Genomic DNA, 121896 nt, shown 5'->3' with positions numbered 1-121896 from the left:
ATATTATTCGTGATTGTTGGAAATGCTCTTGAAGGAAATTTTACACCTTGAATAGAATATGCAAATTTTCTACCCTTGCAATAGTTAAAAACACTTAAATCCTGATATCTGTATAATTGATTTTTTTTCTTTTTCCTTTGGCTGCTTTGGGTCTTCCTTGCTGCCTGGTGGCTTTCTATGGTTGCTGCGAGCCGGGGCTACTCTTTGTTGCAGTGTGCGGGCTTCTCATTGCAGTGGTTTCTCTTGTTGCGGAGCATGGGCTCTAGGCGCTTGGGCTTCAGTAGTTGTGGCACGCGGGCTCAGTAGTTGTGGTGCACGGTCTTAGCTATTCCGCGGCATGTGGGATCTTCCCGGACCAGGGCTCGAACCCGTGTCCCCTGCACTGGCAGGCGGATTCTTAACCACTGCACCACCAGGGAAGCCCTGATGTGTCTTTAAAGTACTGAATTGTTTACTTATTCCTTCTGTCTAGGTCCCTATGTTGACTTGTTGAGACAAACACAAATATGGCCTTCTACAGTTATAAAACAGTCTTAGCTATTGCCCGAGCAAGGTAAGCCTTGGAATTCCACCCCCCAATATTTATATAAACTTTATTTTTCTAGTTGGAAAAGATACATGTAAAAGGATAGGTTTAGTACAAAATTAAAGCTTTGTTGGTTTTAACTGTGTTGGTTTTTAGGAAGCTGACATTTTAATGTATTTAAACTTATCCCAGATTTTCTATATGCTTTAGAACTCAGGCTGAGTAATTTTGTAGAAGTGTGGGAACAGGTAAGATACAAGATGTAATGGCTTTAGAGTGACACCTCTGTAATGAGGCCCTTAGATGTAAAAAGGAGTAAAACGGCTGGTAAACAAGCCAATTCTAGGGTATATACCTGCCCCAGTAAGGTCTGTTATCACTTATTTGTTCCAAAGAATATTCACTGAGAACTTACTGCATGCCAGATATGTTGTATATTTTCCCTTTTGGCCATTCAAAAAGTGCTATACTTGGCATGCTTCAAAAATAGTCTGAAAGAATGGAAAAAGCCATCTCTTTGCCCAAAGAAGTCTCTTTGCCAGAAGTTGTCTTTGCCTAGATGGGTCTTATTTTTACTTTCAAACAATCTGATGCGTCAGTCTAGCTGAAGATTGTGAGTTGTCACAAAACTAGATTGTAGAGATCCCTGGCTGGGGAGCCCAATTCCTTTTTTTTTTTGAATTTTATTTATTTATTTATGCAGCAGGTTCTTATTAGTTATTTTATACATATTAGTGTATATATGTCAATCCCAATCTCCCAATTCATCCCACCACCACCCACCCCCCGCCACTTTCCCCCCTTGGTGTCCATATGTTTGTTCTCTACATCTATGTCTCTATTTCTGCTCTGCAAACCGGTTCATCTGTATGCGGAGCCCAATTCTAACTCTTATTCCTAACATTCTTTAGGAATCTTAGGTGAAGGGCATTTCAGTAGTAAGTCCCTCTCATTTGAAGGAGTCCCTGGGCACTGCATAGACAAAGCAGTATTGTGTGATTGGTTTATCCCCACAGGGACCATGAAATGTCTCATTCAAACAATATATATATCATCAGTAGACTAGCTAAAGACACAAGTGTTCCACCTGTTTTATGATAATAGAGACAAAACTTTCAAACATAACCCAGGGTAAAAGAATGTTTGCTTTTTAAATCAATAGTCACAGAGTTTCTAACTTGTAATACGGCAATTATTCTTAGGAATTAACTTATTAATATTTCTCTTAGAGTATATCATTCACCCATAAAGCACACTATCCTTCACCTGGGCTAAACAGTTATATTTCATTCATTCATGAACATAATCTACTTTTAAAATGCAGGCTTAAAAATGATTGTTCTATTTTTACCAGATAAAATATCTATTTCTTTAATTTTTTGTCTTGTAATAGTATGTGCTCAACTCAGAGGATGTTGTTCTTTATTCCAGATTCCCTAGCCATTGTGTCCATCCCACCAGCTCTTCTCACTCCCCATCATTTGCATTTCTTCACTTACCAGATTCCCATTTAAATAAAACATATATGAAGAACTATGGCAGCAAGAAGTACTCCTAGCCTACTCAGACAGGCCATAAAGTACTTCACTTAAGGACTAGAGTAATACAAAAGCTGCACACATCTGCTTACTGGCTGCAGGAGGTCCCGGGTAAACCTCAGCTGGAGCAAACCGCAAAGAAGCCACAGGTGCCAAGCCCTCAGCCAACAGAAGAAACTGGAGTGAAGATTAAGGAAGAAAAGCGATCTTATAGGCAGATAATTATGGATGAACTTAAATATTATCACAATGGATTCTATTTGCTTTGGATTGACACCAAAGTTGCTGCCAGAATGGTTTGGAGGCTGTTGCATGGACAGGTGCTGACCAGACGAGAGGGATGAAGGGTAGGGCAAGAGTCATATTTGTGAAAGAAAATGGAAAGTTAAAATGAACTATTTGGAACCAACTTTTTTTTTTTTTGGCGGTACGCGGGCCTGTCATTGTTGTGGCCTCTCCCGTTGCAGAGCACAGGCTCCGGACGCGCAGGCCCAGCGGCCATGGCTCACGGGCCCAGTCGCTCTGCGTCATGTGGGATCTTCCCGGACCAGGGCACGAACCCGCATCCCCTGCATTGGAAGGTGGACCCCCAACCACTGCGCCACCAGGGAAGCCCTGGAACCAACTTTTAAGTTCCACTTCAAGTTCATTTTAAAAATCCCAGAGTAGGAATAGTAACTCATGGTGAGAATCAGAATTTCTTACTTGTCTGCAACTGACTTGCTGTACAACTTTAGGCAGCATTCCTAAAATTTGTGTATATTTGTCCATGGAATGGTTATAATTGTGTTTTCTAATTTCTCCAAGGGGTTGAGAGGCTTCAAGTTTGATCTGTGCATCTGGAGTAGAAACTGTTGTTAATATATTAAGTATACGCATTTGAAAAAGCAATTTTAACAGATACCATGTTATTAAAGTACAGACCCCTAACTTAGATAAAAGCTCAGAGACACCAATAACATGTTTTGATTGTCATAGATTTCATTGAAGATATCCCATAAATATTACTTCAGAGCTATGGTACAGAGGAAAATCCGGCCTTTCCATTTTATAAATGGCTGCAGAAAATCTGTCTTGGGTTTTTTTAACACTTTAAGAACCAAGGCAGGCTTTTGTTTTTGTTTTTGGCGTGTCCTAAAATAATGACTATTTGCATATGCATTTGATTCTTTAGCTGTTGAGAACGTGTGCTGATTTATTCCACCTGGTTCCATTTATGGTGTTCATCATTGTTCCCTTCATGGAATCCTTATTGCCAGCGTTTCTGAAACTCTTCCCAGAGATGTTGCCATCATCTTTGAAAGTGAATCCAAAAAGGTATGTAGGATTTTAAACTTTTTAAAAAATTAATAGATTTTGTTTTTTAGAGCAGTTTTTAGGTTTACAGAAAAATTGAGCAGAAAGTACAGAGGGTCCCCACATATCTCCCTCCCCTTGTTATTTCCCCCATTATTAGCATCTTGCATTCGTGTGGTACACTTGGTACAATCGAAGGACCAGTATCTATACATCAGTATTAATTAAATCTCATACTTTACATTAGGGTCCACTCTTTGTGTTGTATAGTTCAATGGGTTTTGAAAAAAAAATAATGTCATGTATCCGCTATCACAGTATCATACAGAATAGTTTCCCTGCCCTAAAAATCCCCTGTGCTCCACCTTTTAGTCCCTCTTCCCTCTTCCCCTAACCCGGGGCAATCACTGATCTTTTTACTCTATAGTTCTGCTTTTTCCAAAATGTCATGTAGTTGGAATCATACAGTGTGTAACTTTCTCAGACTGCCTTCTTTCACTTAGAAGATGCATTTAAGGTTCCTCCGTGTCTTTTCCTGGCTCATTTCTTTCTGTCAATGCATAACATTCCATCGTACGGATGTACCACCATTTATCCATTCATCTATTTGAAAGATATCTTAGTTGCTTCCAGTTTTTGGCAATTATCAATAAAGCTGTTGTAAATACTCATGTGCAGGTTTTTGTGTGGACACAGGCTCTCAATTCATCTGGATAAATACCTAGGAGAGCAAATTGTTGGATTGTATGGTAAGGCTATGTTTAGTTTCAAGAGAAATAGACAAACTGTCTTCTAAAGTAGCTGTACCATTTTGCATTCCCACCAGCAAGCAATGAAAGTTCCTGTGGCTTCCTCAGCATTTAGTGCTGTCGGTGCTTTGACTATTAGCTATTCTAATTGGTGTGTAGTGGTATCTCATTGTTATTTTAATTTGCAATTCTCTAATAACACATGACATTGAGCATCTTTTCACATGCTTATTTGCCATCTGTGTATCTTCTTTGGGGAGGTGTCTGTTCAAATCTTTTGCCCACTTTTCAATCGGGGTGTTTTCTTTTTGTTGAGTTTTAAGGGTTCTTAGTATATTTTGGGTACAAGTTCTTTATCAGATATGTGTTTTGCACATATTTTCTCCCAGTCTTAACTGTGTCTTTTTCAGAGCAAATCTTTTTAATTTTAATGAAGTACAACTCATCAATTTTTTTCTTTCTTGGATCATGCTTTTGGTGTTGTATCTAAAAACTCACTGCCAAACCCAAGGTCACCTATATTTTCTCCTGTGTTTTCTTCTAGGAGTTTTATAGTTTTGAGTTTTACATTTTGAATTAATTTTGTGACAGGTGTAACATGAGTGTCAAGCTCTTTTTTTTTTTTTTTTTTGGCCTGTGGATATCCAGTTTTTCTAGCATCATTTGCTGAAAAAAACTATCCCTTCTCCACTCAATTTTAACTTTTTACCATGAAAAAATAAAGAAAACAAAAATCACCTGTTACTGCAGTGACTAGTTGAACATTACGCATGATTTATTCAGCCAAACAGACCATTTAGTGCTTGTGAGTAGTCCCTGGGAAGAGGGTGTCCTTCTTTGATGGTCACTGTGAAGGTGAAGCGCTGGACCACCGAGGCAGCCCCTGCATCCTCTCCATCTGTGCCACTCTCCCAGACAGATGGAGGAAGGCGTGGACACAACACTAGCAGAGGACAGAGAGGGCAACTTTGAAAGCAGACCAGGAAATGTTTCACGGAAGAGGTGACCATGGACCTGAGACTTTAAGAGTAGTAGAATTTTACCACACTGTTTGAAAGGCACTCTGGATAGAAGGAATAGCACTTAAGATGGCTTAACAGTGTAAAAGAGTATGCCAGTCAGAGACCACTGACTGATTCTTTGTGGTTGGAGCAGGGAGTACAAGGGGATGGGTGGGAGAAAATGAGACAAACGTGATGTGTTGGGGTCAGGTTGGAAAGCATCTACCACCCTAAGGAATTCAGAATTTGACAGTGGTGAGTAATGGAAGGTGTATGTAAGCAGGGGGTGAGAAAAACAGTAATCTCTATTTTAGATCAATCTAAATAATCTAATCAACCATGATTAGAGTTGTATTTTAGAAAAACAAGTTGCTGGCAGGAAGGATTAAAGAGGGCAGAGCCAAGTGAGGAAAACCAGCCGGAATGTTTTTGCAGCAGCACAAGAAAGAGATGAAAAAGCCAGAATTATGAAAGTTGCATCAGGAGTGAAAACTTGAAGATAGATTTGAGGGACTTCCCTGGTGGTCTAGTGGGTAAGACTCTGCGCTCCCAATGCAGGGGGCCTGAGTTCTATCCCTGGTCAGAGAACTAGGTCCCACATGCATGCTGCAATGAAGATCCCGAGTGCCGCAACGAAGACCGGGCGCAGCCAAAGTAAATAAATAAAATATAATAATAACAGTAAATAAAATAACATTTCTTAAAAAAAGAAGAAGATAGGGCTTCCCTGGTGGCGCAGTGGTTGAGAGTCCACCTGCCGATGCAGGGGACACGGGTTTGTGCCCCGGTCTGGGAGGATCCCACATGCCGTGGAGCGGCTGGGCCCGTGAGCCATGGCCGCCGGGCCTGCACATCCGGAGCCTGTGCTCCGCAACGGGAGAGGCCCACGTACCGCAAAAAAAAAAAAAAAGAAGATAGATTTGAGACAGGTTTAAGGGGTAGAATCAAATTGCAATATTTAACTGCCTGGCAGTGGTTTAGTTTACTTACATTTAAAGTAAACAGGATCTAGAATTAATACCATAGGATTCCAAGGAAGGCATTAGTGAATGCAGGAAGATGGGGGGAATGAGGAAGTGATTTATCTAAATATTCCTCTTTCCTCAGCACTACTCATTACCCAGACATACATATATACACATCATGGCCACAGTTTTAGAAAATACTGTCTTCTTTGCTTTGTTCCATGAACAGAAGGGGAGCACGAGAGTGAGCGTGAGTGTGCTAGCTTTCTACTCACACCAGGTCACAGGATCATGCGCTTCTCTTTCATGGTACTTATCTGGTATGCTTTCACATTAATTTGTGGAATTACTGGATTATCATTAGTCAATAATGGTTGTCTCTCCCATTAGACTAGAAGTTCCATGAGGGAAGGGATTCTTATTTGTTTTTGCTCATTTTATCCCAGCAACTAGCACACAGTGGATGCTCAATAAATAAATGGATGGATGGATACAGATGAATGAAATGGATGGCTAAATGGGTTTTAATGATGGTATTGCCATTGTGTAATTTTGGGGGGCTGATTCTTTTAAGATCTTTCTAAAAAAATCAATGATTGCTGTGATTGGCTGGTCATTAGAATCTCTTGGGCAACTTAAGGGGGAAATGTATATATATATATATATATATATATATAATATATATATGTGTGTGTGTATATATATATATACTATACACACACACACACACACACACATATTCCTGTTCCTCTCTACTCACCCTGATCATGGTTATTTTTTTTTATTTTATTTTTTTTTGGTACGCGGATCTCTCACTGTTGTGGCCTCTCCCGTCCGGAGCACAGGCTCCAGATGCGCAGGCTCAGCGGCTGTGGCTCACAGGCCCAGCCGCTCCGCGGCATGTGGGATCTTCCCGGACCAGGGCACGAACCCGTGTCCCCTGCCTCGGCAGGCGGACTCTCAACCACTGCGCCACCAGGGAAGCCCCATGGTTATTTTGAAAATACTACCACACTGCATCTGTGATAATGAATGAGGATTTAGAAATACTGGTCAACATAGTGTCTTAAGAGTATACATTTAATTCTCTTTTATATAGTGCTTTGTTCATATCTGTTATAGCACTTAACTCATTGTCTTATAATTGATTCTTTCTGTTTTCTTCTTAACCTGTAAGCTACTTTAGCTTAGAGTTAATTTCCTAGTTTTCTTTAGTTTGTGGCCCAAGCAAAATCTGGGGCCACTCACACTAGGGGTTGACTTGACCAACGGCCTAGATGGCTTGCACCAGGTTAAGAGACAGTATGTATCTGTTCTAAATAGTGACAAAGGCTTCCATTGAGGGGACATTTTGGATCTATCAAATACTTATGATCATTGTATCAATGAAAAATAAAAGGTAAGATTAAGGAGACAAGCTGCAAATCAAGGCTACTTTTTAATTTGCTCTGGTTATCACAAAGCGCCTTCAGTTAGGTCTGAAAATAATATTCATACGTGAAATAGGGATGACCGACAACAAAGCCACAGTTATTTTTCTCTCATCTTTATCTACCAAGTTGTAATCACGAAGAATTAACTTTGATTAACTTTTTCCTCTTCTATTATGAAGGAAGAAAAAGAAAATGGCGGCAAAGTTGGAACTAGCAAAATTCCTTCAAGAAACGATTGCAGAAATGGCAAGGAGGAACAGGGCGCAGCTGGGGGATACCTCCACCCAGTTCGCATCCTACATCAAACAGATGTCAGTCTTTTATATAAAACCGGACAACATATCATCATGGAGCTTCCAACTTGTTTATAATCTCTGAATTTGCAAATATCTAAGTTACAGAGATATAATATTGCAAACATTTATGGGAGTTTGCAGAAAAACCTATCTTAAAGCCATCAATGTGTTGAAGATGTTGATAACTTCTTGGAAAGAACAGTAGAATGAGACTCAGACTTCTGAACTGCTCCTAATTTTTCAGTTGATTTAGGCTGACTTCCGACAGACTTTTTATTTTTTAACTCCTCTTTGTAACACAGGGCACGCTTCCACTTCCAGACAGAAGACACAATCCATAAATGCTTCGGCGTCTTTCAAATAGTCTACAGGGAAGATTCAGTTAAGTAGGAAGCACGTTTTAATCAGCCCCTTCGTCCCACTACCTAGGTCTAGACAGGCCACAAGCCCAGCACAAAGGAGATAGTTCGCTTTTCCAAACTCTTTGAGGATGAGCTGACCTTGGAGCACCTCGATGGATCTCAGCTGGTGGCCCTTTGCAAACTTCCGGAACTGCAGTTCTTTGGAACCAACAACCTGCTCTGCCTCCAGCTCCTGACGAAGCTGAAATCTATGAGAGTAGATGATGAAGCGAGAGCTGAACTACAGCTGTAGGGTATTAGCCCGGCCTTGGGGACTGTCTTAGGGTGGCTTTGTGACAAAGTGCAGTGTCTTCTGTTAGGTCTGCTCAGGGGCTGGTTCTGGAAGAATGAGTGGTTTAAACCAGGGGGTCCCCAACCCCCGGGCCATGGACCAGAACCGGCCTGTGGCTTGTTAGGAACTGGGGCCGCACAGCAGGAGGTAAGCGGCGGGTGAGAGAGCAAAGCTGCGTCTGCCGCCCCCCCATCGCTCTCATGATCATCTGAACCATCCCCCTCATCACCCGGCCACCCCCGTCTCGGTGGACAAGTCGTCTTCCACGAAACCGGTCCCTGGTGCCAAAGAGGTTGGGGACCACTGGTTTAGACAACCGCTGACAACCTGAACCTTGATTACTCACTTTAGGAGTTGTCTGTCGTATTCTTTAGAAGGCCCTTGTAAGCAGTTAGTAGTTTGGATGTCTTAGCTGGTACTAATCTAAAGCAGTTAGGGTCTGCTGGGAAGGAACAGCAACCCAGTAGATCCCTGAGAACAGTAGATTCCACTGCCAAGGACAGCGCGCGACTCCCTGTACCTCCCCTCTGCTTCTCCCCACACAGCTGGGTGAGCCCGCCTGGTACGAAGGGGTGACAAAGGATAATGCAGGGAGGGAAGGCAGGACCTCGACATCTTCTGGAAGAAAAAGGCACCATTTGGACTATAGCTACTAATTAGAGTCCTTAAAAAGTGGGAAGAGGGGCTTCCCTGGTGGCGCAGTGGTTGAGAGTCCGCCTGCCGATGCAGGGGATACGGGTTCGTGCCCTGGTCCGGGAAGATCCCACGTGCCGCGGAGCGGCTGGGCCTGTGAGCCATGGCCGCTGAGCCTGCGCGTCCGGAGCCTGTGCTCCGCAGCGGGAGAGGCCGCAACAGTGAGAGGCCCGCGTACCGCGCAAAAAAAAAAAAAAAAAAAAAAAAAAGTGGGAAGAATGTTTCTTGAATCTGAATCAATTGCTTTAAAAGCATTCTGCCTGAGGGAGCAGAGCTCCCAGAACTGAGAAGGCAGGATCCCATCGGCCCCATTTAGATGTTTAGGGGTTGATTTTAGAACTTTGGAATAAACAATACCGGTCCCAGAAGTACCACAGTTTGGGGTCATACCAAGCAGAAACTGTGTTAAGTTGTTTACTGAGGGAGTTTTGCAGACCAGGGAGCTGGGGCCGTTCCTGGGGTCGGGGAGGACCACCACCCAGACGTGCAACAAATGGTCCATTGAAAGCTTTTGAAGTGGAATATTTTTCTATGAGTCTTAAAGCTGCCACGAAAGGGAAGTGGAGGAGAGCTGTCACAACCAGGCGAAAGGCAACGCAAGAGGGGAAAGAATTACCTTGGGGACAGGCAGTTGAGGAGTTCTGTCAACTTCTCTGATATTATTAATACCTGTTGGCGGGATTCCCTTCATGTCAACCACTGCACCTCCCGAGGTCACCTTGCTTTATTAATTGCCTGGCTTTTGCAGCAGTCAGCGTGGGGGACAAAGTGGGAAAGTGACAGATTCTGCGTTTCCCCCGATTTGTTGGAATTAGGTAAAATTGGAACCAAAGGATCCAATACCGTTCCTTACGTTTGTTTCAGGTAATTGCCAAGGAAGGGGTGAGTGCTCTGAGCCTGTCAGAGCTGCAAGCGGCCTGCAGGGCCCGGGGGATGCGCTCACTGGGTCTCACTGAGGAGCAGCTGAAGCAGCAGCTCACAGAGGCAAGTAGCAGCTTTACTGGACCCTCTTCCCCAGAACTCTCTCCCCTGCCATCTGCAGACCTCGTTTTGTGATTTGTGCTTTGCCATCTTACCTAATTTGCCTTGTTTAGTTGAGCCGTTGGCAGCTGAAGAAGCTGGATTTTTTTTTTTTTTTATTAATTAATTTATTTTTGACTGTGTTGGGTCTTCGTTGTAGTGTGAGGGCTTCTCATTGCGGTGGCTTCTCTTGTTGCGGAGCATGGGCTCTAGGCGCGAGGGCTTCAGTACTTGTGGCACGTGGGCTCAGTAGTTGCGGCTCGCGGGCTCTAGAGCGCAGGCTCAGCAGTTGTGGTGCACAGGCTTAGTTGCTCCGTGGCATGTGGGATCTTCCCGGACCAGGGCTCGAACCCGTGTCCCCTGCACTGGCAGGCGGATTCTTAACCACTGCGCCACCAGGGAAGCCCTGGATTTATTTTTGACAGAGACGTGGTAGGTACTCTATTAAAGAGTTCTCTATTGCTGCTAACACACCACCACAAATGTAGGGGCTCAAAGCAGCACCCATTATAGGCTCATGGTTCTGCAGGTCAGAAGTGCAGGCTGTTTTCCTTTCTGGAGGCTGTGTGGGAGACTCCACTTCCAAGCTCATTCAGTTTGTTGGCTGAATTTAGTTCCTTGCAGCTGTGGAGTGAGGTCCCTGTTTCCTCACTGGCTCCCAACCCCAGGCTACTCTCAGCCCCGGAGGCCCCTCCACCTGCGTGAACTTCTCACATGACGTCTAGCAGCAGATTTAAGGTCTCACGTGATTAGGTAAGACCTACCAGGATAATCTTCCTATTTTAAGGTCAGCTGACTTGGGACTTGAATTATATCTGCAAAGTCCCTTCATGGCAGCACCTAGATTAGCGTTTAATTGAATAACTGGGAGAAGGTGTGGGTACACGAGGGACTGGAAATCTTGGGACCATCTTCGAATTGTACTTCCTCTGGGTATTGTAAGGGCCTGGGCAAAAGCTCTGATAGAAGGCCTGTCATCCGTGTGAATCCATCTGGAGCCACCTTGCCGGTGGCTCAGCTGGGGTTGCTTTCCCAGTTTGTGCCCCAAACCAGGGTCAAGTGTTAGCTTTGTAACAGATTTCCCCTCAGATAACATAGTCTCCCTCAAATAAGAGATTTTAACTGAGTGTCAATGCTTTACAACAAAGGAATAACTCCTATTACAATCCTCATTCCTGTAACTGTATAAAGTACTATGGAGTGTACACAAATTATCTGGGAATAGGAGCCACTGTTGTGACTTTGAACCCCGTCAGGTAGCTATTTCCTCTTCCATGTCGGACCTGCTCTGGTTGGAAGGTGAGCATGTTATCAAGGGGTATTTAAACATCATTTATTTCCTGAACATAGAGTATTAAGTGACTTCATACTGTCAAACTGCTTTCTTGAAAGGATGTATCATTTTACAATGCACCACTTCAAGGGGGTGAGAATACTAATCCAACCATACAATATTCAGCACTCTGTATTGTAATTCCAAAAATCCTATGCTAGGATACGGCTGACATTTCACAGAAAGGAAAAGCTAAAAATGGTAAACATAGGAAACATCTTAACTTCAGAAAAAGATAAATTAAAACTATATAATTTGGGAATTCCCTGGTGGTCCAGTGGTTAGGACTCCACACTTTCACTGCTGAGGGCCAGGGTTTAATCCCTAGTCGGGGAACTAAGATCCCACAAGCCACATGGTGCAGTCAAAAACAAACAAACAAACATACAAAAAACTATGAGACTCCACATTCACCTGTTACGTTGGGAAAGGTCAGAGTCTGGTGACACACCGAGTTGGAGAGGATGTGAGGAGAGAGGCACTCATGCATTGCTGGTAAAATCCTCCATGGAGGTTTGGCAATAGCTTTCAAATTTTAAAAATGCATTTACTTTGCCCTAGAAATTTCACTTCTAGGAATTTATCCTATATTCTTGCACATGTGCAAAATGCTATATCTACAAGGTTATCTATTGCAGCACCATTTATGATATAGCAAAAGATGGAAAACCGTAGAATAATCAAATTATGGCATTTCCGTACAATGGATTCCTTTACAGACGTTTAAAAAGAAGGCAGCTCTACATCATCTGGTATGAATCAATTTCCAAGATATTTCAGAAAGCAAAGGACAAAACAGTGTGTATATGTCACACTTGATGTAAAGATAAACATAAAAATATCTATTTTATATGCACAGAATATCTCTGGAATATTGTATCAGGAACTGGTATCAGTGGTTGCTTCCAGGGAGGGAAATAGGGTAGCTAGAGAATAGGGTAGAAGGCAGGCTTATTTTTATTGATTAGATTTTATTTACCTTTTGAATTTTTTCTCTTGTGCGTGTATTATATCTGTCTATATACACATACCTATACATACATACATTTAAAGTTTGGCCATTTGGTACTTGAAAACTTACATCTCATTCTAATGTTAATTTCTTTGGTTATGAATGAGGCTGATGTATTCTTTCACATTATCGACTTCATACTGAAGAGAAGATACTTAGCTACTTTGATCCACAACTGGTTTGAGAGTTTAACTGAACCTCCCTCTCAGACTCCGAAAGCGAGAGGCTGCAGGGCCCAAGCACTGGTGCAGAAGCCAGGAGACATGTCCCTGTCCTTGTTCTGCCCTTAGTACTCAGTGTGCGCCTGGGGGCTGTAAAACCAGGGAAGAGTAGATGACCGTGGGTCCAGCTCTCACATCCTGTGATTGTCATGTTTCATCCTCCCCCCATTCTCCAGTGGCAGGAACTCCACCTGAAGGAGAATGTCCCTCCTTCTCTTTTGCTTCTGTCCCGAACCTTCTACCTGATAGATGTGAAGCCAAAGCCAACTGAGATACCACTCAGTGGGGAGGTAAGTCCTGGGTCGGTGGGGAATCTGGACCCCAGGACTGGGGCCTCTCTGCAAACCTCCATTTCCCGTTACAGTCAGCGTAGGCATTTCTTTTGGCGTATCTTGGAATTTGGCCCAAGTGGCTTTAAAAATCTTTAAGAAATGAAAATCGCTCAAACCACCTCTAGCCATGTAGCTGTTACTATCTTTAGGAGTCTTATTTGATTTAGGAGTCTCATTAGGAGTCCAGTTTATTCTTTCTCCTTAAGTGTCTAGTCTTTTTAGTGGGGTTTTTTTTTTTTTCCCACCATTCTTTCTCCTTTGAGACTGAATGGTTCCTGTTCTTTCATGTCTATTTCATTTGTCCAGATTCCTATTAATTTTTTTAAGGTTTTTTTTTTGATGTGGACCATTTTTAAAATCTTTATTGAATTTGTTACAATATTGTTTCTGTTTTATGTTTTGTTTTTTTGGCTGCGAGGCATGTGGGATCTTAGCTCCCCGACCAGGGATTGAACCTGCAGTCCCCTTCACTGGAAGGGGGAGTCTTAACCACTGGACCACCAGGGAAGTCCCCAGATTTCTGTTACTTTTTAAGCAGTGAATGGCCAATCTAGAATATAAACAGTTCTTTTTGTCTTCCTTCAACTCTTTTCCTTAATCATTTTTTTATTGCCTTGAACTCAGCAGCCTTTTTTTCTCCTGGTGTTTTACTGAAGAACCCAGGACTGGCCCAATCACTAGAGCATCTTGCTCTGGGTCCATCAGAAAGGGCCTCTCGCTTCCCTACTTTGTGGCTTCATGTCTGACTCAGAACATGCATCAATGATAGAAGATGCTGCACATGTGACTGAGCAGATTGAACTAAGTACTTTGGAGTGAGGACCAATCATTTTAAATCTTAGTTATGCTATTGACTCCTTGGGCAAGCCAACAAAAATGATACAACGTCTAGCATGAAAAATGTATTTCAGTAGTTTTGGACCTGATTCATAAATGCGACTTCTGAAAGGGAAGTGAGATGAGGGTCTTGGAAGAGGTAGGGCCTAATCATATTTCAGTATGCTTTGGATGTGCTCAAGTGATACTTGAAGAATAAAACTAACGCTTAAGGATCCTAATCGTCAATAAAGCTTGTGGAGGACAGCCAAAAAAATAATAATAATAATGTACTTCAGGAAACACCATCTTACTTTCCCTTTCCATATTTCCAGAGACTAATCTGGATTTGGGCTTTGTCCAGAAGGATTCTAGGGAGACTAGGAGCAATTCTGGAACATAAACCATGTTCTAATAGGCTGCTGGGTTCTTACATTTTCTCTGAAACAGACCAGCTATTTGTCATTTTTAGACTGCCCTTCAGTAGCAAAGAAATTTTGGAGTAGCAAAATGTCTTAGAGCTAAACTTGAGTTTCAGAATTATTCTAGAGGGGCATAAACTCTTGATCCAGATGTTGCTTTCTGGAATGGTTAATAAAGACCTAAGAAGTAAGGACAAGCTCCTAGGCATTTTATTGTTGTTGTTTTTTTAAATGCATGCTTTTAAACTTCTCCATATATACAAAATGAAAACAAGTAGCATACTAGGTTCAGTAGAGAACTGAGAGACATCAAACTGAATATACTATAGTTTTGGATATACGTAGCCCCTTTCCCTCCAAAGTACATGAAGAAATTACTTACTTCCAAAGAGCAGTGATATATTTACTTTTCAAATCTAATTAATGTAATTGTTGAAGATAGATTAGCTAGCTCTTCTAAAATACTACTCCCTCCCTCCATTTTCCTGGTGTTGCAGGGGCATCTATTAGGCAGCACCTACCATTTGAATAGGTCAGACAAGTTTATCACTTATTATTAGACACCATATAAAGATGTCACTTTTGACTAAGTTATATCAATGCTATTAGAAACTGATGGGTAAATGAGAAATGGCAACTTTTGTGTTTTTTTTTTTTTGAGAGAACAGGATCAGAATTGGCAAATCAGTAGCTTGTTAATAACAGAGGATTTTAAGTATCAGAATCTAATTAGAGTGCAACTAGGGTGCTCAAAACTCAAAAGATAAATAATACTAAGTTGCTATTTCAGGGACATGTACTTCAATATGTTACTCATAAAGGAAGTCAGGGATTTAGTGGAAAGCAAATTGTGCTGGAAAGTACCGACTACCGTAGAAGTGCTTCTGAGTTTCAGGAAGAACAGAAGGCTTAGCTTATATAAAACATTTCTCTCCCTAGGCTCCCAAGATGGATATTCCCGTGGGATCACCCACTTCCTCTGAATCTAAAGAGAACATGGCGGGTTTAGCACTTCAACTGAAGGGAACTAAGGTTAGACAATTACTTTTCATTTGCTTAAGTAAAAATAACAAGAAGTTCATTTCTCTATTTTTCACCGCCTGAATGAAACTGAATTTCAATACAGTGGTGTTCTTTAATATGGATTTTTTTTTTGGTACTGCTTGATCTGTTTCTAAGAAAGTTCAACATCTGGCTATATGTACTTAGGTTCCAGATTTTGCTTGTTGAGTCCAGTGCCAGATGTGAAGTAGCTGTTTCAAGCTCCTGGCAGCCATGGCAGGGTGACTGTAGGCCCAATATACCTTTTGCTGTAAGTCAGTAACCTAACTCTCAGCTCTGATGTTTAAGGATGAAAAACTAATACAGCTGCCGCCAGCTACATCATCACTTACACCATCAAAGCCTATTTCATTATGTAAAGGATCCATCACTTCTGCTAAAGAAGCTGTAAGTGTCTAAAAAAAGAAAACCCTTTCCCTCTAGTTACTTTTAAGGGCAGTGAGAATCTAGAATTATAACTGTTGCAAAACACCGCACCCTGTCTCCGTCTTCCAAACAGGAAGCTGGAGGCTGAACTTTAGTCATCTTTATAACCACTATATTTTTTAAAAACTCCATGACCCAGGGCTTCCCTGGTGGCGCAGTGGTTGAGGGTCCACCTGCCGATGCGGGGTGCGTGGGTTCATGCCCCGGTCCGGGAGGATCCCGCGTGCCGTGGAGCGGCTGGGCCCGTGGGCCATGGCTGCTGGGCCTGTGCATCCGGGGCCTGTGCTCCACGACGGGAGAGGCCAAGGCAGTGAGAGGCCCGCGTACCGCCAAAAAAAGAAAACAAAAAAACCCCCATGACCCAAAAGTGAAAGAAAGAAAGAAAAAAAAAATCAACAAACGCAATCATGGATCAGACCTAACCATGTTAAGTCTAGAAGCTAATTACAATATAGGCAGATTCTTATTTTCTGTTGCACCAGATGGAAATAGTTCCCATATGTTGTGTATTTCGCACAGGCTTCAGATGTCAGGAAATACTAGCAGGAAAGCAATTTAAATCTGAGGAGAAGTGCATGTAAATAAGAAATTACTTAACTATCCACTTTTCCCATTTGGGGGCGAGAGCAGAAAGCCTGCTGCCCTGAACAGCAGGGGGTCACGGGAGAGTTGAGTTATGGAGTGGCTTTGCTGACTCCTGAGAACCAAGGAGAGAACCAATGAACTCCCAGATGTTTAGGCCTTGTTTGCATGTCTTCTTTCTCACTGTGATCAGTCCCTAAAATCCTTATGTTTTGTACCCCGACACTCCAGTCAGAATCACAAGATAACCCAGAACAGCAAGGCTAATTCGAATGGAGCATAAGGACTCATGGAGGATGGAGCGCCCTCTCTCTGGCTTCCTGCCCTCAGCAATGGCATCCGTAAAGGACATCCCAGCCAAGACTACCTATGTCTGGTTTCAGATATAAGATCAGACATTTAGTCCTTGGGGCAGTCTTTTGAGGCCTTGTAACCATTCAGATGATGTCAGCAGCAAGACCAAGTTCAGACCATTTGGAAAACTATAATTGCAAAGTCCATTTCCCCTGTAGTATTAGGTCATTCCACTGGACCTTGTGTAAGGCCCACCCGCCATGTTGTTTCCCAACAGCTTCATGTCCTTTAAGGGAGGACATTTTTTGCATAATGGAATCAGCTTGGTGCCTTAGATACCTCTTGTCTCCTCTGGCTTGGTAACCCGGGTAAGAACTTGGGTACCTCCGAAGCCAGTGATGGTGAGAGTGCCTGACCAACTCTTTCAGACTGACCCATCAGTAGGAACAGTGCCCTGGAAACAAAGTACCTTCTGAGACAGAATGGATATAACTCCCCAGTTAAGTCTTCCTGGATATAAAGAAGAAAAAGCTTCTTGGAGAAGCAAATGGGGAGTTCAACAGACTGGCAATCAGAAAGACTTGGCCGCGGCTTGGCTGTTCTGAGACAGCCCCTCTCGGGCCTGCAGAGGCTGCAGGGATCTGGGAGGCTGCCACTCTTCCAGCACATATGGCTTCCATTAGCCTCCATTTGCTAGGAAACATAATTAAGGGTTTAAGACTTAACCATTTGTTTGTGCTGGGTGCGTGTCTTTCTGGTCCGTTTGTCTTTCACAAACAAGACTATCTGTTAGTCACAGGGGTTGTTAGAGTCTGATATCATCCCTACGCTACCCAGTAACAAGTATCATGTTCAGATATTTACGTTGGGTGTCTTCAGTGTTGTCCAAACTGAAAAAACTTAACATAATAAATAGGTTGCCCTGCAGCTGACCACCAGCCTTCTTCCCTTGGGGAGTGCTTAGAAGGGGAGAGGTATTTCAGCTGTGGGTGATGAAATTGGATTCCTTTACTTGCTGTGAAATTGAAAGCAGTTAGATGGGAGTCAATGGAACCAAGGAAAACTCAAATCTCCCCACCTGGGATCATCTAAATGAGGAATGTCATCAGCATTTCGCAGCAAGGAAATGCACTTTAAAACACTTCGTAAACCTCCTCTCCGCCTCACCATGTCCTGCCGAGGAACGCCAGTGCCTCGACTATGACGAATCCCGACCGTGCGGCCTTCTGGGCATCTCAGCATTGGCTTCGCAAGGTGATTCACAATAAATTTTCCCATTTTTCAAGTGATGGTTGTTTAATTAGTTCACATTTCAGGTGTTACACGTGAGAAAGGGATGAGCTAGTGCACTTGCTCCACCCTGTTTCAGCTGGATGCCTCAAGGGTGCTGCTGGGCTGCTCTACAACTCTTCCTGGCTTTCCCCATGAGCAGAGTGGGACTGGTTAGCTCAAGGGGTTTGGACCTCAGTTGGACTTCACCCATTTTTGCTTCATAAATAGGCATCTAAGACACTTGACACACCTCTCCTCCCCTTCTTCTGAGAGTCCTCAGAGAGGTCAAGGTTGTTGCTTTGTTTCATCATTGAGAGCACTTGGCTGGTGGGTCCCATGATCGTTAGATGCAGCCCCCTGCTGAAACCGAGCTAGCGGTGTTCTGGTAAATGATTAACACCCAACTCTGGCAGGGGCCGTGGTTGCAGGGGGAACCCTGATTTGTAGCCTTCGCAGATTACGGTGATGTAAGTACTCCCACAAGGTTGATTTTCAAGCTACCAACAGGAGGTCACCGAACAATGCAGAGTTGGGAAGAGATGTACACGATCAGCTCAAGACACCATACTTAACAGACCCTAGGCCTCCTGGAGGAACGAGAGACACTTAAACCTCTAATTGGTGCATGCAGCAACTGTATCAGTTCCATGTACCGACACAGGCATCTGGGAGGCAGTACCGTGTAAATGGCCATAAACACTGTTAAGTGCCAACCTAGAGAGAACCTGCCCCAACCGAGTGTTTCTGAACACCAGGGTTCCTGCCGATCTGGCTCTCAGCAGCTGAGGGAATGGAAGCCTGTCTCCTTCCCCTGCTCTCTACTCTTCCCCACACATGCAAATACTGTGGCTGTACCGGCTGCTAATAATCTGAGCATAACTTCAGGCATTTTCTAAAGCCCAACCCCAGTGGTGATGTCAGACTTGGCCCTTGTCTCACACACTGAGAATTCTGCTCCAAAAGAAAAGTGTTGGTGGCATCTGACATGTGTGGACCTGCACTGTGCCATGTCTAATCCTGTATTTCGATCATTACAGGTCACACTGTAACCTGTAATGATACAGGTGATATCGAATAAATGCTCTATAACGTTAAAACCTAGACTAAAGATTTCCCGGTCACCACCAGCGCACAGCTGTAGGTAAGGTCAGACTAACGGAACGTGAAAGCCGACTGGCACGTTACTTAATCTTTGATTCTGGCTTGCTGGCTCCCCCCACTGGCGGCTGATCAACACAGCGACTCTGTTGTCATTGAGACAGATTCCTTCCAGCTGAGGTTTGATCTTACTTACCTGAGATCAATACGGTACATTAGCGGTGCCCGGGGAAGGATGCTCCCCAGCCTGTGGCAATTAGAAAGGGCGGGAAGGCAGTATCGATCGATGCTGTGGTGATCCCAGGCCCTAATCTTTTAACCCTCAGGAAACCAGACACTCAGTGCCTTGACAGCACGACATCTTCATTAGATAAGCTGGATTCCTTTCCTCGGGAGACCCAATCTGGTCAACTGAGTAAAATGGCCATTTCATTTTCTCTCAGGTCAATTTCACTATCTTTTATTTGCCAGTCAGCTCAGTCTCTCGGGAAATTCACGGGGGATTTCAGTAGTAACAGCGAGGACATCACTGTTACAATAACAGTGCCTTCTATCTCCCAGCACCTCTCCCGAAGGTACAGAAAGCCCTTTGTAAAAGATCGCCCATCCGTCCACACAGCCGTGGGCAGAAATCATCACGGGTTTACAAGGAAAGGCCCCACTAGAAGGTGTCAGGCAAATGGTTTTAAGTGCTAAAATTCATTTCCTGGCTCTGCCAACCGTATGCCTTCTTTAAACATAAACACAAATCACGATATGTTGACAGTTGCATATTCATTCACAGAGGAGGCCCAAGAGAAGAGAGAACTTTACAACAGTGGCGAGCCCCGCAGCTGCCGAGAAATAGCTCAGAAAGGAAAATTCAGGAGCAAGCCCATTCTCCCGACAGGAATGAAAGCGTACTGGACTTCCTTTTGCACTCAGAAGGAATCCAGCAAAGGGCAAGATTTGGGGGTAGAAGCCGAGTACCAGTAGGCTGAGCACTGAGGTTCCAAGGAGCCAGGACCTACTTGGTGAGGGCAGTACTAACCAGCAGGTGGTGGAGGAAGAAAATTTCCAAGCAGCCAAAGCACACACATTCAGACAATGTTCTCCCTTTCCTGAGGGCTGGGGTGGAGTTTGTATAGGAAGAACCATAGGAAGCCAAGATGTGTGATAGTCCCAACACACGCAGTCTGATCACACGAATTCAGGAAGCGTGGATGGGTAGGGGGGAGGGGGAATCACGGACACAGAATAGCCTGGGAGGCAAGAAACATGAAGCAAGGGGGCCTGAAGGTAAAGCTCGTCTTAGGGGACAAGTCCTCCTTCACACAGAAGCACGGGCAAAGCCACACCCACACACAGAGGGGCAGCCGCGCATCTGGGCCTGAGTGCCTGCAGGCCCTCGTCGAATCACGCTTAGCCTACTCGCTGGCTCTTCTGAGGTCAGCCCCCAGCTCCCTGTCTGACCCTCAGACCCCACCTGGCCTCACCCTCTCCCCCGAGGAAACGGTCCGTGGTGGAGAGGGCCGCAGGGCCTGGCCCCAGGCCCAGCTTCTCTGCTCCCTGCCCATCATGCAGCCGTCTTCTTTCCCTGTCTTTCCCAAAGCATCGCAGAGCTAGGAGGCTTGTCCAGAGGCCTCAGTGCAGGACCTGAGGGCAAGAGCCGGTTGGGAGTGGGGAACCACAGAGAGCACGCAGTGCCCTCTGGACAGACAGCCCCAGAGCCCGTCAACCTTGCTCCTCTGCAGCTGACATTCTCTCCCGTGTCACACAGCCCGTATAAAAATGAAGCAGCAGCAATTTTTATTGAGGGACCTAAACTTAAAATAGGTTTAGAACATAATTTAAAAAAATAAAACAGCAAAAGTAGCAAAAAATATATGACCTTTTTAAAAACATTTTCCTTTTTTTTTTCTTTTTTCTTTGTTTTTAACATATAGCAACTGATGCCTCCCAGCCACCAGGAGCATCTTACCCAATGGGTAAATCTCTGGTAACGACCCTTTTAAAAAGACATGTAAATATATACTCAGATTTATACACTTTGTGTTTTCTTCATAGCTATGTACAAAGCCCCTGCTTTGGGGCTGGGCCCCAGGGCCACGACACTGCTCCCAGCCTTTGCGTCCCCATCCTCCGGTACCAGGTATTTGGTCAGCAAAGCAAATTAGTATCGGAATTAATAAGCCACTGGCACCATCCATCTGGAGCAGAGGTCGCCTTCCACGGAGGCCCGAGTGCTGACCACCCCCCCTCACTCCTGCTGTAGCCCGAGGACCGGGCACCTGCCACGGGAACACAGGCTGCACGGAGCAGACAAAACCAACACAGAAAAGCTCGGTCGGCTCTCCCTCGTGTGCTGCCCGTGCCCCCACTGCCTGACCCTCCAGGCAGTGCCAGGCGGCTGGGAGGGGTCCCGGTCCAACATTTGGGACGGAACCAAGTGGCCATCAACAAGTCCCCGCCTCCCTGCTCGTCAGTGTCAGCGGCAGGCTGAGAGGAAGAGGAGAGGGGAGCTCGGGGGCGACAGCTGGCTCCTGCCAGCAGGAAGGGCAGAAAGGAGGCGGTGAGTCCAGCGGGAGCGGGGCTGGGGCCGTAGCTGAGGATGGAGTCCGGGGAGGGGTGCGGGGTGCTAGTCAGCGCCGTTTGAGTCCGCCATTGGCCAGCTGGGCCGGGTGTCGGGGCAGACAGGGCTCCTCGGGCAAGGGCTCGTGAGAGAAGACGGAATCCTCCCCAGAGGAGCAGGTAGAGCTGCGGGTGTCGGGGAAGCTGGGGGAGTACTGGTCCAGGGGCATTGATAGGTCCAGGTACTCCTGTGGGAGGGGACAGAAGGACGCTGGACCCGCACTCTCCTCCCGGCAGCGGCAGGAGGAACTCAGAGAGAACCCGGCCGGCGGGGCCTGAAGGTCTGGGCAGGGCAGCCTCACCTGGTTGGAGGTCAAGGCCACTATGCGGTCCAGGTCTTCCACCAGCTGCTTGAAGGTAGGTCTTTGAGAGGGTACCGCGTGCCAGCAGTCTCGCATCATCATGTACCTGAGGCAGGCCGGTGAGGGCGGGGGAGGGAGGACCAGAGCTGATAACAAGGCTCAGGGCGGAGGGACCACAGGAGGAGTGACCGGGGAGGGCTGCGGTGTCTGTCTGACTAAGCACCCCTTCTTCCCTCTGCCTGCCCAGCCCATCTCTCCCCCAGGGTCCAGGCCTGGACCCCAGGCATCTTCTCCGGCTTACAGCTCATTGGTGCAGTTACTGGGCTTGTCCATACGATGACCCTCCTTCAGCAGCTTGAAAAGCTCCTCCACAGGGACGCCAGGGTACGGGGAGCCGCCCAGAGTGAAGATTTCCCACAGAAGCACCCCAAAAGACCACCTGTGGAGGAGCGTTCCGGGCACAGAGCTAGGCCACCCTGCAGTCCTTGCCGCTCTCCCTCCCCAGCACGGCAGGCACGCACCCTGAACCCGGCCCCGGCCCGCAACACAAGTCCCTAACCCCAGGGGACTCCAGGGAACCGTGACCTCCGGGAACAGAGTGAAGGGGCACATACAATGTTTTTTTCTCTCAGAGATGGAATGCCAGACTCTACCGCCCAGGCAACTCTCTCCCAGCATCCCTGGCAACTGCTTATCTCAGACTCACACGTCGCTCTGGTGGGTGTAGATCCGGTCAAACAAGGCCTCGGGTGCCATCCACTTGACAGGCAGTCGGCCCTGCAAGCAGCACGGGGACACTGGCGGTGGCCTGGGGCAGGCGGGGGCACATGCAGGGCTGGACTTGGCTCACCCCACCACAGTGGAGCTGAGCCCCGGGCAGAGGACGGGCACCGAGGGCGGCGCCAGCACTTACGTTGGTCGTCTTTTTATAGTAGTCGATGTGGTGGATGTCACGAGCTAGGCCAAAGTCTGCGATCTTCATCACGTTGTCCTCCGTCACCAGCACGTTCCTGGCGGCCAGGTCTCGGTGTATGCACTGCGGAGCCAGGAAGGGAAGACGGATGGGAGTGAGGAGGGCGGGGCGCAGGGGAGGGTCTGCAGCCGTCTGTGGGCCCGCTCCCCTCGCAGGCCTTCGCCCACCTCACCACTCGACCTCCCCGAACGGTCCAGCTGCCCGCTACGATGGCCCTCGCCCGCACATCAGAGCCAGCCGTCCAAACACCCCCAGCTCTGGGCCCCTCGATCACGCCAGCAAGCCCTCCATATCGACCCCTTTTCCTGCCTCTCCCAGCTCTTAGCTTTGGATTTGCACCCAGCAAGCGGAACCTTTCGCTTCTGTCCAGTGTGTACGAGCTCTCACGCCCCATCTCCCTGGGCGAAGCACATCCACACCAGGCTGGGTTCAAACAAAGCAGCATTTACCGAGCACCAAAAGCTGTACTTAAGTCTCCCATAGGACCTCATTTTCCCCCGTAGCCGTTCTACAACGCAGGCGGTATTATTCTGACTTCACGTTTGAGGAAAAGTAAGGAGGCGGCTGCCTGAGGCTGCACAGAGAGTGCCAGTGCAGGGACTGGAACCTAATCCACCCTGACCCCAAGGCCACAAGGCCGCACTGGCTCTCCTGACTCTGACGTCCCCTAAGAGCGGCCCGCACATCCCCCACCCCAGCCAGGGGAGCCTTCAGGAACCACACCTTCTTGGAGGCGAGATACTCCATGCCTCGGGCCACCTGATAGGCGCAGGATACCAGGTCCTTGGAGGACAGCTGTTCCTCGGGATGACGGCTGGGATTGTAGCAGTATTCCAGCCCCGGCGGCCTCCGGGCCTGCAGGTACTCTCGGAGGTTGCCCTTGGAGGCGTACTCCACGATGACATACAGGGGGCCTTGGGGACACGAGGACCGAGAGGCCGTCAGGGCCGCCACACAGGCACACGGGCCTAGTTTCACCCCAGGAACTCCGCCCCCAACGGCACTGGGGGAACTGTGAGCCTGTTCCCCAAGCCTAACCTCCCCTTTTAGGGAACCCCGCAAATTCATTCCAACTCCCCAAAGAAACCCAGCAAAATCATTCTTCCCTGCACAGTCCAGGAAGTTCCCAAGCAAAGCTGGGGGCAAGAGCCCTAACCTAGACCACAGTAACTCAGCTGTTCCTGTCCACACAGTGTGTGTGAATCCTGGTACCTGTATGAACCCCAATGGGCACCAGCCCAGACCCTGAGAATCACATTCCAACTACTGCTAAACCAAACTCTCCTCCCAACCCACTTCCCGAAGCGTGGCTGAGAGATGCCGGGTCGCTGACACCCCAGCTAGTTATCTGCTCCCTGACTGACAGGCAGCAGGAAGCCCGGGGTTCCCTCCTGAGCCCCTCCCGACACGGGTGGGAAGCCTGCGGGCTCAGCGCCTACCGTCCTGCGTGCAGGCCCCCAGCAGGTTGATGATGTTCTTGTGTTTCCCAATCATCTTCATCATCTCCATTTCGGAGATCAGGTCCGACAGGTCTTTCTCGGTTGCATCCGCTTTATGGACAAGCCAGAGAAGGGAATTGAGACTCGTTTGCTTTGGAAGGGAGGCCGACAGGAGAAAAACTAAGGGAGGGGGATGAAGTGAGCATCCAGGGGTCCCTTTTCTCTGGGACTTGCTTCTCTCCTCCCTTTTTCACATCCAAATGTATCCTCCCATCCCTCTTACGAGAGCCGGTGTTGCCATGAGCGGTAATGAGTAGGGCAGAGGCTACGTCAGGAAAATCAGTTGGCAACGGTTGGCAACACCTGATGACAACCCAGGTGGATGCCAAGGAACAAAGTGAGATCGTAGTGATCTTGGGGTGCAGAATGCCTCCCACTCCCGGACATCCCTAAGCAGGCCACGTAGCGGGTGTGGGCAATGGCCCGAGGCCCACAGTTTGCTTGGAAAGGGAAGGGATTGTTTTTGCAGGGACACGAGCATCACTTACACTTCAGCATCTTCACAGCCACTTTGGTCACCCGGTTGGGTTTGTCCTTGTCCAGCCCAATGGCCTCCGCCAACACCACCTGCCCAAAGCAGCCCTCTCCCAGGGGTTTGCCTAAAACCAGTCTTTCGGGGAAACAAAGGGTGGTGGTATAAGCCGGGGGCGGTAAAGTTCAAACCTGACAGGACACCCCATTCCTCCCCGCCTCCACGTAGCTCCCCCAGCCGAGAGCAGAAGGTAGAAATCACCCTTTCTGATGCACCTCCCCCTATCACAGGGGACAGCTGAACTGTCCATCGATCTTTCATCACTGACAGCCCACAAGTACCTTGAGGGCTCAGATGGCACCTTATCCATGTGTGTAGGCCACAGCGCCTGGCATCTGGTGGCACTCACAGCATGGGGGCAATGAAGGGAGGGAAGGAAAGAAGAAAACCAGTGCGTATCCTGACTTCGTCTCTCAGCTTCACCTAACGTCCCCTGTGTCAGGTCAGGTCTGATGCGACGACCGTCGCTCCCTCGAAGGTCGGAGCACACACCACTGCCAGCGTTAGAATAACAAGCGGGGGTTCCCCAGAAAGTGGAGAGGGTTACCTGTCCCGAGGCAGCTCCCAGCGAGGGTCTTCGGGAAGCTCGTATTCAGAGACCCCAGCCAGCATGGGGGTCCCGCTGGAGGAGAGACGCGAGGGCCGGACCAGCAGGACCCCAGAGTTCATGGATGCGCTGGAGTCGGCCGACACCTACGGGGAAGTGTGGGGTCACCCTTCCAGCGGGGACGGGGATTCCTCTCATCCCCAGTTAGGGCTTTTCGCCAACGGCAGAGGTATGTACCTGTCATCTGATGCTCCTTCCCCAGCACAGACTGGCAGAAAGGCCACGGGGGGTCGGAAGACCTAGGTTCTAAAACTGACTTATTTTCCCCACTAGCCTTTCTGGGCTTTGATTTACTCACCTTTCACATGAGCGTTCCAGACTGACATTGTGTATCTTACCATTGCAGTAGCAACTCTATTCTTGTCCCCATTCTTTGTGAAAACCCTGCCCCGGATTAGGGATTCCTGACTCCCAAAGCTCCTTCCAGAATTAGCCCAGCTCTTAGCGAAGGTGGCCTCCTTTCACACACCTTCACCCTCCGTTCCATTTCTGGGATGAGGGGTGCACAGGAGAGGGAGGGCATCTTGGGACCCAACTCAGGTCCTCTCCCCTACTCTGTACCTTTGCACCTCTATTCTCCTCACTTTTTAATTTTTTTGGCCACGCCTCGCGGCTTGTGGGATCTTAGTTGCCCGACCCGGGATCGAACCCGAGCCCTTGGCAGTGAAAGCGTGGAGTCCTAACCACTGGACCACCAGGGGACTCCCCACCTTTGCACCTCTAATGGGCCCTGGGGGGCAGTTCAAACTCGCAGTACCAGCTGTGCACTCAGCCCAGCTAGAACTGTCTTCCAATCCACATGCCGGGTGAGCAGGTCACCGTGGCTGGGGTAAGATGGGCTCACGGACCAGAACAGCTTGGAGCCTGACTTGGAGCACTTGGGACAGGACATTCCCCTGCCCTGGCCCAGAAGCCAAAGCCCGAAGCAGTTGGCTGGGCACCGTGGCGAGGACAGGGCATTAGAGGGTCCCGGGGAAGGCCCCGAGGCATGGGGATGGCGCACAGCATGAGACAAGAGTGTGCAAACCCCCCATCTACTTTCTGTTACCTGTCTGCGCAGAGGGATGCTCTTGGCCAGCTTGTGCACGGCCATCTGGCTGTGGAAGTCACTCTTCTTGGTGCCACTCTTCATCTTATAGATGATGACAGACCCCACCATGCAGGAGATGAGGAAGGCCCCCGTGCAATAGATGATGATCTCCAGGTACAGGGGCGAGGTCATCACCGCCGGTCTCTCTTCCAGGGCTGGGTCAGTGCGAACAGGGTGTTAGCGGGCTCGGGGCGGGGCCCGTCCACTAGGGTCCCAGCTCCATAAGAAACTCAACACCTATCTCCTTTCCTCTGGGAATCTTCAGGGCAGAGAAGAACCAAGCCAGGTCCCAGCTAGGACTGGGGTTCTGCCACTGAGCACACATCAGACGTTCTGTGATCGCTGAGGCTTCCTGATCCTGACTCGTATCCCAAGAGGGATGGACTGTATCTTGCTACCCGAAGCCCATCCTCATGAACTCAGGAGCCCTCCTTGCTCAGCGGGACGGCTGGGCTGGAAGGGTACCTGGTGCCCTGCAAGAGATGGCTGAGAACTCACTTGTGCTAGATGCCTTCCAGAGTGTCCCCATGAAAACTCGGCCCTTCTCTGCAGCGCCTGAGCACTGTGTCCCCCTATCACAGGGGACAGCTGAACTGTCCATCGATCTTTCATCACTGACAGCCCACAAGTACCTTGAGGGCTCCGATGGCACCTTATCCATGTGTGTAGGCCACAGCGCCTGACATCTGGTCTCTCAGCTTCACCTAACGTCCCCTGTGTCAGGTCAGACGTGTAAATATCCACGCCCCGCCAAACCACAGGTAAAACTAACTTAATTTCCAAATACGTCTGGACTGCTAAAGATGGAAAATGTAAACTTCTCTTAAGACTTCTACTCACAGGTCTAACTCCTAAAGCTGAAGAAGGACATGGAGGGGGGTTGTTTTATTCTCTTCTCCGTTTAGAATCTCGCCCTTCCCATCCCCACAGAAGCCCGTGCAGTTTAAGCCCCCTTTCCCTCCCACGCGGAGGCTGGGAGGGTTCCAACCAGCACCACTTCACAGAACACACATTCCCCACGAGGGGAGGGTCCCTCTCCCCCCACAGCTCTCCACCCACTCCTCCCCTTTTAAAGACCCCCGCCAGCCACAGGGGCCAGCACCCCGAGGACCTCCCCCGGGAGGCCCCAGGCATGACCCCAAAGGAGCCCAAAGGGAACCTCCCGAGGCCTGACAAGGGGACAGCAGTGCTGATAACAAGGAGAAGCGGTTCTGTTTTTCTCTTTCCCCAGCGTCGAGAAACACAGACAACCAAGTGGGAGCACACACAGGACAAAGACAGCGACGAGGAGAAAAACAGAACGCTTCTCTCCCTCCAGCGGGGGTGTTATCAGAGGAGGAGAGAGGGAGAGAGGAGACAAGAGGACAGAGTCTGCAGGAACCAGAGCAGCACAGCGTACAGCCCACGTGCAGGCCCTGCAGAGGCACCAGCCCACCACCCCGAGCAGGCTGCAGGCTCCTGCCTTCCCGGACCGGTGCACACACCTCCCCTCTGGAGAGAGGAGACGTCGGAGCCAAGGAGGATAAATGGGCACCATCAGGCCCCCTGTGTGCCTGGGAAAGGACTCGCTCGATGCAGCTCCAGTCCACTGTCTGGGTCTGGGTGGAACCTCGCTCACTGTGAGGTGGCAGCATGGGAGTTAGGAGAGCATGATCCTTGCCAAGAGCAAGCCCCTCGTTCCAGGGTGCCTACGTTCAGTTACAGGGGGAGCGGGCCTTTCTGAGACTTTTGGGGGTGCTGGCGATAAAGGATCAGACAAGCTAAGGAAGGCCGCCGGACCCAAGGAGGGAAGGAGCCTGCCCTGGAGGAGAGCCCAGCTGCAGGTTAAATCCAGGTCCCACGCATGCATCACACTGGCCCAGGGGAGAGCCAGAGGCAGGCACACAGGCGGGACACCTCCGCGTTCCTGCATCACGAGGAAAGCACCTGTGTGAACCGAGAGGATTCGACCTGCAGAGCCGGACAAATTGCTGGAGCCACCTGCTGGCCCTCGGAGCCCGGCTCTGTGTCTCCCCCAGCCCCGCGATGCATGCTCCCCCCGTGCCCATGGCGAGGGCAGGACATCGAGAGGAGAAGTACAGTGTATACCTTCCAGAACGGTCAACCATGCAGAGTGATGGGAGAGTCCGATAGAGTTACCCGCCAAGCATGTATACTCCCCCGCGTCCTCAAAGGAGACATTCCTTAAGTGCAGCACCTCCATCTCTTTGTCGGTGGTATTAACTCCGGCCGTCTAGAAGAGACAACGGAAGCAACATGGACAAGCCCGGGACCTGAGACCTCTCAGAGGCGCAGAGGGAGGGAGGGAGGGAGGAAGAGGAAAAGGAAAAAACAAAAACAAAACCAAAAAAAACCAGAGGAAGAAATGCTCCCCAGCGTCTCCTTTGCAACAAGGAACAAACAAAAACCACCAGGCAGCGCGAGACCTGTTAGAAGAAGAGAGTGGGACCCTGAGGAGGAACTCGGCAGACCTGAGACGACACGAATGGCTGGTTACACCCGTCACCAGATGCTGGCAGCCCCGGCCCGGCCCGGCATGCGGCGGCGAGCGCATGGAGAAATGGGGCCCGGAGCGTGGGGGGCTGTTTGGTTTCCAGAGGGCACACACAGGAGGGATGGAGAGGGCGGCAGCCACACACGCACACACGCCCGCGGACGCTGGTCCACTCTTCTCTCCATCACTCAGACCCTCCGTCTGCATGACCAGCCAGGACGCACCCCACACACAGCCAAGGAACACACACAAGGCACAGAGGGGGCGACACCAACACAGAACCAAACCAAACCAGCCTCCCAAGGCCGGGTATTTTTCCATGGCTCCGGGCACTAGAAACACAGCAGGGTAACAGGGGGAGTGGGGCGCTGGCCTCCCCACCTGCCCCAGCAGCTCAGGGCCTCAATCGAACTCCCAGCACAGGGGTCCCTCCAGCTCCCCGTTACCTTTTGCCACAGGTCTGGTGACTGTGAGCCACGCAGACTGGTTAGCTTCACCAATATAATTGGAAACCTTACACACATACTCCCCGCTCTGGGCCTCTGTCACATTGAACAGGGTCAGCACCTCCGCATCCGAGCTATTTATCCCCGAATGCTGGAACAGACCAACGACACGCCATCAGTTGGGCCAACACTGAGATGTGGCTGTATTTTGCTCCCATGCAGGCCCAGGAGCTAAGGCAAAGGGAAGCTGAAGTGAGACTCGCCATCTTCCCCTTGTTAGGACAACACAAGTGGACTTTGAAAGTCCAGAGCAGTTGACCGAAAAATAAACTAAAGAAAAAAATCACTGCCCCCAAGCAAACGTTCTGTTTGTGTTAAACCCCCTCCTCCAGGACGAGGGCAGGGACTGTGAATGGAGAGGGCAGCCAAGGCCAAGGCCAAGGCCAAGGCCACGGCCACGGCCCCACTTCCTACATGGCAGTTTCAGCACCCGAGGTGAAGAGCGGGGTGGCCGGTAAATCTCTGGGATGGCCAAGCCCGGGAGGATGAGGTCTAATGCTGGGACCAGGAGGGAAACCACTTTCCCAGCTTCTGGTGACTTCCTGTTGCAAGATCCACTGGAGAATTAGGCAATTAGCTTCCCTGGATTAATGGAGCATTCAGGGACAATCAAAGTCTGGGGGTGGGAGGAAAAAGGAAGAAAATGCCAATTACTCCTGAAACCGCTGAGGACTGACCTGTGGCCTTTGCTCTTCCAACCCTACCTAAGCCGTGCCTGTCATTCAGCCCACGTGCCAGAAAGAATGTGACTTGGGAACCAGGGCAGAGACTGGGTGATGCTGCCTAGAAAGGCTGTGGTCATGGGCAATGGAAAAGCAGGAATGCCAACGCCTTCCTGGAGTAGCTGACCCGAAAGCTTGGGCACAGTCACTGTTGATGCTCTTTAGAAACCAGCAATGCCCACCCCCAGCCCTCTGTGCCCCTCACGCCTCCACCCGTGACCTGCCACTGGTCCTGCGGAATGTGGCTGGGTCCCCATTGAAGATGGAGCCTGTATCCAAAGAGAAGGGATGGGGCCCCATCGTGGGCACTGAGCCTGACCACAGCAACCTGGGCCCCGGGAGATACAGGCCTCTTTCTCAGAGCCCAGCCCACGGAGACTGGGGCCAGGGATTACCTTCAAGATCTGGACATAAGGCAGGTTGTCCGGACCAATCTTACTCCCATTCACCTCGATGTGCTTTAGCCACTGGATATGGGGCTGCGGGTCGCTGTACACCTTACACATGAACTCCACATTGCTGCCCAGGGCCACTGTCTTGTTGGCTGGCAACCCTGCCTGCAGGATGGGCCGGTGAGGGGACCGCTCTGTGGAGGCAGGGAGGGGAGAGGCTCGTCAGGCTCTGCCACGGCTGCTCCTGGCTGAGATGCTGACAGAGGGCACCCCAAAGGCCACCAAAGAGAAGCACTCCGGGACCTCAGCCCAGCCTACCCGTCCTTAGCTAAAACCACAGTCACTTAGATGCTTGCTGTTCAAAGTGTGGTCCAAGGGCAGCAGCGGCAGCATCACCGGCTTGTGAGAAACATCGAACCTCAGACCCAACCCCAGACCTCCTGGACCGGAAGCTTCTTTTTACAAGACCATAGCCTCAAAGCCGAAGCAGAATGCTGGCTGGGAAACTCTTTACCTTAAGGTTGCTAAAGAATGAGACTCAGAACCTCTAGAAGGAAGAGGCTGCAGTCACAGCACCCAGAGGCGTGACATTCTTCCTAGTGTCTCATGCAATGCCTGGAGTCTGCATTCACCTGGGGCCTGTCCTCTCTGAGCCTCTCAGTCTGCTCTTCTGTACAGTGGGAACAACAGCGCCTCTTTTTTTTTTTTTTTTTTTCGGTATGCGGGCCTCTCACTGTTGTGGCCTCTCCCGTTGTGAAGCACAGGCTCCGGACGCACAGGCTCAGTGGCCATGGCTCACGGGCCCAGCCGCTCCGCGGCATGTGGGATCTTCCCGGACCGGGGCACGAACCCGTGTCCCCTGCATCGGCAGGCGGACTCTCAACTGCTGCGCCACCAGGGAAGCCCAACAGTGCCTCTCTTGCAGGGGTGCCAGGAGAATTGCCCGTGGTGTAATTACTGCACCCAGCAGACCGCTGGCATCCAGGGAGTGATAGCTACTATTAAGCTAAATTTACCACCACTACTCCAGTCACCTGCTGCAGGAGGGACTACCAACAGCACCTGTCACTTTACAATGAGTCTGTGGTAGGGCTCATCCTCCCACCTCTATTTACAGGTAAGAAAAGAGGCAGGTGACAGAGCTAATAAATGCCACACCATCCGGACTCCAACCCTAAGTAAACCTGGCTCCAGGCTGTTTTCTCAGCGTCCCTGCTCTTTACTCTAAGCTCCTACTCCTGTCCCTTCTTACCCACGACATCAAGCTGGTAGGTGTGGTTGATGCTGCCATACTCGTTCTCCACGACGCAGGTGTAGTTGCCCTTATCAGAAGGCACCACGGAGTCCATTATGATGCTCCAGGTGGCATAACGGACCTGAGCGGAAACATGCCAAAGGGTTCTACTGCGGGTCTGGAGGAAGAGGCGGTGCTGGTGCCCCGAGGCGCTTACCCTCCAATCAGAGCACGGAGGACGCAGCCCGGCTGCACAGTGACCCCAGCCCATTTATACTCTGCAAGAAGGCATCAGGCAGACGGGTGTGAGGACCCAGAAAGTCTCCCCACAAAGGCCAAGGCCATCGTGATCTGTACAAATGTGCCTTTTGCACCCTCCCAAATATACTGGGAACTTCCCCAACCCTGCACCCCTGTCCACCCTGTTCTTGTGCCAGAACAGCTCCCCGCTACGAGTCCAGCCCTGCCTGCCCTTGACATCTCATTTCAAAGTCCATCTCCTCCAGCCCCATCTCCGGCCAAACCTGTTCTCTCCGTCCCTCTGTACCTTGCAGGTGCAGTGCCCACGGATATCTGCCATCTTATTAGACAGAATTCTGTATGGGCAGGATACTGCCTCATGAGACTCAGAGCACAGAGCCTTGCATACAGCAAGTGTTGGGTGAATTAATTTAAACAGTTTCCATATTTTTTCTGATCTCCTTTGCTTTTCTTATACAAGAATAATGAGAAAAGAGCAGCTAAGTGAAATGGAAGAGAAACAGGAACGATAAGGATGATCAGAGACTTTAAAGGAGGGATTAGATGAAGATGTTCTTCCTGGAATTGTAAATGGGCAAAGGACACGAATAAACAATTCCCACAACAGGAAATGGAAATCGCTTATGAACACATGAAAATTCTAAGTTCGTTACTAAGCAAAAGAGCCCACAGAGAACAATGCGATACTCTCATCTATCAAATTTGTTGGCAAAGGTAGAGTGAGCTTGTCATTCTCATACTCCGCTATGGGAGGGAAAGTTCATTTTCTCTTTAAGAAAGTAACTGTTACACAATAAAATAAAAAATAAAATCGCACCCCAACTGATTACATCATCCTCCATTAGAGCAAATATCACAGTAAAATTTTATGTCTTCCCATTGTACTTTGAACTCTGTTGCCTAATACATTTTCTGGAAAGACGTGTTCGAGAAATGTTCATGTAATAAATGAATACATGAATGAATGGATAAAATTACCTAATTATCAGGAAAAAAAAGTAATTGGGTAGCGTGCATCAAGGGCTTAAAAAATGCTTACACTTTGATCTAGTAACTTCCCTCAATCTGTCCTAAAGAAGAATATTTTAAAATGCTGACATAGACTTAAGCACAAAGATATTCACCGCAACATTATTTATAGCAGTGAAAAACTGGAAAATAACTAGCATTGCAAAATAGTTCATTAAATTATGGAACGTTTTAAAACCGGGATATTATAAAGCCATGAAAAATTATCTTTCAAACACATGACAAAAGACTCATAATGTTAACAACTGACAAGAAATTATACAGACGTGATCATCCAAGTAAAAACCGTATGTATACACAGAAAAAAAGACTGAAAAGTTTTAACTTTATATACACTCTTTTGTATTTGAAAAATTTTTAATTTTATAGATAGAAAGCGTTATTTAACACAATTAAAGCATATAAAGAGGGATTTTTCTAAGCAGCGGCTCCTGTTCCCCTGCTTCTAACTTTCATATAAACACAGGTACCTTGTAGCCTCCGATCCTGTGGTCAGGCTTGAATTCTTTGCCATTTTTCAGCCAGCGCAGCGTGGGGTTAGGGGTCCCACTGGAAGGGCATTTGAACTTCACTGTCTTGGCAGCTGGCACTGCGTGCAGTTTCTTTTCCATCTTTTCTGGCGACGTCCAGTAGGGAGCCACGGCTGCCCGGGGAAAGCCGAGAGAGAGAGACAGAGAGAGAGAGAGAGAGAGAGAGAGAGAGAGAGAGAGAGACGGGCAGGGCCTGGTCAGGCTCAGGAGCGAGGGCCTCCGCCCTCCCGCCCACCCGCCCACCACCTGTGGATGACGCCTGCACTGATCCGGACCCCCGAGGGATCCCAGGGCCAAGCACTGTGACCCCACATGCCCCCTCCTCCCCTTCTCCAGACAATCACCCGAGCGCCCCTCTTCCCGTTCAAACCCAACACCCAGGCCCAAAGGGCAGTAAGGTAGGAAACAGTGTCTCACGCATACGGTTTGGTTTGGTGTTATCTGTCTCTTTCTCCTCTGAAGAGGAGTCATCATCGTCATCATCGTCCTCCGAGGAGGGGAGAGCATCTACGGGAAGGAGAAGGGGGTACTGACGTCCCTCCAAGGGAACAGGGGCTGGCGAGATTCCCATCCAATCAGCAGCCACCCAAGGAACACAAAGGCCAGTCCAGTTATAGATGACCGCAGCTACCCCTCCCCATACTGTCCCCCGGTCCCACTCCTCCCTTAGTGCCTGTCCCTCGGAGGGAGAGACACGGTTTATTTAAGAACTGCATGCTCTATGCGTGTCGCCCTCCTCCACCGACCCCAACGCCCTGCCCTCCTCTGCCCAGAAGAAGCCTTTACACTGGGCAGCTCCATGTCGGGCAGGTGGGCTCTCTTCAATTTAACTCCACCCTGCATTCAGAGGCTCACTCAACTCAGCATCGCCTGGATGCGCAGGGTCTCAGAACTAGCAGCCAGGGAACCTGTGTCCTCCTTTGGAAACCCAGATCTAGGCACTGCGGCCAGAAGCCATTTCTGAAGCCATGGGCTGAACGACGTGGAGTTGGATTTTTCCTAGCACGCATCTGCTGAGGTCTGGGAGCTGCCCTTCTTAACCAGAGCAGACAGGGAGCCCACAACACAGTCCGCGGCTGCCAACACCTGTCCCCAACAAGTATCCACCCCTTTTAGCATGTGGTCACCAATCAGGGTTCATGCCAGATCTTTTTCCAGTCCTTTCTAGTGCTTTTGGGGGTCTGGAGGGAAAAAAAGGAGGCAAGTCCCTCAGTTAGGGGCAGGTTCTAGATGATGCCCAGGGGAGGAGATGCCAGGCCCGCACCCGGGGACGCACAAACGGCATAAAGACAATTTCAGCTCTACCTTATTTAATCCTAAGGTTTTGTACAAGTCGCATCCTACAAGTGGCAGATCCCCAAAGTCACAGAGCCCTAGGGTTCCCTGGCTGCCCTAACAGCTCTGGAAGCCGGAGGACAGATGTTTTCCGTCAAGCCGTGGATACGGCGGCGCACCTGGATCATCCCCCATCACCCGGGGACCTCACCACGTATGCGGGGGTGCTAATTACTAAGCCAAGTACCAAGTCCAAATGGCCAGGGAATGAGAGGGTGGAAGTTGCCTCGGCCCTCGTAGCACCCGGAGGACTGGGCAAGCTGTGGTGGAGAAATCACAGTGTCTCACTGCCCCCGATGTGTCAGCAATCACCTCCGAGGTAGGTCCCGGAAGCCCCTGCTCTCTGGCCTGAGGCCGGCACCACGGGTCACCCCTGAGAGCTAAGCCACGCGGCGGGCAGGGAGCGATGTTAGTGGGCAGCAGTTTCTGCAGCAGAGTAGGGGCAGATCACAGCCGGGCAGAGGGCCTGCCTCCCCCCGAAACCAGCAGACAGGGTTGGAGGGCAGGGGGTCTGAGGGAGGGGGAGGGCGGGCTTTGCTACCAACCTGAGACGTTGACGGAGAAGTAGGTGGTATCGCTGCCCGAGGGGCTGCTGGTCACGCAGGCGTAGAGGCCGGAGTCGGCGGGCACGGAATCCCGCACCTCCACCTCCTCCCCCGTGATGCGGGTGCGGTTGCTTTCCACCAGCTGCACCCCGTCCCGCAGCCAGTTGATGCTCTGAACATCGTCCCGCAGCCGACAGCGGAGCTGCAGCAGGTCACCGGGGTGGACCAGGAGGGACTCCACTTCCACGGGGGCTCCCCAGGGCTGGGCTGCTGCCGCCACAGGGGCCAGGAAGAGGAAGCGGGGTGGGGGGGAGGGGGGGAAAGACAAAGGGCATTATGCCAGCCGCACTGAGTTGCAGCATCCCAGGGGCTACGGAGCTGGGGAGGGGGAATGGGAAGACGGGTCAGTCGGGAGACGGCTGGCTACCTGGGCACCCCCATCGCTTCTTCTCCACCCCACTCCTCCAGAGGGCAAAGGAAGAAAGAGGCAAAGTTAGGAAGCAGCTGCAGCAGCATTAAGCGGTTCAGGGTTCATTTCTCTCCATCCTAGGGGGGCAGCCGGCCCTTCCCAGGACCCCTGTGCGTCCAGAGTGTCCCCTCCCCACACACTCAGCTCTTTGCCAAGAGTGGCCACTTCCCGGAGGAACACCCCGTTTGCTTCTGGCTGGGGCAGCCTTACCCCTTTCCCTCGGAACCGTTGAACAAGCCCCCCTGCCACAAACCCAGCAGCCCCGATCCACGTGGGGGGCAGTTTGTCATGGGGGGTGTCTGGGTTCAAGTGATTCAGCACTGGGGGGTCTGAGCCCCGCAATGGGTCTGATACACAGGGTGCATATGTGGGAGAGACAGCTCAAGGGAAGGTCAGCTCAGGGGAGCCTCTAGCTAACAGGTGTTGGGCCAGAGGATTCGGACCTTTTGACTATATTAGGAACGGAGGCCGGCAGCTGCCACAAAACCCACACTTGCTCTGGCAGCAAAAGCCATTGCACACAAAGCTCCTTTCTCCTCGTCCCACTGCAGGGCTCCCCCTCTCCAGCCCCCCACCTTCCTCTCCCCTGCCCCCCCCGACACACGGGCACACACATCTACTTCCCCTCACCTCTCCTTCCCCAGAGTCTGGGGATCCGCACACCCATCCTTCTCCACCAGCAACACTGCACTCACGCTAACAAGAAGGCCTGAGGCCGGACACAGAAAGAGGCCACCATCCCAGGCGGACCCCTCTGCACTAACAAGGGGGAAACGCAGCTCCTAGTTCCTCTTGGGACATGCAAGCCTGCTCTCGGCATCTTCTGTCCACTGTCCATCGCCCACCAGAAGAACACACCTGCTGCAGTTCCCGTCTACCACCTGACTAGTTTCTGCTGCCTTTTGGAACCTTCTTTCTTTCTCACCATGGGTTCATCACCAGAGGCTCGCCAGGGGCCCCCCTGCCCTGCAGGCCCCTGATGCGCGAGGCTCTGAAAGGCACCTGGCCCTACTGCCCTGCTGGGCCTTGCATCTCTGCCTGGCTCTGTCCACACACCCTCCGGTTCTCAGCCTGGCTGGAAACTGCCTCAAACCCTTCCTCTCTTTTTTGTTTGTTTGTTTGTTGTTTTGGCCACACTGCCACGTGGGATCTTAGTTCCCCGACCAGGGACTGAACCCGCACCCCCTGCATTGGAAGCTCAGAGTCTTAACCACTGGACCACCAAGGAAGTCCCTCAAAGCCCTTTCTGACTCCACTCTGGGTCAGGTGCTCTCCCTTCTCACTTGTCACACTGAAGGAAAGTCCCCTTTCTCGACTGGGTTGTGAGTGTGGGGACGTGTCACATTTACCTTCAAATCCCAGCACCCGGTAGGGCCCTGGCACATGACAGCTGGCAATAAATGCACGCTGAATGACGTAACAATGATGCACTGTCTCTTCATCAAATTCCCTTCCAAACTCCCTCTTCTCCTTTACCACCTCATTTTAAAAAACTCTTTCTGAAGTCCCAAACAGGTTTCTTCTAGAAACCTCACCAATGAAGAAATGAGTGTCCTGGGAGCCAAGGACTAACAGTAGTTTTGCTCAGAGGGGCCTCGGATAAGGCTCAGAGGCCAAGGCTGCAGGCCCCAGCACCCTTCGACCCAAGGGCTCTGTCTTAAATATTGGGCAAACATGGAGTCATCAGAAAGGGCGTGCTGCTTTAAAAGGCTTTGAAAACCACTAGGCCCACACTCATTTATTTCTGTGAGTCACGTCAAGGGGAACGTCACCAAAGGTGAGCAGACCACACAGCTCATTAAATATAAGCTTTTGTGGGTCTTAAAAAAAAAGTTATTCTTTCCATTTTTAATGGTTTGTGGTTTTGCCAAAAGAAGGCAGAAGAAAAGCCGTTCAGGCTTGACCCTTAAGGAGAACAGAAGACGCTCCTGTGGATCAAATCTTATTTCCCTGCAATGACCTCACTGATTAAATATTTTGCAGCTCATGATCTGTACCAGCCGTTGGTCAAACAGTAAACTCCGGTAAACTCAAATTCTTAGCCTCTGGCATCACAGCCTATTTTGACAGGTCCCAGAAACAAAAAGGTAGCAAGGAGCACACGGGCGTTTCCCCAGGAGAAAGCAGCAAATGGAGACTGGTCCTGCTGAGACCAAGCTCTGGCTGATTCTAGCTTGGATCCTAAACTTCCCGCTCATTCCAGCCAGGACGTGCGAACAAAACTCTTGTACGTGGTCCATTAAAGCCTCAAGAGCCAGCTTTCTTGTCCCTGCTGCTGGAGGTAAAGCTCCCCCTGATGTTCCAGGCCCTGGTGAGCTAGTCCCATTCATTCTCCTGATCGATATCCTGTGCTGTGTAGAGGATGTATTCTAACCCCGTGCTTGGCATTCAACACTCGTCACAGTCTGTTCCCACCTCCACATGCGACCTCGTCCCCACTTTTTGCTCCAAGTCTGAATGTTTCCTGCACGAACTGCCTTACTTCTGCCCCACAATGAAACTTACTTCTGCTCAAGACTGTCGGGCATCTCTAGAGCCCTCCTACCCACCTACTCAAAGTGTACCATCCGAGACACCCAGGAAGCCCTCTGCTGGCACGAGTGGTCTCTACCCTCATTTTCTGTACAACAGTAACCGTCTGAACCACAAAGATGCACACTCAGTTCCGTACCGTGTTGCACTGTTGCTTTTTCAGACAAGTTTATTGAGATGACAATTCACATACCATAAATTATTACTTATTCACATAAATTCACCCATTTAGAGTGTATCATTCAATGCTTTTCAGCACATTCACCGAATTATGCAGCAATCGCCACCATCTGACTTTAGAACATTTGCATCGCCCCCAAGAGAAACCTGTACCCATTAGGAGTCACTCCCTGTCCTCTCCCCCTCCCCCAGTCTAGGCAACCACTGATCTGCTTTGTCTGTACAGATGTGCCTACGCTCGATAGTTCATATCAATGGATCTGTACAATATACAGTCTTTTGTGTCCTCCTTCTTTCTTTGAGCATGTTTTCATGGTTCTTCCATGTTGTATCATGTCTCAGTACTTCATTCCTTTTAACGGCCAAATAATATTCCGTTGAGTGGATGTACCACGTTTTATTAATCCATTCATCGGTTGATGGAAATTTGGGCGCACTGTTTCCTAACTGTCAAAAGGGTCCATGTCTCACCTAAGAAACAGCCAGCAACTCAGGGCAGAATTACCTGTCATAGTTTTCCCACAGTGCCTAACCACGTCAGAAACTCAGAAAATACTCAGTAGGCCTTGAACTGAAGCTCGCGTCTGGCACAGACTGATTTTTGGAAGAACCAAAAACCAGCTGACGGCTCTTGGGTGATTTTCTTCATGGCTAATAGTGCTCTCGGACGTGTGTCAAAGTCTCCACTTACAAAGCAGGTAAACGCCGCTTTCTTTTAGGAGGTGATGGAACGGTAATGGACTGCTTGCTGGTTTACCGGGCCCTGCCCCTCTACGTCGCCCCCTGGAGTAGCAGCCCCGACCTTGGAGAGTCCTCTGTAAGGTGGCTGATGAAGGACATCACTGTTCACCGGCCGCCTGCGACAATCACGTCACTACTCTCCATTCTCTTTTGGTCTTTCCAGGGTCCCCCATTTATGCCCTCATTGGAAAGGCCCTTGTATCTGTGGCTCCATCTCTACTGAGCTGGCCTTTCTCTGGCCGAGACCCATGGACCAGGGCTCTATGTGTTGTTAGCAGTCAAGAAAGGAGCCAACTGACAGCTTTACTGGGCTGGCCGTGAACGATGAAGAAGAAAAAGCAGTTTACTGCTCAGCAACTTGAAAAGACATTCCAACTCTTGGAGCACGTGATGAATTGGAATGGGGATGCTGAGGGAGACGGCAAACCCACACACGTGCTTTATGTGTCCCGCGCTTCCTGAGGGATGGGGAACAGAGGCTGGAGGACATGTGGTATCTGGATTCCGTGGTGACCAGGCTCTGGGTGCAATGCGCTTGGAGTGCACTGTGGGAAAACGGTGTATCATGCTTCCACGCCCACATCAGTCACTACCATCACCACCGGGAGCTAGATGGTTAGGCTTAGGGTTAGGGCTGAACTTGCACACCCTTAGAGGATTAAGGCCGTCAACAACTTGGCCATCTCTCCAGAAGACAAGGAGAGGACAAAGCCTCCTGCATAGCTGCCTGAATCTGGGGTTCAGGAGCACTGTAGTCCTGGGCAGCTCCTGGGATGGTGCAGCTGGCAGGTGGACTGTGGAAGGCTGTGCAGGCTGGACCTGGTACCCCCTTTAGTGGGAGGGAAAGGGATTCAACCCCGTCCTGCTTCTCTGATGGAGCCCCTCCATCCCCCAGGGGGAATTAGGAGCAGATACGGGACCCAGACTTTTTAGTAATCCTCAAGGAAGCAGCTAGAGGTGAGGGGCAGTGCTCTCAAGTCTAGGAACATGATTAACGTTAACGGGGCCCTACTGTGTCCCTCTCCCTTCCTACTTTCCTCCAAAATACCAGGGCTTTGTAATTCCCAACAAGCCAACAGGATGTAGCATTTGGCTTATGGCAGGACTGGCAGAAATCTGCCACTGTCATCTAGCAGGCAGTTCTGCCCTGGGTTCATCAGATCAGATCCAAGTTCTTGATTCTAAACTCTGAGTCTTCTGCCAGCCATGGGCACCGTGTAGGGTAGGGAATGGCCTTGAGGAGGCTCCAATCCATCCAAACGTTGTCATTAGAAGATGAAACCCCAGTTTCCAAAAAATCCAAGAAGACAGAGGCTTTCTCCAGAATGGCTATCACTAGGTGTCTCTGTGAGCCCCTGTTACTGGGCAAAGAGATGTAAAAGATTAAACTAAGCAGCAGAAGGGCTGGTTAACCTTGTGCTAACCAGGGTGATAAGATTTATGCGATACTTGATCATACAACACGAGGCAACGGGACAGGTGAGAGAGCCCAGGACAGGTGATCCAGCACAGGCTCTGAGGTTTCAGAACTCAAGTACTGGTGGTCAGGGCAGACGGCGATGTTCACAGCACAGGGGAACATGACGGTAGGGAAAGGGAGCGAAACTTTGGGGGGAGCAGAAAAGGATGAGGTGCTTATGAGCAGTGCTGTGCCTCGGGATGAAGGGGATGGGAGATGAGGTCAGATGCATGGCCTGCTTGGAACAAAAGAAAACATAGTAGAAAACAGCCCCCAAGGTGATTTCAACTTATAAGGTGGGGGATAGAACAGAACCACTCAAGAAGTCCCAGGGAACACATTTCTCTGCAGAGACTGTGAATGCAGGCCTTTCATGTCACAAGGACGAATATACCTGAAAACGTATTACTGAAATACCATTTCACCAGCCCTGGTCCCATAAGAACCAGTTCGGTCTGGAAGTCATCCATCCCCGAGCCTCACAACTTTGCACGAACCCAGGAAGGAATAACAACATACTTGCATAGCGCTTTGCAACTGACCACGCGCCTCCCCATATATTATCTTGGGATCCTTAAACAACTCTGAAAACAGTAACACCAAAACGGGCAGTATGCTTACTATATACACCCCACATCCTGCGAACACTTTTAACACACACTATCACTGAACCCTCACAGCAACCCTATGAGGTTGATAACCACTCTATTTTTTTTTTTTTTTTTTTTTTGTGGCACGCGGGCCTCTCACTGTTGTGGCCTCTCCCGTTGCGGAGCACAGGCTCCGGACGTGCAGGCTCAGCGGCCATGGCTCACGGGCCCAGCCGCTCCGCGGCATGTGGGATCTTCCCGGACCGGGGCACGAACCTGTGTCCCCTGCATCGGCAGGCGGACTCTCAACCACTGCGCCACCAGGGAAGCCCGATAACGACTCTTATCTCTACCCTGTGGGTATAGAAACTGACAGCTGCTCCACAACCCTGTGGAGTGGGTACTATCATCCTCATTTTACAGAGGGGACCCTGAGGCACCTGGAGGTTCAGGATGTGTCCAAGGCGGCCCACCTAGTCAGTTAAGTGGCTGAGCAGGGATTCGCACCCAGGTGGCCTGGCTCTCCACAATCCCCACACATCCAGAGCCCAGGTCTACCGCTTTGAAAGGCAGCCCTTATTTTCACTGTCTTTGCAATCCTTGACTTCCAGAAGACAACGGAAACGCTTTCTGGTCGGCCCCAGGGTCCTGTCTGATGGCGCCCATGTCTCCTACCTTCTCACAGGGGATTCTGCAGTTGGTTACTTTGGCCTCATCCTTCCCTTTTCATCTGCCCCAAAATTACTGCTTTATAACTCTGTTTTCTTACTTACAAATGTACTTTCCCAGCCATGCTGAGCTACTCAAAGTTGAGGAGGTGTGACTGTGCACACGTGGCGGATGAGGAAATTGTGGAGTGGGTGCGGTGGCACTGGGACAGTGGCAGACCAGGACCAACAGTCATGCCCTATTTCGGTATGGCACCTGATACTTTACAAGGCGCATTCATCCACGTTCATGTTCATTTGCATTTATTCCATTTAGAAACAAGACAGTGGAGGCAGAGAGACTTCTCCCAAAGTCACAAAACAGGGCTCAGCGCTGGCTCTAGGTGCTGGGTCTGCTGGGTCCTGGGCCCTTCACCCAGCACACGTGGCATCGGGAGGTACCTACAGCTCTGCCTTGGCCACAGGTACGCGGCACGACCCCTCCCTCCTGCCTGGGTCCCTGGCTCAATCTCTGACACCTTCTCTGGTCCCAACCTCTCCCTCTCGAGCGCAGCTTACAGCTGAACTGATGCCCTCCGATGACCCCTGCCTGATCCACTGAGATGATCCAGAACGTTAGGCAAAGAGGCTGGCCACCCCTTCCCTCGGGCCAGCTCTCCTGATTACACATCCTGAGTGTCACACTCCTGGCCCTCTGCATCCCATCCCCTCAGGCCCCCCCGAGAGCGCAGTTTGTGTCCCCCTCCTCCAGGACCTGGGGGTCTCTCAGCTACCTCCTCCCACCCAGCTCTCCTGGTTCTACCTCTGCAGCCAATACCCTCACTGCCCTTTATTTTGCTTTCTCCTAAAACACCTTGTTTTCCTATCTCTCCACCACTTCCCCAGACGTGAAAACTCACTCTCCGGAGACTTCCGCGGCTCTGTTCCTCCTCTCATGTGTAATGTGACATAGGAAATAAGCTTGTGGTTACCACGGGGTGAGGGGAAGGGGGAGGGATAAATTGGGAGATTGGGATTGACATATACACATTTCTATATATAAAACAGCTAACTAATAAGGACCTACGTTATAGCACAGGGAACTCTACTCTACAGAATACTCTGTAATGGCCTATATGGGGAAAAGAATCTGAAGAAGAATGGATATATGTGTAACGGATTCACTTTGCTGTATACCTGAAACTAACACAACACTGTAAATCAACTATACTCCAATAAAAATTTTTTTAAAAATTCATGGCTTTATCATGCACTCATTCAAGCTGCTCGGCTGAGGGCTGGTCCGTAAGTATATGTCTCATCTACCCTCTGAGATCAGGTGTGGTGTCGTGTCTATGCTGCACTCCGAAGGGGAAGGGTGTAGGGCTTGAATAACCAGCCCTCCACAAATCCATGCGTGTTGTCTCGGGCAGGGGTTCTCCATTGCCGTCATCCCTATGAAATCCTTTTGCTTTTGCGTCTCTGGGTTGAGAAAGTTAGGAGAGAAGGGCCATCCTCTTCGGTAACATGGGGAACTGGTGGTCCAGGAATGTTTACAGTCTCGGCACAAACTCCCCAGAGATAAATGAGGGGGCAATTGTGGGTGGGGGAGGAACTCGGGGTGGCTTTGAAAGCAACTTAAAAGAAACACAGAACAGCCCAGTGGGGCTCCGGGAGCCCTCGGCCAAGGTTTTTATTACGTTACTTTGGCTTTGAAATGGAACTGAAAACTTACTTTAGTCTGGCAAGGCCAGGTCAGAGGGGGTTCTCACCGAAATCCCAGGGAACAACGGTCATCCTGCAACGGTGGGAGGGTCCATGGAGGAAGCCCTCCAGATGTGAGATTCCCTGGATGTGAGGCATCCCCGACATGCAGGGAGAGCTGCAGAAATGGGGCGCACGGCCATGGGTGGGAGGGGAGCCGGGGACACCAAATCAATTAGCGGGGCCTGACACCCAGATCCAGCCGTGTTCACCGGGCCCCTGACCCAGGGAGATTTGGAGTGTAGGGTTTGTTTTTTTTGTTTTTTGTTTTTAATAGAAAAAGGGACAGAAGTAAGAAGGAGCATTTTGCATGCAAATGGGCCACTGCCAGAAGAGCCCATTAAAATGTAAAGACTCCACGTTCAGCCTGACAAAACGGTGCAAACTGCTGTGTTTGCCAGAGACGCTGCAATACAGCTCCCCACAAAGGGGCCCGGCAACAATGGGAGCTGAATGGCCTCAGTCAGCAGGTCCCCTCTCGCGTTGCCATGGGGACCCCACCAGGGCTTACTAAAGGTATTTCCTGAGGAGAAAGGCAGTGCACACATGCCCAGGCAGCCCAGCTAATCCTGACAGGAAGCCATCGCCATTCAGCAGCCCAGGGGCTTGGGGCTGGGAGGTGTGTTTTGTTTTTATTAAAAAAAGATTTTGGGGCTTTTGTGTTGTCCCATCTCGTCACTGTAATTTAGCGCAGAGCCGCCTGTGCTGGCCAAAGCCACAGCCAGGGCCCTGCACCCACCCCAAGACCCCCCAAAACCAGCTCCGCAGGAAGTGGTTGGGCAGGGGAGGCCCAGCATTCTGTGCAAACCCTCCCAAAGATGTGGCGACGGGTAACCCAGCATCAAAGTGGAGTCTGGGGTTCAAGCCCCAGTGCTGGGTTCCAGCTGCTGCCTCCTCGGTACCTGTACTTTCTTCCCTCCTAGGGATTGGGTAACACCCACCCTCCCCAATACCTCCCACCACGAGGAGGAGAACACTTTCAGGCCGGGGAGAGGGCTGTAATTAGGTGATTAACAAAGGAATGCGCCCAGGAGTTGTTTTTAAAAGAAATCTCCCCTCTTCCTCTCTCCCCAATGTTTACAGACGCACTCTGGGCAGAGCTGAAAAGAAAAATGCGTCCTCCACCCATTTCCCAAAAGGATTCCCGGTACCCTTGGCTGCTCTACCTTACCTGGAAGAGAGAGCTGCTCTGGGAAGGGGCAAGTTCACCTAAGACGTGCAGGAAGAAGCGTAAAGAGCAAAGGTAGGTGCCTTGCAGCCACCAGGAAGGGAGGGCCTCAGCTCCCGGTTCCTAGAAGTTTGTGTCACCGGCTCACATTTGGCACCAGAGGAATCAGCCTTGGCAGATTCAGGGAAGAAAGCCAACAACACAGCTGGCGGTGGAGACAGAAATTCCTGTGTGACAACTGCCCCCCTCGGACACAGTTTAGGGTAAATTAACATTTCCTGAGCAAACTTGTATGTGGAAGGAGCTGGCCTCGGTGAAGAGGATAAAATGAAGGGGGCTCTACCCACCCAGGTCTGTGTGTTTGCAGAGCCCATGCTCCTGCCTCTAGGCCTTCCCCGCAAAATGTTTTGAACTGGGTATATTGATAGAATCAGAGTGGTTGTTTGGGCAGCATTAAGGCTGTGCCTTACAACTGCCCTGGGCGCCCAGGAAGCTTCTAGAGCCATGTTGGGGGGGTTCCTATTTTGGGAAAAGAAGCTGGAGAGCCTTGTTCATTGATGGAAAACTTCCCCCAAAGAACCGCAAGCCCAGTAAGGACACTTGTGTGGGCTGTAAGCACAGGGGATCTGGACCCTCAGCTGGGGGACTTCTCCTGCCTTTATTACAATCACATCCTAAGCTCAAAGCAAAAGTACCACCGGCCACCAACTGTGACAACACAGAAGTAAGAACACCTTCCCCTGAGCTGTCAGGGAAAAGCTGGACAACTAGCTGAAGTGGGGTGTGCGTGCGTGTGCGTGTGCGTGTGTGTGTGTGTAGGGGTCCTGCTGCTCGAAGGGGAACTCAGACCCTCCCACCACTGGCCCAGAGCCCAGGCCTCCCAGCCATGTGTCTGCAGCTGTGACCTGTCAGGCACTTCCTGGTCTGGGTTCTGTAATGGAAAGATCATTAAGAGTGGGGGAAGGAGGACAGCCAAGAGGTAGCCCTGCAGCTCCCAATCCGCCGGGCGCTGACCTTAGAGTCCGGTCAGGTTCCTTGAAGAAAAGAATGTATGGCTCTCCCCCCACCGCGCCCCCTCCCAGGGCCTCGGGACGGCCTCCCCTCCCCCAAGCTCCTCGGAGCTGGTTTGGGGAAGGAAGCACCAGTAGCTGCGTAGGAAAACGCTGCCGCTCCCTAAACTTGCTGATGAATTAGTCGAGGCCACAGCTGTTTCAGAATTTGCCTTTTGCCCCCTCCCCAAACCTCAGTGGATGCTTGAGAGCACACGCACCAGGGCTATCAGCTTCCCTCCGGCTCTGTGCCACCTTCCCTCCCTGGCTGGTCCCGTGGCTGCAGTGGTGGGTCTGGGTCACCATGCCCAGTGCAAGGACGCTCACCACCCACTGCAGTGGAGAAAGGAAGGGACTCTTCATAAAGTGACCTATTTTTTTCAATGTTAAAGAAACATCCCTTATTTTTACATTACGAGAATAAAGGTGATAGACATCCTTTTATTTATTTTTTTGGCCACGCCATGCAGCTGGTGGGATCTCAGTTCCCCGACCAGGGATCGAACCCGGGCTCTCGGCAGTGAAAGCACAGAGTCCTAACCACTGGACCGCCAGGGATGTCCCAACAGACATCCTTTTAAAAGGAAATGGTGTAAAAGGTGGTTGCCAGGGGCTGGAGGAGAGAAGACTGGGGAGTTACATGTTTAACAGGTAGAGTTTCAGTCAGGAAGGTGACAAGTTCTGGAGATGGACAGTGGTGATGGTTGCACAACACAAATGTACTTAATGCCAAGGACCTGTACACTTAAAAATGGTTGAGTTGTATAGTATGTATATTTTACCACAATTAAAAGAAGTACCGGTAGTGGACAGTGTTGGTTTTTTAAAGATGTTCTTACGTGGCAAAATAAATTGTCAACCCAAAATATCGGGGCGGGGGGGGGGGGAAATTTGACTGGCCCATGGAACCTAAAAATCTGGGGCCAATGGTCTGTTCCACAGACTGGCAGGAAAGTGATGGCCCAGAGGACCCACTGACATACCACGTATTCATTCTTCTCTTTCTCCTCCTTCACACACACTGTGAAAGTAGAGCATTTAGTACTGTTTTCAGAAACTAAAAGAGCGTGGTTTGGGGATATTTCTCCCTGAGATGGAATGGCACTCAGACAGAGAGCAGGTAGGAGAACCAGGACCAAAGGCTGCTTGGAAGGCCAATGTCTACACTGGGGAGTCCTGTGATCGGACATGCTGGTTGATCTTAAACAATGAGCCTCCTGTGGGAGATTCCCTACTCTGGGCAATATCCACATTCCGGGTGTCCTAAGGGATGAGAGCCTCATTTGAAATCCTTGTGAAAACCACACAGTACCAAACTCTGCTTGAGCCCCAGGTGGTTGTAACTGGCTGGGAGCAGCAGAAGGAGTATCTGACTGGAAGTCACTGGGATGACTGGCCCTGCCACTCCTGTGTGACCCGGGCCACATCATCTCCCCTCTCGGCCTCCGTGTGCTCAACTGTGAGATGGGAAGGCTGACTGGACAAGCTCTGGGCAACTCCAACAGCTCTAACCAACATTCCAAGTTTCAGCTGGGCCTTGGGAGTTGAGTACCATTCACTACATCCCCTCCAGCCTCCACCAGCACAGGTGGCCCTCCGCCATGAGGGAGGGCAGGAGACTGCAAGTTAATTTTCCTTAAGAAGAGGGGAGGGGACTCCCCTGGCGGTCCACTGCAGGGGGTGCGGGATGGATCCCTGGTCAGGGAACTAAGATCCCACATGCCGTGTGGTAAGGCCGAAAAAAAAAAAAATAAGACACATGGGACTTCCCTGGTGGCGCAGTGGTTGGGAGTCTGCCTGCCAGTGCAGGGGACACAGGTTCGGGCCCTGGTCCAGGAGGATGCCACGTGCCGCGGAGCAACTAAGCCCATGCACCACAACTACTGAGCCTGCGCTCTAGAGCCCGCGAGCCACAGCTGCTGGGCCCGTGTGCCACAACTACTGAAGCCCGTGCGCCTACAGCCCGTGCTCCCCAACAGAGAGAGGCCACCACAATGAGAGGCCCGTGCACTGCAACGAAGAGTGGGCCCCGCTTGCTGCAACTGGAGAAAAGCCCACGTGCAACAACGAAGACCCAACACAGCCAAAAATAAATAAATATATATATATATATAAATAAATAAACAAATAAATAAGACACAAGGATGTAATGCACAGCACGGAGAATACAGTCAATATTTTAAAAAAAAGAAGAAGAGGGGATTCTGATTTGGCCACAGAGCTGCGGCCACCAGCACCTTCAACACATGTCTCCCTTCATCTTTTCCCTCTGGCCCGAGATGTTCCAGAAGAAGCCTCAGGGCCGAGGGTATGGAGTAGCTCAGAGGCTGTGACTGGCAGAAAGCTGGGAGCCCAGGTATTCTAGAAGGATTTATTTCACTGTCCTTTTTTGATGCTCATGAGAGACTCCATGAGAACTCATTAGGCAAATAAATTTAAAAAATGGACTGGGAGTCTGAGGGTGGTGGGGAAAGGACACATGTTCTGAAATAAATGCGTCTTCCAAGCATACCCTTCAGGCATTAATACAGCCTTGAGAGTGCAAATAACGTGGACGAAAGCTTTAGATGCCGAAGGGAGACCTTCATTCAGTACGTCAGTCAAAGAACCTGACTCTTCTAAGATTTAAAAACTAATTCCTAAAACCGAAGGAAAATAAACCTTAATTCCCAAAGTCAACCCTGAAGTTGGATAATAAAGGGGCAGAGATTTCCGAATGCAAAAGGACCCTTCCAACGATGGGAGAGCTGATCCACATTCCAAAGGTGGTGATAACTGACTTAAAGCCCCGAGCAACACAGAAGAAGGGCGTTCCAGGAAGAGGGTCTCCTTCCTTCCAGACAAGCTTTTAGACAACTTTCTACTCCTGGTCCTTCCTTCCTCCAATAAACCCCGGCAATCGGACTCAGCCCTCTTCTACTTTCTCGTTTCCTCCACCTCCCAGTACAGGGGTTAGAGCCGTAGGCACCGATATTAAATAGACCTGAATCGAACTCTAGCTACACCATTTATTTTAGCTGTTTAACCTGGCAAGTGTTCATTTTGACCTCTCTGTGTCAGTTTCCTAAACCGTGAAATGGACACACATCACCTACCTTATAGACAATTAATTGATATCAGATTCTCAAAGTGTGGTCCCTGGATGGCAGTATCAGCATCCTCTGGGAACTTGTTAGAACCACCCAGCTCGGGGCCCCGCTGCAGAATCCAGAGCCCTGGGGGTGGACTGTGGCAAAGGTTTTTTGTGTTTTTTAAAAAATTAATTAATTAATTTATTTTTGGCTGCGTTGGGTCTTGCTGTGTGTGGGATTTCTTTAGTTGCAGCGAGCGGGGCCTATTCTTCATTGGGGTGTGCGGACTTCTCACTGCTGTGGCTTTTCTTGTTGCTGGGCACTTGCTCTAGGCATGCAGGCTCAACAGTTGTGGTGCGTGGGCTCAGTAGTTGTGGCTCACAGGCTCTAGAGCGCAGACTCAGTAGTTGTGGTGCACAGGCTTAGCTGCTCTGTGGCATGTGGGATCTTCCCAGACCGGGGCTTGAACCCGTGTCCCCTGCACTGGCAGGCGGATTCTTAACCACTGCGCCACCAGGGAAGTTCCGGCAAGGGGTTTTAACAAGCCCACTGGGTGATGTGCCTGCCGGGAAAACCTGAGAACCACTGCATTAAGTGATATAAAGGACTCACTGTGGGGTAGCAATAATTATTTCTCACCTACTTTCCTTACCTTCCTATTGAAAAGGATTTCATTCCTATCTTCCCCTTTTTTAAAGCTAGAAATTGTAGGTATCTTTTTTTCCCTAGTTCCTTTATTATTTAAAAAATTTTGGGGGGTAGTATAGTTGCTTGACAATGCTGTGTTAGTTTCTGCTGTACAGCAATGTGAATCTGTTAAACATATACATATAGCCACTCTTTTTAAGATTCTTTTCCCAGATAGGCCGTTACAGAGTATTGAGTAGAGTTCCCTGTGCTATACAGTAGGTCCTTACTAGTTGTAGGTATCTTTTTCAAAAAAGAAAATGGATGGTTACCTCGCTGTGCGTTCATGCATGCATTCATTTCTTCAAAAAGTATTCATGGAGTGCCTAACATGTATCAGACACTATTCTAAGGTGCTGGGGTAAACAAAGGAACGAACGACACCTCTGCCTTCATGATATATGTGTGCACACACATCACAGCCCACAAACGACAGTCAATCTGCCCCTTCACTTTAGGGAAGAGGCCCTCACCTGTGGTTTCAGATGTCCTCATAACCTGAGTTTTATGTCCTTATTTGAGGTTGTCACTGGATGATGTTTTTTATTTTATTTTATTTTTTGCGGTACGCAGGCCTCTCACTGTTGTGGCCTCTCCCGTTACGGAGCACAGGCTCTGGATGCGCAGGTTCAGCTACCATGGCTCACGGGCCTAGCCACTCTGCGACATGTGGGATCTTCCCGGACTGGGGCACGAACCCGCGTCCCCTGAATCGGCAGGCGGACTCTCAACCACTGCGCCACCAGGAAAGCCCCGGATGACGTTTTTTAAATGAGTCACTTATTGTATTTGCCTATGCGTAGTAAGAGCGACACTGGCCAGGGCTGGGCCTGACCCATGGTGAGGCTGGGGTAGGGTTGCCATTTGTCCTGGGCCTCCCAGTCAAGAGGGGCCTCCAAGAATTTTTGTGTTTTCCCCAAAAGGGCACACAGATAGTTACTGACAGAACTGGAAGAAAATATTTACCAAAAAACTTGCAATAAATCTGTGTTCTATTCCTGGGGCACACCTCAGACAGTACACCACAAATTAATTAATTTTGAAAATCCTGTAATTATTTTGTGACTAGCCCAACCACATCGTATTATATATATTTTTGTTTAAAACATTAATTTGTTAGATGTAAACACTAAGAAAAATAAAATTTCAGGACGCTTGTGGGGTTTTTTTTTGCTTTTCTTCACGCTTTAAATAAATATTTACTGGTAGCCTCAAAACAATGCTAATGCTTCAGACTTGCTGAACCTTCTAACATGTTTATTCCCATCCATGAGACATTGTTGGACTACTTTAGAAACATTCCAGGTGGTTTATTGTGTCTGGGCAATACCACTATATTCTAGAATAAGTGTGACCTACAAGAAAAACTCAGGTGTGGCCTCTGATGCTTTAGAGCCCTCTGATCCCAGACCTTCTCCAAGTAGGAGGTCTCAGCTACTGTGCAAAAGGCAGCCTCAATGGGGTTTTCGTTCCATTGATTATTCTAAGCTAGGGAATCACTTTCATTAGGGCAGCTCATAGACCTATGACCGATGCACAACCTCGCAGCCAAGAGCAGAAGAATGTCACACAAGAAATGCACAAGCGTCTCCAGCTGCCCTTACCCCAATCACACACATGTACATACCACCCCCGAAAGGGAGGCGAAGCCTAATTCCTGTGAGATAAAAGGGACTGACCCAGCAATGTTTAAATTCACATGTTGGTCTGCCTGTATTTTGGGAAGAAACCCAGTTTGATAGAGGGACATAGTATAATACACTGGAAAAAAAAAATTGGAGTCAGACCTACCTGAACCTGAATCCCACTTTCACTGCCTATCAACTAGACGACCTTAGACAAATTACTTAACTCCCTGAACCTCAGTTTCCTCATCTGATTTTGAAATTAAAACCTATGGCCATGGGATCAATGTAGAGGTAAAAATATGTAAAGGATGTGGAATGTGAAAATGTAATAAATAGTGTTTATTAATTATTATTTTTAAAGACCTTTACTGGTATTACCTTTCTGGGGCTATTTGGTACTAGGTAATCACAACTTTTAGAATATAAGTATCCTTGGATACATGGGCAAATTTTATTTGTAAAAGTATGTTCACTTAAATGCAAACTATTGAGAATAACTTAAGTGCCCAACAGTAAAGGACTGGGTAAATAAATTTTGCACACCCATACTACTACATAGTTACTTAAGCATGATGGAAACGTCTCTGCATGGCAGGAAGTACCTGCTTACGTTACAAACCAGTATATAACATATAAATTCCATTTTTGAAAAGTTATGCTTGTATAAATGCAGGGAAAAAGATCTATATAAATAGATTCACCAATAACAGTGATTATTTTTGGATGATGGGGATATCAGAGACTTTCTTTTTCTCTTTACAAGTCTATAATTTCTAAATTTTCCACAATGGACCCAGATTACATATCAAAATATCCATGTTTTAAAAGAGCAATAAAAACATTCTTTCTGACTGCATACAACTTTGCTCTAGTGGAGGAAACAGCCATATGTTAAAAACTCCATAATGTGGGCTTCCCTGGTGGCGCAGTGGTTGAGAGTCCACCTGGCGATGCAGGGGACACGGGTTCATGACCTGGTCCGGGAAGATCCCACATGCCGCGGAGCAGCTGGGCCCGTGAGCCATGGCCGCTGAGCCTGCGCATCCGGAGCCCGTGCTCCGCAACGGGAGAGGCCACAACAGTGAGAGGCCCGCGAACCGCAAAACAAACAAACAAACAAAAAACTCCATAATGTAAGGCAGAGGAAAGTAAGTGCCAGATTGAAAGTTACACAGAAAGGGGGTGGGGGTGGGGGAAAGGAGTGATTAATTTGGAGACAGAGGAGGGCTTCAAGAGGGAGGTGGCCCTTAAGCTACTCCTTAAGCTAAGAGTAGAAATTACAAACAGTGAAAGCAGGAAAGGATAGGGATGGACATTTCCAGCTAAGGGACCAGGATAAACAGTTATGTATGAATGTGTATGTTGTATTAAACAAGGGAAAAGGAAGTCTTATTTGGCCAGATGGATGCATGGATGAATGGGAGACAGGGAAGAAAGGAAGGAAGGGAGGGAGGGAGGGCGAGAGGAAGGAAGGAAGGAAGGAGGAAAACTAAATCAGTAAACAAATGGTGAAGGGACCATTAGCCAGGGGCTAGTTTTCGTCTGTAGAGAAAACAGAGGAGGGGCTAAGCTCTAAGTTCAACTTTCTTTGTTGATCAAATATATGACTCTCCAGCATTCATGGTTTTTAACCTCTTTCCCTGCCCAAGCTCATGACCACTAATGTTCACTCTTCCCCGAACTCCTTGACCCTCTCACCCACTTGAGGCTTGACGCACCTACACATCCAGGGCCTGGGAAACACAGCCACATTCACACCAACATTCACCTTCTTTTACACCACCCATCCCAGGAGCCTTGGCCACGATACAACACGTGGGCTCAGGAAGGAGCACTGAGTTTCAAGCTCCATCTGAGCCAACGGTTCTCGTGCTTGGAACTGACTGGACAAACCCCTCTCCCGAGGTTTCCGGTTTGCAAGGAGACAGCCTTTAAATGAAGGCAGTGGGCACCTCGTTTGGCAAGGGGGGGGGGGGGGGGGGTCGGTGCGAACCAAGAACAGGAGAGGGGGGACTCAGGGTACAAGCCACAAGCAGCCCATCAGGCAAATGTCCCCCCGACTTGGCCGTCAGCGGCTGTAAGTCAGAGCAAGCTCCCAAGTTCAGAAGCAGCCCACAGTCTAGAACAGCGGTCCCCGACCTTTTTGGCACCAGGGACTGGCTTCGTGGAAGACACTTTTTCCATGGACCGGGGTGGGGGAGGGTACTGTTTCGGGATGATTCAGGCGCATTACATTTATTGTGCACTTGATTTCTATTATCATTACATTGTAATATATAATGAAGTAATTATACAGCTCACCATAATGCTGACAGGAGGTGGAGCTCAGGCAGTAATGGAAGCGATGGGGAGCAGCTGTAAATACAGATGCAGCTTTGCTCACTCACCGCTCCCCTCACCTCCTGCTGTGCGGCCCTGTTCCTAACAGGCCACAGGCCGGTACCAGTCCGTGGCCCGGGGCTTGGGGACCCCCTGGCCTAGAAGGCTTCTCCTAAGAGGAAGCAGTTTGGGATTTATTCCAGGCCTTAAGAGCCTAGGTAGAGCAGTTAACTTGCTGCTGAATCACTTGGGGGGCGGAGGTCGGGGACAGGGTGGGCCGAGAGAAGGGAATGCTGGGCGTAAGTCTGTGGATGAGCCTCCTCTCCAGAATGAACAGGGCGGCCTGGGCAGCTGAATTTGGGAGACCAGCAGGGCCAGAGCAGCTGGACTTTCCCGGTCAGCAGGGAAACAGTTGTCTTGTTGCCAGGCTTTGGGGAGGGAAGAGGCAAAGGTGGCGTCTACAGGGGGAGCTGGAGCCCCCAGTGGCCCCCGAGGATCGAGGCCCTGTAAAAACAGGGCACAGCTGCCGGTCAGGATCTCTGACCCCGGACCTCTCCCTCCCGGATAATGACTCCCCAGAACTCACTTCTCCCAAGGCCATCCCTCACGGCCCCAGACACGAGCCATCACTCACTATTTCGGCCTGACCGGGAGCAAGCATCCCGGCCGGGCCCTGCTGACCCACCTCCGGGCAGGGGCCACAGGCCCCAGAGGCATCCCTGACCCTCTCTCTCCAGTTCCTGCCCACCCAGGTCGTCACAGAAACCCGGGGGCAGCAGCGCGGCCTGCTTCTCTGTTTGGGCTCCCTCCCTTCCCCCTCCCTGGCCAGGGCTCTGGACAGACATTTGTTCTTCCCTGAGAAATTCCTCCTCCCTGACTTCGGGGAGCTGGCTGGCAAAGCCGGAGTGGAAAATCAGTGAAGCTAATGGTGCAGCAATGCTGCAGGCAGGGCCAAGAACACGGCCCTGGGGTGGCTCTGCCCGGCGTGGTCAAGTGGACACGTGAGCCCTCCGGCTCCTGCCTCACATTCTCTCCCTGCACCTACCCTCTGCAAAGCTCAGCTCCAGGAACGCTTGCAAACACACCCTTCCGAAGGCACCAAGCTACCTCTCTCTGGAGAGGGGGTGAGGGACTGAGTGGAGTGCCCCGGGGAAACCTGGTGGCTCCGTGCCGCGCAGATTCCCACAGCCCGAAACCCTCCGGCCTTGCACTCCAGTGGGTCTCCCCACATTGCTCTCTGCCCTGTGGAATTCTACCCGCCTTCCGGCCCAAGGGGGAGAAACTCCTCTTCAATGTCCAGTGTGAATTAGAAGTAAACAGGTTCTTTTCACAAGAAAAAATTATGTTGCGGACGGGGTGGGGTGCAGCAGTGCTCCTGAATGTTCCCCTCCCACCCCCGGCAGCCACCCAACACTGGTCCACAGGACACTGGCCCCCAGGCCGCAGGTCCTCCGGCCACGCCCACTGGCCGCAGCCAGTAGGACCTCGGCCTGTGCGAGGCTGGTAGTGGGATACCCTCCGGTACTTGTTCGGGGCTCCCCCTGCAGCCAGGCTGAAATGCATACCCCTTCGGGCCAAAGACAGCTGTGGAAGCCCCTGGGGGGTTGCCAGTGGCGGCCAGGGCCCAGGGCCGGACTTCAAGCTGGGGTGATGTCTCTGGCACCATTTGCAGCTCCCCGCCACGGGCCCAGGTTTCTGCAGAACACAAAGACAAAGCCTTGCTTTGTGGTGCCTGGCATCCAGGGGGCTTGCAGCCAGAAATGGAATCGTGCGGCTTTTCCATTAAGTGTAACCTCTCCCTCTTCAAGCGGCCACCAGACTCCTTCAAATCTGGGTAGGTGGGAGGAGCTGTAAAACCCCGGCCATTAAATCGTTTATTAGTTGCAGGTTTCTGAGCATGTAGGCAAGTATTTTGAGACGGCAAGGCTCGTACCGTGCCCTCCACCATGTGGGGTCTGGGGGCTTTAGCCCAGGTTACTGCTGAAAAGGGGGTTAGGATCCCCATTCCCAATTATGAGAAGCGGCCTTGTAAACAGTTTTGGATTCACCCACTTGCTTTTCTGCAAGTCTTATTCTAAACGAGAGAAAAATACACAAAAACAAGCCTCTTCGAGCTCAAAGTGTCTTTCAAGCTAGCGCTTATCTTTTTAAAGGGGCATTCTATTCCCCGGCCCACGACCCCGCTTCAGTCTCCCCCGCCCCCCTCCCCACAAAGCCTGGTCTGAAACAAGCTCAGCCTCTTTAAGATCCCAAACTAGAGAAGGGAAAGGAGAGGGAGGAAGGAGGGAGGCTGGTTTTCCTGGAGCCCTTATTAAATCAACTTTCCAAGGACAGCCAGAAACTTCAGGCCCTCCCCACTCCCTGAGGAGCATTTGCAGACTGGGGGAGGGGCTCCCGACACACACACACACACACACACACACACACACACACACACACACACACAGCAAAGCCTTTCTAAAGGGCAAAAGCTCTCAGTCAGTGGGAGCAGGGTTTGGGGTAATTTGCTTTAAACTTTTGGGCAAACCTTTTACATACAGAGTCCAGTCTTTTCTGAGGACAACAGCAGCATTGTTATTGAATAATCAGCAGGGCCGAGACTACGGCAATACTTTACATTTGTGAGATACCTTATAGTTTACAAAGCGTGGAGATAGATTCTTCCCTTAGGACTTCAGGTCTCTGAAGACGGTGGGGCCCATGTTCCGCTATCACAAAGCTCAGAAGGGATGATCTAGGAGAAGGGGCTGAACCACGAGAGGGACTGACTCAACCCAATGGGGACCTGGGACCTGATGTCCATCCAAGTCTCGTGGGTTTCCGCTTCTGCGTCCTAAGGCACTCCAAGTCCATCCATGAAACAAGCCCTTTACCACGCGGTGTCTCCTGTGGGGTCCCAGGAAAAGGTACCCACATCTACCATTTATGGCTCATTGACTATGTCCAGGCATGGTTCTTAGAGCTTTGCAGGCATTTGCATGATATTCACAACGACCTTAGAAGGAGATGTTCATTACCAATATAGATTATAGAGTGTCAGAGAGGAGCTTTCCCAACAGCCAACAGTCGGCAAGCAATGGAGCCCAAATCAAAACCAAGGCAGTCCAGGAAAAACATATGCCCACAGACTTGTACACGAACGCTCACAAGAGTTTTAGTAATAATAGCCCAAAGTGTTAGCAACCCAAATGGCCTCCATCAAGTGAATGGATACACATTCTCCATATAATTCCATTATGTGAAATTCTAGAACAGGCAAAACTAACCTACAGTGACAGAAAGTAGATCCGTGGTTGCCTGGGTCCGGTGCTGCAAGGGGGGCTGACTGCAGAGGGGCAGGAGGCAAGTTTGGGGGGTGGTGAAAATGTTTCATATCTTGATTGACAGTTACATGGGACAATGCTACATTTATCAAAACACTTCAAACTGCACGCTTAAAATTGGTGCATTTTATAGAATGCAAATGATACCTCAATTAAGTTGATTTTTTAAAAATGGCAGCGTAACTTCACTCTTCACTGCCACATCGCCTCCTCATAGCCCTCCTCACCTCTCCTACCCGCTCCCTCCTGTTTGCAGAGCGGGACTTTGTCATTTTCAAGACTTTCAGCCCCTTGACTCCACCCTCCATCACTGCCCCGGCTTCCTTTCCCAGTCTGGATGCACAACCAGAAGCTTCAGGACCACCATCACCCCCTCAACCCCTATTCCTTATGTTTCGACCCTTGGATACGATACTCCCTTCCTGCTTACAAGTACCCAGGTCCGAGATGCGTACTATTCACTTTCTCCACCCTCCATCCCTGGGCTGCAAAACGGTTTGTTACAGAAGGTTAAAAAAAATACTTTAGGGTCCACCATAAATTCATATTCCCAAACCTTATCCACCCCTCCTCATTGCCACCTATGCTGTGGCTGACCCAAATCTCTATCTACTCCTCAGAAACCTCCCACTCTGACTCACTCCCTTTACTCGCATCTTGTCTGTGTCTTTAGTCACCCGGAGTTGACATCCAACCTACTTCAACCCGTAGGTTTTTTTTTTTTTAATTAAATTTATTTTTTTGGCTGCAGTGGGTCTTCGTTGCTGCACATGGGCTTTCTCTAGTTGTGGTGAGCAGGGACTACTCTTCTTCGTTGTGGTGCGCGGGCTCTAGGCACACGGACTTCAGTAGTCATGGCACACGGGCTCAGTAGCTGTGGCTCGCGGGCTCTAGGGTGCAGGCTCAGTAGTTGTGGTGTGTGGGCTCAGTAGTTGTGGCACACGGGCTTAGTTGCTTCAGTTGCTTAGTTGGCGCACGGGCTTAGCTGCTCTCCACCAGGGCTCGAACCCGTGTCCCCTGCGTTGGCAGGCGGATTCTTAACCACTGCGCCACCAGGGAAATCCTAAACCTGTAGATTCTATTTCTATAGTGTCTCTGTTATTTTTCCTTCCTTTACAATCCTCCACTCTAGTTCACTGCATTTCTCTAGCTAGACATTCAGAACAACCGTTTAAGCAACTCGTCTTTCTGGCAACAGTGGTAGCAGCAGTAATAACTCCTAACGCTTTGCCTGTCAGTGCTTTACCTGGGTTATCTCACTTAATCCTGTATTACTGCTCCATTTTAAAGATAAGCAAACTAAGACTTCCTGTGTCTGAGTAATTGGTCAAACCAAGTAATGCAGCTATTAAGTGGTGGAGCACGATTTTTTTTTTTAGAATTTTTTAAAAATAAATTTAATTAATTATTTATTCATTCATTCATTCATTTACGGCTGCATTGGGTCTTCGTTGCTGCGCGCGGGCTTTCTCTAGTTGCAGCGAGCGGGGGCTACTCTTCGTTGCAGTGCGTGGGCTTCTCATTGCGGTGGCTTCTCGTGTTTCGGAGCACAGGCTCTAGGTGCGTGGGCTTCAGTAGTTGTGGCATGGGGGCTCAGTAGTTGTGGCTCACGGGCTCTGGAGCGCAAGCTCAGTAGCTGTGGTGCACGGGCTCTAGAGCACAGGCTCAGTAGTTGTGGCACACGGGCTTAGTTGCTCCGCGGCATGTGGGATCTTCCCAGACCAGGGCTCGAACCCGTGTCCCCTGCATTGGCAAGCGGATTCTTAACCCCTGTGCCACCAGGGAAGCCCTGCAGAGCACAATTTAAACCTAGGTCCGCCTGACTTCTTCCTCCCATCCATCCAAACTCAGCTGCCTGAAAATCTGAAAGCTGGATTGTGTCACTTTCCTGCTCAAAACTTTTCAAGACTCCCAGTATCTACCCATTTAGGTACAGTTTCCTCAGCAGGGCATTACAGCTTTCCATACGCTAACTCAGTCCAATTTGTCCAGGCATTCCGTCCCCCGACTACCTACACACCAGGTAAGTTGTTCTCTGTACACCTTATACGTCCTGCCCCAGCACCCTCACTCATGCTGCTCCACCTGGAACACCCTTCATCTCCCTCCCAGGCCCCTGCCCAGCTCTCTGGACCATCTCAATGACGGTGGCTGTCCCTCTCCCCCAGCATTCCCACTGCATTGTGTTATAACTCCACTGCGTGGTTTAAACACGGTCCACCTTGAGTTTAGCTGCCTCTGTGCTTGTCATCCTCTACCCGATGGTGAATTCCCTGTGGGCAGAGATGGTCCCTCCCACTCGGGGTCCCCAGTGTGTTCCAGGTCAGGCCTTGCCTTCAATTCTGTCACTGAATACAACACGAATCTGCCTGCCCCAGCCAGTGCATCTTCTAGAAAGCCCCCCCCACCTGTCCCCCCTTCTCCATCACCCTACAAGAGGGCAAATATCCTCACTCCTCATTCGTCACTCACACAGGTCCTGGCAGCGAGACTGGTGGCCCTTTAAACGCAGCCACCATGTTGTGTGCACACCTGAGCCCTTTACCCACCACCTGCCAACCTCCTCTGCTTCTGTCATCAGCCACTGGGTCACAAGCCACACTACCCTTTGGCAGCAGAAATGCCCAAATATTAGTTCTCAGAGAACTTCGAAAGCTGCCAGGTGTGCTGTACCTGTAATTTCCATGAAGTATTTTCACAAGTCCGGAAAAATCCCATCAGCAGTGGGTACAAGTCTTTTCCGTTACTAATAATCCCTCCGAATTCCCAATAAACTACAGGTGTCTACCAGCGCCTATGCCCCGTAATGCTCCCTGGTTCTCAATCTCTTTGAAATCCCTCCAGCAGTATATCCAAAGCAAACCTCTTACCAGGCCTCCAAACAGGGCCTGTGAGAGATGGTCAAGAAAGACAAAATGGCAGGCACGTGGCCATGATGGCCGACCCTCATAGAAGGTATGTCTTTGGAACAATTTTCTAGAAGCTGGAGGTCTTTATGAAGCTCCCACAACCCTGCACATCCCCTGGACCCCGATCCAAGTTCTAAACCCAAATTCACAGGTCACTCGCACCCACTGCACCGCCCAACCCCATTTTATATACATCATCTAGGTTAGGGAGCTAGCTCTTGGGTCCCAATCAGAAGTTCCTTTTTCAGAAGGAGAAAAGCATAAACCTCCCCCCTGAGCACGTTACCTCTGGCAGATGGATGTCACCAGCCTTCACGACCCAACCTCTGATGAAGCTGGCTGTGTCTGCAGCCAGGCCCCCACCAGCCCAGGTACCTTGGGAGCCTCTCCTACAGTCCAGGAGCCCTCTGCTCCACCTGGGATGGAGCCTTCGCAGTTGACCACATCACGTCTGTCCCAGCCCACCTTGTTGCTGAGGGCCGGGAGCCCAGGCTGCCCCTCGGCCCGCGCCTTACCTTGTTCCGGCAAGGTTGGCGCTGGCCTGGCAGTGCAGTGCGCGGCTGTGACCAGCACAGCCCAGAACAGGAGACACTTCCAGCTCCACATCCCAGTTCTGCAGTTAGAGGTTGGTGACAAGGCTCCACACCTCCATGGAGACTCTGCCGTGGGCTTGATCCTCCTGTGCAAGCTGACTCTGGGGAGAGAAAAAAACCCCGAAAGTTAGGAGGGTCTGCACGGGGGACGAGGGGCAAGGAGAAAAAGAGGGAAGGCATGTTACATGGCCACCCTGCCCACAAGGGTGCCTGAAGCAATAACTTACTCCTTCAGACACAAGAAAGGAACTGTGGTCCAACGGTGAATTCAAGGTTATGCGTCTTAATTAGACCAAGGAGTGGTTCAATTCAGTCCTACAACTATTTATTGAGTGTGGACTGTTTCCCATGTTTGGAAAATCATCAGAAAGTTCCCCGAGGCATGAGCCCCAAGATCATTTGTGCTGGGAAAGCGAACGGCCTCAGGAACGTCTCCCATAGGTGACCTGGGTGTGCAGATGTGACCTCTCCCAGTTTAAGACTTCACTCCCTCTAGGGCACACCAACCCTTCGGTGAGGGATAAAGAGAGATGAGGAATTATGGAAGAAGCCCAGAACTGGGAAATGGGAGCCAGGTGAGATGCTGACCCTCTCTGCACCTACGTGGTGAGGAAGCTGAAATACACCATCTCCAAGGTTCTTTCTTTTTGTCTCTAAAACTGGATGCATCACAGGGACCTCTGGTTCTACCAGCTTCCCTCACAGAGAGAACACAACTCTCACCAGCTACATAAAAAGGGCCTCAGAGTAGGGAGCCGTGAGCTGGATCCAGTTCTCCTCGAGGCTGAGAGGTGACGGCAGATGTCCAACAGAAATGGATCCAGAAGTGGGGAAAGGTCGTGCTGAAGAATAAGGGTTCTTGCAAGGCCTGACTCAAAGATGGCTCGTGCCAGCCCCGGTGAAAGGCACACACTGCGGTCCTTTATCCTTCTCAGGTCCGAATGGGTAAAATTTAAAACAACCCTCCAACGTCTTCAGGATAATGGTCTTTTCCGCTAAACATTTACCAAGTGATAAGACTTTCTGGGCACCGTTTGGGCTACGAGGGGGTGACCCTCTCTGTCTTCCAGGTGGCTTTTGCCCTAAATACTCCAGGGAACCATCCAAGTTATTCAGAGAATCCACTTCCCCGGAACATGCCCTAATGTGGTGCTTCAGCCGGGCCTCCCCCTGAGCCAGACAGGGCCCCTTGTGAGTGAGTCAGGCGCGGCTGGCAGAAAACCCCCCAGATTCTTGGCCTCGTTCACAAGCGCCTGCCAGCGGGAAGACGCATGCACTGCTGCTGCTAGCTCCCTCCCAAGGCTTTCCTGAAATTTTTTAATGATTTCAAACCAAAGGAGAAGTAAACACTTCTATTTTCCTAAATTTAGGAAAGGGACTAGACAAGGCAGAATCGAACAAGTATTTACTGAATACTCACTATGTGCCAAGCATGGACTAAGTAAGATTTTAGACTATAAAACTTCATTTCTTCCCCACTGTGAACTTAAGGGGAGGGGTGGGAATTATTACTGCCCTTTAAGCAACGGGGAAACTGAGACGCAAAGAGGTTAAGTGCTTTGCCCAAAGATGTGCAGTGAGATGGGCAAGGGCACCGGGTCTACATCACCTGGGTTTTCGGATGCCAGAGGCCAGGGTGGGAGGAAACAATAAGGGTGTGATCAAACCTGGCTCTACCGGACGCAAGCTCATTTTCTCCAGAGGGCATCCCTGTGTCACACAAAAGCCATGTAAATAAGGACAGATCCGAGGTGACTCTGGCAATGGGAGAGGCTTTGATTCTCCTTTCCTTTGCTCTAGAGAAAGACCCTTGGAAGCAGCTCATGGATATGCCATCTAGGACACAGGATGGGGCATGATTCCTGGCTGGGGATAGAAGTGATGCTTGCCAGAGGACATCCCAAAACCACATTCCACATCTCATTACATCCCAAAGATACAGCAAATGGATACAGGCCAGTCACCGAGAAAGGTACACCTGACTAAGGACCTAAGTAAATCCCATAGTAATGGCCAGAGTCATGAATGAATGTTTAGTATCCAACAGGAAAGGGTGGTATCATCTCGAGATGATGAAGTTTGTTTGCAAAGGTAGCAGACAGGCAGCTCCCACCACCACTCGGCCGCTCTGTCCCCGAAAAGCCTGTCTACCTCCTCGCAGGTGTGGTCTGCCTGCTGACTGCCCTCTTTCAGCTCTGTGATCAATGCACTTCAAAATAATCTGGCAGCTTCCCTGCAAAAGTCTCTTCCTCTCCTCCCCCCCTGGACCTTGAGTCCCACATCTGTAAAACAAAGGATGTTCAGAAAACCCAGCCCCACCCCCCCGGCCCCCAGGCACCCACTCCTGGAATGAGAAGGGGTAAGCGGGCTCACAATCTATTGTGGAAAACACAGTGACGCGAACTAGTCCCCAGACTATCTGGGACCCTAGGGACTGCCACCTCCCCCTTCACCTCACCTTCTTCCCATTCTACTAATTAATGAATTCTTTAAGTCTCTTAGGAACAGTCTCCTTCCTCCACTGCCTGACAGATGTGACCTGTAGCCCTGCAGGTGCACACAGCAGCCGGCCCCTCAGCCTCTCCCCATCAGTCACGTCTCCTGGGACTGGCAGCCCAGCTCCTGCTCTGGGTGCAGAGGTCCTCACTGGGGAACGAGGAGAGTTGGGGGACACACGCCATCTCACTTATCCCACTTGTCATCAGAGGGAGCTAAAACAGTTGCCTTGCCTACACCACAGGAGGTTACGAGCTTCAAATGGGGGGCATGGGTGAAAGTATCTGCTCTCTCCTCTCTCAAGCCCTAATCAAATGTAAGGAATTATATATAAACATTGTGCTTTGAGTCACTTCTTGATAGCAATCTCAGGAGACTCTGGTAATTGGCAACCAGAGGACATGAACTTCCTGCCTTTACAAAGGCATTTCTCACCATCCATCTTTACAAACCCCACACTCTAGACCTAGCTGTCCCATTAGGTGGCCCCTCGTGGCTACAGAGCACTTGAAATGTGGCCAGTGCGAGGCAGGATGTGCTAGAAATGAAAAATACATACAAGAATGTGGAGCCTTTCATTGATTTTCTTAAACTGATTACATGTTCAAAAGATGATATTCCACATATATTGGGCTAAAGCAAATACATTATAAAAACTGAAACAAACGAATTAAGGAAAATTAATTTCACCTTTTTCTTAATTTCAAACGTGGCTACCGGGCTTCCCTGGTGGCGCAGTGGTTGGGAGTCCGCCTGCCGATGCAGGGGACACGGGTTCGTGCCCCAGTCCCGGAAGATCCCACATGCCGCGGAGCGGCTGGGCCCGTGAGCCACGGCCACTGAGCCTGCACGTCTGGAGCCTGTGCTCCGCAACGGGAGAGGCCACAACAGTGAGAGGCCCGCGTACCGCAAAAAAAACAAAAAGCGTGGCTACTGGAAAAATGTGAGATTCCATGTGGCCTGTGTTACACTGTAGGGGACAGGACAGCTCTGGGCAACCTCCGTGCCCTGCCAAGCGTTTTTTCTTTGCCCTTCCTCTGTCTTCAGCGGGCTCTCTCATTCGCCAAGCCCCACCTCAAACAGCCACGTCCTCTTCTACAAGTCTTTCTTGGGCCTTGGGAGGATCCTCTGAATTTCCAAAAACACCATAGGGTCTCAAGCTCCTTAAGAGCAGGGTCTATACCCAATTAACCTTTGTCAATGACCTTAGCACCTAACACGTACATGGCAGGTGCTGGTACATTTGGGAACTGGAGGCGTAAATGAATGAAACAAAGAGAGGCCGATGGAAATGAAACTGACAGAGCCACGCTTGCAGAGAAGAGGTTGACAATGCCAGAGGAAATCGTCCAGCACTCCTTGTTAGCCAGCCAAACTCGATCTCAAAGCATACCAACCCGGACATTTTCTAAACATCTCGATTCCTCAGACTTGAGGAAGTGACGCCCAAACTTTAATCCCTTTAGACGGGAGTAAGACTTCTTAACAGAAATGGTGGCTTTCCCCAAAAGTGACCAACAATGAGCATCCCTACTCATTGGTGAGAGTGGCAGGACGAGTTCTTAATAAACATCTGAAAAAACACATGCAGCTCAGCTTGAGAAATTGTACCGGCTCCAAGAGAAACGCTAATTCAAAAGTTTTTAGTCTCTGTCAAAAAGAGTGCCCAAATGTCCTTGGGAGTGAGGTATGTAAAAAGCAAGTAGTAATAAGAGAAACCCTAACTGCTCCACGGTAATCTAGGCAGTCTTGCTACTGAAGACAGGATGGGCTTGTGGACCATCACATGCTTGGAGGTGTTCACCCAGGTGAGGGCTATTTACTTGGAGCCCAAACATGGCTTTTTTAATTGCAAGTGGAATGGTGATGAGGAGAGAATTTCTAAGGGAAATGCAAGCTTAGGGAGAAAAGCAACTCTCCTAGCCCACGTCTGGTTTTTAATCCATTCCGGAAACCCCAGAACCTTCTCTGAAGTTCTGCATCTGGACTCCCACCAGTCCCGGGTTCACTCAGACCTTTCCCAAAGCTCTCGGGATGAAATATGCAAGATGTATTTCCCAAGAGGAAATTAAGCTCCTCTTAAGTGATGTGAGGCCCTTTCAGAGCAAGATGTTTGGACCCCTTCTCTCTACCTTCTTTTCCTTCAGCAGCAACAGGCTCAAACTTTCCTAGGAAGCTCTTAACTAACAGCCATTTTGATGAGACAGATTAAACAATGGAGGCCCAAGGAAGCATTCAGAGGCTGCTGAAAGCCCAAGCTCACAGGAGCAAATCTCCTGTTTTAGGGGTCTCGCTCCAGGTTGACACCCAAAAGCAAACAAAGCAAAATCTCATGGACTTTTCTCGGTCTCCATGGCTGGAGTCTACCTACTGGATGCTCAACTCAGTTCTCCAAGCCTCCGGAGTGCGCCAGGAACAAAGCTGGGCCAGGCTTAGGGATGCCTGGAGATGCTCTGATCCTCTTCCTCAAGGCAGGGTGGGGTCAGAGCAACCACCATGCTCCTCTCAATGTCTTCCCGTGCTTCTGCTTCACTTGCTCTTCTAAGGGTGCCTAACGGAACTTTCTCACATCCTCCATGGCCAGGAGCCAGGGAAAAGAAGGACCCAAGACTGCCTACTCTGGAGCCAAAGGAAGAGGTGCCCACTCTGGCCCGAATCCCATTTGTGAAATGCCTCCAAAATGCACATTTCTACGGGCTTGGTCAAAGCCCACAGTGAGAGCACACTATCCAAGTGACTCTCCGCCCGGAGGGCCCTCATTAAAAAGCTGACACTCAGCTATGACTAAGAGTAAGTGCAACAGACGTTTCAAGGAGCTCGTCACCGATGCAGTACACAACCATCCCAGCTGGAGCCAAGCCTCCAGCAGCCTCCCTGTCCCCAGACACCCTGCGCTCCTCCGGGGGTCTGCAGCAGCCCTGGAGCTTCTCCCAACCAACTGGGGGGAAATATGTAAACAAGTCATTAGGGAGGTAGTCCCGTAAGGTAGCTGGGTCCTCTGCAAGGGCTCTCGCTCCGTCACTCACTCGAAGGAAGGGCTATGACCCAGGCTTGGGGGTAATCAGCCAGACAGAGGCATGTCCCACGGGGCCCTGCTACTTAGCTCTTAAACAAGCCTCAGAGAGGAAACCAGGAGCCCGGGCCAACAGGGGAAAATGGCCACTTTCTGCTCAACAGTCTCAAGGCTAAGGTTCTACAATTTAGAAGGTATTCCAAAAAAAGCTCTGGGCCGGAGGTGCAAAGGGCAGGGCACATCTGCAGAGGAAACAGTCACCTTAATTACCATGTCTAGAGAAAGTGCGATTTCATTACAGCCTCCAAACTACTGCCCAAAGGAGGAAACCAGAGAAGTGTTTTCAATTTGAAAGAGGCTGGAAAGGAGAGGGTGAGAGAACAACTCTCCCCACCCTCCTGCAACTTTGGAGCCAGAAAGTGCTTTCCTGCCTCAGAGGTTAGAACCAGAAAAACCCTCCACAGTCCAATCCCTTTCAAACCTGCAGCCGGTACTGACTTGGTAAAACGCCCCACTTCAGTGTCCGGGAGCTGCCGTCCAAAGAACTCCTTAAAAACACCCAGGGAGCGACAGCCCGGGGCCTCCCTCCCACGCCCGGGCCGCTGCGCCCCGGGCTCGCTCCAGGGAGGGTGGAAAAGGGACGCGTGACGCCACCACCGGGCGGCCCGAGACCCGGCGGCGGGCTCCGGACAGGGTCAGACGTTCCCGCTGCTCCAGCTGTAACTGAAGGGAGGAGAATGCAATGCTTTGGTTCCAGAAACTTCCGTCAGGGCCAGTTCTGGGTCTGACCACCTCTAGCAGATGAGATGGGCCACCCCCGAAAAACTTGGCCCCCTCTCCTACGATGCCTCTTTTTCACACGAGCCAGAAAGCACCACCTCCATATCAGATCCTAAATAACTTGGCATCCAGGGCAACTTCTCTTCTCCTCAAATCCCAACGCCTCATCCCCAAGTCTTAAGAAATCTTAAAGAGCGAGGTGGTAAGGCCAAGTTGAAGAATCCCAGTTTTAATCTGGGGGAGGAGGGAGGGAGGAAGAGGGATGTTCTTGTGACTGCGGTGTACCCGTGTGGGGTGAAACGGAACCAGATGCGGCGGCTACATCTGGAAAATGGGGGCGGGGGGGAGTGGTGGGGGAGAAAGACACCGCAGAAACTTTGAAAAGGGCTAAAGCTTCTGGGCCCAGAAAGGAGAAGCAGGCTTCACCGCTCCCCCTCGCCCCCCACCCCCTCGCCCAAAGGCGTCTGGCTGCCTTCACAGGCTATGAGTTAAATGAACTCCGACTACAAAGTCAACAAATTCCTCTGCAAATGAGCGTTCTAGCCCCTCTTCTACTAACCCCAAACATAACGGGAACGCGGAGCGGGGGCAGAGGGTTCTGGGCCCGAGAAGCAACCTGCATCGCAGCCGAGTGAACCGCACGGGACAAAACCCTCATCCCTTCCCCCACCTCCTCGAACCAGATTGGAACTGAACATTCCCCTCCCCCCCCGACCCCATAATGGGGCTTAACATCACCCGCTGGGCGCCCTCCCCTTCCCCAAACTTCCGATCCTTTCAGAGATGGACTAAGTCGAAGATAAGCGCCTCTGGAAAAGGGAATTCCTTTCTCGCTCTCCGCTAAGGCAGATTCAGCCATTTGGTGACGACACCCCCTTAAAACCTATTCGAAGAGAAGCTAACCTACCCCTCCACTTCCTTCCCCCTTCAGGCCCCCAGCCGCCCACCCACCCGCAACTGCGACCCCAGACCTTCCCGGAGGTGGAAAAGGACTTAGAAAGACCCCGGAATTTTAGCGTGCCACCCAAAGCTACCTGCTGGATTGGGGTGAGTCCCCACGGGTGGACTAAAAGGAGATGGAGTGGAATGCGGCGCGCGCGCGCACACACACCCCACCTCGCTGCCCACTCCCGCCCGCCTCCCCAGTCCCAGGAAACCGAGGGCCGCCGCCGCCTCGGCCCCGGCCCTGTCCCTGCCCGGACTCACCGCCGAGCCGCCGCCGCCTCGCCACCTCCCCAGCGCGAGTTGGCGGAAAAGTTGAGCGGCGGGCGGATCGGTGGGACCGGCTCGGGGAGGGGGCGCAGGAGGCGACGCGAGTGGAGGGAAGGGAGGGGAGACAAAAGGGGGGCGTCGAGCGCTGGGGAGGGAGCCGGGGGTGGAGGGGGGCGGGTAACGAGTGGAGGGAGGCGCCGGACCCGACTGGGTTGCGGCCGGGGAGAGCGCGCAGCCGGGAGGCTCCAGCGCCGGGGCCGCTCGGGACGCGGAGCCCGCCCCGGATCCGGGGGCGCCGCGGCTCTTACCTCACTCGGCGTTTCGGTTCCGCCTCTGGAGGGTCCGCCGTGGCTTGTGCGGGCGGGCGGGCGCCCGCGTCCCCGGCTCCGGCCCGCCGCCCCCGGGCTCCACTCGGGTCCTGGCGGGGCCGCGAGAGCCCCACTGCCGGTGCTCGACTCCCAGTGGCGCTCGGAGCTCGGCGCCTCCGGCCCGGGCGGGAACAATGGAGCCGAAGCTGGTGCCCCGGAGGCGGGGCGGGGGGAGGGCTCCGGTCCGCCGCCCGGGATCTCCAGACCCCGTAGCCCCCCTCTCCAGCACCGGGCGGCGGCCCTCACGCTTCTGGCAGCCCGGGCTCCATAGCCCTGCCGGGGCCCCGGCGCCGCGGCTTGCCCGACTGCCGCACTGGTCCTCTGCGCCCCGTGGGGCGCCCCTCGGACCGGAGAAAAGTCCTCGGGCTCCGCCGCTCTTCCAGCTGCGGCGCGCACTGGCGGCCGGGGAAGGCGAGGTCGCCGCAATGCGCTAAGCAGAGTCTCGGTCCTGTCTGGACGTCGCCGCCCAGCTCCGGGCACAGCCCGGGCTCCTCCGCGCGCTGCGGCTGGACCAGAGTTCGGGCTCCCGCTCGCCGCCGCCGCCGCCGCCGCGGAAGCCGCCGCACCAGTGCCCGCAGGAGCGCTCCGAGCGCTGTGCGCCGGCGGGGCGCGAGGACTCGCTCTCTCACTCCCACCCCGCGCTGGTCCCACCTCCTCCTCCTCCCCCTGCAGCTGCCTGCTGGGCCTTGTAGTTTCCGAGCCGCGGCCCCCGAGAAGGGGGAGCGGGCTGAGCCGCCCCGCGCTCCGCTGCTCCTTTCCTGCGGTCTGGCCTCCTTTGGCGCGCGTGCCCCTCCATCTGAGTACCGCCAGGAGCGCGCCCAAATTTCGGGCGGTGGCCGAATGAGCAGTTGTGAGGATGAGGTGGGGAGACGCTGTAGCCCTGAGGTTGCACATGGTAGCATGGGCTTTGGAGTCGCACTGTGTGCCTTGGGGAAACGATGTTCTCGCTCTACATCTCAGTTTTCTCATCTGTAAAAGGGGGATAAGAGTACTTTCCGCATAGAGTTGAGGATTAAATGATAGCCTGGCACATAGTTACTCAGTAAATCCAAGCTGCTTTTATTCATGAGGAGGTCTGCTCCCTCCTCAGACCCTTCACTTTCCCCAGCCACATAGCCTAGGTTTTGTGGTCCAGGGAGCTGGGTTTTGTCAATTCTACGGCACCGTTCTTGGCCTCCAGAAGTATTCAGCCTGCGGAGAACGTTTCGGAAGCAAAGAGTAAGTGAGAGGAGCTGTGGGGGGTGTTGTTGGTTTGGAAATTAATCAGAGCCCACCCAGTGCACACTCCAGTACTCTATGGAACCCGAGGAAAAGTGGCTAAAATGCCCTTTCCCCTGGGTCCTTCCTCAGAGTGGTATAATCTAGTAGGTTCCCTAATCCAGATGGGCATCTGTCCTCCGAGGAACTTCTAAAAAATACAAACTCTTAGACCTGCTCAGACTCGAGGAATCAGGGTGTCCCAAGAAGGAGCAAAGAGGTTTTTTTTTCTACCGCTCACACTGTGTCAGTAGGGGACCACCGGAGGGGTGAGAAGTATGTCATCCTAGGTATGAAAGGTACCTCCATTATGGCCCACTACTTAGGAACTGTTTGATTTTGGACAGGTCATGCATCTGAAAGAAATCAAGGCCTGTTTATATATTTTCCCCCAATTGGTTGGGACTGCCTCACAAAGTTGTCACCAGAATCAAATGAAATAATGGATGTCAGTGCATTCAAAGTGCTAGTTTTGATATAAATAAAGTTACTATGGAAGTTAATGGTAGGGTCTGTTCCCTCATTCTCACCTAACCCACAAGATTCTGGAAGCTCAAAAACTGAATAAGATAACCCCCCTCCACCCCCGCCCCTACCATTTAAGGAAGGGTCTCCAAGTTATTTCTTTTTTTTTTTCTTTCCTTCTTTCTTTTTCTTCTTCTTCTTTTTTTTTTTGGCCATGCAGCACGGCTTGTGGGATCTTAGTTCCCCAACCAGGGATCGAACCTGGCCCTAGCAGTGAAAGTCCTAACCACTGGACCGCCAGGGAATTCTCTCCAAGTTATTTTTTTTTATTGGACTAGCAGGAGAAAGAATAGTGATCACTGTAGTGTCATTCACATAGTAGGAGCTCAATAAATGTTTGTGAACTGACTGAAGAGTAAATAAATAAATATTTATGCAAGTGAAGGAAAATTAAACTAAATAAAAAGCAGGAACTCACATATTTGTGGAGTAAATGGACTTCAGTCATTGTTTATAGGGTTATAAGCCTATCTCTCCGCCCTTCAACCCTTCTGCTCCTGATCAGACTCTATTTATCCTCCCATATAAGCTGCCCATCCATTAGGCCTCCTTCATTTTATGATTTTTTATAAATTTATTTATTTATTTATTTATGCCTGTGTTCGGTCTTTGCTGCTGCGCGCGGGCTTTCTCTAGTTGTGGCGAGTGGGGGCTACTCTTCATTGCGGTGCGCGGGCTTCTCACTGCGGTGGCTTCTCTTGTTGCGGAGCACGGGCTCTAGGTGCACAGGCTTCAGTAGGTGTGGCTCGCGGGCTCTAGAGTGCAGGCTCAGTAGTTGTGGCACATGGGCTTAGTTGCTCTGTGGCATGTGGGATCTCCCCAGACCAGGGCTTGAACCTGTGTACCCTGCATTGGCAGGTGGATTCTTAGCCACTGCGCCACAAGGGAAGTCCCCCTCCTTCATTTTATTTTATTTTTATTATTTTTTAAATTATTTATTTATTATTTATTTTTGGCTGCGTTGGGTCTTCATTGCTGGACACAGGCTTTCTCTAGTTGCGGCAAGCAGGGGCTACTCTTCGTTGCAGTGCATGGGCTTCTCATTGCAGTGGCTTCTCTTCTTGTGGAGCATGGGCTCTAGGCACGTGGGCTTCAGTAGTTGTGGCTCTCAGGCTCTAGAGCACAGGCTTAGTAGTTGTGGTGCATGGGCTCAGTAGTTGTGGTGCACGGGCTTAGTTGCTCCGCAGCATGTGGGATCTTCCCGGACCAGGGCTCGAACCCGTGTCTCCTGCAGTAGCAGTCGGATTCTTAACCACTGTGCCACCAGGGAAGCCCCCCTCCTTCATTTTAAATCATGCTCATTCCAGGCCTGTTAGAAGGCCAAACTTACACCCCTCCCCCTTGGAGGGGCCTTCGCAGCCAATCCCAGCTCTGTCAGTCCCTGGAGCCTCTACTGACCTTCTGGTATATCCCATTGATTTGATATTTAACATTACTTTGTTACTTGTCTTTTTTACTCTTTCTCTCTAACCAGCTGCTAAACTGTTCTAGAGCCCGGATCCCATCTATGTATTTGACCTAGCTCAGGACTCCCCTCCGGAGGCGTTTCGTTATATTGTTGATGGACTTGATTATAAACCTGGGTGACTAGATGAGGAAATACAGTTTGAGGGAATATGATTGGGGAGACAAGCAAAGGACGATCCAGCATTTAACATCCAGCTACTGCTTTCCCACTTTGTTACTGGAAGAGAATAGTTCACACTTCCTCTTTCTGATTCTTCTGAAACAGGGTTTTTTAAATCCAGCCCCTTTGCCTTCTGATTTAGAAGCACTTTAGGGGTATCTTGAACCCCAAAGACGAGGCTGAAGAACGTGCCCTTGGTTTGAACAGAAAGAAAATGGTTTTGATGCCTGCCTGTTTGGTGTTGAACGGCATCGACCTGGTGCTGAACAAATTTCTCTGTAGATGTAGCAAGAAACCAAAATGAAAGCAAGTGGTCAACTTGATAGCTCTCCCACCCCCAGTTCTCAGGGAAACCACCAAAGACAACGCAGTGGGGAAGGTGAGAAACCCAGGGAACGAACGAAGGGCCTGTCCACAAACCACAGACGGGGATCCTGAATAACTGAGAGCACGAGTCTTCTCTCCTCCCAGCCCAGCTCCCCTTCGGAACTGCTGCTTCCCCTCCTCTTCCTGAAATGCAGACCCTCCACTTCAGGATGGGCCCCAGGCCGTTGGAGGGAGAGCCTCCTCAGGGTAGCCCCGAGCTGCTCCAGGCAGAGGGGGTCAGGCAGTCGCCCTGCTGCCTCTGTCCTGCTCTGAGGACGCCTGGCACCTTGCCTCCCCACACAGAAATGTAATCTTTCCTCCGAGATAACAAAGAGCTGGGAGGGTCAGGGAGGATTTGTAGGCCCCTTGCCCTGCTAGTGAGATGTCTGAGGGGGGTACAGAGGCCCTCACAGCTCGAGGACCTGATAACCGGCTGGGGGCCTGTTGCCTCTTGCATCTGTGGGAAGAGGGAGAGCGGTGCTGAATGAAACCGAGGGGAAAAGAGCTCTCCCCAAAGCCCGATCGGGTGTCTTTGTTTGGAAACACTGCAGAAGATCCCTTCCCTTTTCCTCCAGTGTCCTCAGACGTCTTCCACGGAGGAGGCAGCCCTTCCCCTCCCCAGGGCTCCCCTGCTCCATCAGAGTTTAGTTATTTTAGGGCTCAGCTCTTCCCACCAGGGATGAGCACCCCCTACTACCCTGGCTTAGTCCTGCGGAGTTAACACCTCTCTGTTATGGAAGAAGTTGGGGGAGGCTAGCAACCTCTACACCCACTGGGGCAGGGTGGGCCGGAGAGCAACTCCAGCTGGCCTTGGGAGTCCCGCAGACTGGTGGGGGACCGGCAGAGGCTCAGCTCTGAGGGCTGGCTGCAGGGGGGCACACTCGGAAGGAGGGAACTGTCTGGGTTTCTCCCTCCACAGTGGAGGTTCCCAGGTCCCTGGGAGCAGGTGGGCAGCCTAGCCTTTTGCCCCAGGCCCCTGCGGCAGCCAGTTACCATCTGGCTGCCATTTGGTGACCCCCGGCTGTTCTCAGCACAGCTTCGGCATATCAGGGAAGGGAGGGTCTTGTTTGGCTTGGTGTTTCTGTAAATAACATTTCACTCTCTCCGACCAACTGGGAGTGGGAAAGGGAGCTCTCAGCCGTGGCAGCTCAGCTTCTCTGGCCCTAGTGCCACATTCATTCACCGAACACTGGGGCAGGGGTTGGCGGTGTGTGGGACACGTCTCATGTGCCAGGTACTGTGCCGGGCACAGTGGATCCAAAGATGAACGAGATGAAGGTGCAGCCTCTGGGAGCTGACAGCCTGGTCGGGGAGACCAGGAGCACCTGCAGGGTATTTGGGGAGGAGACATCAGGAAAAGAGATGCTCAGGGGAAGTGATGCCTGAACCTTGAAGGCTGACAGCATGTGAAACCCACAAGCTCAGGCGGGATGATTGAGGAAGGCCAGACTGGAGAGTTTGTGCAGGGGTGTTGATTATTCTGTATTATCTTGCTCTGCAGAGAAGAACTCCATGCCTGGCGCAGAGCAAGTGCTCAATATATGGTAACCTTGTTATATTTTAGCCCAGGAACACCTCTTTCGGAGCCTTTTTTCTCCAGGTATCCTTGTGGTGTTACCATCCAATCACCACCACCCTCAGATTCTCTGTCTCCCAAGATCTGCAGTAAAGGATATATTTTTCCCACTTACCTCCCCCTTCCTTGTTGACCCCATCAAGATAAGCAGCCCCTTTTGTTACAGATTTAACTGTGAAACAAGAAGAAAATCACAAGAACACATATGGAGAAGCTAACAAGTCTTATAAAACCTCCATGATCCTAGCAGCTGTGGTCACTGGCCTAGGTTTCAGACCCCCTTTGGGATGCTCATGGCAAACCAGCTGGCCTTTTGTCCTCTGGTTTTCTTCAGAGCTCCCTAAACTCTCCCCTCTTTCTGACCCCAACCTCCAAACCCTCTCCCAGTCAAAGTTGCCCATCCAAACCACCGTGCTGGGGACTGGAGAGGTGACAGAGAGGCAGCGGCCGAACAGTGGGCATTTGCATTTCTGAGGACTCCCCAGGAGTAGAGAACCCGGTTCCTGAGGTTTCTGCCCTGCCCAGGGACAAAGATCAAAGTTGCAGGGTTAGACTGGGATACTTGAGGATTCAACTTTGAAGTGGATTCCATCCAAGGATATGCTAACCAAGCTGCAGATGACCTCTCCTGGGTCGTGAAGAACTTTTGGTGATATCGGGATGGGTGGGGTCAGAGAGGAAGAGAATTTAAAAATAGACAGTGTTAGGTTAGGGAAGATAGACATGCATTTTAAAAGATGGGAATATAGGGCTTCCCTGGTGGCGCAGTGGTTGAGAGTCCGCCTGCCGATGCAGGGGACAACGGGTTCGTGCCCCGGTCCACAACGGTGAGAGGCCCGAGTACCACAAAAAAAAAAAAAAAGGTGGGAAGATAAAGGTGCCAGTGAGAGTGTGGGAAAACAGGCACCCCAAACCCTTGTTGGGGGGAGTGCTGATTGGATAGACTTCTTGTGGACCATGTCATAATATTTATCAACATTTAAAAGGTACATACTTCACATACTCTTTGACCCAACAATTCTTCTAGGAATTTAACATACAGATGTCCCTGCATATGTGTAGAAAGACCGTGCGTATAATGTATATATAGATATGTGTATATGATATACATGATAATCATTGCAGCGTTGTGGTTGCAAAACACTGAAAACAATGTACTGACTGGTTCACAGGGGACTTGGTGAAATAAATCATGGTAAGTCTGTAAATGCAAAATTGTGAATCTGTTAAAAGGAATAAGATGTATCTATATGGAAGGGAAAGAGCAAGAAGCTTTGTACTGTATGTATAACAGATCACCTGTGTTAAAGAAAAAAAAAACCAGGGGCACACACACACTTACACATACAGATACCTACATATGTATATATTGATCTATAAGTAGATTACCTGGAAGGAAACTCACACACACATACAACAGGTGAATTGAATGTCTAGGGGGGCAGAAGTGGGAAGGGGACTTTCAAACTACCTTGTTTGGTACTATTTAAAAATTTCATCGTGTGTCTATATATTTCCCTCTAGTTGAATGTCATTCTCTGTTAAAAACAAAACAAAGGTTTATTAGCTAAACCATTAATAGTGGTTTCTTTTGGGATATGATTATAGGAGAGTTACACTTTTTTTTTACACACATTTGCATCGTTTGAGGTTTTGGGAAGGAGTGTGTTTACAGGATGGCCTGTACGGTTGAGCAGGTTGCATCCTGGGTGTATGTTTCAGGGGCTGAAATTCTGTGTGCTGCTGCCCTTACCTCTGCCCAGAGGAAATGGCACCATCTTCCACCCCTGACCGGGTACTACTTTTATGATCAGCAAAATGATAATAATAATAATTATTATAGCATATGTGGAAAAAGCAAACGTGCACCGAGTGCTGTGATTTTATCTTTAGGCAAGAAGAGTGATCATGAAGACATGTCCTGCCCAGGCAAGTCCACTGGGACAGCGTTTAAGTGGCCATGCTCAGGCCTTCACAGATGCACCTAATCCCTCACCCACAGTGACCCACAACCCAAGACACCGTGCATAATGGCCCCTCATCTGAAGAGAGAGAGGGACAACGTGAAAGTTGATTTCCAAAATTGCAGAGGTTTGGACAATGCAAATGGATTCAGGAAGGGCTGCAGACCCCTCTCATTATGAGTCTTTCCTGAAACCTGCTCTCCTCCACTCCAGCCAGTGCAGGGCCCTCAGGAAACCTGCCTGAGTCAGAAGCTGGGCCCTTTCCCGCAGTGCCCTGCACCTTTGGTCAGCAGCCGAAGGGGAGGTGTAAGCTGAGTGAGCTGGGGTGGATTTCTGAGACCTAACTAGGAAGCAATCCAGATGGGTGTTCAATCTTCCAGGAAGTTTCCTACCAAGGCTAGGCAGAGGCTAATAATTCACTGTCGTATTCCTTAAGCCACTTGTTTGACTCTGATAGGTTTCCAAGCATGTGAGCTTATTTTCTAAGAAGTGGATAGAAAATGCAAATAGAAGTGTTAGGTGTGATCTCTCTGCTTATGCCTTTAAAAAAAATGTTTTGTTTGGCATCCCCAATAGCTAATAGTTAATGAATGCTTGCCATGCAGGCACCTTGCTATGTGCTTTTACATTTGCTAAGTGAGGTCATCTCATTTAAACTGCACAACAATGAGAGAGGTATGACTCCCATTTCACAGATGAGAAAACTGAGGCTTGGGGGGGGGCTAACTGGACCCACAAGTGATGAGATAAGGAAGCCAGGCTACAAATCCAGACAGTCTGACTCCAGAGCCTTGACTGCCAGCCGTTTTACCTCGGGAAAAGAAGATGCTCTTGATTTAGCAGTGTCTGCAGAAGGGACTTTAAAATCTCTCTTTCTTTGAAAACTCAATTATTAAAAAATTAAAAAAAGGTTAAACCACAGCAAACGGAATTGTCACAGTTTGAGTGTGTATTTTAAAGACAACTTATTATTAGTCTGCTTGAATCAATACCAGTGCCATTTTTTCTGAAACAGTTCTGCCTTGTGGGATCTCGTGAGTGTGTGTGTGTGTGTGTGTGTGTGTGTGTGTGTGTGTGTGTCGGGGGTAGGGAGTGAGGTGGGGTGGTGGGGAAAAAAAGAGGTAAAATCTGGCACCAGTGGGCCCAAGTCTCAGTGTCACTTAGGGGTGTCACTAGGTTTCAGAATCACTCTGCTCAAGTTCACCTGGTCCCATAGGAGCTGTTGTTCAGGAATTACACGTTAAAGCTGAAGCAGGGGCTTGGGAAAATATGGAAGGCATTTTTAAGGAGACTCAACCAGCCAGTGCAGAAACTGTATTTTAAGTAACCATATCTCTGTTATGAATAGGTCCACAGGGAATTGAGATGGAAGGAATCTTTCAAATCAAATGTGCTTTCTGCTAGGTATGTTTCAAGCTTATTTTTCATTTTAATCTTTTTCCATACCCCCAGCCCCTCCCGCTTATAATTCCATCTCCTTCTGTCTTTCAAAGTTTGGAGAAGAGGGGCAAGGGGCGGCATTCTGATTAGAGAAATGATTTGGTCTTTTACCTGGCTGCCGGCTTACCCTCACCAGAAACTCTTGTTTGGCTGTGGTATTTTCTTGACTCTATAAAAGGTCCCAGGGAGTTCCCTGGTGGTCCAGTGGTTAGGACTTGGTGCTTTTACTACCAAGGGCGTGGGTTCAATCTCTGGTTGGGGAACTAAGATCCCGTAAGCTGCACGGCACAGCCAAAAGAAAAGAAGAAAGATCCCAGAAGCAGGTCTATATATAATTCGGGCCACTAGTTGCCTAAATGAGAGCTGTGCTTAAAAGTATGATTCCAGACCCAGGTCTTAAATGCAGTAAACATCATGAAACAATCGGGGAGAAAGTTAGGACAAAAAGTTGAACGTGTGGGTGAAGGAGGGGAACCATCCTTCCTTGAAGAAAGACTAGCACCTGACTCAGACTGTGTGTCCCTGTTACTAAGCCTGTTGCTCCACCACGAGGGCCACGGCAGCACCCTGGCAATCGGTTCTGATGCTGCAAAGTCCTCTCTTAATGACTTAATGGAGACTCAGGCAGACTGGCCGCTGGGGTTCAGCTCTGTGATTTCTTCCTTCCTGCATTTTTATTGAAGTGCCGGGAAGGGAGCCAGGACATTTGATGATGTTTGTTTCTGCAGATACTCCACTCCCTTTTTTCCCTTCCAGATCAGATTATCGTGTGTTGGTGGCAGCAAAAAAAATAGAGTATTGATGACAGGTAGAGAATTGCTGGGAACACATAGGGACAGGGAACGCACACCCGGATTGACCCAGACGGCAGGTCGTGTCGCCCCTGCCCGGGATGAAGGTGCTTTGTCCTGGGACTGGTGAGCTGTCAGGCCCTGTTCCTGCCCTCCATTTCCTGTTTCTGCTTCAGGTGGCCTTTTATTGAAACTCTAAAGCCCGTTGGAGGATCTAAATGAGACTTTCTTTAGCCTTAATCAAAAATACAGGATAACCATAGACCTCCTACCTTTTACTTCTGTGATTTTCCCATATTCACCTGGGGCTAGGTAAGCATTGGTGGGTCCGGCATATGAATTTTTTTCTTTTGTCACCTTGGCAAGTTTAGCAGCTTCTCTGGGCCTCAATTTCCTAAATTGTAAAATGGATACATAGGGTGGTGAGGATGTAAAAAAACAAAACAAAACAAACAAAACCCCAAAACAATCCATCTAAAGCCCTCCACACAGTGCCTGACATATAGTAGGTGCTCATTAAATGTGGCCTGCCTTTACCTGAGCTACAGTACAGTGTACCAGGAGCACCAAAGGGCAAGAAGGCCTGAACGAGACTCTAGCTTAAAATCCATTCATGGGGCTGGGGGGGTGAGGGCGTGGGAATCAGGCTGGCCACTCCACTGAGCGATGCTAAAGCTGTCACCCAGGTTTATCCCGGTCTACAGAGGCAGGGGCTTCCTGCGTCCTTTGCCTTCCTTCTTCTCACCACCATCAATGGGCTTCATCTGGCCCCATTGCCACTCAGCATTTGATACTGAAATGTACCCACAGCGCCCAGGTCTCATAAAGATGCATATCAAACAAGAAGTGATGGAAGCAAAGAGAAACAAAAGGTGAGCAATCAAGGCGAATGAAACAGCTTGGTGATTCTCAAATTCCTTTTTCTCAATAACCTCCTTGGCAGTCTCTCTCTGGCCTCAGATTCTCTTCCTCTCAGCACCTCACAGCCAGGTTTCGAATGAATGATGTAAGACTGAAGCTTAATGGAATGTCCATGATGTTCCTGGCCCTGGCTTCTGCCCTCTGCCTCGCTTCTCTCCTCCTGGACAGAACTTGCTGACCTTTCTATTTCAGAAGGCCGCTTTCAATCCCTCTTCCACCGCATTATCCTCCTCCAGGGAATCAATCCACTAGGAAACTAAAGAGGACCCTCAGCATTTCCTGCCCGCGTCTTGTAAAACACAGAGCCTGGTAGTTCCCATTCATCAAGGCTGTTTTTTCCACAGCTCTGTTTCCTACGGGAGTGCAGGGGGAGGCGTGAATGGTCAGGAAAAGCTGGCAGTGGCAGAGCCTGATCCTCCCCAGTGGTGGAGCTTCTTACTGACCCATAGGCAGCCCCAAGCCCCGCAGCCAGGCTGAAGGGAAGGCACCCAGGAGATGCCCTAATGGGACCTTGTGCCCAGGGTTGGGTTGCCCGGCTGCACGTGGCCCCCTTCCCTGCAGATGGAGAACGTGAGAGCAGGAAGACACCTTCTGGATCAGACCTTTCCGGCAGAGAAAAAGAAGCTGTTTGGCTCGTGCCTGGGGGATCTTTAACTTGGAGAGGGAATGGCAGCGCTTACGATTAACTTACATTACGGGTGCTTTTTATTTTCAATCGCTAAACGTTGCCGACTCCCCCATACTCCCTGCAGCCGAGAAAGCTAGATAAAAGCAGCCTCCTTGGGGTGGGAGCGGCCGTCCAGCCGTGAGATCCAGGAGTGGTGGGGTCACTTGGCCACGGGAGGGGTGATTTTGTGTCTAAGAGGAGGACAGAACAGAAGCAGGAAGAGGTCAAAAGGGACCAGGGGGCTTCCCTGGTGGCGCAGTGGTTGGGAGTCCGCCTGCCGATGCAGGCGACACGGGTTCGTGCCCCGGTCTGGGAAGATCCCACATGCTGCGGAGCGGCTGGGCTCGTGAGCCATGGCCACTGAGCCTGTGCGTCCGGAGCCTGTGCTCTGCAACGGGAGAGGCCACAACAGTGAGAGGCCCACGTACCGACAAAAAAAAAAAAAAAAAAGGGACCAGGAGGGTTAAAGTAGCTCGAAGACAAAGAGGACCAGAAAGGGAAAGAGGGGAGAGAAACGCAGGAGGGGGATGCCACACAGCTACTGTCACTGCCAGGGGCAGACAGGGAGCTGGGCTATTGTGGGAGGGTTCCAGAAGGGACTCAGGGGCTGTCACATGAGCTGCATGGTCTCCAGACAGCAGTTCCAGCAGACAATCCCACTGCGCTTTGTGTGGCCCCAGGCGGCTGTCCTCCGGCCGGGCCCAGGCTCCTGGGGCCATGTGGGGACCTGCTCCCCAAGACACCACTTCCAGGGAGAGCACTTCCCTTCCCCTGGCTGACCTGGTCCTAAGTTCCAGAGCCCGTAGCCTCCTTGCAGTGGGTTCTGTTCACATTGTGCACATACAACCAGTTTCCCCTGTGTGGGCTCCAGCATCTCTGGACCTCAGCATACAGACATTAACTCCGGTATCTATTCGTGGAAAGACTCTACGAACAAGCGCTTCAAGGGCGTCCAAGATGAGCAAGAGGCAGCCCCGCCCCCCTGCCCCCGAGTGACTTATTGCCTCCAGTGGATGAAGGAAAGAGGAATATCTCAGTTTTCTGCTGGCAGCACCCACCAGCCCCTGTCCCGATGACAGAACCTTCCAGAGGAAGCTTCCTTTGCATCTCAGGAGACAGGAGGAAAATGATGGCTCAAGAAGGGAAATGATCCTTGCATTCCAGGTATCAGGAGTCACCTGCACAGGGAGTTAACAGTCACCATACACTCCCATCACTGTGCTTCAGGCTTTGGAAAGCGCCAAGCATGGGTCAGAGGGAGGTTGGGTGACTTGCCCAGTTGGGCTTCAAATCATGGAATCTTAGGAGCTAGGATGCTAGGAAGTTTCCCATTCCTTGAATTGATTTCCCTCTGTGATGAAGCTTTCAAAAGTCTGTATTGAAATGAGAAAAGTAGGATCACATACTGGATTTTTCCATGTTTCTTTACAGGACTCTCCTTCATACTCTAAGATTGTGTCTCTTCTCTTTTCTTAGTACTGAAATGCGCTTTCTTTTTTAACTGATAGTGAGAGGAGATGGCGATATTATTTTAAAAATATCCTTATCTGGCAATGTAAAACGTTTTTGTAAACTTTTAGTCAATAGGACTGGACCAAAGTTTGGGAATCATTGATCAAATTCAACCCATTGCTCATGGAGGTGGGGAAACTGAGGCCCAACAAACTCAAGGGACCTGTCCAAGGTCACATGGCAGATAGGCACCCTCTGCCATGCCACGACGTGCTTATTTTCTTTTCTGGCCCTGAAGCATGTGGGATCTTAGCTCCCCCACCAGGGATTGAACCCATGCCTCCTGTGGTGGAAGTGGAGGGCCCTAACCACTGGACCACCAGGGAAGTCCCCATGCCATGCCTATTTTCTTCATTTTCCCCATTCTGGGGATTTTGTGTGACTGAGCCTTGGAGTGTGTAACAAACAGTGCGTGGTCCCTGAAAGTGTGGTGACCTCCCTGTTTCCCTGGTTTTAGTATTAGAGCGTCATTCTCTCTTTTCTAACCAACTGCCTCCGACTCTGCATTTGCTCCGTTGCGTGGAGTACCTCATCTCCCCTTATAAAGCAGACAGCAGCCCGGCCCTCCCGTGCACGACAGCTGACAGCTGGCCTCCTCCACAAAGCCCCTAAAAGGCAGAAATGAACCTCCCACCTCGCAGCACTCCTAGGTCTGACCTGCAGGAGGGGTGCGCTGTGCCACTCACTGGCTCATAAATTCTGTATGTACCTGGCTTACCTTTGTGCTCACCTGACCTAAGTTAAACTTCCTGAGGGAAAAAACCGTTTCTTCTCTTTGTTCTGTGACTCTCCACCCCTTTGGGTCTATTATCTATAACAATGCAACGCCCTCTGTTCGGAGTTCCAGAAAGGTCAGATAGATTGAATAATGTGGCAGACCGGAGCTGGGAGGAGGGGTAGGAGAGGAGAGGATGGTGGAGGGAAGGATTCTTAAAGCAAAGCTGGAGGTGAGAGAGGAAACCCTCATCCTAGCAGACCCTGGAGCTTAAAGAGGCTCCATCCTTCAGTCCCAGGATGAGGCTGCATCGGGAAGGACCTAGGTTCTGACACTTCTAGACATGGAGGAAGGCGTGTGAAGCCCCAGAAATCAGACAAACGCTGGTAGAGAGCAGGGAAGTCTCCTTCCTGTTCTGGAAACTTCCGTGCTTCCTCTCCCTGGCAGATGGCTGAATTGGGGAGTGGGTTCATCCAGCCCTCCAGCTCCCAGGCAAAAACAACGATCCCATTCCTTTCCCTCGCATTGTTACTGTCTGGCGGGGGGCGGGGACCATGGCCAGCTTTCTGTTTATTTGTTCTAAACAAGGAGGGCGGGGCTCAGATGAAAACAGAAGTTGCATTTTGCCTTGGGGTTAAAAAAAAAGTAAAAATCATTCAGCTTGAAATGGGGCCCATTCAGGCCTTTGTGCCATGGCCAGTGGTCCAGCCCTTCTCTGCGGAGAGACTGTGCTAGATGTGGGCTTTACCACCTCCTGGAATAAAAGCGTTCAGAGAGGGAAGGAGAAGAGAACTCTCACTGCAGAGGGAATGTTAAATATGTTAGGAGAGAACTTGGTTACGGAGGAGCAGGTCCTTTACCTGAGACTGAGAAGGTGTCAATTGTCCAATCAGAGAATAGGAAGGAAGTCCCCACCCCCTCCTTCTTGTGTGTAAGTCCTATTCAAGACAACGTGTTTATCCTGGGTTTAGTACTCAAGGACACCAGTCTGGATTTAGAGAAAGAAAACCCACATTTTTTACATTCCAATATCCATTGGGTAACAAGATGTGACGGATTTTGGAACCAGGCAGGCTTTGGCTCCAAGACTGAGGTAGGGAATTTGGTCAAGGTCATTGCTGTGTCATTACATTTAGTTTTGTAAGCTTGGACAGTTGCCTAGCCTCTTTGGAGACTCAGCTTCCACATCTGTAAAGTGGAGATAAAAAATGATATTACAGCTGGAGCTAATGTAAAGGTGAAATAATGATCAAGGTGTATGAAAACCCTAGCTCTTAAGTACGTTCTCAAAATTGCTTGTTCCCTCCTGCTTCCTGCTACCTACCTGGCTGTAATCAAGACTTCTGAGAAGGGGAAAGCGAGTAAATAATTCTCTCATTTCAAAAGCTGTGTACTCCCTGTTGCTGTGTCCTGTCCCCAGGCTGCTCAGTGAATGCTGTCATCATTAGAACGCATTTGTCCAGCCACTAATCTGTTTAGAGGCAGCTTGGCTTGGTGGGAAGAATAGAGAATCAGAATCCAGAAAAGAGGCTCTCTTCTTGGTCCACCACCTGGTCTCAGAGACATCAGTGACTCTCTGGATGGAGAGGGACCTTCAAGGTCATGTCCTCCAACCACATACCTGAAGCTTGACCCTTATTCTCCACACACGCACACACACACACACATGCACACGCACAAACACACATACACACACACCATCCCTCATAAAGTGGGTTGTCCAGCTTCTATAGGAACAACCCACTACATTTAAAACATCTTGCTGAATCTTTAGACAATTCTGACTGTGACAGTGTTTTTCTTTCTGTTTAGGTGAAATTTGTCTTCCTGATGTTTCTTCCTATTCATCATACTTCTATCCCTTAGGGCCATAAAGAAAAATAGACTCCCTCTCCCATGTGACAGTCATCTTGTATTTAAAGGTGATGATCGCATCTGCCTGAGTTTTCTCTGGCCCCTGACAAGCTGCCTTCCATTCCTTTGCCAATCTGGTTTTCCCCCCTCTGCACTCACCCAAATTCGGTGAGCCTCAGTTCCCTCATTTTAAATTCAGGGATCGCTATTCCCGACCTGAATGACTGCAGGGAGGATTTAACAATGAAATGTACCCTTCGACCCAGGCTGTGCTCCATTAATATTTGATGACAAGTGAGTAGATGAATGAGTATGTGAAAGCACTGTGTAAACTGTAATGTGCTCGCTGTATCAGTCCGCTTGGGCTGCCAGGACAAGGTACCACAGACCGTCTGGATTAAACAACAGAAATGTACTATTTTCTCACAGTTCTGGAGGCTGGAAGTCCAAGATGAAGCTGCTGGCATGTTTTGTTTTCCCGAGGCCTCGCTCCTTGGCTTGCAGACTGCCGCCTTCCAACTGTGTCCTCACGTGGTCTCCCTTGGTCTGTGTTGTTTGTGTCCTAATTTCCTTTACTTGTAGGGACATCAGTCATATTGGATTAAGGCCCACCGTATAGACTTCATTTTAACCTAATTACCTCTTTAAAGACCTTATCTCCAAATACTGTTACATTCTGAGGTATTAGGAGTTAGCACTTACTTCAATATATGAATTCGGCGGGGGCGGGGGTGGGCGGGGGGGCATCCAATTTAGCCCATAACACTCACCAATGTATTGTTAGCAGTTTTATTTATGGTGACACTTTGCAGAGATAGTATTTGTGTGCTTTGGGGGGAGAGTGGTGGATCCCTTTGCATATGAGAAATGAGATATTACAAGCCCATTTTAATACATGTATGTTTTTGAATAGGTAATATGTTCACATGGTTCAAAATTCAGAAAGTCATGGAAGAGGAAACATGAATGGAAATAAACATAAGAAGATGCTCTCAATGTCACCAGTAACCAGAGAAATGTAAATTAAGCTCATATTATCACACCATTTTACACCCACTAGATGTAAAGTCTGTTAGTATCAAGTGTTGGTGAGAAGGCAGAGGAACAAATACCCTTCATGCTGTGGGTGGGAATGTGAATGGTACAACTATCTTGGAAACCATTTGGCAAATAGTCAGTGAGTTGAAGGTATATCTATCCACTGGCCCAGCAGCACCACTGCCAGGATCAAACCCTAGATCCCTATTGCATGTGTGCCCCAAAAGATAGGCATAGAAAGCCCATAGCAGCAAAAATGGGAAATAATCCAATGTCTAACACTAGGAAAATGGATGAATAAAGTGGGTATATTCACTCAATGGAACATTAATTAACAATAAACACACATGAATCAAGCATCAACATGAATGAATCTTAGAACTATGGTGAGAGAAGTTAGCTCGTCATAGAAAAATACATACAGTTTGACACCATCTTTGCAAAGTTCCAAACAAGTCAAGTGAAGGCTATATCAGTCAGGGACATATACGTTTATGATAAAACTCTAAAGGCAGGTGAGATTGAGGATAACAGGATAGCAGTGACCTCTGTGGAACCAGGGACGTGATGCAGGAAGTCTCAGCCCTGTTGTAACGCTCCATTTCTTACAATGGGTGGTGGATCCACAAGGCAGAATTGTTTATTATCCTATCTCAATATATACATTCATCTCATATGTTTTTGTACATATGAAATAATTCATTATTAAAAATTTTCAAGTTCGAAAGGTAGGGAAAGGTATGTAATGAGAATCTTTCTTTGATGACAACTGATATTTTCAGATGGTTGTGCATCGTTCAGAAATCATGTATACTTACAGAGACAATTGATACTTACATCGTTCAGAGATAAGTTATATTTGACAGCAAAACATACATGCACACCTGTGTGTGTGCATGCGTGTATGTTTGTATTCTACAGTACCTTCCCTCCCCCTCCTTTTTATACACGGGTAGCACATCTGCAGCTTCCTTCTATTTATTTATTTTTATTTTTTATTTATTTATTTTTTTGTGGTACGCGGGCCTCTCACTGCTGCGGCCCCTCCCGTTGCGGAGCACAGGCTCCGGACGCGCAGGCTCAGCGGCCATGGCTCACGGGCCCAGCCGCTCCGCGGCATGTGGGATCTTCCCGGACCGGGGCGCGAACCTGTGTCCCCTGCACCGGCAGGTGGACTCTCAACCACTGTGCCACCAGGGAAGCCCTGCAGTTTCCTTTTAAACAACACTATCAACCGACAGTAAAAGGTCAGAGTAAGGAGAAAGTCTGGGGAAGAAAAAGATGGACTTGTCTGTCTGTCCGGTAGTTTGGATTTTAAATCAAAGACAGAATCGTCACACAATAGTAAAGAAACTGCATAGCGGGAATTCAGCTTTGTAGCTGAGGCTGATGAGACATGGAATTGGGACCTGCTTACAGCATGGGGAGTGGAGTCCTGTCACCTCCTGATTGACTCAACCAAAGAGCAGGGGAGAGCAATTCTCCATTCTTGATAATGAGACCCCCTGAGTTCTAAGTGTCTCAGGCCAATAGCACAGATGTGAAGAAATAAGGAGAGGGCAGCCTCCTGACCAAATCAAAGCAGGGTGCGAATACATCAAGAGACCATAACGTATCGACATCAAATGTATGTCAAGCACACAGCTGGGATTAAGGCAGAGACCGGGGAAGCGTTCTTGCACAGAAGCCAAGAGAGGAGGAGAGAGCCTGGCCCAGCAGCTGGGCACGGAGGGCAAGGCCAAGTGCCTGCCGAGGTGGACGGTGGTGAGCGACACCCAGGGAAGTGCTAGGTTCAGACAGGGCCAGCCCATGGACGCTGCCAGTGCCTAGCTGATCTGGGAAGACTTCCCAGAGAGGCTTTCAGGAGCAGCTTGAATGGGGAGAGAAACAGTTTGGTGAACAGATTGAGGGCGGGAGTTTCAGGCAACCTGCCGATCCACACTGGCCGAGCTCCAAAGGAACACTTGCTTATCTTCTTTCTGTTGTGTCTTTCACCCTTTTGTATTTCCTTAAAGATCCCAGAATCTGGCAGAGGTGTTCGGTTCTAGGATAAGCTGTTGAGAGTGGGTGTGTGCTAAAATGCAAATGAAGGCGGTGGGGACCAGATCTTGGTGGTGGAGCTGGGATGTGGATGCGCCAGAGGACCCGCCCTGGCAGAGAGGCAGGGTGGCACAAGGCTCCAGCCCTGAGTGGGAATCGGGAGCCCTGGGCTGCAGGCCCGGCTCAGATACTAACTTGTTTGGGACCTTGGAAGGTCACAGGACCACATCTAGCTTTTGTCAAGGACGAGATGGGTGTGTTGGACTAAATGACCTGTAAAAATCTAAGCAAGTCAGCGACTGCCAGCCAAAGAACCCAAGTCTACCAGTTCAATGGAACTGAATATCGCCACAGCCTTGAAGCTTACAGTATAAACATCATTTGTGATAGTCATGCCTGCCAAGCACTTGACACAAGTCTTTTCCTTATAGCATGTCATCTGCTCCTCCTAATGGCCCATGAGGCAGGCACGGCAGGTATATGATTAGCCCCATTTTACAAACGGGGAAACTGAGAGATGGGCTAACTTGTTCAAGGTCCCAGTGCTGGACCCTGGCTGGCTCTCCACTCCCCCCGTCCCCGTCCCACCCCCCGCTTGGATGTCAAGTGATGTTCAGAGCATGCCCAGTGCTGGCTCTGGGATGATAGCCTGGAACCCTGATGCCAGGTGTACCCACTCCACCTTAACCTCAAGGTCAGGGTGGGCCACTGTCACCTGAGCACCACTCCCTGAGGGATATCTGCTCCACCTGGTACCCCCCTGCTGCACTTGCTCGAGGGCAAGGCACACCTTTTACTTTCATAAGGATGTGCCCTGAGCTGGCACTCAGGCCCCTGGGGACATATCCTCTGGGCTCCTGAAGCAGTGGCAGCCTCCGGGCTCTACCCTGAGGGAGTGGAATTGCTTTTCTCCCAGCCTAGCTTCCTGTCTAGACATCTCGAATGGTCCACTGGATTTAGCTCGCTGGGTTTGCCTGCCAGCTCGGTCAAACCCACACAGTTCAGTGTCCGGTGGCTGCTTCCCCCTCATCAGGGCTGCATCCTAGGAGGAGTGGCTGGAACTGAGGACTGAGGCTAAGAAACTGTATAATGAAGGGACCCGGGGGAGATAAAGATGACAACACCCTTAGGGGCAGCTCAGCTAGCATCCTGTCCCTTTTGGAACTCACACAGGCACCTCCCTCTCTCCCCCACACCTGGAAGGTTGGGTTGTCAGGGCAACCACTCATAGGCCCCAGTATCCTCAGTCACACCGTCCCAGTGGACACACTGAAGCTGGCTGTGGAGAAGAAACCTGTCCCTCAGAGAGACACCAGCAGAGCTAGTCCTCTGCAATACCCAGTCCCAAGCCAAGACTCTCTCTTGGACCTATCCTTGATGGAGGCTGAACCTCCCACGTGAGGCGAAGCTGAGAGATACATCAGGCCCAGTGCTTCTAGAGCAAGGATGCTAGGGCTGGTTTCTCACCTGCGCTGCACACAGGCTTCATAATGGAGGGGAGTGCAGGTACCTCTCTCTCTAACCTGCCCAGGGGAAAGAGGTGGCCCCGCTGTGGTTCTAAGGAACTTGCAATCAAGTTGAGAAAAAAAAATCAGTCAAATCCTGATTGTGAGACATTCTACAAAATACCCAACCAGTCCTTCTCAAGACCACTGAGGTCATCCAAGACAAGGAAAGTCTGAGAAACTGTCAGAAGCAAGAAGAGCTTAAAGAGACCTTAACGTCTCCAACAGCCATGTGGTAGGACAGGGCAAGCACTGGACTGAGAGTCTGTTATTTATTATTATTTTTTGCGGTACGCGGGCCTCTCACTGTTGTGGCCTCTCCCGTTGCGGAGCACAGGCTCCGGGCACGCAGGCTCAGGGGCCATGGCTCACGGGCCCAGCCGCTCCGCGGCACGTGGGATCTTCCTGGACCGGGGCACGAACCTGTGTCCCCTGCATTGGCAGGTGGACTCTCAACCACTGTGCCACCAGGGAAGCCCGAGAGTCTGTTATTAAAACTAGTTAGAACTAGGATGGGCAGCGTGATTTTACAATTGCAAAGCATTTCTTTTAATAAAAATTTTCTTTTAGGACAGGTTTTTGTTGCAAAGCAGCATTTTTTTTATTTAAAATTTTCTTTTAGGACAGTTTTTTGTTTTTGTTTTGGCCATGCCATGAGGCTTGCGTGATCTTAGTTCCCTGACCAGGGATTGAACCTGGGCCCTCAGCAGTGAAGGCACAGAGTCCTAACCACTGGACTGCCAGGGAATTCCCTAGAACAGTTTTAGATTTACAGAAAAAAGCGAAGATAGTACAGAGGGTTCCCATACACCAGGACCTAGTTTCCACTATTACTAACATCTCACATGAGTATGGTACATTTGTTAAAAGTAATGAACGGGGTCTTCCCTGGTGAAGCAGTGGTTGAGAGTCCACCTGCCGATGCAGGGGACACGGGTTCGTGCCCCGGTCCGGGAAGATCCCACGTGCCGCGGAGCGGCTGGGCCCATGAGCCATGGCTGCTGAGCCTCCGCGTCCGGAGCGTGTGCTCCGCAACGGGAGAGGCCACAACAGTGAGAGGCCCACGTACCACAGAAAAAAAAAAAGTAATGAACGAATGTTGATACATTGTTATTATTATTATTAACTAAAGTCCCAACTTCATACGGATTTCCTTAAAGTCCTTTTTCTGTTCTCATCCAGGATCCCACGTTATCTTTGTCATGTCTCCATAGCCCGTGCTTGGCTGTGACAGTTTCTCAGACTTTCCTTGTCTTGGATGACCTTAGCTGCTGGAGGAAGATTGGTCAGGTATGCTGTCGAAGGCTCCTCAACTGGGACTTGTCTGATGTTTTTCTCATGATTAGGCTGGGGAGGAAGAGCACAGAAGTAAAGTGCCATTTTCAGTCCATCACATCGAGAGTGGATACTATCAACATGACTTATCACTGCTGATAAGGCTCACCTCCTCCAGGAAGCCACCCGTCTGAGGTAGTATTTGTTAGGTATAGTATAACTGTCAAGTTATATCAAAGCACAGTTGGTAACGTATGATTTCCTTTGATCTCATCAAACCACCTTTGGGACTTTGCACACCCACTTACTATCTCTAGTCCCTGGCTGTAGAAGGAAGATACAGAACATCTCTGAGGTCCTGGTTCTATGATTCTCAGTTGTATTCCCTGACTATACTCTGACCTACAGAGAAAAGGCGGCAGCCACAAGACCACCCAGGGAGCCCTCCATCCTCCCTAGACGTGCCACCCTCTCATACCTGGGAGCAGGCTGGATGTGGACTCCCATGTTTTGGAGGGTGAAGAAGCATTCTATTTTTATTTAGTTACTTATTTATTTATTTGGCTGCGCCGCGTGGCATGCGGGATCTTAGGTCCCCGACCAGGGATCGAAGCCGTGCCCCCTGAAGTGGAAGCGTGGAGTCTTAACCACTGGACCACCAGGGAAGTCCTGAAGAAGCATTCTAGAAGTTCCACCAGTGAGCAAGAAAGGAAGCAAGGAGATGTTGAATGAATGAACAGGATAATAAATTTATTAAGGACTTACCGATACCTTGTTTTGTGCTAGGCATGATAGGGAATGGAGAGGTACAGGACGTAGTGAACAAAATTTAGAGTGGGGACCAGATGCCAGCTGATGAGCAGTGACAAAGCACATTCAGCCTGTCCTTGAACACCATCGCCCCTATGGAGCCTTTTCTAATTGTCTTATCTGGATATCTGCTCTTCCTCTTCTGAGCCCTTATACTACTCTGTGTAAGGTGTGGCATTGCTAGTGTAGCTCTTAGTTTATACGACTGTCTCTGGTAGACAGGAATTCTACTCTTTACATCAGGGACTGATCATGAAAACTCACTATGTGCTGAATTGGTCTAAATCTGGGACCACAAGAAATTAAAGTCTTAGAAGCAAGAAATATGCTGGGTTCTGAGGAGGGAGAGATCTTGGGTGGCTTCCTGGAGGAGGTGAGCCCAAAAGCATGGCTAAAGGACAAACAGAGGCCTTTCTCCTTCCTCGGATGAGGCAGAGGTGAGTTTAAAGCCAGGCTCCTAACCTCAGTGCAACCTAGGGACCAGGCCCTTATCACCCAATTCTTCAGGGCTGGCTTCTCTCCCCGTGCCTCCCATAGTCCTGCCTTTAAGTGTTAGCCCACACCTGTCTCTCCACCTGCCGTGCTCTCCCCTCTCCTCCTTCCCTGATCGCTCCAGCCCACGGTGACTTTGCCTCTCTGACTGTCCCGACGAGCACTTCCGGTTTGAAAGCCCTTGTTTGACATACCACCCATGTACGGCCCAGGACTGTGGGCTATCTTTTGTGAATTGGCTTGATGTCTCCTGACAAGCAGGCTCTGGGTCTCAAGGCCCCTAGCTCAACTCTGGCACAGAGGAGATGCTCAGTCAACAGTGGCTGATGAGTTTATTTATTTATTTATCTTTAAATTTTTATTTATTTATAGCTGCATTGGGTCTTCGTTACTGTGCACGGGTTTTCTCTAGTTGCAGCGAGCGGGGGCTACTCTTCGTTGCGGTGAGTGGGCTTCTCATTACGGTGGCTTCTCGTTGTGTAGCACGGGCTCTAGGTACGTGGGCTTCAGGAGTTGTGGTGCGTGGGGTCCGGAGTTGTGGCTCGAGATCTCTAGAGCACAGGCTCAGTAGCTGTGGTGCACTGGCTCAGTTGCTCCGCGGCATGTGGGATCTTCTGGGACCAGGGCTCGAACCCGTGTCCCCTGCATTGGCAGGTGGATTCTTAACCACTGTGCCACCAGGGAAGTCCCCGCTGAATTTATTGTTTCAGAGTGTTCAAGGGCTGAAACCTCTCTTTCCCACCTGGCACTTTATCATACCTCCAGCGCCCAGTTGATTCTTCCTGTTGGGGTCCTTGTGCCTCATTGCCCACCTGCCTTTCTGTCGGTGGGAAGACGCAGTGGAAGGTAACATGGCTCCCACTTCCCCAGTCACTGCTCCCCAGAGCCTGGAACTCAGCTACCATTGCTTGGATAACACCCACAGAGTCTGTATCCTAGCGACTCTGGAAGGTTGCCTCCACAGCCTTTCATGAATGAAGAAAAGCTCTCTCTGCCTTCTGTGGCCTCAGAGGTAATGCTGGATGTGAGTCTGTGTGTGTGTGTGTGTGGTGTCCAGGGTGTGACTACCTGTGAATGAGGGTGTGTGAGGGTGTGGGTGTACGTGTTGCATGTTGGGGGTGGGATATGAGGATGTGTGTTGTATGGATGTGATTGTGAGTGTGCATGTATAAGCATGTGCACGTGTGTGAGTGTAGGTGCGAGGGTACGGGTGTGTGTGTTGCAGTGTTGCGTGTGTTTGCATGGGTGTAAGTCAGGGGGCATATGGGTGCGCGTGAGCATGTGCATGTGTGAGCCGGGGGTGCGGTGCGTGTGAGCATGTGTGTATATCGCACGTGTGTGAGAGTGTGAGCATGTGTGTGAATGTTGTATGTGTGAACGTGAGGGTATGGGTGGGTTGGATGTGTGCATGTGTGGCGGCTGTGAGTGTGTGCAGGGGTACAGGGATATGGCTTGTGTGTGACCCAAGGGAGGAGAAGTCTTCCAGACCAATCCTGTTAGATGACTCAGGAATTTTTTTTCACCCCTTGGGTAAAAGACTGAAGTCTGGGCCCTCGGACAAAGCCTTCACTCCCTCTTCCCCTCCCAGCCCAGGCCTCTCTCTCTCATCATAGGGGTCCACTGGGCGCTGCGGCATCTTTAGTCAAGCCACTCCAGCCCCTGCTGCGGCGGGTGAGGCCCCGCCTTCCCATCTTGGCCCCGCCCCCTCCCAGCCAGGACCCGACCGCCTCGGAGGACGCCCGGAAGTGGTTTCGCGATCCACCCCGGTCGCGTTCCAAACCTTTGGTGTCCCCCAGACCCCCCTGTGAGGGAGATGAATTTGGCATCAGATCCCAGCCGACAAGAAACTGCTGACACAGGCCCGATTTTGTGCAGGCCCTGCTGGGGTGATGGATGATGAGTCTCCAAGTGAAATCTAATAGAAAGTCCATGCATAATACATCTTTAAGGGAGCAAATTCCAATTTGCATCCCATTAGGCCGCTGAAGTCTCAGAGGCCCAGCAGTGCCGCGGAGTCTTCCTTCAGAAGGAACCCAGAACAGAGGGTGCCTGTCCCACAGCAGAGGCTGGGAGTCGGGGTGCACCGCCCGACAGTGGGAGCTGCCCGCGTGGGAGGGGCCGTGCTCTCCCGCGGGCTGTCCCTTGGTGCTGGCCCCGGGCCTGGCTCTGGGCAGCTCTTCTGATGTCCTGTGCTTCCACATGCCCTTCACAAGCAGTTTCAAAGGAGAGCCTGGCTTCCCAATGATGCTGTAATTTCCCTTCACTGTCCTGCTGTAGGTCAAGGATTTGGAGGAAAATAACGTGTGCCCCAGTTTGCAAAGAGGTAAAGGAAGCTTGAAGAGGAGTTCCTCCTGCAAGGGTGGGGGGCTGTAGGGGCAGCGCGGGGAGAGGAGCAAGGGGGTGGAGGCAGTGGTCAGGGCAGTTAAACTGGAGCTCTTGGTATTTTAAGAGCAGCAAAGAATTCTGGAAAAACTGGGGAAGGGAAGCCAGGCTTGCAGGTGTGTGGGGTGAAGTCTGGTCCAGTAGAGGGAGGCCCAGCCCCTGTGGCTGTGGATAATTCCTTCCGACAGTAACTGGGGACTCCCCAGAGCCCCTCAAAACCCATCAGAGTCTTAGGACGCAGGCCACACCCATTGCCCTGCAGAGAGGTCCACTCTGAGTTCTTAACTGTGCCAGGGAGGTGCTTGTGGGCAGGAATCACTGTGTCATAGGACAGAGCTCTCTGTGAGCACCGCCCGATTCCTGTTTGGCCCTCTGCCCGGCTGGCCACTGGCCTTTCCTCTTCTGCTCGGCAGCCACCGCTGCCCTGACCCGAGGCCTCAGCGATTCTGCAGGGCCCTCCCTCCCTGGCTGGGCTGATTGGCACTCTAGAGGCCCAAACTCCTAAATTACTCCCCGTAGTTCATGGAGAGGCACAGGGCTGTGATTAGGTGAGTCAGAGCCCAGGGTAAGGTCGTCCTGGAGGGATGTGCGTCCTGGTGATGTGGCAGGGCAGCCTATGGGGCGGGAGGGGTGCCTGCCAGCTCTCAGAGCCATAGAGATCTCTTGGCTAACATGGCACTAAGTGAGGCAAAGGTTTGCCAATTGTCCATCAGCCTGAGGCCCTAACACTTCTATTTTTCCTTCTCAGTTATTGGGGTAACCCAGGGAAAGCATGTAAAGTGTTACAGGGTAGCATTTGGATGATACATCCTGACCTGTAAGGACATGTCCACGAGGGATGAATGTCCAAGTGTAGCTACAGTGATGGGTCAGGCCACAAAGACAGGCCTGGGAAGGCCCAGCCTGGATTTAGTTTTTTCTCCTGTAAAATGCTGCTTCAACTAGTCTCACGATTTTCTTGGGGTAGTAAAAATGGGAGAATAGAAACAAAAGTACACATTTGATAAGAGGTCCAATCATGCTTTGGAAGTACTACCTATACTGCAAAGCATTAAGGTATAACCTTAGTGGGTTTGTGTAACTTATTATAACAGTCCCGGCTGTGTTAGCCAAGAATGTGAACATAATCTGTAGTTGGGACAAGAATGTCACACTGATATGTAATTGTTTCGATGTACTGCCTTTTGAACTGATGCCAAAGCGGGTGAGATCCTGATGCCTGTGAGATGGGCAGTGAGTGTCCAGATACCTCTCCGGTTTCCAAAGGGGTAACAGGTTTTACTCCACGAGTGTCTCAGGTTGCATTGTTCCTCTAGAGCCTTTCTGCCAGGGACATTCATTGTTTTATTATTCTCAGTAGGTTTTGTGATGTTTCTCCTAAGACTTTTGTGCTTCTGTCAATAACTTCCACAGTAATTATTCATTTTCTCCAACAGACAGATTGTTTGCTCCATGGGACAAGATTTGTTGATGTGCTGTTACAGCGCAATCCCAGTACATTTTGTGGTGGTGATTCTCCAAAGCATTCTTCGGTATTTGCTATCGTGTTGCACCATGCATGGGGCAGTCCACACTTGCAGGCTGCCTACTGCTGGGTAATTGTTAAATACCTGCTGCGTCATCTGCGACCGACAGGGTGCGTGCCCTCCAATGATGCCTTCCATCATTTCCTCGGTTGGTTGTTCCTGAGTACGTTTTCATTTCTTAGGTGCCTGTCATAATGTTTAGTGGTGAATGCATGATCTGGGATCAACTAAACAAATTTTCAGTCCAGACCAAACACCTCACTTTATTTTGGTCACAAGTCAGACATTGTTTTATCTGGATGGTTTCGTCTAAACTGCTTCAGTAGCTACCTGAAGGTTTTTCAGTCGTCCTGTTTACATGTGTTCCTGGGTCTTTTTCTTCCCCGTCTTTTTATGGCGGTAAGATACACATAATGTAAAATTTACCACCTGAACCTTTTTTTTTTTTTTTTGCAGTACGCGGGCCTCTCACTGCTGTGGCCTCTCCCGTTGCGGAGCACAGGCTCCGGACGCGCAGGCTCAGCGGCCATGGCTCACGGGCCTAGCCGCTCCGCGGCATGTGGGATCTTCCCGGACCGGGGCACGAACCCGTTTTCCTCTGCATCGGCAGGCGGACTCTCAACCACTGCACCACCAGGGAAGCCCCTGAACCATTTTTAATCATACAGTTCAGTAGTATCCAATATATTTGTAATGTCATACAACTGTCACCACCATCCATCTCCAGAACCCATTTCATCTTGTAAAACGGAACCTCTAAACCCATTAAACAATAACTCCCCATTCCTCTCTGCCCCCAGCCTCTGGCAACCACCATTCTCCTTTCTGTCTCTATGAACTTGACTACGCTAAGCACCCCCCTTAAGGGGAATCTTACAGTATTTGTCTTTTTGTAGCTGGCTTATCTCACTTAGTGTAATGTCTTCAAATTTCATCCATATTGCAGCACATGTCAGAATTTCCTCTTTGAAGAGTAGTTTTTCTAACAGATTCGCCTGTTCAGTTTTCAGCCTTTAATGCAAAACTGCCATAATTTTCACAGACCAACTAGGTTGCTATGATACTCACTGAAGACGTGCCTCGTTTTGCAGTCACGGAGCAGTATCTATTGTCAGTGTGAATTACTTCCTTTCCACCTGAGAAACTGGGGGATTTCCAATAGGAGCATTTCCACAGAGAGTTATTCATTAACTCCTTGACGTTCCATACAATCTCTGAGTCAGGCCACTTTATAATACCACAAATCTGTTTGAACAGACGCAACAAGTGGCCATAGTTGCCTAAATCTCATTGCTTGTGTTGAGGCAAGTTCTTAATTTTTTAAATTTTCAATAGAGTGAGATGCTTTCATCAGCTTCTCTTATTCACCTAGATGGTATCTGCTGTGTACAAGACAGTGAACCAAGGTAAACAGAGACCCAACTACTCTCTCCACATCTGCTGGCACAGGTGGACAGCAGGTGGACAAGATAAGTCAGTGCTATACACGTCTGTAAATGCTTCACCTTATGGGATTTGGAGGGTAACTATCCTCAGAAGGGAACCCCAAAGCTTGCCAATCTTTTGGGGTAGGAACTAAAGCTTCACCTCCTCCTGCCATAAAACCTGCCAGTTTATTATGATTGGCATTTAAAAATTTCTCCTTGTACTGAATTTTCAATCGTCTAAATGAGTGATTTTTTTTGGCATGGGGGTGCAGGGCGATGTCAAACTGGGAGGGCGCTGTGTAATTTGAAAAAGCGTTTTCTCTAGTCTACTATCATTTCATCTTTATAAAATTAAAAACAGAACTTACTACTTCCAGAGGGCCACTCAGAGAAAGCCCAGCATCTTTCCTGGAGGGTAGAGAGATGTAGATTCAGTATCAGTTATTCTCAGGGGGAGGGATGAGCACACTGTCTTTATCAAGAGTTGTTCTGGGCTTCCCTGGTGGCGCAGTGGTTGAGAGTCTGCCTGCCGATGCAGGGGACACGGGTTTGTGCCCTGGTCTGGGAAGATCCCACGTGCCGCAGAGCGGCTGGGCCCATGAGCCATGGTCACAGAACCTGTGCTCTGCAACAGGAGAGGCCACAGCAGTGAGAGGCCCGCGTACTGCAAAAAAAAAAAAAAAAAAAAAAAAAAAATGTTCTTTCACAATTTGGTTCGGTTTGCATCTCTTTTTGGCAGAGTGCATCTGTACCAGGGCGCGCGGGGTCCTGACAGACCTGTCAGGTACACCGACTGGATTTGGAAACGAACCCGTCTCCTGGCAGACCAGGGAGCCTGGTGCTGGCCTGTGCTGCTTTACCCGACTTTGCAAAAGAGAGCCTTTCTCAGCACCCTGTCTTTAAAGACGGGAGAAGCCACACGGAGGATGGGTGCCTAGTCCCTTGCTCTTGAAGGCAGAGGCAGTTTGATTTAGAGAGTAGGAAATAGCCAGGAAAAAAAAGGAGAAAAAAGAAAACCACACACACACACACACACACACACACACACACAACCTGAATACAGAAAGGATTCCTTAGGAGAGGACGGGCAGGCGGGAAATTGCAACCTTATCCCCTGGGACTTGGGCTCAGGAGCCGAGCCTCCAGGTTCAGTGAACCCGTTAGTAACATGAACTTGGTTGCCGTATTTCTCAGCCTGAGCTCATGCATTATTTACCTGTTGTAAGTAAACCGGCTTCTCCCAGTGTTGCTGGGGAAACCACTTTGATTTAGCGAGTTGGGTCTTACTTTCCAACTAAAACACTGCAGAACGAGAGGAGGGAGAGGGCGGATGCTGGGTCCCAGAGGCTCGGGGTGTGGATCAACGAAGGGGAGACCCCGCTTCCCCCCTGCTCCCCGGGAGCCCCACGCCTGCTGTGTCCTGCTTCTCTGAGTCCCCCTCTCTCTTTTTTTACATCTTTATTGGAGTATAATTGCTTTACAATGGTGTGTTAGTTTCTGTTTTATAACAAATTGAATCAGTTATACATATACATATGTTCCCATATCTCTTCTCTCTTGCATCTCCCTTCCTCCCACCCTCCCTATCCCACCCCTCTAGGTGATCACAAAGCACCGAGCTGATCTCCCTGTGCTATGCAGCTGCCTCCCACTAGCTATCTACCTTACGTTTGGTAGTGTATATATGTCCATGCCTCTCTCTTGCTTTGTCACAGCTTACCCTTCCCCCTCCCCATATCCTCAAGTCCATTCTCTAGTAGGTCTGTGTCTTTATTCCTGTCTTACCCCTAGGTTCTTCATGACCTTTTTTTTTTTTTTTTTTGCAGGCCCTCCAGGAAGGGGGAAGAACGAGCAAATCCCAAGGAGCAAGGTGTGCGTCTTCTGAGGTCCTGTGAAGGCCACTTGCTGGTCTCACTCTGCCTGCTTTCAGAGAGATACACATCAGTTTGTGTTGCGCTGGGGCGGGGGGTAGGGATCAAGTTTCCCCAGAGGCTGTTTCCCAGGTGAATCAGCCTTGGGAAGCCAACTCCATACACACAGGTAAAGTGGTCCTCTCTCCTGCCAAACTCGCTTGGGCTCCTATTGCGTGAGTGCCCTCCTGGACCAGAAAGCTGTGCTCTCATGGACCATGCAGCTGTGGTGGATGAGGAAGGCTCGGGCTGATGGATGGGGGGCCCTGGGTGCAAGTCTCAGTGCTTTTATTTATGTTGGGAATTGGAGCAACTTATGTAGTCTTTCTGCCTCGCCATTCCCACCTGCGGGAGATGGACACTAGTGTCTGCCGGGGAGAGGCTGGGTGGAGGTTGCCGAGGAAGTGACCTGGGAGCCCGGTCCATGCCCAGGCCTGAATTGTGGGTGAGGGATGCCGGCCAGCACTGCTGCCTCTTTGCTGTTCTTGACAGCAAGGCTCAGGCAGCACGTCCGCCTCCCTTCCTCCTCTCCACAGCTATCGATTTTTCCCTTCCTTTCTTTATTCTATTTGTGGCTTCCCTAGCCCCTCACAATTGCATTATTTCTGCAGAAGCACATGGAATGAGGAGGCCTGCTGTGCACGTCAGCCGCCGGGCCCTCCTCCATGCCCGCAGGTCCGTGCTGTTCCCTGTCCAGGACCTTGTTGCCTTTTGGTGCGAAAATGGCACCTCTTGGTCGTTTCCAGGGTCTCTGTTTGTTTGTTTTTTGCGGTACGCGGGCCTCTCACTGTTCTGGTCTCTCCCGTTGCGGAGCACAGGCTCCGGACGCGCAGGCTCAGCGGCCATGGCTCACGGGCCCAGACGCTCCGCGACATGTGGGATCTTCCCGGACCGGGGCACGAGCCCGCATCCCCTGCGTCGGCAGGCGGACCCTCAACCACTGCGCCACCAGGGAAGCCGCAGGGTCTCTGTTTTGACTGTGAGGAAGCTGCTATTTGTCAGGTGAGTGTGTGGGTAGCAGGACTGCCTGAGTAATGCAGACCCAAGTGATGGCAGGAGTATACTCACTCCTGCAGTGACAAATATTTAAGCAACAACTCTAACTTGGGGGAACTTTGAGTTTTTGCTAAACTACAGTGAGCCGCTATGTTCAAAGGACAAGGAAACGAGCTTCCTAGGTATCACTAACTTAACTTTTAGCAACATCTTTCTAGATTTGCTTTTGTCTTCCTGGGGCTAATTTGTTATTTTTCAAGCTTAGGGCTAAGTCCTACTTAGCTACTGGTGAGATTAGAATATAGGTGTTAATTACGTCCTCAACATTTCTGCTTTTCCATTAGGTGCTAAATATCCCCAAGTGACTTAGTTTCTCTCCACTTAAGCCTGTTCACCTGCTGCAGGCCCCTGCGCCTCCCGTTTTCTCTCTGTGAACCAGGCCGTGTGGCCAGGAGGTCCGCGTGTGTCGTCCCTGTGCTGCCCACGGCTTCGCTGATGTCATCCATCCAGAGCTGGTCCTGTGGGCTCCAAACTGGCTTCTTAAAGAGACCTCATTTCTTCCAGACTAAATGACAGGTCAACAAGGAAAGCACAGGACACCTCACAGACGTCTTCTGGCCGCAGGGGCTCTCTGAGAGGATAAGGGGGAATCCGTCCCTGAGGAAGGGGCCAAATGAAGAGCAGAGGGAAGGGGGTAAGGGCCAGATGTTCTTAAATGTTAGCGCATTGGAATGCACAGGGCGCTGAGCCTGCCCGGGGTCGGCGGGGGAGGGGGTGGATTTCTGATTCAGTAGTCCTGGGGCAGGGCTGGGGAATTTTCATTTCCAGCAGGTTCGTGGAAGATGCTGAGACCCTTCCAGTGCTGGAACCACTGTTCAAGGCAGAAGGGACCCCAGCGGAGGGCTTGAGGCAGGAAAGAGCTTGGTGGGTTCAAGGGCTAGAAATGAGTCCAGTGTAGCTGGGGGACAAAGAACAAGGTGCTGTAGAGGTAGGCACAGGCCATGCCATGCGGTGAGGACGCGCGCGCACACACACACACACACACACACACACACACACACACTGGGTGAGATTTTTGAAGTGAGGTGCGTGAGGAGGGCTAAGACCTGATTTGCATTTGCATTAGTTATTTTATTGATATTTGAGTCTCTTCACAGTTACCCCACTGTGAGCTCTGTGCCTTTGACCTCTGGAACCCCAGCACCTTCCACAGCACTGAGAACAGAGTAGATCCTGGATAAACTTTATTATGTGCCAGACACTGTACTCAGCTCGTCATGAGTATATCTCATTTAATCCTCCTAAAGACCCCGTGAAAGAGGAGCGATTATGATCCCATTTCACAGATGAGGAACACTGAGGGTCACCTAACTAGGGAATAACAGACTGTATGTGAACCCGGCACTGTACCAATGCAGGAACTGAGCCCTGGCCTCCACCCCACTCTGCTTCTTCTACTCCATGTTGCCCTTGTAAATGAGTGAACAGATTTGAGAGGCATAATTATCATCACTGTTTTGAAGATGAGGAAACCGAGGCTCAGACAGGCAATTGGTCACAGGTGGAAGAAGAGTATCAACCCAGGTCTCCTGATTCCAGATCTTAAGGTCTTGTCACAAAACCAGCTGCTAATAAACCACAAGCCCTAACTGAGTCCCCCATGTTCCCATCACTGAACTAAGGGACAAAGAAGTTTACCAAGAAAGAGGAGGCCCCGCCTGGCAGGTGTGAGGGTGAGGCTGGTACCCTGCGAAGATGGGGCTGATAGCTTTGTTCTCATGAGGGGCGTCCTGTCAGCGGCCTGCCTCCCTCCCTCCCTGGGCTGGGCTAGGGCAGCAGCTGGGATCCTGGGCCTGGAGGTGCCAACAGGGCCAGTCATTCAAAAAAGCTGCAGTTGGGTTCTGCAGCCATAGAGAAAGATACAGTCCTTCTCTCCAGGGAGCGATAGCTAATACTGTAAACACTTTGGGCTTTATCTTTGATCTGGTGGGTCATCAGAGCTGCTTTTCTCCCCAGGTAGAGTTACCAGGATAGGCCTGACCCAGGGCTTTGGAAAGCTGTGCCCTGCTGAACAGATGGTACAGATGGGGGCGGGGGAGGCAGTAGACACACACAGAGGCAGAGTCTGAGAAGGGAACCCAACAATTAGGCCCAAATCTGGAACCCAGACACCAAATTCCAGACCTCTGGGAAATTCCCAAGTTTAAAATAAATTCCTGGGGATTTCAACTTTCGGTCTTCAGCTTTAAAAACAGTTCCTTTCTAGATAATGGAAAATAATAACATGCATAATTTAAAAAGCTCCAAACATCTTTAAACTGAAAGTATGTAAAGGCAGGTGCCAGGCCCTGAAGAGCCCTAAGTTTGAGATGATTGATGGAGCCCAGCTCTGAAGCCCTTTTCTTTCTTCCAATCAACAGCTGTTGATTTGGGGTCCTTTCCCTGGCAGTTGCAACGGATCATAGTTCTGTTCAAGAAGGAAGTTATTTTCAAGCTAACTTTTAGTATTGTTCTGTTTCCTCTGCTTGTAACACTCTTGCTGCTTTTTGGCCTCGTGAACTCCTGTTCATCCTTCAAGACCCTATTCAAACATCATCTTCCAAGCTGGCATCTCCTACTGCCCTTCCAACCCCAGAAAATCATTAAAACCATCAAACTATCCTTCCACTGTCCTCCATCCAAGAGCGCCTTGTTTACAAGCCCATATAACATGTGAAAGATTACAATCAAGGGTTTTCTTCTGGCCAGATGGACCACAGAACTTGAGAGATTATTTCTCATGTATCATTGTGTCTCCAGTGCCCAGCACAATGCCTGGCAATTAACAAGTGGCCTCAAATTAATATGGTTAAATGAATGTTCTTATTCTTTCTGCATCAGAAGAGGAGTGAGGGGAAAGAAATATATATCTTTCATATATATATGAAAGCATCTTTCATAGACCAAGTACTGTCTAGGCATCATTTATAAGTTATTTAATTTCATCTCTATCAGAAGTGTTTTCATTTGTTTAACTCAACACAGTGACCAAGGGAAAAAAATAATTGACATGGGACATACAACGAAGGACAATGTCATTCTCTAGGAGTTTAGAATCCGACTGAGGATAGACACATACGTTCCCTGTCCCTACATAGACAGCCTCCCCCTCCAACAACACATATACTGCATCCACTCGAAAAAAGGTTATTAACATTGTAAAGCACACTAACTTCTAAATATCTGATACAGAATTCCCTGGCGGTCCAGTGGTTAGGACTCTGTGCTTTCACTGCCGAGGGCCTGGGGTTCAGTCCTTGGTTGGGGAACTAAGATCCTGCAAGCTGAGTGGCGTGGCCAAAAAAAAAAAAAGAAAAACAAAGAAAAAAATTGTGGGCATAAATACCTGATACAGTCCTATATGTAATAGAAATGGAAAAACGAGAGATTGCCGTGGGTGTGATGTTTTCAAGGGAACCGCAGTCATCAGTCTCTCCCACAGTCTGTGCTCTCATATGACTAGAGCCTGGGAACAAATTAGGTAACCTCTAGCACTCCGCTGGCTGGAGAACTGGAGAGTGATTTAGAATACCTTGTGTTTATGACTTTTCAAAAAGCGCCGTAACGTCCATGATCATGTTTTTATCCTCAAAGTCACACAGCTGATGATGGAGTGGGGTCTGGGTCTCTCTCTCCGTCACTTACTAGCAGGGCTCCTCTTGCCCTTACGGCATCTCTGTGCAAATGAGGAGGCTCCTTCCTCAAGTAAAATTTGGTTGTATTTAGTATTTTGTGGCACAGCTTGAACAAGTGTGCAAGGCAGCCCTACCCTGGCCATGCCCAGCAGAGAGCTTTCCTGAACCCCAGCACGCGGCAGCCCCCAGTGAGAACACGCATGTGCCCCTCCCCTCACTTGCTCATGCTTCCTGCCTGCCCCTCCCCCCCAATGCCACGACACACGTGCCCCTTGCAGCCCATGCCTCTGCGTCCACCCTCATCCTCCCAGATTCAAAGTAGGGAGGGGTAGGGACTGGGTCTCCAAGAGTAGAGGGCAAACAATGGGAGACCAGGGTCGGTAGTGTCTTCAGAGCTTATATCATTGTGTTGAACAATTTCCAAGGGTCTTATGGTTGCCAAGAGGTGACAGGTACAAATAACCAACACCTACCAGTTTCTCAGTTTACAATCTCCTTGTAGGTGTCTCTGTGACGCTGTGATGAACATCTGTGGTCAGCTTGCCCAGCATCCTTCCCTTCTTGCTTTGGTACTATCCCTCCAATTTTGGAGAAGGAGACCACTCCCTCGTCCCTAATCCATGTGATCTGGAAAAGGCTGGGAAAAACCAATCAGGTCGCCATGGTAATTAATTGAGAAATGGGCACATGACCCCAGCTGGTCCCCTGAGAGCCATCCCTGGCACTCGTGCTGCAACTATTGGGGGAAAAAATGCTTGCTTTTCATGGGAATGGGTAGTTGCAAGGAACCAAGTAACACGGAATTTCTGGGACCACCTTTGCTGCCACATCAGAAGAGCTTGCCTGAAAAACGAAGACAGCACGGAGGAAACCAGAGCTGAGAAATACAGAAACAGGATGAACCCTGACTGACATTAGTTGAGTCCTAATTCCAGTGAGCCATCTACTCATGGACATTTTTAGTTCCAAGAGCCAAATAACAATGTTTTGCCAAAGCTGGTTTGAGTTAGATTTCAGTCCTGGCTACAACAGCTTCCTCTCGTGCTTTGGCCCCAGTCCCCAGAGCTTCAGACCCTCAGTGGGAATAAAGTAGACCCAGGCGGTGTCAACATAGCCAGGCTCCTGGCCAAGGTGTCCGAGGGGCCCCAGAATCACTACTCTCCTGGCCTGATGAGTAACCTGCCTGGTGCCCGCTCTCAGGCCATGGGTGTGTTTCTTCCCTGGGTCTTGGGCTCTCCCTTTCTGTCTTGTTCTGTAGTTTCTAGTGCATGCTCCAGTGTGTGTGTGTGTGTGTGTGTGTGTGTGTACATTCACATCCTTTCCTCCTACCTTGCTGGATCATCACGAGGATCCAGTGGGATGGTGTAGGCACGGTGCCCATCCCAGGACCCGGCACATACAGCAAACCCTCCTTCCCTGCCCTTTCCCTCCTCCCGACTCATGCTGGGATTGAAGAATCTGTGATGTATTCCGATTTCCAATGTCCTGGATCAATAATGGAGGAGGTGGAGTACAGTTGCCAGAAACTTGTGCTCCTCTTAATTAACTTTATCTGATTAGAGTGAGATATCTCAAAGTCACTGAATAAGTTTAGGTCACATAAGTTTACGCAAATCAGTATTTTTCTTTGGAGCTGACAGCCGAAGTCTCTGTTTGTTCCATGACGCTGCCGCAGAGGCCAAATGTGCCATGTTTTCTCAAGCGATGGCTGCCAGCTCTCCAAATGTCATAACAGGCGAGGCATTTCACATGGGGGCAAGCTCCAGTGTTGAGGGTGTCTGGGAAGCATCGACAAACCTATTTTTATTCTCTTTATTTTCACAATACATTTTGCTCTTTATTGAAGTTATAAAAATAATTCATACTTAAAGTCAAACAGTACAGAGTATAGAAAAATAGATTTTCTTATCCATTCCAACTCCACCCTCCGAAGTAAACAATGTAGCCAGATTCATGTGTATCCTTCCTCATTCTCCCATATACTTAGGTTCCACATTTCCCCCACATTTTAAAACATGTACAGATATATAGAAACATATGTATCTATTTATAGGATACCCTTTAAAATTTTTTAATACAGATAACATCATCTTCCATAACTTGCTTTCTCAAAACTTAATAATCATAGATCTCTTTTCAAGTTAATGTATGTAGATATAACCCATTCTTCTTCACAGCTGCATTGTTTTTCATTGAATGGATGTACCATCATTTATTTTACTAATCTCCTATTAATGGATTTTTGGGGGCTGTTTACAGCTTTTTGCTATTACATACACTGCTGAAATAAATACCTTTGTAAATACACTTATTTATATTCAAGGAAACATTTGGTTATTCTCCTTTGGCCCGTGTGTCGTGTATGAAGGACACTTAACTATATCAATGTTTACTTGGTCCGGCACACAAGAAGGCTTCCTAACTCCCTTCCCCAATGTGTATGTTTAGCAGAGCCCTGTTGACTGCAGGGCACACCTTCCTGTGACTGCAGAACCTGGGCTCAGACGTAAGATCACTCCACACCTGACCCGGAGCCGTGATTTCTCTGCTCCTTTTATTCACTCTGTCCTGTTGCACCCTCGGCATCCCAGCCACCTCCACATTCAGTGACAAGATGCTATTGGAGGTAAAGCCCTTTGAAGCCCAGATAGATGAGATAATCAGTCTCTGCTCTCCAGGGATGCAGGGCAGAGTCTGTGTCCACTGAACGGTCTCAGCCATGCTGGGTGTATAGTAAGTACTTAATTAATATGAAATAAGAACAATAAATCCAGGGGCTGAAGTGCTGCCTTTGAAGTTCGGGTCAACTCTAAGCCATCGGAGAAGAATGAATGGAATGGATAATTGAAACTCACAGATTATCCTAAACCCCATCTTAATAGTTAATAGGTTCAGGCTCTTTACCTAGTAAACTCTTCCTCAGAACTGCTAAAGTAAATCCTCTGCTGTATTTATTTTTTCATTTTTTCTGGAGCAATTGAGCAGTGAAACAGCCCCTAGGAAGGTGAAAGGAGAAAGAGCTAGGCGTCCTGAGTGAGACATTCATAGATGGCTCATAAGCAACTTCTGAATCACAGTATCGTCTGCCAAGGGGCCCCGCCAGTTATGGACACAGACCGAAGAGTGGTCTCCCTCTGGCTCCTCCTGACCTGGATGGGGTGAGAGTGAGGCTCTGGGAGAAGAGGTGAAATGACGCTCAGTCTAAGCCACCTGGCCGGAGACGCCCCAGCTTTGCCTATGAGGTTATTCATGGACTCCAGCCTCTAAGACGCAACAACAGTGTTTCACTTCATGGGTGGGTCCAGTGCATTTTAGTAAAAAGGAGTGATCTCATCACATCCTTGAGCAAAAAGGGAAAAGGACCTGCAGGTGGAACAAGGACAGCAGGATGGGGGTGGCCAGGATACCTGGGTCTGCATCTGGCTTTGCTATGAGCTCTCCCTGTGACTCTGGGACCGTGGGGCTGGCTTTCCCTGCCGCTGTTCCTCTGTCTTTAAAATGCAGGGGTTGAAATTTGGGATTCTAAGATCCTGGCCATCTCTGACTCTGAAAACAACCCCACAATCCTGAAGAATTTCACACTGCTGCTCCATAGGGGGGGTTTCATCAGGAAGGGAGGACAGATGGCTTTCTCTGGACCAGGTTCAGAAATGTGGAGCGTGATGCAGGGTGTGAATGAAGCGTGGTGCCCTTTAAACACAGTTCACCCCGGGAGGGCTGGCTTTCATCCTCCTCCCGGCATCACTCTGGGCATCACTGCCTTGTGCACTGAAACACACACACGCACACACACCCCAGCTCTGACACACACTCCATGATTCACGAACTGACAGGACCATTACATGCACTGGATGACTCACTGGGGGTTTTGCTCACACGCACAGGCTCACACCCACTGTGCTGAGTAGACGTGCCCGAACGGGCACCCCCGCGGGAGCCTCGGTTGTGTATTGCACCGGCGTCTGCAAGCGATTTACGATTACGCTCTTGGCTCTTCCAAACCGCCTGTTCTTTGTCTTTCTGATCACTGTTCAACCCTCTCCTTCCCGTCCTCCTCTACTTGGCTGGTTTCGGTCTCTTGCTCCAATGCTCCTCAGCCAGTTTCCGGGACTGGACCGCACCATCTCCAGGGCCCTTTCCAAGTCCAAGTCTCTTTGAATAATCTTCTCAACTGTGAGCAGTCCTTTCCCCATGGGGCTCACCCCTTCCCTGGCCAGGCATCTCTTCCTGGCTTCCTCCCAGGGTCTTGGCAGGAGGCTCTCCAATATCTGTGCCCCCTTCACAGAGTGAGGGGAATTGAGCTGTCACATGATGGAAGTGCGGGCACCTATGGAGTGTGGTCTCCAGCATCTCTGAAAACCCCCCTCTTCCCAGTATCCCAGGCAGAAGGAAGTGGAGGGGCTTCTGGAGAGCCCACCTCTGGGCATCGATCAGGACCAGCTGCTTCTGAAGGTGCCGAGGAAGGAGGGGCTCGTGAGCACCGAGGTCTGTGTGCGGTCCTTGCTGACTGGCCTTCACCTGATGTGGCCACTGGCCATGGTTCTAATCGGAAGATGGGGAACAGGTCCTGGTGCCTGCACAAGGAGTAGAACCCTGGCTTTTCCTCCTTCCCTTGGGAATCTCTCAGAAACCGAGAGGGGGTACCTAAGTCTGGTGAAGCAGCCACGTGGTCCTGGGCATGTCATTAGCCACCATGAGCATCTGCTTCCTCGGCTGTCAAATGCCTTAATAGCACCTCTCTGTCTATCCCAAAGATGTGGTTGTGCAGAGCCAAGGAGATTATGTGACAGTGCTTTGATGAATTCCTCTCTCCAGGAGAGAGGACAGACGGGCGGGGGCTGTGCTTGAAGGAGTTCACGCCCAAGTAGGCGCTGGTCCAGTGATGCTGAGAACCAAGGAGCTTTTCGTGCCCAGAAACATGGAAACTCAGCTCTTGGCTAGCTGCTGGTAGCTGAGGGCTGAAATGCCCCTTTTCAACTCTGAAATTTTAAGAGCCTAATAAGCCTTGAGAGCTTTCCCCCCCACCCCTGCTACTTGTGTGAGAACCTTATCTCTGACCACATTCAACCCATCTGAAGGTCTGGATCTCAGAGGGTACTACCTTGCCTTGGCCGACTGAGCCTCTGCACCAAGCCTGCACCCTCTGAGTTTCCTCTGCTCTCCTCCCCACTCCAACACTACTGGAAGGCTTCTCAGCAAACATTCTTAGGGAGATTTCCAGTTAACTCCTTCCTTCCAACGGATCTTCTAACTTTGGATTTAAGGTTATTTTGCATGGAATAGCTCAGATTATCTTGGAGATACCCTAGCAGGCTCCGCAGGTCCCAGCCCGCTTCTGCCAGGACCCCAACCCCTAAAGGGGAGGAGTTTAAGAGAAAGAGAAGACAGGGTTGATCAGAACAGGCCCTGTTTGACTTTCAGTAGGGGTACACAGAAGTTTCCTCACTAATTCCCATCTTCTGTGTGTAATCTTCCAGAGGATGTTGGCAGAGACGAGAAAGACTACACTATAATTAAATATGCATTGATGTGTGGGAGGACCAACCACATATGTACGGCAGTTCCCTGTAACGCCGCAAACGATCCGCAAGATCCACGCATAGGGTGTTACTTGCACTTCTGTTCCAGATGAATTCAATACCTGGAAACTTAACACAATATTTTTTGAACTCTCAGTTAAATCTTTAACTTAAATAGCACTTACTTTGTGCCAGACATGGTTCTAAGCATGTTTCTACAATATGCATTGATTTAATTTTCATAAAACCCTTATGAAAGGGTACCCTCATCCCCATCCTGCCGATGAGGACCCCGGAAAGGGAGGAAAGAGCGAGCATGGCTGGTGAGTGCGGGGTGTGGGTCTCCAGCCCAGGACACCTGCCCTGGGATAAGAGCCTGTGACCAAGCTCTCCGCCTGGTTTCTGGTTATTCGGACAGCATCAGAATTCTCCAGCTGGTTTCTTGGGGCAGCGGGAATTCTTGACCTGGGGGCGGTGAGGAGAAAGGAAACTCGGTCTAGAGTTCAGGCCCAGGTCCACGACCTGACCATTGCCTTTGTTCTCCCTGTAGGGCTGTGTCTTCCCTGGCCCAAGTGAGCCGCGTCCACAGAGAGCAGAGCCGGGGCCACCGCTCTGTCCTAACCGCCCTCCAGCCCCTCCGGGGAGTCCTGCCGAGCCATTGTCCTCCCGGCCCCAGCGATCCGGCCTCCTTTGGCAGGGACTGTGCGGTTTCTCTTATTTGCCCATTAACAATTAAGCTCTAGGCATTTAACATATAAACACAGAAAACATCAGCATAATTACAGCAAGGATTTCAAAAGCTCTTTGGCAAGGAAGGGCCTGAATATTTACTTAACAAAAGAATTCCTTACTTCAGTCTTTAATAAAGAATTCACAAGAAGACTTAACTAGCCCTCTTGGCCGGTAAATGAAAAACATTATTTTATTCACAAAGAATATGATTTGTGTGTTGTTTTTTTTTTAAGTGTGACTCACCACAACTTTTCAAGATAACATTCACAACTTTATTTTTTCTGAGAGCTCTGTTCCCACATTATCTTTCAATATTTCTTACTGGTTGATATAGTTCCTCTCTGAGCAGAGATAGATGGTGTGTGTGCGTGTGTGTGTGTGTGTGTGTGTGTGTGTGTGTGGTATGTGCCCCTTAGGGTCTGAAATTCCACCATTAGAGACTCTTCTTCTGTTTTAAGCTTGTCTTCTACACATGTGTTCGGAGTACTGACCCTTAAGTATTTCTTCTGTGATTCGAGGGATTTGAGCTGGTCTGTAAAGGTCCAGGGCCCTTGGGAAGAGGAGGGGGTAGGGAGAGAAAACACTAGTGGGTTTATTTGGAGACAGGGGGGATATTCACGTTCATTTGTTTGTTTTGTTCTTTTAGGCATCCATAATGATTCTCATATTCCTACCATTGCCAGACATTTGGGATGCAAAGGTAAATAAGAAAATAGTATAGTCAGGAAGACAGGCAAAACAAATAGCTAAGCTACACAGGTGAGCAAGGTGAACAGTCAGAATGGAGTGCCCAGCTCTCCTTAGTCCAGGGTTGATAGATGGATTTGACATGAAGGCAGTGTTGGGGACGGTGGCACAGAGTTGATAGTTGAGTTTCAAAGGTTGAAGAAAAAATATAATTAAAAAAACTAACACAAATTATATTTGCTATGTGCCTGGCATTATACAAAGCATCTTACATTTTATCTCATGTAACCCTCACAAAAATACTGTAAGGAAAGTCCTAATATTATCCTTATTTTATAGTTCAGGAAACTGAGGCCCAGAGAAGTTAAGTAATTTTCCTAAGTCCCGCAACCAGGGAGAAGCACAAGTGGCATCGGAGCCTGGGCAGCCGAGCCGCAGTGCTCATGGCTAAGGACTCTAACCCACTAGAATGCATTACTGTGTGCAATGGTGATTATCATTTCCATTATGAAATACTTCAAATGTCTAGAAAAATACAAAGAATAATGTAATGAAATCCCGTGAATCCCATCATCCATCTCCATTGGATTCCAGCATTTTGCCTTGCTTGCATCGTATTTCTTAAAAATGAAAAGAGGGAATTCCCTGGTGGCCCAGTGGTTGGGACTCCATGCCTTCACTGCCGAGGGCCTGGGTTCAATCCCTGGTTGGGGAACTGGGATCTCGCAGGCCACGCAGCACGGTCAAAAAAAAAAAAAAAAAAAAAGGAGAAAGAAAGAAAAAAAGAAAGAAAAGCAATTATAGGTACAGTTGAAGTCCCCTTGTGTATTCTACACTGAACACATTCCTCTCTATCCCCTGAGGTAATGCCTGCCCTGAATTTGTGTTTACATTTCCAAGGCATATTTTTATACTATTAAAGCATTTGCATGTACCCATATATAACATTGTTTTGCATGTTTTCAAACTTTACATACATAGTGTCACTTTACAGCTTGCTTTTGCGCTCCACATTCTATCTTTGAGATTTTTATCTATGTTGATTCCATAGTTCTAAGGTCATTTATTTAAAATAGCATATTATCAAATAGCATTTAAAATATCGTATAGTATTACATCATATGAATAATACACCATGTATAAATCTCTGGCTTAAAAATATTTTGCATAAAATATTTTTACAGACAATGCTGCAATGAACTTTCTTGGCATGTTCTCTTTTGCACTCCTTTGATAATTTTAGAAGGGGCATTGCTGCGGGGAAAGGCAGGACCATTTTTATCTTTATCTTGTGAAATTCCTCTCCAAACGGATGGCCAACTGTATTCCTACTAGAAGTAAGTGACAGCCCTGTGGTTCTGCATCTTCCCAGTACTTGCTGTGATCAAACTCTGGGTACCAAATGACTTCTTACTGTCATCTTAATTGCATTCTCTGATTACTAGGGAAGTTGAACGTCTTCATAGTTTTTCTTTGTTTCTTGTGTGAATTTTCTACTTACTTATGTCCGCCTTGATATTTATTCATTTGGTTTTTTTCTTAATTGATTTTAAAAATCAGAGTAAAATTGAATTTTTCGAGGAGGGGGTTTTGCAGTTCTAAGTCTTAACACATGTTAAAAAAAAGAAACCAATGAAATTAAAAGAAACTATGAGAATACTTTAAACTATAAATTCAATGTCTTTAATAGATACAGTATTATTTGGGTCATCTATCTCTTCTTAGGTAAACTTTGTTAATTTGTGGCTTTCAAGGAATTGGTTCATTCTATCTAAATTGTCAAATTTATTCGTGTAGAATTTTTCCTAGTATTCTCTTATTATTCTTTCAATGTCTGTGGGGTCTATAGGGGAATCCTCTCTGTTACTCCAGAAGTTGGTATGGTCGGCCCTCCCTATCGGTGGATGTGGAACCCGTGGATTCAGAGAGCTTACTGTACTTTGCCATTTTATATAAGGGACTTAAGGGACTTAAGCATCCACAGACTTTGGTATCTGAGGTGAGTCTTGAAACGAATCCCTCCCAGATAACGATGGAGGACTGTAATTTGTGTCTTCTCTTCTGCTCCACCCCCTTTTTTGTTACTCTAGCTAGAGATTTATCTACTTTTATTGCAATTTTCAAAGAATCAGCTTTGAGCTTATCCTTGATGTTCTCTATTGTTTTTGCTTTTAATTTCATTGGTTTCTTTTTTGTCTTTCTTTCCTTCATTCTAATTGTTTTGGGTTTACTTTGCTCTTCTTTTTCTACTTTCTTAATGTGGGAGTTTAGAATATTGCCTTGAGATCTTCCTTCATTTCAATTATTAATAGAAGCATTTAACAGTATACATTTCCCTCTAAGCATGGCTTTAGCTGCATCCCACAAATTCTGATATGTGGTGTTTTCATTCAGGTCAAAGTATTTTTTAATTTCCCTCAAGACTTCCTCTTTGAGCCATGGATTATTATGTTGTTTAATTTCCAAGTGTTTGGAGTTTTTCCAGTTATCTTTCTGTTATTGATTACTAGTTTAATTCCATTATGGTCAGAGAACATACTTTGTATGATTTCAAGTCTATTATGTGTATTGTTTTATGACTCTGCATATGATCTATCATTTGAGAAGAATGTATTCTCTGCTTGTTGGGTGGAGTGTTCTGTAAATATCAATTGGATCAGTTGCTAGATGGAATAGTTCAGTTCTTCTATATAGTTGCTGATTTTCTGTTGGCTTGTTTATCAATTACTGAGAGAGGAGTGTTGAAGTCTCCAACTATAATTGTGGATTTGTCTAATTCTCTCAATTCTATCAGCATTTGCTGTGTGTATTTTGAAGCTCTTTTGCTAAGTGCATACACATTTAAAACTGTTACATCTTCTTGGTGAATTGATTCTTTAATTATTGTATATTTCTCCTCTTTATTCTTGGAAATTATCCTTGCTATGCAGTCTCTTTCGTCTAACGTTAATACAGCCACTTCACCTTTCTTTTGATTAGTGTTTGTACGGTATTCCTTTTTCCATTGTTATACTTTTAACGTATCTATACTACAAAATTGTAGACAGCAAATAGTTGGATCTTGTTGTTTGTTTCATTTTAAATTGAATCTGACAATCCCTGTCTTTTTAGACAACTTTTATTTCATATGTGTATTGATATGTTTAAAACTAGGTCAACATTTTTAGTATCTTGTATTCCAGTTTATCTGTTGAGCTTTTAACTGTGTCTCTTTGCATAGTTTTAAATAATTGTTTTCAGTGGTTTCTCCAGGGATTATAATATATATTTAATATTTTACCACTTCATGTAGAAAGTTTACCACCCTATAGGTTCCTTTACCCTCTCCCTTCATCTTGTAGTTGTCATGTGTATCACATCTATGTACACCAGAAATTCACTGAACCATGTTATAATTTTTGCTTTCAATTGTCATACATATTTTAAAGAACTTAAGAGGAGACAAATACTCTATTCTATTTACCATTTTTCTCTTTCTTCATTCCTGATGCCCTAAGTTTCTTTTAGGTATCATTTTCCTCCTAGCTTGAAGAATTTTCTTTAGCATTTATTTTATTTTTATTTATTTTGGGCTGTGTGGCATCTGGGATCTTAGTTCCCCGACCAGGAATTGAACCTGTGCCCCCTGCACTGGAAGTGTGGAGTTTTAACCACTGGACTGCCAAGGAAATCCCTTTAGCATTTATTTTAGAACAAGTCTGCTGATGACAAATTATCTTAGTTTTCTTTTATCTGAGAATATCTTTATTTCACTCTCATTCTTGAAGAATATTTTCACTGGATTTAGAATGCTTTTTTAAAAACTGAGATAAAATTCATGTGATAGATAATCTACCATTTTAACCATTTTAAACTGCACAATTTAGTGGCTTTTAGTACATTCATAATGTTGCTCAACCATCACCAGTATCTACCTCCAAAACATCTTCATTACCCCAAAAAAGAAATTCTACTCATTAAGCAGTTTCTCCCTATTTCCCCCTGTCCCCGTTCCCACTAATCTACTTTCTGTCTTTATGGATTTACCTATTCTGGACATTTCATATAAATGGAGTCATGCAATATGTGACTTTTATGTTTGGCTTCTTTCACTTGGCACAATGTTTTCAAGGTTTATCCACGTTGTAGCTTGTATCAATATTTCATTCTTTCCTATGATTAGTTAATGTTCCATTGTATGGATATATCACATTTTGTTTTTCCATTCATCAGTCAACAGACATTTGGGTTGTTTTCACTTCTCAGCTATTATGTATAATGCTGCTATGAACATCTGTGTACAAGTTTTTGTGTGAACACCTGTTTTCAATTCTCTTGGATATAGATCTAGGAATAGAATTGCTAGGTCATGTAATAATTCTATGTTTAACTTTTTGAGAAGCTGCCAAAATGTTTTCCACAGTGGCTGCACCATTATATATTCCCACCAGCAAATTATGAGGGTTCCAATTTTTCCACAGCCTTACTAACACTTGTTATTTCCTGTTTATTTTATTTTATTATAGCCAACCTAGTGGATGTGAAGTGGTATCTCACTGTTTTTTTTTAATTTGTATTTTCCTAATAACTAATGACGTTGAGTATCTTTTCATGTGCTTATTGGCCATTTGTATATCTTCTTTAGATAAATATCTGGCCAAGTCTTTTGTCCATTTTTGAATTGGTTTATTTGTCTTTTTGTTGTTGAGTTGTAAGAGTTCTTTATATATCATAGATACTAGATATATGATATATAAATATTTTCTCCTATTCTGTAGATTGTCTTTTCACTTCCTTGACAGTGTCTTTTGATTTAAAGAAGTTTAAACTTTTGATAAAGTCCAATTTTTCTATTTCTTATTTTGTTGCTTATGCCTTTTGTGTCATATCTAAGACTTTATTACCAAATTTAAGATCACAGAGAGCTACATCTATGTTTTATTCTGAGAGATTTATTGTTTTAACTCTTGTAGTTGGGTCTTTGATCTATTTTGAGTTATTTTTTGTATATAATGTGAGGTAAGAGCCCAATTTCAGTCTTTTGTATTTTTGGTTATCTAGTTTTTCCAGTATTATTTGTTGAAGACTGTTCTTTCCTCCATGCAACAGTCTTGACACCCTTGTCAACAATCAATTGACTATAGATAAATGGGTTTATTTCTGGACTCTCAGTTCTATTCCCTTGATCTATATGTTTATCCTTATGCCAGTAACTACACTGTTCTTTTTTTTTATTGAAATATAGTTGATTTACAATGTTTCAGGTGTACCGCAAAGTGATTCAGTTATATATATGTATATATAATATATATTATATAGAATATATATAATAAAGAGTATATATATTTTTCAGATTCTTTTCCATTATAGGTTGTTACAAGATACTGAATATAGCTCCCTGTGCTATATAGTAGGTCCTTGTTGTTTATCTATTTTATATATAGTACTATGTATCTGTTAATTCCAAACTCCTAATTTACCACCCCCCCTTCCCTTCTGGTAACAATAAGTTTGTTTTCTATGTCTGTGAGTTTATTCCTGTTTTGTAAATAAGTTCATTTGTATCATTTTTTTTTAGATTCCACATGTGAGTGATATCATATGACATTTGTCTTCCTCTGTCTGACTTACTTCACTTAGTATGATTATATCTAGGTCCATCCATGTTGCTTCAAATGGCCTTATTTCATTCTTTTTTATGGCTGAGTAATATTCTATTGTGTGTGTGTGTATCACATCTTTTTCCATTTGTCTGTTGAGTACTACACTTTTTTGATTACTGTAGCTTTGTAGTAAGTTTTGAAAGTGGGAAGTATGAGTCCTCCAACTTCATTCCTCTTTTTCTTTTTTTTTTAAGATTTATTATTTATTTATTTTATTTAGTTTTGGCTGTGTTGGGCCTTAGTTGCGGCACATGGGATCTTTTGTTGCAGTGGGCAGGTTCTTTGTTGTGGTGCGTGGGCTTCTCTCTAGTTGTGGCATGTGGGTTTTCTCTTCTCTAGTTGTGGTGCACAGGCTCCAGGGAACATGGGCTCTGTAGTTGCAGCGTGTGGGTTCCAGAGTGCGTGGGCTCTGTTGTTTGTGGCATGTGGGCTCTAGTTGAGGTGCCCAAGCTCAGTAGTTGTGGCACGCAGGCTTAGTTGCCCCGTGGCACATGGGATCTTAGTTCCCTGACCAGGGATCCAACCTGCGTCCCCTGCATTGTAAGGCAGCTTCTTTACCATTAGACCACCAGGAAACTCCCTATTCCTCTTTTTCAAAATTGATTTGGCTATTAAAGGTCCCTTGTCATTCTGTATGAATTTTAGGGTCGGCTTGTCTATTTCTGACAAAAAACACAGTTGGAACTTTGATAAGCATTGTGTTGAATTGGATATAGAATTCTTGGTTCAGTTTTTTTCCTTTCAGCACTTGAAAAATGTTGTTCCTCCTCCTTCTGGCCTCTATGGTATCTGATGAGAAATCTTCAGTCATTCAAATCAGAGAGTAACAAACAGGAAATTTGCCCCCCACTCTGGAGGCCACCCCTCCTCTGTGTCCCTCAGGGCTTTGGCACTTGCCAATATCATGCCTTCACTTTGGTAATACCTGGCGATTGGAGTGGGAGAGAGCTAAAAAAGAGAACAGCAACAACAAAAGTACTGAACCCTTTCTGACCCTTTTCCCCTTCTACAGACCAGGAAAAGGTTTCCCTGGGAGCTCTTTCTGTCCTCATCTAGTATGTACTTCTGGGTTTCGGGTTTCCTTCAGGTCAGGTGATATCAAAGGGGAAAAATAGGTACCCTCACCACTGACTGGGTAGAACTTTGAATTCTGGCATCCTTCTCCCATCAGCCTATTACCACTTACTTTTCAGTGTCCTTGGAGAGCTAACTGCCCCACACAATCTGTGTGGGATTTATAGTTGCATTCAATGGCGGAGGCAGGCAGGACATGCTTACGCCATCCACTGGAAATGGAACCTCTCTTAAACTGATCTTTAAGAGGTCCTTATAAAGTATGGATAAAATACTGATATTAAACTATCTTTTTTAAATTGAAGTATAGTTAATTTACAATGTTGTGTTAGTTTATTAAACTCTTTCTTTTTCTTTCTTTCTTTTTTTTTTGGCCACGCCACACAGCTTGTGGGATCTCAGTTCCCTGCCAGGGATTGAACACGTGCCCTCAGCAGTGAAAATGCGAGTCCTAACCACTGGACCACCAGGGAATTCCCTAAACTCTTATTGTGTGTGCTGCACGTATCTTTTTCTAGTCCTGGTCTTTAAATTTTTAGAGGTTTTCTCTTCTTGAATGAAGCTTTACATCTTATTATAGTCAGATTTATCAATCATTTCCTTTATGGGTCAGGATTTTATGTTCTATTTAAGTACTCCTTTTCAATACTGAGGTCATAAAGGTATCCTACTGTATTTTCTTGTTTCCTCTTACATTTTCTTCTGAAAATTAAAATTTTTCCTTTTTTATATTTATGTATTTTGAACGCCTGGAATTTATGTGTTCTATATGGTGTGAAGTTGACATCTAATTTTTTTTCCAGGTGAATAACCAGTGCCCTGGTACCATTTACCAAATAATTCATTCTTTCCCTACTGATGTTTAGAGATATCTCCTCTGTCATATATCAAATTTCCAAAGATATGTGGGTTTCTGGGCTCTTTATTCTATTTCATTGGTCTGATTGTCTATTCCTACTCAGTTATCTTACTGAAATAACTATTACAGATTTAGAAGAAGTTCTCTCACCTTGCTTTTCAAAATTGTTTAGCTTTTCTTGACACTTGATCTTTCACATGAATTTTAGGATAAGATTGTCAAGTTACAAGAAAAATCTGGTTGGGATTTTGATTGGCATTGCATTGAATTAATATATTAATTTTGGGATAATTGATATCTTTACAAGTGTGAGTCCTCCTCTCCATAAACATGATATACCTATCCATTTATTCAAGTCTCCTCTTAGGTTTTTAATAATGTTTTATAATTTTCTTCAGAAAACAAATCTTTTATCAGAAGTATTCCTGGGTACTGGATCATTTTTGTTGTTACTATGAATATCATGTTTTTTAAAAATTAGATTTCCTTGCTGAGCTCTACGATTAGTTTTAATAGTTTGTCAGGTTTTTTTGGATTTTCTATATACTATCATATTGTCTGTACATAGGGATAGTTTAGTCTCTTCCCTCAATCCCCAATACTTATATATCTTCTCTTCTTTCTTTTCTTGCATAGGCTAGGACCTCTAGTAGTTGGGTAGAAGCAGCAACAACAGGCATCTTTGTCTAGTTCTTCAACTTAATGGCAATGCTTTTAAGTTTCCCTACAAAAGTGATTTTTCCTCTAAGTTTGATAGATGACTTTTGTCAGGTTAAGCACATTGACTTCTGTTCCTACTTCCTTTTAAAGTCATGAATGAGTTTGAATGTTCTTAACTCCTCGTTATAGGAAAATTAAACATATAAAAACACACAGACTAATATAATAAACCTCTGTCTATGCATTACACAGCCTCAATAACTGTTGGCACATGGTCAGTCTTGTTTTATCCATACTCTGCTAACTTCTCCCCATTCTGTGTCATTTGAAACAAATGTCAGATATTACACCATGTTACCTGTAAACATTTTAGTGTCTATCCCTAAAAGATAAGAATTCTTTTTTTTTTTTTAAGATAAGAATTCTTTAAAAAAGAAAAATAACTGTAGTGCTATTACCAAACAAATTTAACAAGAAATCCTTCCCATTATTAACTATGCACTCTTTGTTTGTGTACCCAACTGTATTAGTATTGAACTTCGGTAAATATTTTTTCAGAATCGATTGTGCTAATTAAGTGGGTTTTTTCTCTTTTAATCTGTTAAATTAGCAAACTTTAATAGATTTTCTGTTGAACCATTCCATTTTTGAATTACTGAGACAAACACACTAGGTCATGCTTTATTTATTTATTTTGTGGTACGTGGGCCTCTCACTGTTGTGGCCTCTCCCGTTGCGGAGCACAGGCTCCAGACGCGCAGGCTTAGCGGCCATGGCTCACGGGCCCAGCCACTCTGCGGCATGTGGGATCTTCCCGGACCGGGGCACAAACCCGTGTCCCCTGCATCGGCAGGCGGACTCTCAACCACTGCGCCACCAGGGAAGCCCGTCATGCTTTATTTTTAATATACATTTCCTAGAATTTAATTTGCTAGCATTTCTTTATCTGCATCTATGATTATAACTGATATGCTTCTACATTTTTTCTGTTTATTCTGTGCTTATTGGGTTTTGGTATTAAAGTTAAGATTCTTATAAAGTAAGTTGAGTAGCTGTATTTGTTGGGGTAAAAGCTAAGCTCCTATGACAAGCCACCCAAGTACAGTTGCTTAAATAAGATGGAAGTCTCTTTCTCACTCACAGTCTGGAAATGAATGGTCCAGATCTCCTCCGTGTAGTCATGTGGAGACCCAGGGGTTTTCCATTTTATGTTTCTGTCATCTCCTAAGGTATCTGTCTTCATCAACATGGTCAAAGGTGGTTCAGTTCTGTGTCTGTGTTCCAGCCGATGGGAAGGGGAAAATAAGAAAGTGGAGGACAAGCAATTTCCTTTTAAGCAAGTGTTGTGTTCCTCAAATTCATATGTTGATGTTCTAACCCTCAGTACTTCAAAATGTGACCTTATTTGGAACCAGTGTCATTGTAGATATAATTGAGCAAACTAATAAAGGGGTTGCAGTTGAGATGAAGTGATACAGGGAGAATGCCACACGAACATGAAGACAGAGATTGGCCAAGGAATACCACAGATTTCCAGTAAACTATCAGAAGTTAGGAGGGATGGAACAGATTTCCCCTCATAACCCTCAGAAGGGACCAACTGCAATGACTCCTTGATCTCGGACTTCTAGCTTCCTTCGACTGTGAGAGAATACATTTCTGTTGCTTAAGTCATGCAGTTTGTGGTACTTTGTCACAGCAGCCCTAGGGAATTAATACGGCAAGTGGTGGAGAAGTAGCCAACCACTTCTGCTCATAATTAAAGGTGGGAATTTAGTCATATGGCCACGCCTAGTTGCAAGGGAGGCTGGGAAATGTAGCTTATAGGTGGGTGATCCTGTGTCCTGCAAAACTTTTATCAGAAGGATTTGGGAGGATGACATTTGTTTAAGAATTTACTTGTGCCTTAAAGTTTAAGAAAATGAGCTTCTAAAACCATCTGAACCAGATATCTTTTAGGGTGAGAGACCTCTGATTATCAATTTAAAAATTTTAATAGCTTTCTAGTTATTTTTGCACCAACTTTGGTAATTTATTTATTTCTAGAAAATTATCCATTTCATCTGAGTTTTCAAATACACAAAGTCATTCACTGTATTTGAAAACCTTCTGTGTAGGTGGAGACTGTACATTTTTTATTCCTAATTTTGTTTGTTAGTGGATCTTTCTTTCTTTTTTAATGGTCAAGGTGTGCTAGAGATTTGTCTGGTTTAGAATTTTCTTTCAAGGACCAGCATTTTACATTGATCCTTTCTGTTGTTTCTTTGGTTTTTTTGTTTTGGTAATTTCTGCTCTTATCGTTTTTTTTAGTTTCATCTTTGCTTGAAATCATACATACATTTAAATGAAAAAGTTAAGTAGCTCTGTAAGGCTTGTTATGAAAAACGGTGGACCCCTACTCCCTGCCTCTCCTTTCCCCTTCTCCAGAGGCAATGTTTTTCAACTCTTCTAACTGATTTTTTTGGCGTTTACCTCTATATCGCTAAATAATATGCTTCTATTCCTGTCTCTTTATTTTTCAGCTCTAGGTATTATTGATAGACTTCCATCCATAGACAATAAGGCTTTAGGGCTCTCTCCCTTCCTTCTCAACACATGCAGATACTCTTTTGTCCCTTTATCCTCCCAATACCATTGTAGTGGGGCTGGTGAGATTTCAGAGATAAATTGGGGAGATAAATAGGAGGTGGCGGATTGGATGGATGGCAAGGACGATTTTTAGTTTCTGGGAGACTGGTGGAAGGTGGTGTAACTTGCTGAGCTTAAGGCATGCAAAAGAAGTGGCAGGTTTGTGGGAATTCATTTTATTTCACAATTTTGTCAGTGGGTGGCTCTGTGTGTCCTCTCCCGAGGTTCTGGTCCTGACTCACCAGACAGACACCTGTTTCTGAGTCCCTGCTGATGAGGGCTGGAACCTGGGAAGACAGGGATGGGTGGGGGATGAGCTAGTAGACAGGTCTGCCTTCAGGCTGAGCTCTTTGGAGTGAGCGTTCATCAGTGTACAGGAAATGCAACTAAGGCATGGGAGGCAGAGAGAGTCAAGCATTTGAGAAATAAATAGAGACACATAGAGACAAACAGATAGACTTAGGAGCAGTCTTTCCTCTCTGGTTGGTCAGAATTCAGTCCTTTGCCCCCTGACTAGCAACTTTTCTTTTAAAGGTCCTTCATTACCTGGGATCCAGCCTCCTACCGTAGGTCTCCCCCGCGGGAGAAATCCATAGGAGGGGAAGATAATTAGAAAATCCAGAGGCTGGACACAAATGAGCCTTGGAGTTAGGAGGATAAACTGCCTTCTCCCGTGATCCCACAGAAGATGCTGGCTGGGGAGAGGGGACTGGGCGGGGTCTGCGATGGTTCCTCCTTCTCTCTCCCACCTACTCTCAACCTCTTCCTGAACCTCCAGTCCTCCCCCAGCCCAGGCTGTTATCTGACTTCACAGCAGTCAGAGCAGGTTCCAGAAACATCACTGGAGTCCAGCGGAGTCAGCTCAGATCCCAGAAGTTCACTCTGCGGAGGGTCGAAGTCCGGGGTTAGGGTTAGGGTAGGTTCCCCGGCGGGTGTGGGGAATATAGGCTGAAACACAGCACGTTATGTCTGGGCCTCACCCTAAGCTCTGATGGAAGCAGATAGGTACTGCTGTCGCGGTCTTGTTCACGCTCTTACTCTTACTATTTATTTTAGGCAGAAACAG

At 48.7% G+C, this 121896-nt stretch overlaps 2 protein-coding genes across 10 annotated transcripts; one reads left to right on the top strand and one right to left on the bottom strand.

Annotated features, from left to right (window-relative positions):
• The first annotated feature begins 2742 nt into the window (after window positions 1-2742).
• LETM2 (leucine zipper and EF-hand containing transmembrane protein 2) lies at window positions 2743-15922 on the top strand. Its single transcript, XM_029226698.1, has 9 exons — window positions 2743-2748; window positions 3239-3381; window positions 7688-7823; window positions 8240-8434; window positions 10055-10174; window positions 12953-13066; window positions 15286-15378; window positions 15697-15795; window positions 15908-15922. The coding sequence occupies exons 1-9, from the start codon at window positions 2746-2748 to the stop codon at window positions 15920-15922; spliced, it is 918 nt and encodes a 305-aa protein (XP_029082531.1). The 5' UTR covers window positions 2743-2745.
• Window positions 15923-20845: 4923 nt separating this feature from the next.
• Window positions 20846-68906, bottom strand: FGFR1 (fibroblast growth factor receptor 1). 9 transcript variants are annotated; one of them, XM_029226333.1, is made up of 18 exons: window positions 68680-68906; window positions 60793-60971; window positions 35742-36011; window positions 34279-34368; window positions 33802-33974; window positions 32060-32183; window positions 30811-31001; window positions 28782-28926; window positions 26646-26848; window positions 25544-25689; window positions 24953-25074; window positions 24405-24515; window positions 23689-23879; window positions 22906-23028; window positions 22699-22769; window positions 22294-22431; window positions 21993-22098; window positions 20846-21878 (listed from the first exon to the last, which is right to left on the bottom strand). In XM_029226333.1, exons 2-18 carry the CDS (start codon window positions 60881-60883, stop codon window positions 21702-21704), a joined length of 2472 nt encoding a protein of 823 aa, XP_029082166.1. In that variant the 5' UTR covers window positions 60884-60971; window positions 68680-68906; the 3' UTR covers window positions 20846-21701. The 9 variants fall into 9 exon arrangements, with proteins under 9 accessions (XP_029082166.1, XP_029082167.1, XP_029082168.1 ...); XM_029226334.1 differs by having other exon boundaries at window positions 26652-26848; XM_029226335.1 differs by having other exon boundaries at window positions 34285-34368.
• Between the last annotated feature and the right edge of the window lie 52990 nt (window positions 68907-121896).

The sequence above is a fragment of the Monodon monoceros genome, unplaced genomic scaffold (assembly GCF_005190385.1).
Source record: "Monodon monoceros isolate NGI ecotype Baffin Bay Population unplaced genomic scaffold, NGI_Narwhal_1 Super_Scaffold_17, whole genome shotgun sequence".
NCBI lineage: Eukaryota > Metazoa > Chordata > Mammalia > Artiodactyla > Monodontidae > Monodon > Monodon monoceros.
Note: the sequence above shows the minus strand (reverse complement) of the source record. Positions and strands in the feature narration are given on the sequence as shown.

What these genes read in the sequence shown, in the direction of transcription:
- LETM2 (XM_029226698.1), top strand. An exon ending in CCTACATCAAACAGATGTCA is followed by an intron (nt 7,824 to 8,239) that starts GTCTTTTATATA and finishes ACCTAGGTCTAG; the next exon opens with ACAGGCCACAAGCCCAGCAC. An exon ending in AGATACCACTCAGTGGGGAG is followed by an intron (nt 13,067 to 15,285) that starts GTAAGTCCTGGG and finishes TTCTCTCCCTAG; the next exon opens with GCTCCCAAGATGGATATTCC.
- FGFR1 (XM_029226333.1), bottom strand. Translation starts at nt 60,883, where the DNA reads ATGTGGAGCTGGAAGTGTCTCCTGTTCTGGGCTGTGCTGGTCACAGCC. An exon ending in CTTCTCCGTCAACGTCTCAG is followed by an intron (nt 34,369 to 35,741) that starts GTTGGTAGCAAA and finishes TCCTTCCCGTAG; the next exon opens with ATGCTCTCCCCTCCTCGGAG. An exon ending in TACACCCACCAGAGCGACGT is followed by an intron (nt 22,432 to 22,698) that starts GTGAGTCTGAGA and finishes GCTCCTCCACAG; the next exon opens with GTGGTCTTTTGGGGTGCTTC.